Raw genomic sequence first — 144,179 nt, forward strand, 5'->3', positions numbered from 1 at the left:
AAGGAAGCATAACTGAGCCTTAAGGGTGTGAGGGATGGTGGGAGAGGGGAGAGAGGAGGTGGTGCCTGAAACCATTCCATCAGGCGTGACAACATCCGCCACCCGCTCTGCTTTGCTCCATTCTGTTTACTACCACGTAAAAGGCAAATATTAATCAAACGGATGCACACGCACAGGGGATGGTTCCTTTTAGAATCCGGATGCGCTTATTTATAAGGGCTAGCAGTTTAGTTGTTTATTGTTGCTGTTTATTGTTGACATGAACATGGATATGCTATATGTGTATACAAAAGCACAAAAGTCCTTAATAGATGATTTATTACCTCAACGCTCGCAGTATAATAAAGTAATCTCAGGGGCTGTGGTCTGTTCCTGAAATACCCTTGTCTCAGGCGAGTTCAGCCTCAGTCCAAAGCTATCATCTAGATCAAAGAAACCAACGTATCTTCTTTGAATTAGCCAGCCAGCCACACACACACACACACACACACACACACACACACACACACACACACACACACACACACACACACACACACACAGGCTGTTCCGAGATTCAGTGTGCAATAAAAAGATCTACTTCTGGAAGAAGGTCACCTTTATTACCGCCTTGGCAACACAGTAATAACACAGTGCTAATTCAACACTTAAAGAGTCAATTTAACATCTTCTAGAGTGCATTGGGTCCCAGAGTACTCTCTTAGTGTTGAGTTAACGCTGCATTTTTACTATCTACCATCTCATCCCAAAAACAGAAGATTCTGGCATGTCATGCTCTTCCCAAAAAACACAAAGACACAAACGTAACCCAAGAGCCATGGATCACTACTGCTCTCCCGCAGGCAACATAGCCCACAGAACACTATCTGCCAATAGCAGATAACACAACACCAGCAGTCAGTGAGGCTAAATTCTCTGAATGCATACAGTAAACAAAAGCTTCATAATATCCAGAGAACATGATCCAAGAGGCTCAGAAGTGGCATCTATTCCTGTTCTACCACAGAGGCTTGAGCAATCAATAACCTTAATGCAGAGATCCTGTTTAGGGGAGGATTTAATCACAGGGCTGGGCTCCATTACCAAAGGCACAATGTTAGTTTAATTAAAACATCAAATGGACCACACCGCTGTGGTGGCATGAAACATGGCTGGGGTGCATTTCTCGAAAGCGCTAACTACGGTAGCTACTTTATTGGTTGCAATACAATTTCCCATTGGCAACTACCCAAGTTGCTAACTGCTAACAATTACATTTTCGCGAAATGCACCCCTGGACTGCTACCGAAAGTGAGAAAAAAACTTTGGTGATTTTCCTTTTCCTGCAGAATGTGCAAGTTGAGTCATTGAAGAAGCTACTCAATGTTTCTGAAAACAGTATTGGTTTATCTAAAAGCTAACATTTTAAACTTTAAATGGGCTAACTTCATGTCTTTTATGGGCAAGGAAAACCTTCAAAGCTGATTTCTCTGTTTCTACTTTAAGAAGTGAACACATTCAAAAGGCCATAGGCTACATTTATCAGATATCAAGTCAAGTCAAGTCAAGTCGCCTTTATTTCTCAGATATGACCAGATCCCCAGGTTATATGTAAATTATGGTCGTAAAGCATAGACTCTATCTGCACTATCAGCCTCTATGATTACCTCCATGTGCCCTCGGGCCTGCTTGCTGCCTTGTGGCTAGTCACATTTGTGGGCTCTAAATTGACTTTTTTCATCACCAGCCAAAATAGCCCTGTTAGTCACATTTGTGGGCCAGTCTCTAAGAAAATACACAATATGGCTACCCTACAGGATCGGCCCATCAGACCACCGGGAAATGCCCTGTAAGCCAGGTTATAACAAGCCAAGACCTGGTCTGAAATGATTGGATGATGAACATTCATTCATCTCACCACCAGCACTACATGTGCTGATGTTTTGGTGCAGCAGGGGGTGGCAACGCAGACTTCAGCACCATGGACAGTTACCCATCTATAATAGGAACTGACCAGCATCAAAGGAGCACAATATAAAAACAGAAACACAATGTAGAGCAAAACAAATGTAGCCTACTTTTGGACAAACTCAGGTTGACATTTCATTAGTTAGTCTGAATCTAAATACTTGGAAACGAGGAATAATAAAGGATGATACGTTTTGAATGGTTGCGGAGCCATCTGAACCCAACATCCATAGTAAAGTTAGGTAGCCTATAAGAAGTAGCCGTTCTCTCTAGGATAGTAACTGCATTCATCTGATTTAAAAGGTAAAATATTAATTCAAACTTTGTCCAACCAGATATTAAGATGTGTGTGTAATTAAATGAGTAGTGGTTGGTGTTGGTGTAGCCTATAAGAACGCTCATGAAAGCAGCAGGAACAAACATAGCATATATTTTTGTCAATGAAGCGGTCGAACAAGATCACAATAGTGGCAATATGCTATTATTCTTCTATGCGTCACAGGAACCCAAATAGATTTCGGGGTCTGGGAAAGCAGTGCGAGGCAGAAGAATACGTTGACAGCCATGTGTTTTATGACAAGCTATTACATAACACAAAAAAACGGGAAGCCCTCATTGGTATTCAAGACGTGTTTTGCTTGCTGTTAGAAAAATATGTCAGATTTTTTTCTCTCTTAACCAACAACTCCGTGTTTATTCCATCGTCAAATGGATTGTTTTGTTATTTCCTATGCAGAGACAGCGGATAGCAATCCAACAACCTTGCGCTTTCAATTATGTGAAAAGGGCAAGAAGCGGTTGGCGTAAACATCCCACAGCCTCGGGCTGAAAAAAGCAAGGATATGTAGAGAACCAGTTAATACTATTGAGAACCCGAGCACATAATCATCGACATCGTCACATCCACTTCTGAATGATTTAGCTTCGTTTCTGCAAATACTCACTGAGAACAATTCAACTGAAACTGGTGCGTAGTATTTCATCTAAATTATGCAATAGGTTGTAGGCACCGAGAGAATGACACTGGCCATTGAAAGTCTATACGCAATGACAGACATGTTAATGCAATCGTGAGTAGGCTATTTTTGCATCCATCATATGATGTGCAAAACAGGACAATCCAACAATCTATTTTCAAGCAGCGATCAGAGACCACACTGCCCTTGCCAAATGCCTAACATCACCAGAATGTAGAAAACAGCACTTGGCTATTTGCTTTTGGCGCACTGAATCAGACGCTGCCATGATATTCAAAAACAAATGCACAAGATGGGGTCGAAAACAAGCTACCCCTTTACAAGTTGTGGCATGTCCGTTGAACAACCGAGCCCGATGCCTATTCCACCCAGACTTGCAAATCATAAACCACCTACCAGGAATGTGATGTTTTTATCGCAGGTTTCGTATTTATAAGGATTCTCCTCTCTCCGACGCACGGACCGAAGGTGACCCTGCCGCTGCCAGTGAGTCTCTCAGCATCCACAGATCACGATGTATGCAGCAAGGGGGAGCTGCTATGCTTGCAGGCTAGAACTAGGCACTGGCAGGCAGGCGCGCTTCGTGGATGGGGGATGGTTCCGCTCAGCTCAGCGCATGGCTGTCGTTACTTGCTGCTGCAAATGATGACGAACTGGTGGGGGAACACCACGTTTTAAGGCCGTCTAGGAGGTAGCCATGAAAACGTGGGAATTCGGCCATGAATTTTAGTTTTTTTTTTCTCCAGCATTGCACGTGCAGAGAAGAACGGAACAAAGACAGGTTTGATATGACAAACACGATCCTGCCGTTGTAGTTTATGCCATGGATAATATCAAAATCATTTGCAAGCTATTAGCGATATAATATCAACCATAATAGCAGCAATAGCAGTAGCAATAGAGATAATAGTAGGAAGAACAAAAATGACATATAAATGTTGTATTTATTATACATACTACAGTATCATAGTTAAAAATGGAAAATCAAACACTCAAATCTAGACACCAGCCAAGTATCCTGAATTCATTGTGCAGGTCATAGGCCTACCAGGGCCTTGGGTCTAACAAGACAGCCCAAAAAAGTGTCCCATTTAAATCTTAACTCGGAGACAGATAAAAGACTCAACTTAAACCTGACCGTAAATCTGCAGAGATGTGTGCCCAATTCCCACCCAGAGTAAAATAAGAACACAGCAAAACAAAGAGAAATCAGCTATTTGTAATTCCCTTAGGCATACTCTTAGACAACCATTTTCACTGTTTGCGTTTCCCAGTCCTATGCTTGTGTGACGCAGGTGTTCCTGCACAGTTCACCCCCCTCGGGGCGCGAACTTACCACTTTGTCAACTACATTGGTTCGGCGATGGGAGGCACAGTACGAGCGTGCTGAGCTAAAGGGTTGGTCCGATAGCCCAACGCTACCACACTGTATTGAAGCTTCGGGAGGGAGGTTTACTGATGTTCCAAGCCACACTGCCAGTTGGCCTCTGTTACACTCTCTCCCCTAAACCTCACTCCCATCCCGGGTCAACGGCACCACTGTGACGGAGGTGTTCCTGCACAGTTCGTCCCCCTCGGGGCGCGAACCTGCCATCTCGTCAACTACATCGGTTCGGCAATACGAGCGCACTGAGCTAAAGGGCCGGTCAGATGTGAGTGAGCTGGTAAGACTTACCCATCCCTTATGGATTGTCATCTGTTTTGGTATACAGTGGCAAGGTCTTTGCAAATCACTAAATATGTTCTTCCTAGGTGTAGTGCAACCAAGGTCACTGCTATCCGGCTTACGGAACCAGTGTGATGGAGGTGTTCCTACACAGGCCGCCACTGGGGAATCGAACTACAACTCGCTGGGGAGCACAGGTGCAGAACCACGGAGCTAAAGGTCTAGCAGTCTGATAACGGTCTCTATCACATCTGTACGTGATTTCAGAAGGGATGTCTATTAACAACCCGCTGCCAATATCTGCTATGGCATCCATTACGTACACTAGCTATGGAGAGAGGAGGCAGGCCTCGTCTGGCAAGCCCAGGCCTCTGAGGCAAACGTACACTGACCACAACACAGGAGTCAAACTTGTTTTCATGCATGACGGTCAGAGTGGACCAACAACATTATAGTCACTCTATCACTCTAAGGATTCAACTCAACTTAGTACCTCCAGTCCTAGCGGTCACGTTCACATCTGTTTGAAGTTTCAGGTGGGAGGTGTACCAACATTCCACCACAAAAATCTGCTAGTTGGCATCCGTTAAACTAGCGCTGGGCGACATGGAATTATTTATCACGAACAATTATCACGTTATCGATTATTACTTTATATCACGGTAACGATATGACGATATACCATAAGTATGCATGTTTCCAGTTATTCTCTTTATTTTCTCTTTATTGTGTCATGTCGTTAAAGGTACACTGTGCAGGAAATGGTCAAAAAAGGTACAGCAACTATGCAGCTCATTGAAACGGGGTTGTCTATTGCCAAATTTGATCTTTTCATGAAAGTTTACTTAGTAATAAACTAATATTTTCTAATATGGCCCAAGTATAGTCATTTTTGCAGCTAAAAATGGCTATTTGTGGAAATGGCGGACCATGGAGAAGATCCCCCTTTTCATGTATGAAAAGTGCAATTTTTCGAGTCATAATGAATACCTAGAATTTGACGGTGGTGGTAAGTATTCATGAAAAAGGTAACATTAGTGAATGGGTAGAATGAATCCTGGAAATAAGCAACTAAAAATCTCACACAGTGTACCTTTAAAAAAAGAATTGATATGAACTTAGAGCGTGCATAATAACAACACAAAATTCGATTAAAAGGTATATTAGCTGTAATAATAGGTAAAATACGTTAATCACGATAGAAACGATAGAGCAGAAAGGCCACGATAGACACTTTTCTATCACAAAAAGGATATATAGGCCCATTGAAAACAATAGAATAAGCCCTACCGTTACAAACTTTCAACTTCAACTTTTCAACTTTATTGTCCCCAGAAGGGGCGATTAGGTGTGCAGCAAGTCATAAGCACATAAAGACAGCAACAACATATACCACAGGACAGATATAAAGTGCAGTGGTCAATAAAAGGTTAAAATAACCATAAATATGGTTATAAAAAAGATAAAAAACACATGAATAAATAAAATAAATTACAATAGCAATGGGGAGGAGACCCGCCTCGTTTGGCTATAGGCCTACAAACCCAGGCCTCTGAGGTGCCAAACTCACACTGACCATGACACGAAATCAGACATGTTGGCATGAGAGTCAGAATGGACCAACAACATTATATTAGTCATAATCACTCTATCACACTAAGGGTTCAACTCAAAACTAGTACCTTGGACCTAAGGCCCGAATCCAAATCCGGCCCGGGCATCGCAAACATTTGGCCCACCACAAGGTCAGAACAAATGAAAACATAAATGCGTGTGGTTTTTGATCACTAAACCGTCAGTGGGTCATATCTCTCGAAAGCATTAACAGAGAGTTAGATCTTATGCTAACAGTCACATTACAGACATTGACAAGAAGGGAAAATGGAAAAGCGAAAATCTGTTCTCTCCAGACATCTAACATGTTTCTCATTGGTTGGGGCATTGGTTTGGCCCACAGCGTCATTTGCTCTACAATTTGGCTCTTGGAGAAAAATAATCGGAGACCACTGATCTAGTACCTCTCGGCCTCTCCTTTTGCTTCTGGCCTCGTGATGCTGGGCAAGACGTCAATGACAATCAAAGTTTTATTTAAAAGCACAATTCAAAGGTCATCTGATTTCTCATTTGCAATCGGGATGTTGAACGGGGAAAAGCCCACCAAAAGGTTGCTCTACCTTGGCTGACATGCGGGGACACTATTGTTTTCTGCACGGAGGCAGGGCGTCAGGGAAGCACAATATCACAAGCAAATGGAGAGGACGGGAAGTCTCAAATGGACCCTGGTGATGGACTCCGTCCTCAGCCTGTACTTGTAGCCTCGCATTTTGCTGACGCCCCGCCTACGTGGAGAAAGCAATCAAGTTTCCCAGCTGTTAGCCTAGCCACAACATTTTTTGGGGGACTATTCTTCATTCAACATCCCATTTGCAAATGAGGAAATGACATTAGAATTGAGCTTTTGCGAGATATTGAAGTGCAATGCTGTTGTCGGTGACGTCATCACGAGGCCACGAGGAGGCAAGTGAGCAAGGGAGGAAGGGAGTCCGCGTATTGGAATCCACCCTGGGTGTCAACATCCCTGGCCTGGCAAATCAGACTGAACAGTATGGCATCACGCCATTGATGAAGCTACTGTTGTAGTGAACCAATGGTTCTTAATTGGAATAGTCTTGGGACCGACAAATAGGCCTACACCACAGGTCCATGCCCCACCCGGTGCACGTAGTTGCAGCGGCTCCTTACTCTCCCGAACTTGCAGTGTTCATTTGTTGTTAATTATGTGCTTTTCGGAATGTCTATCGACGGAAACTACGTTGGAACACGTACAGTCGGCAGCAGCTGTTGCAGTTGCTCATGTCGAAAACTACAGACCTGTCTCACTGCTTCCCTTCCTATCCAAGACGCTAGAAAGGGCAGTTGCAAAGCAGGTCACCAACTTCCTAAACCAGAACGGATTACTGGACCCAAAACAATCTGGTTTCAGAAGTGGACATTCAACTGAAACTGCATTACTCTCAGTGACTGAAGCTCTAAGGACTGCAAGAACGGAAGGAATATCCTCGGTCCTCATCCTACTAGACCTGTCTGCAGCCTTTGACACAGTCAACCACAAGATCCTCCTGAGGATACTCACAGCCATGGGAATCACAGGCGTTGTCCACTCATGGTTCAACTCCTACCTCTCTGGACGCACCTTCAGTGTGTCATGGCAAGGGAAACTGTCTATGACTCACACCCTCTCCACAGGCTTACCCCAAGGATCAGTGCTGGGACCCCTTCTGTTTGCAATATACACCTCCTCCCTGGGAAGTGTCATTCAAACACATGGGTTCTCCTACTACTGCTATGCTGATGACACCCCGATGTACCTGTCGTTCCGTCCAGGGGACACCACGGTTTCGGAACGCATCTCTGCCTGCCTCACCGATTTGTCAACATGGATGAAGGACCACCACCTACAGCTGAACCTGGCCAAGACAGAGCTCCTGGTGATCCCAGCTAAAGAGTCGCTCAGTCACAACATCAACCTCAAGATAGGCTCCACCATCGTGACCCCAAACAAAGTCGCCAAAAACCTTGGCGTCATGATTGATGATGAGCTGTCATGCTCCAACTACATCAACTCAGTCACCCGGACCTGTCGATTCCAGATGTCCAACGTAGGGAATATCAGACCTGTGCTGACACAATATTCTACACAACGACTGGTGCAGGCCACGGTCCTGTCCCGCGTTGACTACTGCAACTCACTCATGACAGTTCTACCTGCTTGTGCGCTAAAACCTCAGCAGATGATCCAGAATGCGGCGGCACGGTTGATATTCAATCAACCCAAAAGGACCCATGTTACTCCTCTATTTATTGAGTTGCACTGGTTACTGATCGCCGCCCGGATCAAGCACAAGGCATTGACCCTTGCCTACAAAACCATCACAGGGACGGCCCCAGCTTATCTGAAGGACCTACTAACGCCTTATGTTACTGGAAGAGAACTGCGCTCATCCAGCACAAGCCGTCTGGCTCTGCCATCCAGTCACTCTAGGTACTCCCAGTCAAGATTGTTCTCCGTTGTGGTACCCAAGTGGTGGAACGGTCCCCCAAAGGCAGCAAGACTAAGCACATCTCTTGCAGCCTTCAAGAAACAACTAAAGACCTTCCTCTTTCGAGAGTATCTACTAGACTAATGCTTGAGCTGGCCTTGCCCCAGGGCTGACTCCTGACATGATGTTTAGTTTAGTTTAGTTTAGTTTGTGTGTGTGTGTTTGTGTGTGTGTGTACTCGTTATTTACTCTATTAAAAAAAAAAAAACTAACCCCTCTTTGCAACTGCACTTGTTGTTCTGTATATCTCCTGTGCACTTTGTATTTGCTTGTGATGTTGGCTTGATTATGTCCTCTTTTGAAAGTCGCTTTGGTTATAAAGCATCTGCCAAATGCAATGTAATGTAATGTAATACGTAATGTGTGTCCTCTACATGTCTTCTGTTGTCCAGTCTGGCAACTTTAAATGTCTGTATGTGTACTGTCTATGTCTATACTGTCTATGTCCATACCTAAAGTATGTCTATGTCTGCATGGGAAAGTAAGGAATTTCAAATTGTTTGTATGACCAGTGCAGTGCATGTAAAAAAAATTGACAAAAAAAACGACTTGACTTGATTTGACTTGAGGACCCCTCCCCGACCCACCAGCTAAACACTGTTGTAGTGAACCAATGGTCAGCAGCGCTCAAACGGCTTTACTGCTTTCCTGAATGTAATTGTGCAGCACAGCCACGTCTTCACCGTGATCCCCAAATCCTCCACAAATGACTCACACACACACACACACACACACACACACACACACACACACACACACACACACACACACACACACACACACACACACACACACATTCCCACATTCTCACATTAGCTCTGGAGGCTCTGATGGATACGTATTTCCACACTTGGAGAATATAATGCAAAGCAATACGTGGTATACTATAGCATTTGTCCTGTAGGCCAAACAGGTATGAGTCATTATACTAGGTCAACTGAAACAACAACAACAACAACAACAATATTTCATTGATCATACATCTTCCAGACATCTATGTGCCATTAAGGAAATGGTAATCTCTCTAACCACCACTATCACCTGGGTGAGGCACAGTATATGTAGTGTCTAATAGTTTGAGGTTGAGAGATTAATTAATCCAGATTAAATTGATCAGATTGGGACTTGCAATACATTATCTTTGCTAAGGTGAAGCACGAGTCTGACCCTAACTGCCTTCCAAATCATTTATCATAACCCCCCCCACCCCCACATTTCAAAACCTGATGATTTAACTTTTATTAGTTGTGTTGTGTAAATCCAAATGACTTTAATGTACTTAATTTGCCACGACGAACAGTTATACACAGTTTGCAGAAGCCTAATACTGTATCATCTTGTGTGTATCTATTTGGTCAGAGCAAATTACTTGACCTTTAGAAAATTCTATCAAAAGTGTTCTCAGTGGGTGCAGTAGTATCATTAGCACTTATATACACACTAAAAGCCAAGTTCTCCCTATAGGTCTGGCAAAGGTAAAGGCTGTTTGTTCATTGTTAATATTATATTATATTATCATGCACTGACGTCTTGTAAATAATATTATACACAATGATAGTTGATGAGCCTCTCGGAGGCTGATGAGGTCCTGACACTCTGGTTGGAACTATAATGAAACTCTTTGTGAAGCATAAGTACCCTGCAACCTGAACTACACTGAAATATTGATGACAAAGACACGCTGAGGAGGACAGAGGTCAATTGATGAATTGAGTGTTGTTACGTGGGGCAGCAGCAATATGATATGTTGCATATGACATATGGAAAACAACTTTATAGGAATAGGATACAAAAGTGAAGATTTGAACAGAGAGAGAGAGAGAGAGAGAGAGAGAGAGAGAGAGAGAGAGAGAGAGAGAGAGAGAGTAAGGTTAGGGGAAAAAAGACTGAGGTTAAATAGTTAGGCCTATGCCTTATTGCACCCACAGCACCCCTTGGAAAACATTTTAGTAATTCTTTTAGTATTTCTTTTAATTCTTGACTCAAGAACAGTTTCAAAACAGTATGTGTGAGTCATAGTTTTATCCATAGCAGGACAATCATGAGACAGTGAGTAGCACAGGACACTTTGTGGCCAGGGTCATAAGTTTGAAACCCTACACACTCATATAGGTTGGGGAAGTGATCAATGAGTGTACTCAATATTTCACTATGAGTTACCCTGAGCATGATGGCACCATCCCCATACACGGCTCCCAGTCGCTTTTGGTTAGATTGAAAAACCTGGGATCTAAATATTACTAAAACAGGAGCGTACCTATATTCCCCGGGTCCTATGTTCCCTGGTCTTTGTATGAGACCGGGAACTTCGAGGCCATTTTTCTAAAAAAGGGTTCTATGTTCCCCACATTGTATCTAACCCTTCCCAAAACCATCCCTAAACCTAACCTGTCAGTAATGCAATGTTTCTGAGTTGTAAATTTGTGCCCTGACCAAAACTATCCCTAAACCTAACCTCTCACAGGTGCAACAACAACCTGTGCTTTGCCATGCGGCAGCAGTCTACTTGGAAACAGCGGGGAACATTGAACCCCAGTTCCCCGATTGCAGGGAACATAAGACACAGGGAACATAGGACCCGGGGAACATAGGAATGCCCCCACAAAAACAGTGACTGTCACAGTAACTGAGACTGAGATGGAGAGGCCATCACAAGCGCAGGGTTTCCCACAGCACTTTTAGTGAAAGTGAAAGCCCACCTGAGAAACTCCTTAGTCATTGTGACACAGGACTCCACAGCACACAGAGCACAACAAAATTCTGTTTTATGCCTCACCAGTGCAAGGGGACAGCAGCCCCAAACAGCACTCATAAGTTTACCAACCGCCCTCCACTTCAACAGAAGCATACTTTCTGCTATTATTGATTATTCTGTATGATTATTATAAAGCTTATGGTGTGAGTGCCTCTATTCACTTTGAATGGGCCTTCCCAATATAGGCCTACTGTTAATGGGTCACCTTGACAACCAACAACCCCCACTTTGGTCCCCTGAAAAGATTTTGTAGCCTATTTCAATGTATTTTTCGATTTTTAAAGCTGCTATACAAAAATTGTGCAACCTAATCATTACTTGTGATTCACAATATTGAGGATAGACTTTTATTTGATCATAGTTTTATACAGGCCCAGGCATTGAATAGTTTGACAAAGCAGAGACTTTTCATTTGGCCGACTCAGGAGAACATTACCTAGGCCTATGTTTGTTTTAGACAGAGCATTCTGACTGGAGAGGCATTGGTGCATGGTTTGGAAGCTGCAAACAAAAGAAAAGCACAACAGACAGAGTACCTACAGCACAGGGAATTTGTTGGCGAGACACTTATACGCTATGAAGACGATGCTAGAGAGGCCTGAGAATAGAACAACCTAGAGCCCAGGCCTGACCTATGTTTGTGAATCTGAGAGGCCTCGCCCACCCCACTCCCCAACACACACACACACACACACACACACACACACACACACACACACACACACACACACACATTGTGCAATAAAGTGTCTCCAACAAGTATAATGAGATAGGCTATACATTTTCTTCAATCTTCAACATGCAGTAGGCTATAGGGCGCAAGCTTTCAGGCCACTAGCAAAAATGGCAACTTAAGCCTACAAATGTGAGATTAGATTAGTTCGATGTTTAATCTTTCATATTTGATCTATATTATTCTTTATTCTCCCCATTAAAACAAATCTAGTTTGTTCTTGTAAAAACATTATCATTGAAAGAATATCTGTCAGGCGTGGGCCTAATGGCACCGCTAGGGCACCATTTCCACTTCCATAAATGCTGTCCTCCGCGCATGCGCAACCCCTTTTCTGCTCCGGTGTCACAACAGAGCGACAAGGTAAGAGAATTTCTGCGAGGAGAATCTTCAAAAATCTCGAACATCTCTTATTTCTGAGCGTTTTCGCAGTAGTATGACTTTACACTGTTATACATGGATAACGCCCAATAAGTTATTTTATCGGTGATGTTGTCAGAATAAGTAATTATTAAATCCCCACTGGCCCGACATGATGGCTAATGCAAGATGGCAGAATGGTCCCTGTTTGAGGCTTCTGATGTGGTTTCTCTTATTCATACAGCACGATGTACTCGACAATGTACATGGTTCATTAATGTTTTATCTTCTGAGGAGAGTAATATCTCGGTTAGTTGGCATTGTTGCATTGGAGAGTTGGTCGGTAAACTACTAGGCTAATGGTAGCTAGTCGCTAGCGAAGCCGGGATGTTGGAGGAATACTTGGCACTGGCAGTGTAGTTTTGTTTTCCTGTCATTTTTCAATAAGGGATGTTTGTCGGTTTGTACAATACCAATATACCGGTCTGTCCCTCTCTGTTAGTTGTGCGCATTTCCATCGAAACAAATTTCTAGCATCACGAAAAGCCCACTAGTTAGAACTTCCGGGTCATTGGCAGGCTACATAGCGGGAGCATGGAAGCATTTTCTCAGGTCTGTAAAATGCTGAAAAGCCCTCGGCTACATTAACTGCATGTCTTTCTTCATAGATGTTGATGCCCAAGAAGAACCGCATCGCCATTTACGAGCTCCTGTTCAAGGAGGGAGTCATGGTGGCCAAGAAGGATGTCCATCTGGCCAAGCACCCTGAGCTGGCCGACAAAAATGTCCCCAACCTGCACGTCATGAAGGCTATGCAGGTTTGTGAAGCACTATATTCAATGCTTGTATGTGTAAGAGGTTGTATGCTTAACAAACGGTGTATGTGTATGTAGCTGTGAAGAACATGTACTTCTGGAGCAGTGGTGAAAATCATTGTTGTAACAAATACTCTGTGGCTGTGTGAGCATGAACACGAGTGAGTGTGCATGTATTTGGAATGTAAAAGGCATTTCGCACCAGATTTTTTTTTTAACATGGGTGGAACTGCTGTCAATGTGAGATGCCTTGAGTGTCTAACACTTGAGCTTACTGTTTTTGACCTTCTGTTTCATCCCCTTAGTCTCTGAAGTCGTGCGGGTATGTGAAGGAGCAGTTTGCCTGGAGGCACTTCTACTGGTACCTGACTAATGAGGGCATCCAGTACCTGAGGGACTTCCTTCACCTGCCCCCAGAGATTGTGCCCGCCACCCTCCGCAGGCAGACTCGCCCCGAGACCGCCAGGCCAAGGCCCAAGGGTAAGGCAGATCTTTCAATTATGGCTTTAGCATTTGCAAGCCCTAAAAGTCAACCAAAGTTCTTCGTAGCCTTCTAATGTACACGGCTATTGACCGATGACCCATTCTCTTGTCAAACCAAATGTTGAAACGAAAACGGGGCCTCACGATTGTGGAATATAAACTGAAGTAATTGAAAAGGGGAAAGTTACACCCCAGGCATGATACAATATCTGACTAGTGCAGTGATGGAGAGCTTGTTTGTCTCATGAGTCAGACCATTTGGAGCTGTTTGAACTAGGTGTTTTTTTTAATCCTCAGAATTCGTTCAGGGTATTGCTATGATCAGTCTTCGGTGCTTTGTTAAAAGGCTGGTTTAGATGGAGCCTTGTCCAGGCATCCTGCAAGTGCCTCGTTTGTTTGTTGGCAGCTTGCCTTGGTTATTGTGTAATTCAATATTGGAAATGCCCAGTTGCAACAAGTTCTGATGAGATGTCTTAGTAAAGCTATGCATCCTTTGGTGGTGCTTGGGTCAAAATGTGTGCTTTTTGTGAACTCATTGAGCTAGTAGGATGCTTGTTATGTTAACGTACTTGTAGACACTGAATTGGTGGATTTCAATGGATGGATTTAAATGGAATGTTTGGATGGATTTGCTGTTTCGATTAGCTGTTTCAGCTAGTTTGTAGGCAACTCTTGAAAAACAACTAAGACTTTCCAAAGTGAAGTTGGTAAAGGCATAATTGTTTGACAAGTTTTTTTTTTGAAAGAGTTTATAGAATATTAGTGATAATTATATCTGGGGTTTCTTTTACACTATGCTAAATTGCTTGCTAAATGCATATGTACAGAAATTGGGGCATGGAACTTAAAGAAGAAAAGTAAATATGACAAGGTGCACACACCACATGGTTAGTACTCAACCACCGGGGGATGTAGTATATTGGTACAACCAAAATGCAGTGTGCTCTGTGGTGTATGCTGACGTGATGGGGAAGGGGCCAAAACCTGGTAGTTGCAAGTTGTATTTTCAGTTTCAAACATCAAGTGTGGAATCTACTGGCACTTAATGGCATCATGGATGTGAACCGGAAGACTAAAACGATTGAATTTTTTCCCCTTTTCCCCCCTCAGGTCTGGAAGGCGAGAGGCCCGCTCGTCTGGCACGCGGCGAAGCAGACAGAGACGCTTACAGACGTTCTGGAGCACCTCGTGAGTACCGCTGACCTGCGCTGTGCATGACGATGAACACAAGATACCTCAGAGTTCAAATGCCGTTAGTCAGATTGCCACCAATTTGACCATGCGATGTACATTATTGTCCTGTAGGTGGTGGTAACATGCAGGGTGCGATTTGTAGAGGGGGGTGGGGAGGTTTGTCCCCCCCTTCTGGTTTTGATATCGCCACTTTTTCTACATGATTTTAATCCCAGTTCAATGTAATTCCACTGATATTACTTAAAATCTGAAACAAATTCCCCCTTCTGGTTTTCCGACAAATCACACCCTGGTAACATGTAGGCTATGTAAAATATCAACTCCGCCAAGGTGATGTCGCTCAGGGTTTGGCCATCCCAAAGGGCTGAACACAGCACCTAGTGTTCATATCGGTGTGCCATGCACTGACGAACACAACTACAGTTATAACTTCCAGTATGTTGTCTGCAAGAATTCTTTGGCATAGAAGCAAGCTGTGGTGCTGAACTTACAAATTCAAAGTAGTCCTTTAATGTAGCCCAAATACATTTTAAGAAGGTAGAGAATGCGCACACATTAGTGGTACAGGTGCTCGACAAAATAAAGTAACTGGGCTGAATGATAGGAGTCCGCAACACTGTGAATGCTCCCAGTGATTTATTTGCTCCACGTTTCGGACCTAAGTCCTTTTTCAAGTGCAACCAAGTGTTGCGGACTTCTATCATTTAGCCCAAATACATTTGACAGAAAATAAACATGTTTATGTAGCACATGGTATTAACTAACCTAATATTTATTATGCCAGGAAAATGATACAGGAGGTCATTCAAAATGTAAATTTGCTAAATGCAAAGGCTTTTTCTTATTGCACATGTTTTTTTTTTGGGGGGGGGGCGGCATGTGTATTAAATTGTTACACACCACAATAACATTGTTGCAAGCTTTTTGATGTCCTGTTAAATTGTGGTGTGTATGTAACAAGGTTGTTATCCTGTGATATCGAGGTATGTATGTAACAAGGTTGTTGTCTTGTGTGATATCGAGGTATGTATGTAACAAGGTTGTTGTCTTGTGTTTACAGCTGGTGCTGACAAGAAGGCTGAGGCCGGAGCTGGTTCAGCTACAGAATTCCAGTTTGTAAGTCATTTCCCCATTTCATTTTACATTGGGAGTCCTTTATCGCTACAAAATTGTAGTATTTTGGATTGGTTTAACTGTATAGGACCTGAAGCAACCAACAGGTCACCCTAATCTTGTTGAAGCTTGCCTTGATCGTAACCAACTTAATCTATACACAAAATGTAATCTGTTATAGTTTTGTAGGACATCTGTAAACCTTTGCCTGCAGGTACCTGAAAAGGCTTCATTTCAGATAGGTTTGGGATTGGTTTCACTAAAGGAAACGCCCTATAGGATATCCTCTATTAAGGCCAATCAATCTAATAGCAATAACCCATTGCATATAGGCAATAATACAAAGGGCATTACTGTAAATTGTTAGTGTTGTGAAAGGTCTCTTCAAAGGCATCTGTTAAAGCTGCCTACAGAGTGTTTTTCCTTTTGCTTGAGGTGACGTGTGTGGGAGTAGAAGTGAGTAGTGGTGTAATGATTCCTCTTTCTGTTTTACAGAGAGGCGGATTTGGCCGTGGAAGAGGACAGCAACCTCAGTAAAGCAGCAGTGGATTTATGTAAAATAAAAACTTCGAAACAAAAAAGGAAAGTGTTTCAGCGTGTTGGTTTCGAGTGAATACATTGCCACAACAGGAATAAGGACTCAAAGGTCATGGTGTGCAAACCATAATGAACTAATACTGCCATCTGCTGCGTGGGATGATGGTTGCTTGTTATTCAAAGCTGGAAAGTGTACGATGCACAGCTATTTGTCAAATAACGTTTGCTCAAATTTGAGGCGAAACCAGTGCCAGAAATGTTTGAAATCAGAACACATTTAACACTGACTTAAGAGCGGTGTCATTTGCCCTGTCGAAGGTAATGTTTTGCAAATCGAAGTGAATGCTAAAGAAGGCACAAAGCTTTAAGACTGGAAGCATTTTGTAGAAAACGACTCAAATGGACAAGGTGTTTGACCTGGCTGTCTCACCTAACTTAAGTATGTGGAGAATGAGGTTGGTCTTGCAAAGATTGAATTGATTTCCCAGAACGGTGGACAAAAAAAATCATGTTCAGGTCAAGATTTATTGATCAGTTATCCATTAATCTCTATCAATGAAATTCATCTATCCATACATTTATCCGTGACTGTAGCTGCACAATAGTTACGCAAGACTTGAGGTGCTTCTCTATGGTGCTCAAATCTGTGTACACTAAAACAAACCACGTTTTATCAGCATTTGGGGCTTGTCTTGGGCACAGGCAAGGGGGGCTTTAACAAAAAACAAAAACCCCATTAAGAACCTCTGCTTCAGACAATAGGGACCCTCCGAAGGTAAAGAGAAATTGTGACCCCTTCAGTAATGTACATTTGATGCCAATAGCACTGCAGTTGACAGGTGTATTTGCTCTTTGACGAAAACACAACTACACAACATTGCTATGATGGCAGAGTCTGAAGTAACCAATTGAGACTTGATCATAATCATTTTGGTGACTTTAATGTTGTAACGGAGACTCTGTGGTTAACACAACAAAGGGAAATCAAACCCTTATAGAAAAAAAGGTTGATTATACAGAAATGTGCAGGCATGAGGCACAAGCATACACAGTGATGGTGTATAGCCACTTAATAGAAACCCAATGGCATTTAAATAATCATTTTGCTGGTAAGGAATGGCTCTATTCAGTGCCTAGTTAGGTGAACCCGTGTTTTCTCCTGCCCAGAGTAATAAAACCAGGAGAGGAGGCAACACTATAGATCACATCAGAGCCATTGAGGAAAGAGTTCAGCTGATCCTATTGACCTTAAAGGTGCATTGTGCAATAATTTTAGTACTTTGTTTTCAGAAGTCACACTAAATTCACAAATGTTACTTTTTTAAACAATACCATCAAATTCTAATTCTTCATTATGTCTGATTTTGCTAAACATGCATTTTATAAGTCACTTATGCAGACAGCTAGGCATGCATTAGTGACTAATATGAAAACCTAAAAAAATAAAATGTTACCAGAACCTTTATAGATAGCTGACATTATGCCAGGTGGCTGGACTTTAAAAGCCCATTTGAAAGGATGGAATTATAGTTTAATTTGTTATTAAATCCATACCTTGGGTAGACTAGCAAATAAGGCTGTCTGCCAGTTTCTTAAAGGCAAGAATTTTGTGAAAAGTAAATGAAACTGACGAGAGGTCAAATGCAATATTGAAATGACATTGTTACCCAGTGGTCAACTTTGGTTCTGTGGTTGCCTCTTGCGAATAGAAGGCCACTAACTAGAACTATTTCAATCTACGTGAATCACGTCACCAAACAACTTCCTGTACCCAGGGCCGGATTAAGATGGAAGGGGCCCCCTAGACTACAGGTTACTGTAGGGCCCCGCAAAGGGCAAATTTCACGACAAATTTACATAGTCATAATATGAGTGATTTTTTCAATATTACATCTTGTCAAAATTCCAACATTTTTCACTTTTGGCCGTTGAGGGGCCCCCTGGCAGGTGGGGGCCCCTAGGCTGCAGCCATATCTAGCCTGTGCATTAATCCGGCACTGGCTATACCCCGGTTGCCACAACTCTGAATTCCATGGCTTTGGATGACAGAGCATGCAAAAATACAAACGACCTGTTTAAGGCGAGTGAAAAAAAAAAGACAGAAGACATGTGAAATACTGGTTCTTTTATTTGTTGGCACAACTATTTTACAATCTTTAGTCTTTTCATAACAGTTTGATCTGTATTCTACAATAGTAATAAAAAGGGAGTATGGATTTTTTTTCTTCATGTTTTTCATTACATGTTCCAGCTTTTGACAGATTGCTCAAAGGGGACGTGAACTCATTCGGTGAAGCAAGTCCATGGATATGTAAAAACATGTCCTTCCAAAATGCCACATTCCTGGCAGTAAAAGGGCACCATCAACCAAACAAAAAAATATTTATAAATGAAATTAACCTCGGGGTGAAGAAAGAAAGCATTCTCAGTCTCAAACAGAGGGGGGCAAGGTAACCCACTGTATAGGAATCGGGAGACCCCAAAGCTCCCACACCTTGCCTCATTCCAAATGAGTTGTTGCTTTTACAGCGGTGCACATCACTGATGGCTTTCCCCGCCAAGGCTCCACAGCACAGCAAAGCTCCTATTGTCCAAATTCAGGTGACGGTGACATGACGTTTTGTCATGCGTGATTTCCAACATGGGCGGTTGCTAGGTCATAGGATCAAGAGATGGGGAAGAACTCGGTTGTGTGTGTTAGAGAGAAACAGACTCTGACTGAAGCTGTGTTGACTTTCAACATGGTGTAGGGCACCAATATAACACTGTCTGTCTGTGTTTAGTTACCCTGACAGCCTAACAGGCAGTTGAATTGAAATTAAGTTTTGTGAATTAGGTCAGGGGGGGTATTCCAAGAACATACTTAACCGATAAACTGGGCTACCCTGGGTTAACCTACAAGGAAGTGGTAAACTGCTAATAGATAGCCCACATGTGCCATTCAATTAAAACCATGAGGACTACAGGCTCTTCTATTGAATCATTTACCTTTACCTCAAGATGAACTTAGTTTAACCTGGTTTACCACGTAGCCAGGTTCTTGGAATACCCTTCTGATGCAAGGGGAAGAGATGATGGATTACAACTGCTATCATTTTATTCATGGGCAATTAAGAAAGTTAATTTAGGACATGCTGACAAACTGAACATATCAGTATTCACATTTTGTAGATTTTACATGAAACTGGATACTTGTGAACTGATTTCAATAACACCACTGTACACACTGTACAATTGGTCAGTCTATTGGTTAAGATGAGAAACAAAGATTTGAAGTAACCTTACTTACACAGCATGCCATCATCATGGGCTTCTCCTAAAACATTAGGCTTATGATGGATGGGTACGGTAACTTGTTTGTTTTGCCTTTTAAATTCCAATATCAGCTGTTGCACAGACAAGAACGGTCTTGTGACAAACCAGTACAAACACTATTTCCAGAAAGGTTTCATGAGGATTTTTCAGAGTGACAAGTTGACCTGACAGAGCAGAGCAGAAATGTACAAAGCAAAATGAATCTGAACTACAACATTAAATATGACACAGAGCTTTGGTAACTCCTGAGTCCCAGTAGTCAATGATCCAATTGGCACGTGTGAAGGTTGTGCATGTTTGCTGGGTTCCTGCTTTTGGGGTGTTAGTGGCATGTATCCTCTAACAGGCATTATGCAGTTCATATTTGTGTCCTCTAGGTGTCAGTATTTCATGCTCTATGTGTATAAGGAACAGTAGGTGGCCGAGTTCAATACCCGTGCATTGAATTTCACAATATAGATAGAACACTTAATTACATTACAAGTGCCTATATATGGGACCATTCAATTACATGTAATATCCGTGGCTTGTATTTTACGTTGAAGTAAGACGACAAAAGGTGTATTGGGCCCAAATGACACACAGACAAGCGGGCAATGCTTGGACTGATGACATGACAATATCAAGATATAACCCCAATTTGTACGTTTCGTTTCATTTTAGAAATGCATTGGTGCTCCTGTGAATTATTTGAAGGATGTCCATACTTCTTACACATGCATGAGCTGAACAGCAGGGAGTAATAATATAACAGTCAGCACAATTCTCCATGTTTTAAAACAATAGACTGTCCAATCATAGAGTCAATGTCAATCTCAATGTCTTTCTCAAAAAGAAAGAAACTAATTAAAGATGAATACGTCATATTTCTCAATGTGCATGTGAGTGTTTTTTCCAAATAAGGAACTGATAGAGAGAGATAAGAGCGCCCTGTGTGAGCGAACTTGAGTGTGGCGGTTGGCTTTACATATTGCCTTTTATACCTACATCTTCACAGCACTAGTAATGGAACCTTTTTTGCGCCTGGATATCAAGTGTGCTTGAAACCAATGGTACACAAGTTTTAATTCACCGTCTTAAAAACCTTTTCCAGCTCTGTATTCAAAATTCAATGGAGGAAACGCACAATGAGGGAAAAAAACACGATTTGAGTCTTCACATTTGTGCTGTCTGGTTTTAAATTGTAAATATCAACCAGGAGTACATTACTTTGTCTTTTACATTTTTAGCTCTTTTATACAAAAGTCTTGGATACAATATCATGAAATCGGCCAGCTATTCTTGATCACCTTTTAAGATACATCAACAAGTATAGTAATTGTTACACAGCTTGTTTTTTGCAAGTGTTTTCAGAGGCGCAATCCTATCAAATTGTACACGGAATTTCCACACTCATATAATTTTTCCTTTGCTTTCCACAGGTGTGATTATTATTAGTACACGGAATTAGAATAAACTGTATATTGGGAATTCCCTATAATTATTTGACAAATCTGACTCCTGCACATATTTTTAACTAGAGATGGTACTGTAGGTAAAGCTGTGACACAGCATATGGACCAGAATTGTATGAAGTAGAAGTAGTTACGGATGTAATTACAACACTAGTAGTATATTGCATGGTTAAAACCACATATCATACCATTAGTGTAATTACATCCATTAAAGTACTTCTACCTGCACTTCGTTCATACAACTCTAATATGGACTGCAATACGGGCTTTTTCCTCAGATATGCAAGGGTCGTATTGAAGGTTTTAAATTAGCAGGGGCAGAGCAAAACCTAGCAGGCAGAACTCTCCCATCACAACATCTGATAATATGTGGGATTATAGTGGTCGAGTATGCAGCAAAGTTTCCTATCTGTTGGACTATACAGAGCAGTTACAACTGCACAAGCTGGGACCCAAAAACTTTTTTTTTGTCAGGCTATATCGTTAATTTTTTTTTTTTTTGTACAAAGTTCACGTTTACGCTTTTGGACTTTCAAACACAGGCAGGGTGAAATTAAATTGGGAATTTAAAAGCATGGAATATATGTATGATGACAGGAACGTGGCGTGGGGGACATCAAGTGTCATCAGTTATGTGTTATGAGGGGGGTAGGGGCATTCAATGAAGCATTTTTGATCCATCAATAATAGTAAAATTATAAAACAAAATATCTAGAAATGTTTTTTTAAGACAAAAAAGAAAAAAAGTGCCTTCCAAGAGAGATCAAATTTTATCTAGTCAAAAATAACCAGAGATATCCAGTGTTAGATGGGAGACTACTACAATCACAGTGTAAACATTTGATTTTGAATATCAAAATGGCTGAAACCACGTAAAAAGCAAAACTGTGTCTTATCCCCATCAAGTGCCACGCGGGAGTCGACTAAAACACAGCAAAGTGCTTTAACCCGGCGGCTTCTCCACTGTCCTCACACTCGTTTCCCTGGCATGAGCACACACACACACTCACCCGCACCCACACACACACAAACGACCAACACACACCTCTTCAAGCAACACACACCTCGCTGACTTAAACCAACCATCAAACCCATGAATTACAATCAGCCGCACACACACACACACACACACGTGCACACACACATATACACACACAAGTGGTCACGTAATAGTAGACAAGTAAAATCATCATCATAATCTGCCATGATCATTGTAATACTAATAAAATAAATAAATAATTATGCAACAGAGAGAGAAGTACATGAGTAAAACAGGATGAAAGAGTAAGGGGTGGGTAAGGGGAGGGTGGTGGTGGTGGTGGTGAGGGGAGGAGACCTGGTGGACATGGGCTGGCTGACGTGTGAGGACCAAGATAATGGAGGTCTGTGCAGAGGCTTCACGTGTGCCAGTGCAGTTCAAACACACACACACACACACACACACACACACAATTTCCCAATGTCAAGTGTATGAGCCTTGGAAGTGTGTCAGCCTAATTAGTCACGTCCAGTGATTGGATACTCCGAGTTCACCAAAGAGTATCCAATCACTGGACATGGTTCGGAAGGCTGATGCACTTCGAAGGACGCAAATTACACTTTGGGAAATGCCCACACACACACACTCATACACATGCACACAGAGGTCATGTTGACACCAGGTTCAAAGAGTAAAATCCCTTCCACAAATTTGATCCAACCAGCTTTGAATCGGCTGATTGATGAGCACTCAAGAGCGGTAGATCAGCTGTGAGGTCACCTGTTTTGGAAGAAAACTGTGGCAGGGTTTTGGACTTTCTAAACTGGGCGTTGACACCTGTGCACGCGTCACGCTCACACACAGACAGCCGCACGTTCTATGCCCAGCTCACACAGGGAACAGAAAAAAAGGGGAACCTAGCCAATCAATGGGTCTGATACATAAGGCTCGTTTGCTATTGAGGTACATTTTTTGTTGTTGTTGTTTTTTCCTTTTGTTTTTGTTTTTTGCTGTCCCCAAAGCGATTCAGCATCTAGAAATAGGCTTCAATGGGCGTTAGTGGGTGTGAAATGATGGTTCAACTCTTAAATTCTTCAGTCAAAATGACAGATTCTATAAAGAAAAACAGAGACAATGGAAACCATTGTGTACATTTTTTTTCTTCTGGGGATTAGGAACTTAAGTTGTGATAGGCCACCGCTCATCTGTTTAGAAGGTGCAGGATTCAGTAGAAATTTCAGTATAAGAAGAAGACAATCCGCACACTTCAGGTCTATTTTTGTGCAAAGAAGCTTTACTTGACTTGCAAGCTTTCGGTCCTTAGACCTTCATCAGGCAGAGTGCATACAAACAGTGCTTGTGGTTAATATACATCATTATTGGCACCTGTGGTGCAGCACTCTGAGTCAGTGAAGCATTCTGGGAAATGTAGTGAAAGACAAACATGAAACATAAACAGAGAAAACAAGAACAAGTCCATGCTTTGCAGACATCAGGCATTAACCATCATAAAGCAGAGCACAAACAGTTCAAAATTAAATCCATATTTCTTAATTATATAAACACACTCATGTCAAAATCCTCGTTTAAACCTGATGGTTGCAATGCATTTAAAGTATATATCCAAAAAAGTTCTCTTTGGCATAATTTCCTGTCGATGTCACCTCCTCTGTGTAGAGTTACTTGCTCTATATACCTTGAAATCTAAGGGAAGAAAGAGGGTGTGACAAATCATTGAAATGACAAGCTACAGGATAGTTTTCATCTTTTCTCCTGATGGAGCTCTTATGTTCACTTATTCTTTGTTTCAGAGGACGGGTGGTTTTACCAATGTAAATTTTGTCACATGGGCATGTTAACATGTAAACAACATTTTTAGTGTTGCATGTGATTATTCCCTAATTCCAAACCTTTTACCTGTTCTAGGATGCTTAAAAGTGTTTGTTTTCACTGAACTATGACATTGAGCACAATTTCCACAGGGATAATTCCCGTCCTTGATTGGAGTCAACAGTGTTTGTTTTGGAGGGGGCAAGATGTTAGCTCTGATCAATTTATTGCGAAGGTTTGGTCCTCTTTTGTGAACAAAGAGAGGAGGGTCCTGGAAAAGTTCAGACAGGGCCGGATCTGTGGTTAGAATATGCCAGTGTTTCTCAACAGTTTTTTTGATAATGTGGGCCTGGGGAGTGAAGGTGGTAATACAGGAAACTGAAAAATGTTTATCTTTTTTTACACTTTTTTTCAGAAGGTCAACTCTGGACTTGGAAAGAGCATTCTGATATGCAGTATCCACACATTGAGCTGTATAGCCCCGTTTTAGGAACCGCTGCTTCATTTCTACTGCCTTCTCAATGAAGTCATTGTCAGAGTGGCAGAGTCTTCTTAACCTAAAAAATTGGCTTTTAGGTAGTCCATTTTTTAAAGCTCTTGGGTGTGCGCTGGTGGCCAAGAGAAAAGTGTTGCGATCAGTTTCTTTCTTATATAAGGTAGTAGTTAGACTCCCCTTATCTAGTATAATCCACATATCTAAGAAAGATACACGTGATTGGTCATATTCTAGAGTAAATTTTAAGTCAGAGTTACAACCATTTAGATATGTCCAAATGCTAACAGTTCTTCACTTGGTTCCTTGAAACAAACAGAAAACATCATCCAGGAAACGATACCATTTAAGGATTTTTTGACTAAAAGGGTTCATATCTGGGTTAAAGACAAACTTATGTTCAAAATACCCCACATATAAGTTAGCGTAATCAGGAGCAAAAGTGGAGCCCATAGAGGTTCCTTTCAGCTGTAAGAAGAATTCCCCTATAAATGAGAAGTAGTTTAGCTTCAGAACCATGGAGGCCAACTCAATAATAAAGTGACTAGGTGGGACATCTGTACGATCCTGGAGATAGAAGCCTAAGGTATCTAGTCCCCGGTCATGTGATATATTTGTATAGAGGCTCTCCACATCTAAGGTAACCAACAGTATGTCAGCAGGTAAATCTGTGATCTCTGAGATCTTATTAATAACATCAGTAGAATCCTTGACATATGATGGAAGTTGACAGACATAAGGCTTGATGAAGTGATCCACAAAATTAGATAATGGCTCTAAAAGTGAGTCACTTTTAGAGCCATTATCTAATTTTGTGGATCACTTCATCAAGCCTTATGTCTGTCAACTTCCATCATATGTCAAGGATTCTACTGATGTTATTAATAAGATCTCAGAGATCACAGATTTACCTGCTGACATAACTGTTGGTTACCTTAGATGTGGAGAGCCTCTATACAAATATATCACATGACCGGGGACTAGATACCTTAGGCTTCTATCTCCAGGATCGTACAGATGTCCCACCTAGTCACTTTATTATTGAGTTGGCCTCCATGGTTCTGAAGCTAAACTACTTCTCATTTATAGGGGAATTCTTCTTACAGCTGAAAGGAACCTCTATGGGCTCCACTTTTGCTCCTGATTACGCTAACTTATATGTGGGGTATTTTGAACATAAGTTTGTCTTTAACCCAGATATGAACCCTTTTAGTCAAAAAATCCTTAAATGGTATAGTTTAGCTTCCTGGATGATGTTTTCTGTTTGTTTCAAGGAACAAGTGAAGAACTGTTAGCATTTGGTACATATCTAAATGGTTGTAACTCTGACTTAAAATTTACTCTAGAATATGACCAATCACGTGTATCTTTCTTAGATATGTGGATTATACTAGATAAGGGGAGTCTAACTACTACCCTTATATAAGAAAGAAACTGATCGCAACACTTTTCTCTTGGCCACCAGCGCACACCCAAGAGCTTTAAAAAATGGACTACCTAAAAGCCAATTTTTTAGGTTAAGAAGACTCTGCCACTCTGACAATGACTTCATTGAGAAGGCAGTAGAAATGAAGCAGCGGTTCCTNAAACGGGGGGCTATACAGCTCAATGTGTGGATACTGCATATCAGAATGCTCTTTCCAAGTCCCAGAGTTGACCTTCTGAAAAAAAGTGTAAAAAAAGATAAACATTTTTCAGTTTCCTGTATTACCACCTTCACTCCCCAGGCCCACATTATCAAAAAAACTGTTGAGAAACACTGGCATATTCTAACCACAGATCCGGCCCTGTCTGAACTTTTCCAGGACCCTCCTCTCTTTGTTCACAAAAGAGGACCAAACCTTCGCAATAAATTGATCAGAGCTAACATCTTGCCCCCTCCAAAACAAACACTGTTGACTCCAATCAAGGACGGGAATTATCCCTGTGGAAATTGTGCTCAATGTCATAGTTCAGTGAAAACAAACACTTTTAAGCATCCTAGAACAGGTAAAAGGTTGGAATTAGGGGAATAATCACATGCAACACTAAAAATGTTGTTTACATGTTAACATGCCCATGTGACAAAATTTACATTGGTAAAACCACCCGTCCTCTGAAACAAAGAATAAGTGAACATAAGAGCTCCATCAGGAGAAAAGATGAAAACTATCCTGTAGCTTGTCATTTCAATGATTTGTCACACCCTCTTTCTTCCCTTAGATTTCAAGGTATAGAGCAAGTAACTCTACACAGAGGAGGTGACATCGACAGGAAATTATGCCAAAGAGAACTTTTTTGGATATATACTTTAAATGCATTGCAACCATCAGGTTTAAACGAGGATTTTGACATGAGTGTGTTTATATAATTAAGAAATATGGATTCATTTTTGAACTGTTTGTGCGCTTTATGATGGTTAATGCCTGATGTCTGCAAAGCATGGACTTGTTCTTGTTTTCTCTGTTTATGTTTCATGTTTGTCTTTCACTACATTTCCCAGAATGCTTCACTGACTCAGAGTGCTGCACCACAGGTGCCAATAATGATGTATATTAACCACAAGCACTGTTTGTATGCACTCTGCCTGATGAAGGTCTAAGGACCGAAAGCTTGCAAGTCAAGTAAAGCTTCTTTGCACAAAAATAGACCTGAAGTGTGCGGATTGTCTTCTTCTTCTGGGGATTAGGAACTTAAAAGCATCTACTAAAGAACTCAGGAATGAAAACTGGACATCAATTAATCAGATGGACTAAAGAGCTGAATTATCCACATGGAATTAAGTGCTGACAACATGGATGGTCAGGATACAAAATGTTTCAGCCATACTAAATTAAAATTATTCCCACTTGGGGAGGTTCACATCTCAATGAATCCAAATGCAATCACATATGCAAGACTCAAAAAAGCTGGAGACTTCAAGCTCAACATCGCCGCTCCAGCCCAAACCACAATCATAAATTTAGTTGTGTGGGATTCTAAAAACAGTCTTCACAGCGAAACAAATATTGGCTCAAAATTTCTTCCCACCCTTCTGCAACACAAAAGCGTACACTGTGATTGATTCATTGATAATAATACTGTACGAAGGACACCTTACATAAAAATTGACTGATGTTGAATCGACCAGCCCAGGCAAATAGATCAGATGATTGTGACTTAAGATTATGGTCACCAATAAATTTACAGAGGGTTTTTATGACAATCAAAAAATGACCCTCTATAACATCCAATTCAACTATATAAATGTCCAATGAGCTTCAGATCAGTTAACTTACTCATGGTATGTTAATCTTATCTTATATCCTCTCCAATTCCCAAACGGTGAATATAAGACTTTGCTTTTATATGGTAAGACAATTCAATACCCGTGCTCATGCAATAACAACAACAACAAAAAAAGAAAAAAGACAGACAGACTGAAAAAAGGACTTCCCCAGAACCCCATTCATTCATTTGGACACATGAAGAGCAGTATCTACAGGAGATGACACTGGACAAAACATAAACAAACAAAGGTAGAAAAACAACATAAAATGCTTTTAAAAAAGACTCCATGAAAAGTCTTCATCACGCATCAGGCTCATACCACTACTTTTAGTTTATAACACGACAGTAACACAGAAGTTGCATTTTAACAAACCTTGCGTTTGAAGGGATGGGGGGTGGGGGAGGCGGGAGTGAAGGGAGGAGGAGAAGGGGGGAATTCAAGAGGTCAGCTTTGGGAAGGGGTGAGGGGGTGGGTGGTTTGGGGTATGGAACATTTCATGCAATTACTTGTAAGAAGAAAAAAAGGGCAAGAAAAAAATTCTGAACATTCCATTTACAAAGTATAACATGGTCTTCGTCCTGCACGAAGTCAGTACGTTTTCACTGTGGCACCCGACGGCTGGCAAGGCAAACTTCTTTTGCTGTTGGTGTTTTTACTCAGTATGTTTTCTGTTTCTCTTTTTTCAATCTTTTTTTTTTGTTTGTTTGTTTTTTAAAGAAAACAGAATAGGAAGTAGAACTATAGTTGTATGAAGAACAGGAGCAGGTGGAGGAAGAAAGAAATAAGGAAAGAAAGAAAGAAGAATACGAGGAAGAGCAGGGGAAGGAAGAAGAGAAAGGAACTGGACTGAAAGTCAGAAAATAAAAGTAGAGTAGAGAAAATGTTGGAGGCTTCTCCATTTTTCTTGTTGGTTGTTTGTTGTGGTTTGTGTGTTTGCTATTGTGCTTGTTGTTGTTGTTGTTTTGTTGCTGTTGTTGTTGTAGTAGTTATCTGATACCCGAGAGGGAGCTCTGGCTGATGTTGTAGGTGGTGACGAGCGTCGTCCCGTTGCTGGTCAGGCAGTCCTGTGTCAGCGCCTCGAAGTAGGAGGCCTGAACTGGCTTGTGGCACTGCAGCAGACGCCGGGCATCCTCAATCTTAAACCATTCCCTTTTTCTCCCTGGAGATACACATACAGATAAGTCTTAAACCACAATTCAGCCTAGTCTTAAACCACAACACAGCCTATTCTATTTACAGTCTTAAGCCTCGTTCACACACACGTCGCTGCTAGCTACTCGCTACTCGCTCATTCGCCTACTAACTAATATTTTAGTCTAATGATTTCTGCATGGTGTGGAGTTTTACCAGAACAGTCATTTCACTACAAGCTGTAACCTTGGTTATGGATTTGTATGTGACAAATAAACTACTCTCTCTCTCCAGCCACTTGGTCATGGAACGTTCGCTAAACGTTCCTGCGGCTTTAAATGCCAATGCAGAAGCGAGAAATATCGAACTCTGCATTCCAATTGGTTACTCACTCACTCGCCTCACTCAAAGTTAAAATCTTTTCAACTCGGGATCCGCCCACAGCGCGTCGCTTGTACTCTCCTCGTTGGAACACATAAACATTCTGTTGACTTCACTCGCTGAGAGAGCAACTAGCAGCGACGTGTGTGAACGAGGCTTTAAACCACAATACAGCCTATTCTATATATAATCTTAAACCATAATAAATCCTACGCTATAATCTTAAACTGTTCCATTTGGCTCCCTGGAGAACACATACAGGAAAGTCTTAAACCATAATACAGCCTTTTCTATATACAGTCTTAAACCATAATGCATCCTATTCTATTTACAATCTTAAACCATGATGCATCATATTCTATATATAATCTTAAACCATAATTAATCCCATGCTATAATCTTAATCCATTCCCCTTTTCTCCCTGGAGATACACATAGAGTACAGCAATCTTAAACCATAATACAGCCTATTCTATATACAATCTTAAACAACACTAATGTGTATTTAGCTCTTTGTGTATGTTCTATATTTGCATGTTTATGCAAGATGACAGACACCTTAATTTCCATCTGGATCAATGAAAGTATTCTACTCTTCTACTCTACTAAACCCTTTCCTTTTTCCTCCTGGAGATATACACAACATAGAGCAATCTTATACAGCCTATTCTATGAACCATCTTAAACCATAATACAGCCTAGTGTATAAACTATCATAAACCATAATGCATCCTATACTATAAACCATCTTAAACCATAACACAGCCTGTTCTATATAATCCTAAACCATTCCCTTTTTCTCCCTACGGATGCACATGCACTACAGTCTTAACCCTTATGTTGTGTTAAAAAGCTGCATACACCTGTGGTCGTCATGTGTCAATTTTGACCAGTCATATAAACTCAGACATAAAATACCTAAAAAAAGCTAGTTCTAATCAAATATTAGAAGTTCATCTCATAGCGAACTTAGTATGTAATCATATCCATGGAAATACTGTTTTATTTATTCATCTTTTTGGCTTCACAGGCCTTTTATCTTCCACTAAGCAACTAGTTTTTGACCACCAAACCTATCCAAACCTGTATAAATTCACCCTTTATACTTCCTAAAGTGATGGAATTAGTAGTTATGTTATCCACGTCTTACAGGGACAACAAAAACCCAAAAAAATCCTTAATGATTTTTTTCCCCTAAAATTAAAAACTATTCATTAATAGTTACAATAGTGGTGTTCGGGTCCAAATCAACCCAAAGAGATTCATAGCAAGATAAAGACAAAATGTCAACTTAATTAGCTTTTCAATGCATAAGATGAATATTTAAAAATGTTGACTTGGTGTTTTTCAATATTTCTATGATTTTAGTGTGGTAAATACCGGGAGTAGTAACGATTCTGTCAGAGTCACAGTCATCCTGCCAATCTAATGAAAGGAAATGGGAAATGAACATGATGAAATCATACAATTCATTTGAATGCACCAAGATATGAACCTGGATCATTAGCCCAATGGTACACCGATGGAAAGTGCAGGACCAGTTCTACATGTTTGAATGCCAACATTGGTAGCCATTATGGAGTTTTGATACGTTTGCGGACAAAACACCCAATACAAAAAAAAATAAGTACAAAATCCGTGTAATATAATGCAGAAATGGATTCCCTGAAAACATATGAATAGACACCAAAAATACAGCTTTACTCCTTTCACAACAGGAGATTAAAAAAAAGCGGGCCAATGAATTGTAAGGCAAAAAATGCATTTTTTTTCACTATGAATTAACACACTGAGGCCAAAGGGCAACAAACAGCTTTTCAGAAATGCATAAGTTACAACAGCCAAAAGTCTCTGCCGGGTCAATTTTGACCCAGAACACCAAAGATGTAACTTTTTTTAGACCTTAGAAATGTCCTAAAATACATATTTTTGAGTTGAAATGGTTGTGACTGAGGATTAGGTGAAGCCTCATTCCAGGACAAAAAAATAAAGAGTACTTTTTACTCATTTAAATTTGAAAATGCGTCAATTTTCACCCAAACACAACAGAAGGGTTAAGGCATAATACAGCTGATTCTCTGTACAATATCTATACAGTTTAAAGGTGCACTGATGTGATTAAGATGGTGGCCAGATTAGGTATTGCAACTATGCTGCTCATTGAAATTGTGCCGTCTACTGCCAAATTGAATCTGACTGGCGGACCATGGAGAAGATCCCCCATTTCATGTATGAAAAATGCCATTTTCCCAGTCTTAATGAATACTTAGAATTTTATGGTGGTGGTAATTACTCATGAAAAAGGTAACATTAGTGAATAGGCAACATGGATTCTGGAAATAAACTACAGGAAAAAAAACACAGTGCACCTTTAACCCATTTTGTCCGAAGCCCTTTTTGGGAAAAGGTGCCCTCTCCCTATTAAAACTTAAACATCTCAGCCTCCGAAGCACATAAAAACATGAAATAAGTTGCATTTAAAAGCTAAAACCTTAATTTTGTACTGGAATGTGTTCATTCAGCTCTGGCACACCCTCAGTTTTTATAAAACAGCTAAAATCTCAAAAACCTTAATGCAGCGTATATGTCGCTCCAGGACACAATGGGTTAATATGCTCTGACTATTCTGTCTTAAAATTCCTCATTTCTACCCTGGAGATGCAAAGCACACACCAATCTTAAACCATTCTCTTTTCTCCCTGTTGAATGCCCAGGTGACACTCTCACTATACTGTTTTACACCCTTCCCTGTTTCTCTGTGTGCAATACAAACACACACATGCGTACGGTGAGGTCTTAAACCTTTCCACTTTTTCTCACCATTACGAACAGCATAGATTATTCACTATACCATCTTCAACCATAATTCTCCTGTTCTCTCTGTTTGCACATCATAAACAAAACACAGCTCATTCACTATTCTGTCTTTAACGCCACACACACACACACACACACACACACACACACACACACACACACACACACACACACACACACACACACACACACACACACACACACACACACACACACACACACACACACACACACACACACACACACACACACACACACACGCACGCACGCACGCACACACACACACACACACACACACACACACACACTATACCATGTTCAAGATAACATTGTTAATGGCATTCTACACCTACTGGTATATTAATACAGCATATTATTTTAAATTACTCTCCTTTTCTTACTGTAGACACACAAACACACAGCACTGGAGTGATGTTAATAGAATAGAATAGAATAGAATAGAATAGATTTCCTGTCCACTTTGTATCTGCTAGTGCTGTTGACTGTGATTATGTCTTCGATTGTAAGTCGCTTTGGTTTTTAAAAAAAGCGTCCGCCAAATGCAATGTCATGTAACGTAACGTCTACCACATGAGTGCTGAGTCACTGGGTACCAGCTGCCTTTCATAAGCAGGGAGAGGGCCAGGGGCAGGGCAGGGGGAGGAGCCATAGATTGTATATAACTATGGGAGGAGCGCTTCCATTCTATTCTCATGGTGGTTAATCTGGTTCTAATCTAGCGTGCTGCATCATTACTATAGGTACTGGAGCAGGGTAAGCTCAGGTCAGTATGGCTGTGCGGCGGGGGTGAGGAGGAGGGCTATGGCTCAATTTAAACTCCACACTCCTTGTCATGAGAGTTGACAACTGTCTGTGAAACAAAATACGGGACATGTCATTGTTTGCGGGGGCTCTGCCCCATAACATTTTTGATTTCTTGCATTTTAACCAAATTGTGTCCCCTTTCAGCTCAATACCTAACCGTACTTCTGTTTCTAAATGTACGGGACGATTACGAATTTCAGGGGACTGTTGGCAACCCTACTCCTCATCCTCACACCAGCTCATACCAGGTACTGGAGCAGGATAAGTTCAGCTCAGGTCAGTATGGCTGGCTGTACCGCTGAGGTGAGGAGGAGGGCAGTGGCTCGATTTAAACTCCACACTCCTCCTCGTCCTCACCAGCCCATACCAGTCTAAGGACCTCATCATGCACAAGGCTTGCTAACGCACAAAAAAAGCTACGTATGCAAATCCTCATGCAAAAGCTTGGATGTACCAAGATTGACTTGACTGCATGCACAGACTTCAGATGTACCGTGAGGATGTTTGTGAAAACCTGTGTATGCATTTATTGACACATGATTTTTTGGGGGGTGTACTATATGAATCTTTGGAGATTTTTTCATGTACACAAAGATTCACTCTGAACTCCAAACAAGTCTTAATACATGAGCCCCAGGACGTAATTGCGCTTATTGTTATGGTGTTTGGCAGACGCTTTTCTCCGAAGTGGCCTACAATTCACAACTTTTAAGGAATATTACTGACTGTAGAAGGCTTCCTTTAAAATGATCAGGAACCATAAGGAGAAGCATCTGTATCATACTTCCCACTGCAGTTCCTAGTCACAATACTGACAAACAAACATTCCAGACACACTATTTATACAAGTATGTGGTACCCAGCAGGGCTAGACATTAGCACCGGCCAAATGCTGGTAAAACTTGGCTGTGGCTAGTTATAGTTACATATAGTATAGGTATAGTAAATTTTACAGGCAATTTATTCTTTGGTAAAACAAAGATGACGGTAAAAATGACAGTAGTTGCATCAATTTAAAAAGTTCATCCATTTAAAAAGTTGACAACAAAAAACTCTGGCAAGCAAAAAGGGTTGATCGCTAGTGACTCGGGGAAAACCACTAGCCCCAGTGGCCGGTGAGCAAAAAAAAGTTAACGTCAAGCCCTGGTACCCAGAGTGCAGTGTGTCGTTATGTCATGTGAGCCATCAATACCATCATCAATATATCTTAGTAACTTATAGTTACATTTAAATAGGCACACATGCCACAAACTGAAAACCTTAATTAATAAACCTCATAGTATATCAATATTCAGCGGGTGACTTAATAGCTCACAGCTTATGGTGGGTGGGCACGTACCAATATTTACAGAGTCCTCCCAGTCTTCCAGAACCTCCGTGACGATGAGAACGTAGACGTAGGTTCTGTGCTTCCTGTCTCGATTCTGGGGGAGCAAAACAGGAAATGTGTCATCGTCAGTGGACGTTACTTATCAAAGCACTAAATCAAAGGACTAAATGCTGGGAAAACGTAGCAAGGGAGCACAGACATGAGTTATGATTTTAATCACATTTGAGATGTCTGGAACCTTACCTCAAATATTCCTACTAATCGTCCTAACGTCCCCTTCACTCCAGCCTGCCAGAGAACACACAAAAGGAAAGATTGGGACAGAACATTGGCACATTGGCATATAGAACATTGGCACAGAACCAAAGAACGTCTCTGAGAGAACGTTGGCAACAAACAAGAACAAATTCTACTGCAAACAATGCCCAATTAATTGCGGATTGCCGACGATGTTGGTTTAAGATATTATGAACATTTTCAACAAGTACCTCCTGCACAGCATGTAACCTTCTGCTTCTGCCTGTCTGTCTGTCTGTGTGTGTGTGTGTGTGTGTGTGTGTGTGTCTTACCATACCAATTAAAACGTGTAAATAAACATGCCGCTGCAACTTCTTGTATTTATTCTTAAACAAACTAAGTCCGCTGATCAGTACCAAGAAGGGGCAGGAGAGGGCTACAGTAGCTGTACCAATCATGGCTATAAATGCCGTGTGATGTTTGAATCTGACACATGACCGTCTGTCCGCCCACCCCATCCTGGTCAGAAATGCAACGGGTATGGAGGGCTCGGGTTGGCTTTCAGTGCCCCCCACTCCTGGGGTGGTTAGCTTTTTACATTAGCCTATTTATACAGCTACTCACATCCACAACTGCCTTCACATGCTTCCGTCACTTTCTTTCCAGAAAGAAAAAAAAACACATTCAATTCAATGCGGTCGGTCCCAGCTGTCCTTACAGCACCTTAAGCCCCAAGCACGTAGCTGAAGGCAGAGCGTCCAACATGTGGTCACACCTCATCCTGTAGTAGATAAATACTACTCATAACCGTACAGTTACCATTCATATGCATGTTTTTTTTTCTCTTAACCTCCTTGTACCTTAGGCAATTCAAATGATGACTGAAATGCATCCTGTGTAACGATAAAATGAGAAATGAAATACATCTGTAGGCTACTTTATCCCCTAAAAATAGTTGGATTCTGTGCATCAGGCCAGAGGGCAGGAGCAAGGTCAGACTCTGTATCAGAGTTCTGGGAAACCCTGATGGGGCAGAAAGGTGTTCCTGTGCATACTGAAGTAAGATTATTGTGACTCTGGATCCCCCGGCCGGTTGGGCACATGAGGGATCATTATTCCAGGGAAGGCAATTCTCAGCTCCTACTTCCATGAACTTCTTAAGTGAACAATTCTGAAGGCCATTGGAATGAAATTACACCCAACACAACCCCCCCCCCCACACACACACACACACACACACACAGCCAAGCGCGCACACACACACACACCACCGTGCCCATGGGGCATGTGACTGGGGGGAAGCATTTAGCCGATTCACAGCTCCCAACACAACACACATCAACGGCTAATGATGTTTCACACAAGATAACTTTTGTCAAGCACCACAGTAAGCCCAGTATATTTAACAGGCATGTGCCTTGTTTCTTTTGTGTGGAAGTGAAGAGTCTTTCACGGAAACCACTAAATAGGGTTGTGTGTGTGTGTGCGCGTGTGCGTGCGTGAGGCTGTGTGTGTAAATAGGGTTGGGGGGGGTTAATATCACAAGGCAGTAAAAGACGGCCAACACTAAACCGAATTAAGATGGGTCATTTCTCACTGAAACAGACAGACAGGAGAAGAAGGGGGGAATGGAGGGGGGGATGGTGGTCATGATAAACATCTCACTCATTTGGCAATTACACGCCTCATGTCTGGGGTGGGGGTGGGGGGGGTCTCATGAGGACGACGAGAAAGCAAAGTTCTGTTTGGCTCTCCTTGGGCACTCTCATACCGACTGATTACTGAGAAATGTTCCAAATTAGTTCAGTGTGGTGGTGGTGGTGATGAAAAGACTCACTGTAGTCCACACTTGCACTTGCTATTTTACGCTGCTTGCATGCATGCCTTCTAGATAACATCAAAACATGATTTATCTTCTGTACCATACAACAGGTAATGTAAGGCAAAGGCTTAAAAGAGAGACAAACACACACAGGCACAGGTGCTCACACACACGCACGCACGCACACGCACGCACACGCACGCACGTGCGCCTGCTGTAACCCAGGACTGAGGTAGGCCTATCTCACCGCACTGCTTGGGTCCAGCTGGGATGCCTCCGTGAACTGTGTGGTGCGGAGTGCTGCGTCATGATGAAGATTTTCGAGTTTCTTAGAGGATCTTTTTTGCAAATGCCAAATGGCACATCTCATGATGTGTTGTTTTGATTAACAAAACCAGAATAAGTTCAGCTTGCTTTGTGGAATTACAAAGTCACATTACTCCTATCGGAAACGCAATAGAAAGACCGAAACGTCTGATGGGCAATAAAATACACAACGTGGAGTGCTGTCCTGTTCTCTTTTATTACTTTTATCTGCCAAAATAGCATTTTAATTTAAGGCACCAAGGTTTTGGCAACCCATCTGAGGATTAAGAAATCACTGGCGCTCAGTTGGCAAAGCTACAGAACACTCAAAATGACTTATGATGACAACACTCACATACCATTCAGCTAAGATCCCAAAGTAGTCTAAAAAATCCAGACAGCCTCTATGGGTATAGACAAGCTCAACGGTTGTGTATTTATTTGAAGTTTTGTGTATAATCAACTGCCTACAAAGTGTTGGGCCAGGTACTGCAATGACCCTTTTTGCCATGCAGTTCCGGAAAAAACAAGCCTGTCATGTCGTACACAGTGTGAGCACTCTGCTTGCATCCGATCCTCTGCTCATACAGTGTGAGGACGCAAGTCGTGAGATGTGAATTCATAAATTCATTAATAATTAGTAATTAATGTACACACAATGAATATGCTTCTTAAATAATCAAGTAAAATTAAAAAATAAATAATTTAATCCATACAAAAGTGGTATTAGATGTGGTTGCACTACCCTGTCTGCTGCTAAAAAAACAAACAAAACAAAAAATCAATGACCCATATACGTCCATGCTGTCACGCACACGTTGACAGGAGACTCGTGAGGCTGCTTTGTCAAGTGAGGATGTGAGGTGTGGTCTACAGATCTACCTCCAGTGATCCGGAGATGTAGGCCACGTTCCTGATTGTCTAACACCATTCCCAAATCCAATCAATGCAGTGCACATGCTTCAGTAGTACAATGTGCTTCGACATAATCTCATGGACATATATTCTACAGATCACTGAGGTGATCAGTGATCTCTAGATAAGAATACCCGTCTACTCTGTGATCTCTAGAACACTTGCCACGTTATCACCAGAAGTAATCACAGGTGAGATAAGATTCTGGAGACCTGCCTACTGTAAATCCTGCACGGGGTGTGTAGCTTACGATCGACGACAGCTGTTTATTGGGCGTTACAAAGTGTATATTCTAACAAACTGCAATCATAGCCTTTCCACGCCTCCCTGCTCACTGATTGGAGAGAGACACAGGGACCATGATCTGCTGAGGGTAGACTCCATTTCTGTCTTTCAGAACGATTTTGCAAAGCAGCATGGGATTTCCCAGTCTACTAACAATACCAGTCCTGGATTTGCAGTCACTTAACACTTTACAGTCACACTTCAAAGCCGCCTTCAGAACAAACACCTACCACCTTGACTAGCCCCCGTGAAACTTTTATTTTGGGTTGTGAATGTAATCTCTGAAGATTGTGTACAAAAAAAACATATACGTCATTCATTTTTAGTGGTTTTCAGATCACATTTCATATGAAGCTGCAAAACATTAGCCAGGCCGTACCCTCCTAGTGACACAACACCTTCAGCGTTGCTTCTAGTCAGGCCAGGAGCAATACAAATATAATTTCTTAACCCCCGAAAAATCGGGAACCCCTCCCACTTTGTCAGGAAGCAAACAACCAGTAGCAAACCAAGGGAGGCAGGTCTACCATAGCCTGGGCGAATAGCCGACTGTTGACTCCGTCAATCAGTCTGGCAAAAGCCATGAGGAATCCGTCTCTGTGGACGATGGGAGATGGTCTGATCTTACTCTATCATTTAAATTAATTGAAGTTCCAAACTCAAATTAAAACCCATATTGTGCTTTATTAGCATGCCTGTTACGTTATAGCGTCGCAAAAGCATACAAATAACAAAACGAAAGTGTGAATATAGTTACCTTAACCAATCAGTAACAGAGCTCGCAGGTGAGTTCAACGTCAACACTCTCAACTGTTTGCTGATTGGCGAAACACTGAGAGAATCGAGCTCGAGGCTTTTGCCAGACGATGTGCGGAGCCAAAATCTTTGGGTGGAGTACAGAGGATGGCGTCGCGAGGCTAGGTCTACCATGCCCCTTGAGAAATGTTAATTGTTATACTGTGAAATGTTATGTACCAATGGTGCCTTCACCAGCTCGGGACCTATCGAGACAGCTGACGACACTGCTCACATGACAATCGAGTTCTGGAGTTTGGCACATGAACGCCACTGATCACGGAACAATCGGGATTCATGCGTGTTTTGTTTTGGTTCTCTTTTCTTTTTTTCACCTCACCTTGAGCCTTCACACCCACGACATATCATTTTAGCTTAAGTAGACTAAATCAAACAGTCAGATACCAGCAGTACTGACATATGTACCCAGGTGAAAAAGTGGTGACTAAAAGCATGACTGAAGTGTACTTAGCATGTTAAAAGTGCACAATGTGCTTATTTAAAGTGTACTTAAAATTAGATGTAATCAGGTTGCTCTCAAAGAAAGTACACTTAGCGAACCATACTTCAAGTGGACTTCGAAGATGTTTGGCTAAAGTGTATTTAGAGGAATATACTAATAGTGTTCTAATAGTGAACTTACTTAAAGTGTATTTTTTAATAACATATTGCAATTGTACTTTTTTAAAGTGCAATATGATTACACTTCACCCAAATGTCTTCGAAGTGTGATTTTCTATAGTGCGCTTTAAAGTAAATCGCTTTAACATATTGCAAGTACACTTTTTCTAAGTGCACCATGATTGTACTTCACCCAAATATCTTCAAAGTGTGCTTACACAAAGTGCATTTACCCATCATGCACCATCATGCATGTCCCATCATGCAATGCATTTCTTGGTGCTAAATTTCTCAAACAGAAAGCCATTTATCTTGAAGGAATATTTTTGGTTTGCATGAAAATATTACTCATTGTTATATTCTGTGTTTATTGTCGGAGTTTTTAAAATTTAAAGTGGTACACAAAAAATGACCATGTTCCCACCGTCATTATGATGGTCACGTATATGTTCTGGTATATATAGGCTCACACTTCCCATGACACCATGGTGGGAGGTAAGTTGGAACTAGTTGTTCAAACAAAGAACTGAGTGCCACCATTAATGATCAATTCAAGTGATCAACTGCAGGAAGGTGGAGCAAGATTGAAATAAAGTGATATGTGTATCTGAAATATCTGTAACAATATAATGATGTAATGTCAGTCGTGCTAGGCAAGTATACTGTAACACTACTGTGACATGTGGCTGTGTGTAATGTACAAGCTCTGAGGACCAGAATGGATTGTAGTATTACATTTATATCATGTCATGTACTCTGGAGTGTACTGTAAATATACTTCAAGCATACCTTTATATATTTACAATACTTAATATGATATACTTTTTACAGACTTAAAATGTTCCAATGTAGTCCAAAGAAGCATGAAGTTAATATACTTTTATTGAACTTCTAGTGACAATACAATGTTATAGAAGTGTACTCAAGCACACTCTTAATGCCATACGAATGCATGAAAAGCGTGTTTGGAGCATACTTTCAAAAGTATGCTTGTAGTGCACTTAAAGTTGTCCAAAAGCGGTGCCAATTTAGCATCCTCAGTGTGCTACAAGTGTGCTGAAGTGCTGCTTTAGTAGTGCTTCAGCGCACTAATAGTGCAATGAAGCGCACTTTAAATCGCCGAAAATAGTACACTTTGTACTAAGTACGGTCAAAAAAAGTACACTTTTAGTATATGGGTTTTTCACCTGGGTACATCTGCAATTGAATGACATCAACTGGTGTTGTTGATAGTGATTACAAGATGATATTTTAGCATTTCTGATACTGTTCACATGCTAGTTCCATGCATGGGCGCCATGTTGATGATGCGTGTGTCGTCATACAAAACATAAAGTCGGGAACTCGTTGTTCTATGCTTCCGCCTGAGATCAGCCTCGATAATTATCGATCTGACATTGCGTCACCAAATCTTCAAGCCCACTTTCCCGAGGTTTTAGGTCGGCTTTCTTAGGATTCTCGACTTTTTGAACGAGGTATATGTCTAGAAGAGATTTGAAAGTAAATGATGATCAGGCTAGCAAAACATAGCCTTTCCAGCGATGATGCTCATGTCTCTGATACTAGTTAACCCCACACCCGCCACCTTGACTAACCAATGTGCAGGAAACACTGCCTGTCAGGGTGATAATACATTTAGGAGTGCATCATTTAAAGGAGATTATTGCCGCTGCAGATGTGCTCCATCATGAAGACGGCTATAGGCCCTCAAGTTCCCCCATGGTTCCCTCATTACCACGTCACAACTGAAGAAGCTCGCTCTGGCAAACGCCCCAAACGATATCAAGTTCTCAGAGGTACGATCAACAGGCATCCATAAAACGTCTCTGTTTACTACCAGACAGAGCTGTAACCAGTCAGACCACTGCCTCTGACTATATCTTCAAACTGTTTGCCTTTCATTGATGCTGGATTCTTCCAGACAAAGAAGAACTGAGAACAGCCAGGTTGGCCAATGGTCACACAGTAACACCACAAAGTGCCAGACAGTCTCTTACAACAGTATTTCCCAATCTTTTGGTCTTGCCTTTTAATCATACCATGAGTAGTACCCCCTCATCCATGCTCTATATCAGGGATGGGCAACTGGAGGCCCGGGGGCCCCAATGCGGCCCCGCCTTCTCACTCAATGCGGCCCATAGATAAAACAGTAGGCCAAATAAAAAAATAATGACAATTTTTTTTAAACGGCTGCTGAATGAATGTTGTGATTATACTGCTGGGCCAAAAGAGTACTACACTTGTATTCCTTCCAAACAATATGGGCAGTCAGTGAGCAACCAGCTGCACCAAACTCTGCGAATTGCAGTCAGATCCGTGGTCATGTGGCCCTTCGATGTTGGCAATGAAAAACTTGGCCCTCCTCATCATGAAAGTTGCCCATCCCTGCTCTATATCTTTTCCTCTATCCAAATGTAGCCATCTCCATACATTCGTTATTTCGTTGTGTGGTGTTCACTTGTGTGCTACGGAGTGCTGTGTCACAATGACAATGGGAGTTGGAGTTTCCCAATTGGGCTTTCTTCTTCTTTCTTCTTAGTACCCATCCCCACCAAAGCCTCATACAGATGGTGTTGAGCTACTGGCCGAGAGACCTTACCAGAGGAGTGCAAGGATGACGTCGCAAGTTCTCGAGGCCAGTGGTGGACTGCGCAGCATAACCTCGGTTACACAAGAGCCTGGCATCTATAGGCATGAACGGCCATTCGGGTACTTTGCTCGTAAATGTGCGTTACGCCCCTTTGTGGGTGAAAACAAACCAAACGTCTCATCAACTTACATGCTACATCGGCTTGTCTAAATGAACACAGTCCATGCATCAGCCACGGCTGCTTAGCTCTATTATTTGAACAGCCGGCAACACAACACATTTTCGGCATGTTGCGCTTGAACAACGCTAGTCTACACAGGGTTTCCCCCAGGATTTTCTTGAAGGCGCGGTGGCAGGACCCCGCCAACCAAGGAGGCCCGGCCCCCAGGTTGGGAACCAATGATGTATCACATCAATGTGTTATAATAGTCTTACAGTTGATCTGGCTGCTACCTAGGACCCAAACTCTCTTCTTAATAATGTAACCAGAGATACAAAGACTGTGCCTTCTGTAAAACCATTTTTCCCCAGGAGTGTAACCGTATCACAGTTTCCTGTAAATAACTGCATTCACACCTACAAAAACAAACTAATAGCCTACTGCAGTAGGCCTAATAATAATGCAGGCATATGCTACTGCACTGAAACGGCAGGTTCCTTTATATTGCAGTAGGCCTACAACAGTTTTAAGGAGGCCTACAAATGATGTTTAATGAAACAAAAAGGCACAAAATAAGATGAATGAAAAATATGAATGGATAGGCTATTTGGATATTTAACATAGGCTAGCCTAATCAAAAGCACACCATAGGCCTACATTTCCTACATAGGCCTACATAGGCCTACATTTCTCAGGCCTACAGTTTAACCCCTTAACATTCCTGGCGATTTGCCTGAAAAACGCCTGAAAAGGCATACCCAAATTGAAATTGTAACTGTACCTCAGCCCTTTGTGCTATGGACAAAATAAGACCACTTTTGTAAAGCAGACATTCTCTAGTTTCTTTACATATAGTCAGATCCACTGTAAATTCTTCTGGTGAAATCTGTAGATTAAGTAATTATTGTAACTTTTGATAATTTTTGACCCTCGCCTAGAATAAATAAAATGTACATCTATGAAACATACCCTTTACTGTGAGGTAAGGGGTTACAGACAGAATGAAACAAAGGCAACAAGTCCTAAGAACTTACATTTCAAATTTCATAACAAAATCTCAAAAGGTGGGCTCTCTACACCATTTTATATGTGGGTATGCCTAGGCGTTTTTGCAAGGTACCATTTGGAGTCTCCAAATGGACACTTTTTGGAGACGTTATAGGTATTTGATGGAAAATATGCCATTACTTGTAAATGCAACATCACAGATAAAAAAATTACATATCTTTGGAAAGGTTACACTTTAGAGAATTAGATTGTACTGTTAGAATACTCTCAAAACCCTGATTTTCTGAAAACCCTGACTAAAAAGGCAAAGGAGGGGGAAAATACATTCAATATCGATTTTTTGTACTCTAGATATCTACACATTTCTGTCAATATTGTAAGTGACTTTTTATATGCATATAGCCCATCACAGGCTGACAGAGGTGTGTGTGTGTGTGTGTGTGTGTGTGTGTGTGTGTGTGTGGGGGGTGATTGGGGGGTGTTGTGTGTTCGGGGCGCAGATCGGGGGGGTGGGGGTGGGTCGCAAATCTGTGTATTTACCCTGAACTCAGATTACGCACTGCCAAACACACACACTGCACACACACACACACACACACACACACACACACACACACACACACACACACACACACACACACACACATACCACTTCTCTATGCACCTTCCCACACATAGTTTTTCTTTCTGTTACTCACTATGGGATAGAAATCCTCCTCTCCTCCTCCTCCTCCTCCTCCTCCTCTCCTCTCCTCTCCTCTCCTCTCCTCTCCTCTCCTCTGAAGGAGCACAAAACAGTCACTAGAGGCACAGTCCCAAGTTTGAAAACAACAGTTATGAGTGACCTGGATGTATACCTTGGCAAAAAAAAGGGGGGAAATACATGCAATCTCGATGTTTGTACTTTAGATATACACATTTCTGTCTTTATTGTAAGTGACTTTTATATGCATACAGTCAATGACAGTCTGGCAGGTGTGTGTGTGTGTGTGTGTGTGTGTGTGTGTGTGTGTGTGTGTGTGTGTGTGTGTGTGTGTGTGTGTGTGTGTGTGGGTGTGTGTGTGTGTGTGTGTGTGTGTGTGTGTGTGTGTGTGGAGGGCGTAATCTGAATCGAGAGTAAATACAGATCTGCTCACACAAACACACACACACACACACACACACACACACACACACACACACACACACACACACACACACACACACACACACACACACACACACACACACACCTGCTCTATGCACCTTTCCACACATTGAAATTAGTCCTTGTTGCTCACTATGGAATAGAAATCCTCCTCTCATCCTCCTCCCCTCCTCTCCTCCCTCATCCTCTCATCTCAAGGAGCACAACACAGTCACAAAAGCCACAGTCTCAATGAAAATAGCAGTGTTATGAGTGACCTGAATTCATAACTTTTAGACAGTCACTCCTCTATTAGTTTTTCCCTGGGGCATACGTGCACAAATTAGTCACAGCAAGGCTTGTTTTCAGTATGCTCTCGACGCAACACTCCACAGACAGTCTCACTCCCTGTTATTTGTTACTTTCTCTTTTTCTCCCCACACCCTTGTTACGTTCATAACACTAAAGGCATAGTATACAAACACTCAAACCAGCGAACGTGTAGTGCATCGTGAAGGTTTATAGCATGGTGTTTTCATTCCCTAACATCCTAGTTTAGTGTAGCGCATATGCACGCACACACAGCTACAGAGGTGCAAGGGCTGTGTACAGTATGCTCTCGATGCAACACGCCTCCACAGACAGTTCTCTCACTCCCTATCTGTTCTTTTCTTTCACGGAGCTGGTCACCCTATCTCACCCCCTTCTCTTTCTTTCTCTCCCAATGCCCTCGTTACGTTCATAACACTAAGCGCATAGCCTAGTCAACTCTGCTAGTTAGCCTCCATTACATGTAGGCTACAAAACAAACAAACAACGAAATCTACCTTTTTATGTAAATACACTTATGAGGAACAATGTGCCACCTTCTATAACTGAGAACCGTGGGTTTTCAAATGTCTAAGAGCATCATGAACAGTTTACTGAAGACATAAAGATGGAAAACATACCCCTTGAAGAGTTTATGAAATGGTCGACATCCGTCTTAGTTTACAGGCAGCAGTCATATATCCATCTGAATTTCATCTGATTCATCACTGTCATGTCCAGTACATTTCTTCCATTACACCAGAAGGGTGAATCTTTATATCCCTTCGAGTTTAGATGCCGTTCTGCTCCAAACAACCAATACGGAACCAAGCGCTTACGCGCGTAGCATAGTAGCGAAAACAGCTGTGCGCAACAGCTGATGAGTTCAAAACTCGCGTCTCGGTTACGCCCTGGTTTTTTAGTGACATTTCCAGTCAAAACCCATACAATCTACATATCACTGAGTTCCTTAGATTCTTGACTACAACACTGATAGCTTAATTTCTGTGGTATGTCTTGCAAAATGTGAATATCAAGCTGCTAAGTGCAGGAAGTAAAGTTATGCATGGTCAGCACTGATTGGCTTTCAGGCTTGTCAGTCATCACATACTTCGCTCTCATTGGTCAAACGGCACTTGAATCTACAGCAGACAAGTATAGCTGCAGGAAGATATCAAGGTTGTGTGTGAACACAGATCCTTCCTGGTGGATTTTTGCTTCTCAACGACAAAAAAATGCGTCGTTTTTTTCCCTGTTGCAACATGCTGCTGCAAAATCAAGCCTTTGATGGACATAAAGTGAGGATATTTACCAAAACTTTTGCACTGGGTGTGTTCTATGAAGACTAAGGAAGGGGCTGGTGGTTTGTTTGATTGACGTGGTCGATCTGATAACGCTACGAGGTCTTCAGCGGTAAGCGATTACATAATTTTATTGAATATGACTTTTCATAATTTCTTCATAAAACAGTGAAATGAATGCAGGGTGTGTATTTGGGTCAAAAATGAGTCTTATGGCTGGAAAGACGAAAGGGAAAGCTTTAATTTGATATGAAGGGTGACTATATTTCGTGCAATACACAAAATATGAAATATGAAATATGAAATATGATCATAAACGGGGGCGAGGGCGCCCCCTGGAACGTTAAGGAGTTAAATGTTGCATGTTGACAGTGAAAATGTAGCTACTGAAGCCTACAGTCCCTGTTGCCGCGGCGCTTCAAGGGTTAATTTAAAACGCATGTGGATAACAGCGAGAGGGAAGACGAAAGTCAAAAAGTTTACTAGACCGCTGGAAGGACGTGCAAGGATTATGGATACTGTTATTTTATGTTAAATGAACAACAGATTTTGATAGATACAGCGATTTGCTTTGTGCACGGACACAAGGGGGAAAAATAGGATTTTTGGAAGACACATGTCTGCACTGCAGAAGCTATAACAGAATTAAGCAGGACAGTCGGAACGAGTGAACACATTTTACTGAACGGTTATTTTCAAAGATGATGAAGCATATGGACATCATTTTGTCATATCAAGACCCACATATGTAGCCTATTATCATTTAATAAAACTTATCATTTTATCACTAAAAGCTGTGGCAGCACGCTGATTTTTTCTTTCTTTAAACTTTGAACGCAATGTGTCGTTTGTTGTGGTTCTCCCCTTTTAATAACTCAAGACTATCACTGCTTAGCCACGCAGAGAGCTTAGGCTTATAACAACTTCGACATCTGGAACAATCCGAAGTGGGCACGCATGGTTAACAGTTCTCTCGGTCAGAATCGGATGATGTTTCTTAGCGCACGTAACATGATGGCAGATCAAGGAACTTTATGCAGTAGCTCAATGGCTAAAAAGCGGCATATTTCCTGTCTTTGGCAGAAAATTCCTCCTGCTTTACATCAGGTCTTAAGTAAATGGAGAAAGTCAAATACTTATTTGCTTTTAATTGTGAAGTAGTTTTACAGTGATGGCTTTTAGCAAACACAAATTATAGGCTACTTTTGGACATAACTCATGCCGTCGCGTGCCACCCAAGGTGCCATTTCCGACCCTTAAACTTTGAACGCGTTTGTTGCGGTTCTCCCTTTTTATTTTATAATAAATCACGAGTATCACTGCTTAGCCACGCAGAGAGCTTAGGCTTATAACAACTTCGACATTTGGAACTACCCGAAGTGGGCACGCATGGTTAACAGTTCTCTCGGTCAGATTTGGATGATGTTTCTTAGCGCACGTAACATGATGGCAGATCAAGGAACTTTGCGCAGTAGGCCTAGCTCAATAAAAAGCGGCATATTTCATTTCTATTTGCTTTTAATTGTGAACTAGTTTTACAGTGATGGCTTTTAGCAAACACAAATTATAGGCTACTTTTGGACATAACTCATGCCGTCGCGTGCCACCCAAGGTGCCATTTCCAACCCTGTATAGCGCTGAGAGATATTTCTGAAATCTAACGCAGAGCTCACATAGATGACTAGAAACCGTGAAAAATCCACGGAAAGTGTCAAGTTTGGCAGAAGGGCGATAGCCCACTGACATTGATCTGTCTTTATTGTAGGCCTACAAATAAATACATACAGGACGCCGTTACTCTGTAAGCGGTCCAAAATCATAGCGTAACGGGCCGTAGCCCAACGCAAGTTTGCGCTTGCTAGAACCCTGACAGGACTGCAAATTTTTCCGAGGGGTGGCGGGGCTTAGCGAAGGCGTGGCGGCCCGCCACGGTGAAATGAATGTGGCGGAAACCCTGCTACAGGTCCGTATCTTTCGTTTATTAAACCCCAACATTACCAATTGACTTGCATGGGTTGTTTTCCCCCACAAATGGGCGTAACGCACATGGAAAACGTCATGCCGTTCATGAGTATACAGCCTTCTACCCGCCTCTCTTCATTTACATGAATCCATAAAATAACAATGTGCCCACTGTTGGACTGACAGTGTGGCTGTACTTTATGTTTACGTTCAATACAGTCCATACGCTCTTGTGCTTGATCAATCAAGCAAGCCGCGTGTTGCTGTGGCATGGTGTCTCTGGCTTAAGACTTAACACAATAATGCTGACTGGGAAAAGCATATAAAATGTCAAACAAACAAAATGTAAAATTCTTATCTGGCTTTGAATGATGCTTGAATAATGTGCTAATTCCGGCGGCGGCGCACGTAGGTTGCAGCAGCCCCTTGCTTTCCCAACTTTCAGTGTTTATTTGTGTTAAAATGTGTCTTTCGAAATGTCTATCGTCGGAAACTATGTCGGAACGCACGTACAGTCGGCAACAGCTGTTGCAGATAAGAATGGACAACTTAAGCAATGTATTGGATGTACCAACTAAGACTACCTCTTAATGTATGTCCTCTACAAGTCTTCTGTTGTCCAGTCTTGCACTTTAAATGTCTGTATGAGCACTGTCTATGTCCATACTGTCTTAAGTCCATGTATAAGTACTGTCTATGTCTATACTGTCTATGTCCTTACCCAGATTTAGTCTATGTCTGTATGGGAAAGCAAGAAATGTAATTTCAAATTCTTTGTATGACCAGTGCATGTAAAGAAATTGACAATAAAACCTACTTGACTTGACTTGACTAAACCTTGACAGACAAGTTCAGCATAGCTCTTTGTCTTCTGTCACTTTGTTTCAGCTGTTTCCAGGGGCAATGTGTCTGGATATGTTTGTGTGCTGATGTGGTGGTTGAGTTGAAAAACAAACAAACGAGACAGAGAAAAGAAACCCTTGGAACAGACCTCCTCGCAGACTTCGCGGGCTGCGGCCACACTGGGTTCCTCCTCTGGCTCCATTCCTCCGCCAGGGACGATCCACTTGTCCGGATGCCGACTGCTACTCACCAATAACACCTGCAAAAGCGCGGAACAATCAATTGCGAGACAAAGACATCGATCACACACAGAGAGGCACGCACAGCACAGACGACCTGGGAGTGCCACTGTGGGTGTGATCCATCCAGCACGTAGATTTTTTTTATTATTATTATTGTTATTGCTTTCGGGCCTGAATCGGAGGATAATAAAGGGCTTTGAGCGATACTTCTTATTTCATCATCGCTAAATCACATCGTTATAACCACCGCCAAAAACTCAGATTTTGGTCCTACGTATCATTCCATGTATACGACAACCATATAGTTGCTATCCCCCGCTGCAGCACTCAATAAACGACTTTGTCAGTTGGATGTCTGCCACTATCATGCACATTCGCCGGCTAGCGGCGGTTAGCCCACTGGATCATAGACGATCTACAAAGCAAACAACAAGCCAGAAACCATTCGTGTACAACACCTAATGCATGCATTGGCCAACTGTACACACGGTTTTGCCCCTCGTGCGTCTGAAACGCATTCAACCAAAACCGTGTTCATGATGCCGGTTCAAACGCAGACAACCAACTGTGAATACGGAACATCAGCTTGCATACCCAGCGAGTTAGCTTAGCTACCGCGCCTGGTTAGCTACAACTGGACGTTCACCCGTTTAGAAGCAACGAAAAAGCCATGGAACAAAACAAAGCCAACGACATTTAACAAAGACTCATTTTGAAAGTGCCTGGATATAACCGTAGTTTAGGTCATTGTGGTCATGTTTCCGCCAGTGTCAAATCCATAACTCAACCAGGGACCCCATAAGACTGTAACCATAAACTGCGGCCCAGACCCACCCCACAACCTCGGCCTTACCTCCTCCTCACTCTCACTTCTGAAGCACAGACAGGCGGCTCGTTTCTTGAAACCATCTCCGTCGTAGGTGCGAGTCTGGTTTGACTTCAGCTTCATCATTTCGTTGAATGAAAATAAAATTCGAGTGTCTTGAGAAGGCCGATGCTACTGTTATGTAGCCTGCTCAGGAAAACCTCGTGAAAGGCTTGAATTTGCTATAAAGAACACCTCCTTCGCTTCATGTTGATAAACTACTGAGCTTCTCTAGCACAGTCGCCATTACTGTGAGCAGTGCGATCGAGCTGCGTAAAATTCGTAGGTATGGTGCGTAGAGCATTCTTAAAATTTCTGTGGATTTGGAGCTTACGTTGCATTCTGTGAATAGGCAACATGGGCTGAAGACGAGTTGTGAAGCGAAATCCCACAAGTTTAGAGAGAAAAACTTGACAATAAACGTTACGTCATGCGATAATATTGTTTCTTATCATTTTTATGACGTTTTCATGTGTAGTGTCTTCGCTGTTTATTATTATTATTATTATTATTATTATTATTATTATTATTATTATTATTATTGACGATGTGCGCTCATTTAGCCTACGTTGTGTTTTGTGTAGCCTAGGAATCCAAAAAAGTTGGGACACTTGAAAAGAATAGACCCTACTGCCATTTTCAAAACATTCAATCCATGCACAAGATGGACAATAGTACAAGGTTTACATATCAACTGTCCAAGAAAGACAAAAATATTGTTTTGGGGAAAATATGTTGATTTAAATTTGGCCCATGCAACACATTTCAAGTTGGAACATGGCCGAAATATGTTGAAGCTTAGCCTATCAGTTGGATGAGACCTAGAACATGGAAGAACCTTTTAAAATGAAATAGGCCTAGGCCTGTTGCTACGCCTATTGACTGCCAACATGAATGCACAAATAAAAGACCATCACAGAGAGGCTGTCACAGAAATGATGATGAATTGATGGACTATAGGCCTAACTGATCTATTAGGCCTACACAGAAAGATTGAATTATCAAAACAGACATAAGGCCTAATAATTTCCGTAATATAGGCCCAGGCCTAGTTCTCAGAAATCATTTTACAAGTTACCAATAAGCAAAGTTTAAACTGAGTTTAAACCAGGGGCGTCAGCTGAGCTAATAGAGGGGCACTGTAGGGCCCCAAAAGGTAAAGCGAGCGCGTGAACCAGAAGCAAAAAAAGCAAAAAAAAACAAAAAAAAACAATACTGTACAAAAAAAACATAACAAATAGCGAAATAAAAAGCTTACAAAGCACAATAGGGATGCACCGATACCACTTTTTTGAAAACCGATACAAGTACGAGTACATGAATATGTGTACTTGCCGATACCGAGTACTGATACCGATACCTTTTTACCACCAAAATACAATAAAAATAAATGCATGGCCTTGTTTTTTTCCACCTGTGATATTTTTATTGTCCATTTCCATGTAGATTTAAATAATAGTAAATTTATGAGGTGGCACTTTTTTCCATGCTGCTTTCAAGTCCACAGAACGTGACAAGATGTTGCATTGTTTTGTGTAACAGCAGTATCGTTCCTGGTAGGCCTATAATGAGCAGTATCGGGTGCCAATACCGATACCGGTGCATCCCTAAAGCAGAATGATAATACCTAAACCCGATTTTCTGGATCTTTAAATAACCATGTGAACTAGACATTTTATTTCAGTAGGATATAGAGCAACCATTCATTCAAATCAGCCATTTCTTTAAGGTGAAATTGCAGTGAAGGTTATAAGCAATATATATTTACTAGCTTGCCTCAATAAGTAGACTAATTCTTTCATACTTAATTACTTTCATTGTCTCTTTGCGCAGATGTAGCCTGGTGCTGACCTGAGGGCAACCGCCATCTCGACATATTCTGACACACCTCCACACTTAATCATATCGCCATTCCGACACCACGCTGTCTCTTGTGGCGAGCATACACCTAAACGGTGTGCCCGGAGCTGTCCACGTGTGTGGTGCTGAAATATGTGTTTGCTCCGAGTGACGTGAGCTTACACCTTCAACGGTGTGTCCGAAGCTGTCCACGTGCGTGGTGCCGAAATCTGCGTTTGCTCCGAGTGACACACGGAGATGGAAAAATCGATACCGCCATTCAGACAATTGAACGTCAATGTCGGAATGGCGGTATGTCTGAATGGCGGTATGGTAACCGGTCCTGATAATACTACCATTACATTTCGTATTCATGGTCTGGAGGTTGTTTGATCTGACTCGATTGCAGGAAATGGGAAGGACATTTTCGGAAAAATCAGAATAAGTTGTTGAATGAACATGCCTGACGTCTATCTTTGGCGATTTAGGACCGTTTAACAGACATGTCTGTCAGAACATCCTACCGTAGGATAAAATTACAATGTAGGGCCGTTTGTCAGAACACCGGTCAAATCCTACCGCTCAACATCACTCCACAGAAAACAGTTACCTGACGTAGTGGGGAGCCAAGTCTCTTGGCGGAAGTAAGTAGGATTGAGCACGAGGCTAGCACAGATGGGCCCGCCAGCTCATTCACTCTGCTGAAATTAGTTAACCTACCTCATAATATCATTACGTAGCCATGTGCATTATGGACTGAATAGGCAAATTAATTACAGTGTTATTGCAAGTAGTGCATGTGTGCTCTTTTGTGAGCATTCTGTAGATTACTCCGTATGCTAAACTTGAGCTAAATTCCAAGGTAGCAAGGTTGTTGTTGGGTTTTTTTTGGTGAAACTCATACCGGGGCACAGCAGATCAATACCCAGACACGTGCCCCTGTAAAATACACGTAGGCGACGCCCCTGGTTTGAGTAAACAGATGATAAAATGGTCAGCTTGCAGTCAGGATCCCACATACTAAGCATAACAAAAACAAAAAACATGATAAAGGACACTCCTAACAGTTGAGAAATCATGTCTCACACAGAAAAATCATGCATTGCAAAATCATGGCAGAAGTCGCACAGTGTAAGCCTGGCATAAGAGTTCAGAGTGTAGGAAGCTTTTTCGATCATATAATGTCAACACTTTCACCTAGAAACTTGGTTGAACTTGGTTGTCTGGAATGTGACTCCAACCAGTGAAAAGGCCATGTCCCAACTCCTATTACTTTTGAAATGATAACGATGTAAAAAATCCAATGGCAGTTTACTATTCATTTTCAAGTTTCTGTATTTTGAGGTCGGCGCATCTGCCTCAAGAGGTCAATTTTTTGACTGAACCGTTTAACCTATAAACTTGGTTCAACCTTTGTTAGAGAGATATGACTCCAACCGGTGAAAAGGCCATGTGCCAATTCTTTTTACTTTTTTAACAACAGCGAGTTAAAAAATATAAACTGGACTGATTCAGCAGTCTGCTTTAGCACCACAATAGTAAGTGTCAACAGAATCAGAACAGGTGTTCAATTCTTAACTGTCAATTTTTGAAGCGGATTCCATTCCTAACGACCACCTGCGTAACATTCTAGAACCCTGCTGTAAAGCACTTCTAGGCAATCTCAGCGCTTCCGCACACCGGTGTTCTGTCGAAATGGGCTGCTTCGTCGAGACGAGCTACCAGTATCTTAATTCGACAGTGGCGTCTATCGATTTACGCTGCCTCGTCGAGATGACATACCTTGATTTTCCGTGGACGTTTCAAATAGGGTTCGTACGTGCAGTTTTTTATTTATTTATTTTAGCTAGCCAGGGGTGAGCGGGGTGTGTAACCTAATTTCCTTAGTGCCTTTTGATGTTTTGTGCCATTTGCCATTGGGACGTTATATAACAACGTTTAATAACGACAATTCATAACTTGACTGAGTTGAGGCCGCAAGGACTCGGACAAAACCTAAAAAAAACAGACGGCTTAAATAACAGATAGGGTACCTTTTCGTGGTTTCCCCCCGTCATGGAGGCATTTTAATCAGAAGTGCTATGTAGCCTAATGCGTTCCTGTTGGTTTGAGAGCGACGTGGGCCTGTATCGCTGAAGTTGTTTGCTTGATTATAAGGGGTCGGTTTGAAACACAAAGCGCACACCACCATTGCTCTATTCAGCTCGGCCACCCCCTTGTGGCAGGCCGCGCACCTGGCACCACTTGGGAAAACCTGTTTTGATGTTCTGATATTGCCAATAGCCTACTAGTTACCGTCACTGTAACTTTAATAGTAATCTAAATCTTCCAATATCTGGGCTACTTGGCTTGCAATGGCCATGCTACTAATAAAACTAGAGATAGGAGCAGTAGCCTAAGATACGGTGAATAACCCTCTTACTTGACCATGTCTATGCAATGTCCTTGATGAATTAAGCCATACCAATGCATAACAGGAAGACACAAACTCAGCAAAAGTTTATATTTATTCTGAATGAATTAATGAATGGGTGAATGAATAGGCATAAATAAATAAATAAATAAATAAATAAATAAACAAACAAACAAATAAATAAATACATAAATAAATACATAAATAAATACTACTATAACACCCCACCTACAACGTCTCACACAACAAAAGACTCACTCAAAAAAATAAAAGTGAACGATGAACGATAAAACAAATGAAAACACTTAACCAACAAAACAACAATTAAAAGGGCCGCCAAAGGGTGGTTGAACAGCGGGGGTTCTTCAAGAGGGCAAAAACAATGAGTCCTCTTCTGTCACGGCATTCTTGGAGGAAAGACTCCATGTCCTCTTGCTTGTCAAAGCCAAATGACAAAAGGTCCCTTGCCTCTTGGTCCTCTTCCTCTTCTTCCAGGCCATTCAGAACTTCTTGTTGTTGTTCTGCGTCCAGCGTTGGAAATGCAGGTTCGGTCACCTTCGACTTAAAAATTGTGGGGTTGCTGCGGACCCACTTAACAGCCTGGCGAAGGTCTGCTACAATTGGAGGCTCCTCCTACAACAAGAATTTACCACTAGTTACCACTTAAGTAGGGGTCTGCAATTGAGTTTGGAACCATGTAGCAAGCACAGATTTGGGCTGAATGTCGGCACTGTCGGCTGAGTGTCAGCTCGGCTGGACCACTGGTTACCGTGACTCAGCCAACACTTCATAGAACACTGAAAATAACTGTCATTTCATGCATAGCTATGCTTTTCTACTGGGGAAAAGTTATTTAACTCTTTTAATGTATTTAACAACGTCAGACAGACTTTCTTTATGTCAGAAAGCCGACGACAGCACAGAGTGCATCTGAAAATATAGTCTTTCAAATAATAAACAACATCACTTTGAGGGCCAGATATAATTCATGGTGGGTCAGTTTCAGCCCCCAGGCCACTAACTGTCTACCACTGAGTGCAATACCATATTAAAGGTGCACTGTGTTATACTTTTGGAAATGTCTTCCCTTTATGTGAGTGGGAGCCTCCACTGGGAGGAAAAGTGTCTTTATGGCGGATGCTACATTAACACACCTGTGTAGGCGCTCCCTCACACTCTGCTGAAGTATTCTGCAGCACACAGTCAGCGCAGCTTGGGGAATCACCACTAGAGGGAAAGACAAAATAACAGTAGAGTACAGAGGTAGAGTAGTTAGAGTCCTACGTTTAATCACTAAACCATACAAAAACAAAATGCCAAAGAAAATGTTACAGCCACTGGTAATGGTTCTTACAGTTTTTGTCGCTTGCTGTTGTTGTGTATATCTGCTGGCAGGCTCCTTTTGTAGGGCTTAATGTGGTCCACACTTTGTTTAGTTTTCAGAGTCACACCGGCCTGGTTTGTCAGGGTAACCTGTTTCCCAATGATTTCTTTGATCATGTAAGGCCCTGAGAAATTGGGCTCCATGGCCCCTCCTTTGCGCCCCTTCTTCCTCATGTTAAAGAGGAGAACCTCCTGCCCAGCTGAGTATACCACATTGCGATGTTTTTTAAGCACCCGTTTGCTGTAAGCCTTGCGCTGTTTTTCCTGTGCCTTCTCCATGTTCTCGTCTGCTGTTTTTTTTTTTCCCTGCATGGTGTCCTGCTGCTTTTCTACATTGGAGCGATATTCATCTTGGTTGGGGAACAGGATTGTTGTAAGCTGGAAAAGTAAATAAAAATACCAAAAAACAAACCTGTATTACCAACCGAACCTTACGACAGATAAACACACCAGTAGATGACAACAGTACAAACATATACTCACTGGCAAATCAACTGGCAGTTCAGAGGGGAAAACTGCCTCCCTCCCATACATTAACATGAATGGGGAGTGCTTGGTGGAGGTGTGCACTTTGGAGCGCAGTGAAAACAGCGCTGCATCCAGATAAATATTCCAATTATCTTGTTTTTCATTTACCAATTTTGTAAGAGCCCTAAGAAGTGAAAATACATCCAGAAATTAGGTAGACATTATGTACTAGAATACCACTCGCATGTAAACTGTGATTAGTACCGACAAATAAGTCCTAGGTCAGGGTCAAGGATGTAAATACAGTAAACAACTTGCCGTTTAATATTGTCGTTGGTCTTCTCGTCCAACCCATTTGTCTGTGGGTGGTAGGCAGCTGTAACACTACGTTCGATTCCCAAAATAGCACATAGTTTGTGATTGAGCTGAAACACAAATTTCAAACTAATCAAAACACGTAAGACTAAAACATGAGGACAAATTCTGAATACTATTTCAAATATCAAATAGTTCACGTGTTCACTTGCCTCATTCACAAACTCCCTTCCCTGGTCGGAGAGAATTCGTCTTGGGCAGCCGTGTCTGTATATGATAGCGCATATATGCTCAGCCACTTCTGCTGCTGTTTTACTCTTCAGAGCATAGGCCTCCACCCACTTCGAATAGTAGTCAGTGGCGGTAAGTATGTACAGAAACCCTTCGCTTGTTCTTGGGAGTGGACCAGTCAGGTCTATTCCCACCAACTCCCACACTGCAGACACCTACAAAAGCCAAACAACTATGTCTCAGAAACCTGACAACCAGTCATTGTACTGTTGGCCACCACAGTAACAGTACAATAGTACTTCTGGCAACATCACAGTCCTATTTACCTTTATGCTCTGCATGGGTTGCACGACTGCCAGAGATGGCCCACTTGTCTGACACTTGTGACATTCAGAGACCTGCAAGAAAACAACTGTTATTTGTCATATCAAACAACTTAAGTACAAGAAGGCATGCAGGCTACACAAATAAAAAGTGAATGAATGAATCTTGTGACATTCAGAGACCTGCAAGAAAACAACTGTTATTTGTCATATCAAACAATTTAAGTACAAGAAGGCATGCAGGCTACACAAATAAAAACGAATGGCTCTGGTAAATGCAAACAGGGCTCTAAATTGAAACCTGCAAACCCGCCAAATGCAGCGAATTTTCAGGGAGGGTTGTGTGGGGATATGAAGGTTTGTGGTGTTGGGTGTATGCATTTGGTTAGTACCAGGGCTCTAAATTAACAAAAGCCAATTAGCCAAATGCTGTTGAACTTACAGTTTGGCCACTTTGATCCATCTCTGTGCAGTTGACTAGTGAGATTAACATCTACTAGCCATTTTGACTGGTGGTGGAAAAACTTAATGTATTGTTCTGACTGCATGACACAGGAGAAATAAATATAACACATACCCATCTGTCTATGTCAACAGACATTCCAACCCAGTAAAACCGGGCACAAATGGCCTTCCTTGTTTTTATTATACCCGAGTGTCCACCGAGTGGCGACGAGTGGAACTCTGTAAAGAGGGCCTTAGCATTTTCCCATGAATTCACAGCTCTCCTGTTGTCACGATACATGAGATGTCCATCTGCAGGGAGCAATCACAGTGATAAATCACAGTTCAGCACTTCTGAGGCATTGTTTTGTGTGTCACCAGTTTAGTTCTAACTCACCAGAAACAAAAGCCCATTCTTTTTTAATTGGGTTTCATTTCTGGTGAGTTGAAATGTCCATACCACCAAAGCACCAAAATGTGGCATGGATATCGTGGGGCATATTGAAGAGTAAAGTGTGGGTCACCAGATCAAACAAACAAAAACACCTGACAGCAATGCCTCTGTCGAATTTCTTTCTTTTTTTCAGAGGAAAATTGTGATTTTTATTACAATATTCTAACAATAGTTCAAAATGTGGTTAATGCATCTATACAATCCATGAAAGTTAAACATTATTGATGGAATTATGGACATAACTTAAATAAACTTTTTCACGATATTCTAAATATGGCCAGGATCTGTATAAGTTACCAACTTACCCTTCACTGAGAATTTCGTTGAATATCGCTTCAAAGTCAATTTCTCGCTCTTTGTGAAGCCTGCTGGGTAGTCGCCGGTCGTGAGGAACTGCAATACCTCCGTCAGTCTCTCCGCTTTTGCCTTCAAATACACGCACGCACACACACACGCACGCACACACACGCGCACACACACACAATAAGCCCACGTCCAGGAATGATACAGTCGTTTCCAGTGTTGGGCAAGTTACTCAAAAACTGTAATGCATTAGGCTACTGATTACATGTTCCAGTCTTTTGAAAATAATCCCTTACACACTACAATATTACTATATTTACAAAGTTAGACATTACACTACTTTGGCATTACTTTAGTTACTTTCGCCAAAAGAGGTAGGCCTACATATGGATCTGACATTTTATTACAGTGTAATCAAGCCCATGAGTGATGACTTTTTCCACCTCCCATCCATTAGGTGTTTTTGGCAGCATACAGACTAAAAACTACCAGGTTCAGGTAGTTCTGACCCACCACAGTGAATACCATTAAAATCCTGGGTCATTGTAATGTACCTTAAGTTATTTGGCATTGTAATTTGTAACTAAGTAAATATTAGACTGTTGCCCTTGTAATGCCTGTGTAGTGGACATTCATTCATTCAAGTGTGCAACACCTGTCATTACTGCATTACAGCAAAAAGTAATGCATTACAATAATTAATTAGGCCTACATTTGTACTGCATTGACTGCCCAACACTGGTCGTTTCAAATTTGGTATGTGAAAAGGGGTCGAGGGCGCATTTTTACAGCTCAGTTTGCGATTTTGATGCACTTTCTATTTTGCAAATTGCAAGCAAGGGGAATCCCCCTATCCAGGCTACGCCCTCCTAGTGACGCGACACCTTCTCGGTACCTACGACATTTGAAAGGCAAGGATCCCCTTGCCCTGTAGAGACACAGTGTAACGAGACACAAACACATTGTATCTATTAAATCGATCATTGCTGCTTTCTGGAGTTGCTGGTAGTCTTTTGAAAATGTGTACTGAAATTTGGGATTATGCCAAGCCTAAAGGTGTAAGTTGTTACAGTTTGATTTGTGAGGAAAACGAACTATCAAGTCAAGGAAATGTCAATGCAAAAGCGGGTATCATGCTAACGTTGTTGGCAAAATCCCTAACGTATTGCTTGACACGATAAATTATGGTTTTATAGTTACTAACACTCAGTCAGGCATCATGGCTGATATTAGCTGAACATGAAACGACAATATACAATTATTAATACGGACGCAGTGTATTCAAATTGAGCCGAATCCGCTATCTTTGCTATATAATGTTTAGCAAAATTGTGTTGTTGTCATAGAGACCTCTTGGTAACTCGCCGTAATGACACCGTAAAACATTGTTTTAGAGTTCAAAATCGAACCTTGTTGTTAATAACTATTATAGACAACACACTACCAAAAATTGATGATACCCTCATTTTCAAGCTCAAAACAAAAGGATTGTGCTTTGAAATACAATGACTGCACTTGATGCTGGTTAACAACGTTTGGCACCTAGCAACCCATTACGTTGGCGGATCTTTAACTGACAGTCTCTGGCATAGCCTATTATAGCAAACGTTATGGTCTGAGTCACTAGACAGGGATATAATCATAATCATATAATATAACATCACAAGTAACAGTGTTAACTTACTTGAAATTGCGCTGATTGCTCCTGCTCATCCATCTCCAAACTTTGTATGAAACTGCGGTAGCTCAAATCGATGGTCAATCCCCCGGGAAATGCGATTCGTGGTGATGCGCATGCGCAGTATTGAAAAGGAGCTCATCTCGACTGGGAGCTCGTATCGACAGAACACCGGCTCCAACAAAGTTCTGAGCACTGCTCAGCTAAAATTCGATTCCATTGTTTTCAATAGAACCACGCACACTGGCGGCGATGTCCGTGGACATTCGCCGATGTCGGATAGCAATTAGAACTAGAGACAAGTTCTATTTTGTCGGCGCCGCCCGTTGACTGTCAATGCAATGTTCGGGTGAAATTGGGTTTGGAGGTCCAAATTATGTCGGACTCGGAATCAAAAGTGCGCCGCAGTGCTGTCGGAGCCTATGTGCGGCCGGCCTCATATTGTCTTGCTGAGAAACTCATTAGAGCCAGCTGCTTGGCTTAGTGGCTAAGGAATAGGTTGGAAGATTAGGAGGAGGATGCAAGTTCCGAATCCCACTCTGACCCAAGATGATATTCAGATTTTATCACTCTGTCAAAAAACATGAAAAACATAGACCTAAAATAGACATACGTAGTAAAACCGAACACAAAAAAGTGGCATTCCAATGTAAAAGGAAAACAAATAAAAAAGTAAAATAGATAAAGTTCACAAGATCACAAATTTACTAATATTAACCCATGAAGGGTCTAATGCCCTCGTGGTTTTGCCCACAAGAGCATATCAATATGTGACATTGGTGATGGAGCACGAGATAACATCTTTGATGGTGTATTTTTGCCAGTATGTGGGTAGCTGAATGTGTTAGTTTCATATGTGAAATGGCATTGCTGGCATCTTCCACATTAGTCCAGGACCAGCCCTGTAGACCCGTTCGCAATTTTGAGTTGAGGGCGTTTCTCACTGGATTTGAGTTAGTGGGTTCCTAGACATTAAAAATCACGGAGGTGCTCGTCCACCATAGTGCCAGATTTTTCACAATATGGCCGCCAAATATGGCCGCCATCGCCTATGACAAAAACCTGTGTTTTTTACTTTTAAACTGTTTATACACATGCCATACATCAATTCAATTTTTGGAGAGGAAACCATTTCTGACAATTACATGAGGGGAATGTGACCTTGAAAGGTCATTGCCAAGGTCAAATTTGCTATTCTGTAGAATGTCAATAGACTTTCATTGTAAAAATGAGAAACAAATTCTCAATTATGGTATGAGCAGTTATTTGCTGATATTGCTATGATTATTTTGTGTCAGTATAGTGTCAGTATAGTCCTTAAAAGGTCAAGGTCAAGGTTAAGGTCAAGGTCATGTTCCAGGCCTTTTCCCTATTCTGAACAACTCGGCCATCTAACACTTCCACACAGTCAGAGGTCAGGACAGCACATGCACTGCAACAGTCAACACAGATAGGATCCCCCACTAGAAGAGAAGTGTGTCAGACATCACAAGAGTACACAACTTCACTGCCTCTTTCAAATGCTTGTGCATAACAATCAAAGCGGAATAAGGCGAACACCATTGCATATGATGCTTCCCACAGCAAAAGCCTTCATATCAAGAACCTTCTCGCAACTTTTCACAGGATTGGTTCATGTTCAAGCTACCAGACAATCAGATCTGACCAGTCTTCTTGCTAGCTATGTTGTGGAATGCTCGAAAAACCGACAGAAAACCATACTAAGCACTTTTACAAGGGAGGATTATACATTGGAAGGTATCCAACTCTGATTATGCTGACAAATCATCACTGTCTAGTACCAAGGGTTCACACTATGCAGCCTTATTACTGTTTCAAGATGCTTCAGTGAACAGACACCTTCAAAAGTCTCCAGTGTCGGGCACAGAATTAAGCCAAGCTGATGATATACTGCAGAGGAATTTACCATGCCAAGAGGTAGATGATCATGCAAAGCCAGTGGTTCAACCGGCCCTACCACCAGACATGCTGCTGCATCCTGAAAATAAGCAAGCAACATTACTGCATGTTGCAACTGCAAAAGGTTTATCAGGAAAGCATGAATTCTTGATCAGCCTGATTCGCTCTGGTGTGTCAGGAGGAGACCTTTTGATGCGGGCTGCTGTACACACACTTGTCTCATCTGCTGTGGTGCCAATGATGCGTGCTGGCTTCCTTCCTATAATACCAAGACCCATTACTGAGTGTGCCACTGTCAGACACTGCCTATCCAACTTCCGGTGTTCGCAGACAGATGAACCAGGCATCAATGGCAATTTGGTGTGATGAAACCTGCATGAGACAGAGCACTTCAAGGATCTCTTCCACTGTATTGGCCCTTTCCATTGGACGCGTGTTATTCTCAGATATCAGGGAAAATTGCCTCGAGGTTCTGGTCTGGATGATGCATTGATGCATACAGGCATTGCACACTTCACTGGCTTCAGTTTAGGGGTGGGCGATATGACGATATTAAATCGTGAATCGCGATATTGAGGAAAAGATCGTCTCGAATCTGCCAAAGTGGAGAAATCGTATAGATCGTCTTGCAGTGAGGATGTTTATTATCAGTATCAGAGTGACGTTTTCTCACTTGTGTTGTTGTCTTCACTTTATTCTTTACATTATTGTATTCCAATTGTACACTTTATGAGAGTATCATCAGTGTGTTAACATTTTATTGACTGCAAATTACAAATTGCAAGTATATGAAAGTTGTTTTTTGTTGTTTTTATTTTTTGGATGGAAGATCGTGATAAAAAATCGATATCGAGATTTCATGTTAAAAAATCGTGATACAACATTTTTGCCATATCGCCCACCCCTACTTCAGCTGCCCAAAATTTGAGTTTGAGGCCTTGATTGAGCAAGTGGAGAGCTTGAATCAAGACAAGTCAGAGCTCTGCCAATTCTTTAAGGTTTGGCTGGATTTGGCGGCCATCATTAAAAATGCTGTTGTCTCTGAAAGAGAAGGAAAATGAATCAATATGTGTGGCTACCATAACGTCCTATGCCAATCTTTGCAGTACGTAACTGCATTAATTACCTATGTTATAGATCATGGTATCTTGAACAAATCAAGATTCTAGTGTTAACACATTCTGAGCTGTACCATTGCTTTTCTGTAGGTCAGTGGGTTGTGCAGGATCGCCATTGCTAGTTCTGTGCTGTGGGAGGTGACATAAAGGTTGAGCAGCATTCAGAGAGTATTTAAGGGTCATGGAGGACACTTTGTAGTAGGAGCCACACTCAATGTTAATGTTGCAGCAAAGTTTGAGCTCTTTCCATCAGATTACAATGATCACTGATGTCCTCAACTTTCTCACTAACAACACCACTTTGAAGCGGACAGAATGCCACCTCCAACATGCACTGAGCACCACTCCATGCCTTACTTTCAACTGAAATGTGTCATTGTTGCTAAACGTTGTGGTTGATCCGCAGAATCCATACTCAGTGACCGTTAATGCACCCGATCCACTGCACAATCTGCTCAGCAACCAGGTTGTCACACCTCGCCTGCGCAACCGTCTCCAAAGCTTGCTTGCAAGCTTGTCTTCAGCTTATACAGGCAGGATAGGTTGGTTCTCATGAACATTAGATAAGTGGAATGTTTCAAAAAGGAATCTTCTGCAGTACAAAGATCAACCATAGAAGACACCAGCAATCATCGTAAAGGAGCAGAAGTTGGTCTCATCTAAAGACATAGCTGAGGCACATAGGAGGATGGACATTGCTGATGAACGGGGCATGAGTATTCAGCAGATCTCATTATGTCCTTTCAGCATCACCCCTGTTAGATGGTGACCTTCCGTTGGTTGTTAACAAGTCAAAGCTTGTCAGTGAAATTGAGCCTCACCTTAATCTCACCCAATGAAGCTCTGAGTCTACCTATTACCCTCATGTTCGGGTAGACTTCATGTCAAAGATCCGTCAGATGCCTCTGGCAGAATTTAGGCGCTGTCATCAATGCCATCATCAACTCAGCAATATCCCTCTGGTGACATCCAGAGCTCATCCATCTTGTGACTCCTACATTGAGATGTCATTGAAGAAAGGTGAGCGCATGGGGCGTACCAACTCAACAACAGCCGTTGACATCATTGGCATGAACGGACAAACACCCATTCCTCACCAACTTGATAAGTTCTGGGCCTCTTTGGAGAACAAGTGAAATCTCCAATTGTTAGTTCCAGACATTATTTTTTATCAAACCAGAGGCAATACTACTGTCATTGTCAGCCCTGTTGTTGTTGATGAGCAAAGTCAGCTGATGGTGAAGAGATTCCAGAGCTCTTGAACTGCGTTGATGAGGCTTGGGCCAGGTTGCTGGTGCATGTTGAGTGGGCTGTTCGTGTGAAGCAGAAAAGACACATTTGCATAGCTTCTCCACTACAGCCCATATTTCCAAGAACTTGGTATGCAGGAGATTTACCAGCAGTATGGCACTGGTTAGATGAGGAGAATCTAACCCCTCAATCAATTAGTCTCTCATCTTGGAGCGTCACTGACAAAAACTGTGATCAAAGAACATATCCTGTAAGGAGATGATTGCATGAGTAGGGGGGTTGCATGAGGTTGGGACTACATGCAGCCATGGTTTCTGATCCAGTCCAGTACTTGGTTAACTTTGGAGAGGCCAAAATATTGACTGAGTAAGATGCAATATTGGCTGAGAAGTACTTGGTGCGTGTCTGGGCTGGGGCCAGATCAACCACAACAGCTGTAATATTTGATGATCACAGAGAAGAAATGTACAGCAATGGTGCTGGAATCAATGCTCTTCCTCCCATCAGTAGTGCTATAAGAGGGCACATTTAGTGAGGGGCATTTCTAGTTCATAGAGTCTGCAACATACTTGCAAGAACCAAGGACCCCAAAATAAGGCATGAGCCTAAGCAACATGGGTGGCAGGAGCACACACCTGGCATACTCCTGCCATTAAAATGCCTGAAACCATTATCATAAGATATGATATCATAATGATAACATGATTTTTTGAGTTAAAATAAATAAATCACTTCAATGTTACAATGTTCCACCTTAGTAAATGTATTGTGTTTTTGGCTTAATTTAAGCCTAGGTCTTTATCATCACATTTATTCATTAATTATTTATGCTATGATGGTCCATCAAGAGACATTAATAACAATGTAAAATAATACTTTTTTCACAAAAATAACACCACACAGGCATTAATAAGCATGTAATGGGTCAGATTATGTAAAAAACTCAATTTTACCAAAAATGGAGATAGAACCTTATAATTCTCAGCTCACGACTTGTCGCCAAGTATAGCATAGTACTGTAGGTGGCTGTTCGTGCAGCTCATTCTTGATCTTTTGATGGAGCGTCTTGGCCGCCTCGAGTAGCTCATCTTGAATGTGGTGGCTCATGAAGGTCGCATTCCTTGGCAGTTCTTGGAGTGAGTCATTCTTTTATGTAGGAAGCATATATGGCCGTGTGTTTGAAAAGCCAGAAATTCCCTCTGTTTGTTACATCCTCTGTCTCCCGGTGCCCTCTTAGCGAGACTTCCATCTTGGCACACAGTAAGACGACATCCAACACAACTTTGACATGTTGACGATTACGCTCGATCTGTGACACCAAATCACTATGAAGTCTGTTCAGCACAGTACTACTGCCTTGCGGTGCAGGACTGGGAATGTTTTAATGAATGTCCATTTTAATCACAGAAGATGCGTGTTGCTTGCTAGATTGATGTTTTTCACATGCCCAATTCATTTCCAGTTTCAGTATCCATCTCTGACAAAGGTTTTTTTCGATGTGTGAATCTGGGAAATGCCTGCAGGGCTTACAAAAAAGTCCACTGATGGGCTGTATTCTAGCCATTTGCACTTTCCGTACCAGTTGCTGTTGAAGCTGCGCAGTTTTCCGTCTATTGTGGAGCCTGGATACGTCATGTATTTTAGTTGACGTGGTTCTTCCTCCAATGCAGACAGGTCTGCAGGTGCACAGAGCTCCGAGGAGGGCGAATGCAGGCTAACCAGGCTAGCCAGCTTAGCATGAGCAGTAGCCGTCTCCTCAACGCTAGCCGTCTCCTCTCGGGGTGGACCTTCCATTGGCACCTTTGTAGGCCTATATGGACCATTTCCCTATCCGACTTCACTACTCCTCTTTTTTTTTAAACGACTAATGAGATTTGTGTAACCATAGCAGTACAATGAAATTTCACAACTCGCTAAAATTCATACGCAATACAAAGCCGCCATCATGTTTACCAACGTTCGCAACAACGTATTGACGTAAAACGCAACAAGGTAACGGATTTTCCGGAAATGTAACATTATCTTAAACTGTTGTGAAATTGAACAAATGTTTAAATAAATACATAAAATCCATTACAGTTTATTCCTATTAATTTTCACAAACAAATAACCATATAGTACACGATAATAGTCAACATTTTAGTTTAATGATGCATAGTGAACACTGTATTCTTAGCTTGTGATCCGCCCCAGGTGGATTTGCCCATTTTTTTTTTTTTTTAGCTTTGTTAGTTGTTTGGTTTTAAGCCTAAGCACGGAACTGATCTATAGATATTAGATATATTTTTCTTTTCTATTTTGTATTGAATATCCAAGTTTATAAATAGGTGGATGGGAGTGGTAAGAATGATGGGGGACTGAAAGCATCACGTTTTGGGCATATAGCCTACCTTTAGCAGTCGGACACAACTGCATAGGCCTTGTTTTACTAGAACTGCTCAGCTCTGGCCCAAAAGGCAAGCCCACTTTCAGCGAGAATGTAAGGCGAGGATTGGCAAAGGACCCGGGCCGGAATCGAACCCAGGTTGCCAGCGTAGCAGCCCTGTGCCCTACCGTTAGAGCCACGGTAGGGCCAAGAATACTTCTACTTCTACTTCGACGGTATCCAAGGTAATGTCTGCATACAACCAAGTAGGATGAACCACATCCAACAGGATTAACTGTGGACGCAAGAGGACGCTCGCTGAAAGGGATGTTTGGGTCACTGGCCTTGTGTATTGACCCTGTGGAGCTCTCAATGGACCATTCTGGTGGAAACAGGAGAGTTGAGGTGCACATTTATTTCTACCGTGATTTGGACAACTGTGGTTTTATGGGTTTTTTTATACATTCCGGGTTAGCACCCAAACATCCCATTCAGAGTATTCAGACAGGTTCCTCTTGCATCCACAGTTAATCCTGTTGGATGTGGTTCATCCTTCTTGGTGGTATGCGGACATTACTTTGGATACAGTGTCTCTTGATAAATGACAAAGACTTGCTGTCTCGGTCAAAGACGCAACAGTTACACACGCACCAAGAATTTCTCATTTTTGAGCTCTGATATGTCACCCATAATGTTGTGTACATTGCAACATTTTGAGCAAAACTGTGCTCTTACCCTGCTAATTGAACCTTCACACTTCACTTTACTGGTGCAATGTGCAATTAATGAAGATTTGCCAACAGGCTGGTCCACTTGAGCCATGAAACTTCCCACACTAATGACAGGTGTCAGATATTTTGTCCAACCCCTGTATGTCTCAAGGGCCCCCGATATAATTTTAATGTTATGCAGCTTCACATGAAATATGACATATTTTGTAAAGGAATCTTAGAAATTACATTTGCAATATGATTAAGTTACATTCAGGTGTCCTAAAGAAGGTGGGGTCTGTTGTAAAGGTGGCTGCCTTCAATATATGCGTAAAGTGCAGGGGGAAATCCTGGTTTGTGTTCATAGTTTGGCCCTTGGACCTTAGAGGAATTTGAAGTGGCCCCTCGAATGAAAAAGGTTCCCCACCCATTGTCCAGAGGCTCCAAGAACACATCTTCCACAACCTTCAAGAAGCAAGTAAAGACTCTTCTCTTTTGTGCACTAATGCCTGAACTGGCCCAGTCGCAGGGCATGTTGTGGGCTGGCCCATTCTCTATACCTTTTTCTTCAGGGACCCATATTTTTACCATCGTAAGCTTTGGTGACCCAACCGCACGAGCGCCCTCACGAGAGGGAGTCACATCATACTCTGTTTCCTGCGAGAACTCATTTTAGTGATAGTTTTATTCCTCACTTCGTCTCAAGTAAAATAAAGAATAAATATATAATGTAGCATCTACATTTTGATGCTTCTTTGCGTATATTAGTTTAGATATTTTGTCATTCATTCAACATGGGCTATAAAAAATTAAACCCCTTGGGGGCGCTGTGGCGCATCGCGCTAAGCCCCCCACATTTGGGCTTGCATGCCCAAGGGTTGCACCCAGCGTCCGAATCCGGCCTGGGTCATTTGCCATCCCTAACCCGTCTCTCTCTCCACATTCGCTTCCTGTCGCTCTTCACTGTCCTGTCTAAAATAAAGGCGAAAAAGCCAATGAAAAAATACATTAAAAAAATTCAACCCCTTAAAATCAAGAGGGCTTCACAACCCTCTGTGCATCTTCCCATAGGTTGGGAACCACTGCTCCATAGCATGTAGAGTAGAGAGTAGAGTAGAGTATCGTTTATTGATCCCAGGGGGAAATTAAGGTGTCAAGTAGCATACACACATACATAAATAAAGACATTGCTCACGAGACATTACACACATACTTAGACATAAAATAACCATATATAGCTCACTGTTACACACATACTTACACATAAAATAACCATATATAGCTCACTGTTACATACATTTGCCCAGGCATATCTCTCACACTCTCTCTCTCACACACACAAACACACACACACATACACACACACCAAAAATAATAATAAAATAAAGTGTCCACAGTGTTGCATGTGCCTTAGCTGAGTGGCACATAGAAGCCAGGACAAGTGGCCAGTAAAAGTGTCCCTTAGTGTCCATAGTCTCTCTACCTAGTACAATGTCATTGTATTCCTTGGGGGCAAAGAAAGAAAAGAGAGATGGAGGGTAACACACGTCGCCAGCTGTGTCCAGGTAGAAGCATGGGAAGCATGCTGATGAAGTGTGTAGAAGTGGGGTTAGTTTATGCAGTTCAGTCCCCTATGACGATCTCTCTTTGTATGTCCTTCTGTGCCATGTTGAATAGCTGGATGGCCCTGGGTTGTTTGTGTACATGTGTGCACTCTACTTAACCCTGTGCAAATGTACTTTTTAAAAAAAACTCTAATTGGCAACAGCGCGTATTGTTCTGTATATTTCCTGTGCACTTTGTCTGTGTGCACTCTACTTCACCCTGTGATAATGTACTCTTAAATGTTATTTATCTCTTTATTTTACCTTTATTTAACCAGGGAACAAAATCACATTGAGATAGAAATCTCTTTTTCAAGTGAGCCCTGGCCAAGGCAGCAGCACACATTACATTATCACAGACAGGACATAGACAAAACAGGATTAAAATGGATTAAAATGAATGTAAAGATAAAATTACGCAATAAAATAATTAAATAATAAAACATAAACAAGATTAGAAATTAATAGCAAGTGCAGACAGATTTGAAGGTGTCGTTAAGATATGATTTAAACACAACTACAGACATGAAAACAGTAAGCTTGAGTGATTTCTGAATCTCATTCAATGCAGTTGAGGCACAATAAATAAAAGCAGTTTTACCTAATTCTGTTTTCATCATGGGCACATTTAAAACAATGTAGCTACTTGAGCTACATTGAGCTTGAGCTAATAAAAACTACTTGACATCTTCTGTAATACTACCTGTGCACTTTGAATCTGTAAGTGCTGTAGGCTATGATTATGTCCTTGATTGTAAGCCGCTTTGATTTTGCCTCCCAAATGCAATGTCATGTAATGTAACTTGGAAAAGACTAATAATCCCAGATCACATGAAAATCCTCCAATTTAATGGGCCTCAATTCGGGCAGAGATTTGAAATTCATGAGGTAGCCTGGCCTAATTGATTTGGTCGAGGAATTCCGTGCTGGGTATCAGTAAATATCGGCGGCGCCAGGCTAACTGGATAGCCCTCTGACCTCATCGACCCTTGACCTCAGTGTGACAGAGGTATTCCTGCACAGTTCGTCCCCATCGGGGGGCGAGCCTGCCACCTCGTCAACTACATCGGTTCGGCAATGGGAGTCACAGTACGAGCGTGTTGAGCTTAAGTGCTGGTTCGATAGCTCAACGCTACCGCACTGTATTGAGGCTTCAGGAGGAAGGTTTACTAATGTTCCACGCCTAACTGTGGTACTTGGCCTCTGTTACACTCTCCCCCTAAACCTCTCTCCCATCCCGGGTCAACTGCACCATTGTGGCGGAGGTGTTCCTGCACAGTTCATCCCCCTCGGGCCGCGAACCTGCCACCTCGTCAACTACATCGGTTTGGCAATGGGAGTCACAGTCCGAGCGCGCTGAGCTAAAGGGCCGATCCGATAACCCAACGCTACCGCACTGTATTGAGGCTTCGGGAGGGAGGTTCACTGATGTACCACGCCGAACTCTACTAGTTGGCTTCAGTTACATCAGCTCATCTCTAAGTTGCTGAATACCTTTCAAGATAACATGGACTCACTTCAACTTGGGCATTTCACTTCAACTTTAAAACTATTTCACATTTTAAAACTGATTTTGGATCCATCTATAGCTTCATAAACAATGTAGTGATTATTCACAATTGCCACTTGCCAGATAGATCCTTCTTTTTCGCACACCTTTATTATAATAGGAGAATGAAGATATGACTGAAAAGCAGCATGGAGAGAGATGGGTTGGGAAATGACCCAGGCAGGACTCAAACCTGGGCCGGACTCAAACCTGGGTCCAAATGTACTCAAGGTTCGGGTCTAAATCAACTTTTTTCATCACTAGCCAAAATGGGAAGTAGATGTTAATCTTACTAGCCCAACACATACTCACAAATGGGTCAAAATGGTTAATAAATTGGTCTTTCCTTCCAGCCAAATTGAAATTTTAATGATAATAACAACAATAATAGTAATAATAATAATAATAATAATTATTATTATTATTATTATTATTATTATTATTATTATTATTATTATTATTATTGATAATACTTATAATAATAACAATAATAATAATAAGAAGAAGAAGAAGAATAGTGTGTTTTTGAGTTATTCATACTCAAAAACACACTATTATTATTCTGGTTACAGTAATTAGATGAGTATTATTATTATCAGGTACTATATTATAAGATATATTACTATTAGGGCCTATATCAGATATGTAATAATCATCATCATCATCACAATCATAATGTAGGCCTATAATATCAACATGTAGCTTAGTTAATGCACCTTTGTTTTGCTATTGAAAAGCTTTCCCCTGTATACAGTTTATTGATATAGGCCTAGCTTATATGAAACAACTGAATGTAACAGCGATGGGAGGAGTGTAAGACTATGACACAGATGACTACGATTCACGATAATAACTGTCTTAAATATATTACGAAATAGCTCACGCAGGAGACCACTCGGGTGTAGTTTAACACCCTGCTGGCCGCCTTTACCAAATGTATTTGGTGACTTCATCGTTTAGAGACCGGATTGGTGGAGTTCAGCCAAATCAGATCTTGCTCACGTGACCAGTCTTTCTGCGAATGTTCCTGGAAAGTCTAGGGCAGCTCAGGCACACAGGAATACATTGTTGGCTGCCCCGATAGCGATAAAGTCGAGGTAACACGCCTCATATCTGCTAACAACTAGAATATAAATAATTTTCTCTTATATTAGTAGACTTTGGCTCGCTAGTTCCACGGTTCCGACGAAAAGAGATTTACAAATTCGTCTGTCAATCTGTATTAGTTGGGAGCTAAAGACTGGGCGATTGCGGTTAGACAGAACTCTAGCCTACTACACCTAGGCTACTTGCGATATTTGATATTAATGATAGACGGAGGCGGAGGCAGTAGCCTAATTCTTCTTACACTTTTACGCTCCATATATTTCTTCTCCAGTCAAAAAGATCGCAAATACTTCACTCCACCCTCACCCAGGATTTCTGTCTCGAGTGGATCAACGAGATTGCGAAAGCCAGGTGCAGTAATTGGTTTAACTATCTACGTTGTGAAATGTATGATGCCGTAGATTGAGAAAATATACTGCGTATTTACAGTACATGGTGTTCTGACGCGCACCCGTCCCCTTCCCCTGTATTATATATATTTTTTTAACTTTAGCTGGCAAGAAAGTGTCAAATCGGACGTGTGCGGAAAATCACCGTGGTTTCGAACTTCGAGGAAACTAGGAAAAGGTGAGTCTGAGTAGTAACCTAAAGTGGGCCTATTTATTTATTCATTTATTTATTTTGCATTTTTCTTGTTACAACAATAGCTTCCAGTGGGTAGTGACGCAAGGGATATTCCAACATGTAGTCTATGTTTTCTAGAAAATATTTCCAAAAGAAGTGGTAGTTTACATAATATCCGAAGCCTCCTTTTGTCATCATGGCGCGCCTACACATCTGTGTTTCCTGAAATTGCTAATGTTCATAGTTGTCGTGTAATATGACTTCATGGTAGAACTACTGGAAGGCTTTCCTTCTTATCACGCATGCAAGCCACCACAGGTTTGCGCATTTTAAGACTTGCGATGACCTACCTGAAAACAATAATGGGCTTGTCCCCATGTTAACTGAATGGTTCGATGTGTTTGCTTTTCAAGGTTTTGTATGGGGCACACACAATGCGTGAGTAAGTCGTCCACCGAGACCGCACCAGCGACGCATCGGAAGGACTGGCGAATAAAGTTCAGGTCTTTTTCCCGACCAGTATCTGAACGCAGCAGAAGTGTGCCATCACAAACGACGGCTCCTATGATTATTCCAAAACCTGCATCACATCAGTGCTTAACGGTCGTACGACCGAAAACACCACTGGAGCGTCACCAACTGGATCCAGACGTGGATGCGGACGGCTTTGAGAGAGCAATGGTGCACTTGAACGAGTCTGGTACGTGTTTTACGCACGGGTTTCCAGCTGCTTAAACATCGCTTTAAAATACACCGTATCATGGGTGTCATTTTAGGTGTGGGTGGGGACATGTCCATACCACTTTTTAGATTAACCTACACTATCCCCACCACTTTTCCCTCAAATGTAATAAAATAAAATAGCTGATCCGGACCATTTGCCATAATGTCCCCACCATTTTCAAAGCAAAACCTAGGCCTACACCTTTGCACCGTATGATAGATATGAGCCCTTCATATATGCCAAGCAGCACCACATTCTCTACTTGTGACTTGGCATAGTCTTTTAACAATGAGGAAGTGAAGAAGTAGACAAGACTGTCACTAACAGAAAATGTGATTACAGTGGCATAAATGCTTAATGCAATGCTTATTGCAGTGTTTATTACATTGTTACAGTGTCCTGAACTAAAAACTTATAAACTCCTGCTTTTGAACATTTTCTTACAGGCTGGTACTGGGGTCCTCTCACAGCAGCTGAGGCGAGGCAGGTCCTCGATAAGGCCCACGAGGGCACCTTTCTGCTGCGGAAGAGCTCGAACCCGGGCTACCTCCTCACACTCTCCCTGAGGACCAGCCTGGGGCCCACGCACCTGCGCATCGAGTACGCCAACGGGAAGTTCGGCTTCGACTCTGCGGCGCTGGCTCGGCCTCAGCTCAGGCAGTTCCGGGACGCTGTGGAGCTGGTGCAGCACTATGCACTGGCCTACCAGAGGGCAGCAGCCAAAGCTATCGCTGCCACTGAGGACGTGAACAACACGCAAACTGAAAGACACCCCACAGAGGTAGGGCAGGAAGAGAACCAAAGCCAGTCAGATTTGTCCCTGACAACTGACAGTCTGCAGCTGAGGCTGACCCGGCCTCTCCACAAACGGCCGTGCAGCCTTCAGCATCTGTGCCGCATGGCCATCAATCAATGCTCCAACGGCCCAGAGGACTTGCCCCTGCCTGACAGGTTGAAAGACTTCCTTTTGGAATACCCATTTCTTTTGTAGGACCCCGCCCCACTCAGTGACCAGTAGCCACTGACAGCCCTTAGAAAATTGTCTTTGATGCATGGTGCAAACAGATCAGGTTTGTGTTTTTCTACACTTACTCACTTTTGGTTCAGTCAAAAGTGTTTTTGTCAAAACTGTGGTTTGTTTTACACAATATCAGGTCTTAGTCAGTTGACCAGGTCCATATAGATCATTTAGTGCTTCTTACATTGCAGAATGATCATATGCACACTAGCCTTAATGATTAGCGCTAAAGCTTTGTTTTATCTTGTCACCAAAATGGTAATGACCAAGTCTTAATTGGATACTGAAGACTCTCTGCATTGTGATGTTGTTATGATGTGGTGTTTTCAGCACAGAGTGAATAGGCTCATTGACCGGGCCATCTGCAGTAAGAGGCTCCCAGCACAAGCGAGGTTACTACATTGCATTTTACTGTTTGGTCTTATGACACTTGAGACACCCAGACAGACAGACATTTAGTAGTGCTTTACATTTACAGAACATTTTGAGGGAAAGGAAACATAAAGACTGTGTTCAAAAAGACACATTTACTTTCACAGTAGCTCTGCAAATGGGAAACTTAACACATCAGCGATAGGTTAAACTTTAAATGACCAAATCAACTGGGCGCTGCCACAGCATAGACCAATTGGCTAGGGTATTCCGGGTAAGTGGTGCAATATTCCAAGAACACTTGTAAAGACACTAGTAGGTGTGTCCCGAGGATGTGGTTTAAAATGGGGATAGCAATAGACAAATCTCCCTCTGTACATAGTAAAATGAAGAGTTAATTCAACACTTAAAGAGTCAATTCAGCATGGTTGTATCCAGAGTACTCTTTAAGGGTTGGATTAGCACTGTATTTTTTTATTGTGCAAGAATGATGCCAAGGCAAAGTGACTGAACCTGCTGTCCAAACCAGCTTTCTGGAATAGCCTACCATAATACCATTAGAGGGGAAAGGGGAGGTGTCAACTCCCATGTTCTGAGTTGGTTGAGTGTTTAGTGTTGTTGGATGACATATATTATGGTCATCAACCATTGACAGTAGATATTCTATTTACTGTCAATGTGTCCAACTCAAACTAACACCTCCTGTACTTCTCTTTTGCCTTGGTGTCACCCCCATGGGGAAAACAATACACTTCACCTGCTGTCGGCAGGCAGGTAGCTTTTGGGGTACTTTTCCCCATTCAACATCCAGATTGCAAATGAAAAACTGACCTTTGAATTGTGCTTTTGTGAAATATTGAATAAAACTTTGATCATAAGCCTCGCCCAAAGGCAGAGGGCTTAGGTGGCTTTCATTCTGCGCCTTTAGACTTTTCTCAAACTCTGTAGGTAGAGAGATGCCTGTGAACAGAATTAAGATTATAAGTAAAACCCTCCTGAATTTAAGGTGAAGTTTGTACACCAATATACAGTATGTTTTATATAATTTATATATCCAACTGTACAATGTAATGAATGGAAATTAATTTTAAATGTACACTAGTCATTTTACTACTGTATGTACACATTAATATTAGAAAATGACCAAAAGCCAATGTGTCACTCACCCATGTGATACACATAGGCTACCATGTTTCCAGATCTTACCTCTGACTGTGTGCTCTGGTCTTAACGGTAGAGAAAGTCAGTTTTTAGTAGGGTGGAGTTTAACATGTATGCCGCTCATTCATAAATGTGATGTTTTCAGTGAATATTTTCCACCACCACCAATTTCTAAATATTCACTATGACTGGGAAAATTAAGCTTTTCATAAATAAAAAGGTGTATCTTCTCCTTGTTAGCAATTTTGAATCTATAGAAAGAGCATATTTGGCTGCTAAACTTAAAAAGTGCTCTCTTACTCTACTTTGATCAGACCAGTAAATATTAGTTTATTAACCATGAACAGATCAAATTTGGGAAATGGCAGCATTGTTGCAATGGGCAGCATAGTTGCAATGCCTACTCTGGACACATCCCTTAACTGTACATTTACGTTTTGCTGTAAAGCTAAAAAACGTAATTTTGATAGACCAGCTCGTAAATTGACAGTGTTTTAGGCAACATTATGCTGTTATAGGTTGGCCTTAAGGACTGAAGAACCATATGGAGTCAGACGAGTTTTTTAAAATGCATAGGACATACAGAGGGCTGGAAAATCTAAAGACATCTAAAGACATTGGGGGCTTTGTATTGTAATCACTTTTAATGGAGAAAGAAGAAACAGCCTGCATTCTACTTTGTATTTTGACATGTAAATACTCTTATACGTTTATGCTCTTGTGTTGGGCAATCCATGCCTTGGCATTGTATGCAGTCTATTGTGACGGGGCATTTGACTGGTTTCACAATCACATGATGTGAAATTACTTGCTGTAAAACTGACTAATTTCATGACCAGCAGGCTCCTGTCATGATCAACCAAGCAGTAAACAAAGCTCCCTTGAATTACCCTGATGTACATCGCTCAAATAAACCTGGCTGATTGTCAGATGGACTCTTTGCAGAATTATGCTCACTTTGTCTTCATTTTTCAAGAATTCTTGTTAACTAAAGTTGTGACTGACCACCACTCATCTGTTTAGAATGTGCAGGATTCATATGAAGTGTCTGTATAAAAACAAGAATTCTTGTTGAAAAATATCAGCACTACATTTCAAGTCATACAACAGACAGAAAAAATGACAACAATTACATAATAATGCAATAACAACTAGAATGGGCACTCGGTAGAGCGCAAACCTTCGCCTACGCCACTTATTTTTTTCTGGTCATCTTCAGAGTGTGGGGCATAACATTCTCCAAATTTTGGTGTTAGTTTCATTGAAATCGGACAGGAATATCATAATATTACATTTTTGGCCCAGTCTTGACCTCTTATTCATTTCAGCATGCACACGTTGTTCTGGCATATAGTTCTTGGCAAAGAAAAAAGTTTTTGACCTTTTCGTGACCTTGACCTTGACCTTTGACCCAATCACTCCCAAAAAGAAATAGATTGTTCCTTGGGTCATGACCAATCATCCCACTAAATGTCATAAAAATCGGCTCAATTTACGTTTTTGACCTTTTCGTGACCTTGACCTTGACCTTTGACACAATCACTGCCAAAAAGTAATCGATTGTTCCTTGGGTCATGACCAATCATCCCAGTAAATTTCATAAAAATCGCCTTAATTTACGTTTTTGACCTTTTCGTGACCGTGACCTTGACCTTTGACCCAATCACTCCCAAAAATTAATCGATTGTTCCTTGGGTCCTGACCAATCATCCCACCAAATTTCATAAAAATCGGCTCAGTTATGACTGAGTTATATGAAGTACAAACAAACAAACATATTCACAAATAAATAAATAAATAAATAAATACACAGCGGTCAAAACATAACCTTCTGGCGAAGGTAAATATAGCTGCAAGCAGCAATGCGGGGCCAAGCAGTAAACTTGTGTCACGGGGGTGACTTTTGGGGTAGGATTTTCAACATGTGTTTGGGGAAACTTAAGCATTGGCACCTGCGTAACCGGCGCCCTTAATTGACGCGCACTAATTTCATATTGGCTGCAGGTGGAAAGTGACAACGGGGACGGGTGATTGGTTGACATTGGGGTGGGTAAATGTTTTTAAAGACTTTGTGCACAGACAAACAGGAGAAGACGCTGGGGAGAGAACACGCATCCCGGAGGGAGCGGACGAGGAGATGACCATCGTCGGGGGGAGGGCAGCACCCAAAGAAGATGCCCAACCGGTCACCGGCGAAGAACCAGGAGAGATGAGCTGTGATGTGCGGTCCTATGGACGCTGAATATGAAGTGCAGTCTTGAAGACGCCGAACGGTAACCTGACGACTCAAGGTGGGAGCGTGATGGCATATTGCCCGTTGAGGTCCGCGTCCCGAGCCGCAGGAGGTGTGCCGTGATGAAAGACAGAAGTTGAAGAGAAGAAGTTAAACGCCGCTCCTGGTTGACCTGGCATTCGTTCTGCCCTCCCTCCCAAGAAGTTCCTAGCTGGTCTCTCTCTCCAAACCACCCTGGCTCTCTCTCTCTCTCTCTCTCTCTCTCTGTCTCTGTCTCTGTCTCTCTCTCTCTCTCAGCCCCGGCGACTTGCAACAGAGAAGAGTACGTCACCACTGCCGCGCTGTGAACACTCATCAAGATGGCTGGCCTACACTGTGTGCCGTGTGACTTTTCTGCACTTTTGAACATTGCTGTGTGGAGTGATTGCAGTGCCGTTTTACTTGCCTAACCAGCCGCCCTGTAGTGTGCCAACAATCTGCCGGTAACCTCTCCTTCTCTCTGTCCACTCAGCCGCACCGGGAGATGCTGACCACACCCCCGCATGGACTCTGACGCGGGAATGACTTTCTCCATCTAACCCCTTCCCTTTTATTAATAAATGTCAATGTTTAAATCTCAATCCTTTGTCTTGGCATGTTTGTGTGGTGCGTAGTCAACTCCTCAGGGTAATGGGTATTTAACGGGGGCGTCGCCAGCAAACGCGCGCCCCCACCTGCGACACTTGCTCAAGTCGCCTCTGCAACAGAAAGCCAAATCTCGTCAATGTTGGTGTGCATTCCTTAGAGGGGAAGGTGATCACGTAAACCAAGTTTAGTTTGAATCCGTTAAAGGGCTGCTAAGATATGAGCTCACTTCCTGTTATGCTTCTTTTCAGACGCATTTGATTGGCTGCCACGGCCAAACGGTACAAGATGTAATAAGTTCTTTTAAGGTGTCTTTGCAGGGTAGTCCAGAGATCATCTGTACCAAGTGTTGTGGAATTCTGACAAAATTTGTAGGAAAATAAGCATTTTTCTTGAATTTCACAAAATTCAAAATGGCGGATTTCTCTTCTGGTTGACATGACAGCATGTAGTGCGTTGAATTCGGCTTGGCCCAAAGATTCTAGTGATGGTAATGTTTTTAAAATCAGGCAAATGGTTAAAAAGTTAAAGGCAAATATGTAGCTAAAATTTTGACCTGTTGGTGGCGCTAAGGAGTTTGAGCTGGGGATCTGGATTTTTTTGGGGGGAAGTCATGGGATGGACTACTATGTGTGTAAAAAATATGATCAGAATCCGGCAAACGGTTGCTGAGATATGACCTCACTTTCTGTTTTGCCACTTTTACGATAATTTTGATTGACTGTCACGGCCAAACGATAAGAGGTATCAAAAATTATTTGAATAACCTCATGCCTATCAGTCTGGAGATTATATGTATCTTTTTACAGGTCATTCTGACAAAAATGTGGGACAAGTAGCATTTTATTGAATTTTACAAAATTCAAAATGGCGGAATTTCTCTTCCGCGTTGATATGACGTCATATAGTGCATTGGATTTGGCTTGGCCCAAGGATTCTAGTGATAGTAATATATTTTACATTGTGCATATGATTTAAAAGGCACAGGCAAAAATGTGGCTAAAATTTTGACCTGTTGGTGGGGCTACAGAGTTTGAGCTGGGTCATGGTCATGGGATGGACTACTATGTGTGTAAAAAATCCTAGCTGAATCTGTCAAACGGTTGCTGAGATATGACCTCACTTCCTGTTTCACCACTTTTACGACAATTTTGATTGGCTGTCACAGCTAAACGATAAAAGATATCCAATATTCCTTGAGACCCCATATGTAGTTCAGTCCAGAGATACTATATACCGAGGTTCGAGCAAATTGATCAAAAATTGTGGGAAGTAGCATTTTTATTGAATTTCACGAAATTCAAAATGGCGGGAAAGCTATCCTGGCGGAAAATGACGCGTTGGATTCGACTTGGCCCAAGGATTCCAGGGATACCAAGTTTTTGAAAATTGGGCCAGCGGTTCAAAAGTTACAGGCAGAAATATACCTGCAACTTTGACCTGCTGGTGGCGCTAGAGCGTTGGGGCTGGGGACCTATAAATTGCTGTGGGTAATGTTGACGCTGCCTCGAATATATGTGCCGATTTACAGCATTTTCCTACGTACGGTTCTATGGGCTGCCATAGACTTACAGTCGGAGAGGAATGGTGACTATATACAGTGAGTCCAATATGTATTTGATCCCTTGCTGATTTTGTTGGTTTGCCTACTAACAAAGACATAATCAGTCAATAAATGTTATGATAATATGTATTCTAATATGGAGAGATAGAATATCAAAAAGAAAATCCAGAAATTAACTTAAGAGAATATATATTAATTTATTTCCATTTCATCGAGCAAAATAAGTATTTGATCCCCTGCCAACTGATTACAGTTCTGGGTCCACAGACCAGATGGGCACTTCCGATCAACTTGTCATCTGAATGAAAGACACCTGTACATACTAACATGCATAAAATACACATTTAATCAGCAGAATCAGTCCATAGTATGAGTGAATCAGTCACACTCCAACATCACCATCATGGGAAAGACCAAAGAGCAGTCAAATGATATCAAGGACAAGATTTTAGACCTGAACAAAGATTAAATGGGCAGCAAAGTCACAAGAAAGAGACTGGGTATTAATGACCCAGCTGTTGATGCATTTCTTCCAAAATGTGAGGAATACAAAATGACTATCCATCAGCCTGTCTGGGGTTCTATACAAGATTTGACCTTTTGTAGGGATTTGATAACCATGAGAACAGAAAGAAAGCACCCTAGACCTGTACGGGATGAACTAGGCAATGATATCAAAGCTACTGAGACCAAAATCACAAATAAAACTACTGGTAGAACTTAATGCCACAGAGGTTTAAAATCCTGTAGTGCACACATGGTGCCTCTACTTCAGAAGGAACCTGTGCAGTCCCATCTGAGGTTTCCCAACGGACATCAGGCTGGTTTAGGATATGATAAGGAGGTGCTGTATTCAGATGAAACCAAAATCAAGCTGTTTGGCATTAACACAATTCAATGTGTTTTGAGAAAGAGCACTGCTGTCTATGATCCCAAGAACACCCTCCTCACCATCATGCATGAAAGTGGTATCATTATGGTTTGAGGGTGTTTGTATGGCCAAGGCACAGGACAACTTCACATCGTCAACAAATGGATGGAGGGAGACATGTAATGTGCAATCCTGAGAGCAAACGTCCTTCCCTCCACCACTACACTGAAGGGTGGGCCATTTTTGGATCTCCCAACATGACAATAATACACAACATACAGTCAAAGCAACGAAGGAGTGGCTCAATAAGAAGCATATTAAAGTTGTGAAGTGGCCTAGACAGTCTCCAAATATTAACCCTATAGTAATTCTATGGAGAGAACTGAACCTCCCATTTGCCAAGCTACAGCTACAAACTATTGATGTTTTGGAGATAATCTGCATAGAAAAATGGGCAAAAATATTTTCTACTATATGCACAAACATTGTCATCATCTAAAAGAAGCATCTGACCTCAGTGCTAGACAACTAGGGCTTTGCCACAAAGCACTTTATCTTCTTTAGCTAGAGGGGTCAAATACTTATTAGCCTAAATTAAATACAAATAAATTAAAATATATTATTTTAAGTTATTTTCTGGAATTTCTTTTTCATATTCTGTCTCTCCATGTTTGAATACATATTATCATAAATTTATAGACTGATCATGTCTTTATTAGTGGGCAAACGGGCAAAATCAGCAAGGGATCAAATACATATTGGACTCACTGTAATAATGAAGAAAACCTACTAACTCACTAGGAGCCTTCGCCAGCTTCGCTGCTTGGCCCCTAATAACACTGTTTTCAGTTGACATAACATGTAGCTCTTGTGTTGCACAATCAGAGCTAAAAAGTATTGCACTAATAGTGAAAGTACTGCACTGATGCTTGAGCTGGCCCAGTCCCGGGATGGACTCTATGGCAGGGGTGGGGAACCTTTTTCATTCGAAGGGCCACTCCGAATTCCTCCAAGGGCCGTAAAAGTTCTCAGAGGGCTGTACTATGAACACAAACCATGATTTTCCATACACTTTAGGCTAATATTGAAGGCAGCCACCTTTAAAACAATCCCCACCTTCTCTAGGTCCCCTGAATATAACCTCTATGTATTGCAAATGTAATTTCTCAGATTCCTTTACAAAATATGTCATATTTTATGTGAAGCTGCACAGCGTTAAAATTGCGTTGGAGGCCGGATAAAACAGCCTGAAGGGCCGTAAATGGCCCTTGAAACATAAGTTCCCCACCCCTGCTCTATGGCATGCTGTGTGTGTGTGTGTATGTGTGCACTCTACTTAACCCGGTGCTAATGTACTGTACCTATTAAAAAATGATTAACGTTAAACGTAATTGGCAGCTGCACTTATTTCCTGTACACTTTGTATTGGCAATGGTGGATTATGTCCTCGATTGTAAGTCGCTTTGGTTAGTGTCTGCCAAATGCAATGTATAATTTAATGTAACATGAAAAAGGCTAATCCCAGATTTTAGAAAAGTGTTTTTCCTGGAAATGGGTTATTAGCCTACAAGCCATATTACCTAATCCCAAGTAACAAACACCAGTCACCCACTGAATATTTGTTCACAATACTGTGCTGTGGCAAGAGAGATAGAGTTGAAAACAACTCCACATGAGATCTAGGTAGCCTATGGGGAAATCTTCCTGAGAAAGCTGAAGCTATAGGCTACCCTTTGTGCTGTTTGCTTTTTTTTCTTTGTGTATTTACTTGTACTGCAACCTACATATGTGAGCTGGAGATTTCGCTGATATTAGAAATGTAATTGATTCCTGGTCTATTACTTCAAGCAGCGTTTTGCTTTATTGAAATAGTAATTCTATTACATTTACTACTTGAATGTATCACTTCAAATACAGTATGAGGCAGCATTTTGCTGTATGCCTAACGGAATTGTTATTCTATAATAAATATGTCACAAGTTCTATAATATGATCAACAGACCAACATCAGAAGGGACTGCAAATGTAGCCTAGGCTAATTCTTCGCAAAAGCAGAAAGAAAATGAACAGGGGAACAAAAGCAAAAATGCTCTGCTGCTTAACATTCAAATGTGCTTTTATGGAAAAAAAAACTCAGGACGACTGCGTGGGCTTTTCCTTTCTTCTCTCTCTCTCTCTCTCTCTCTCTCTCTCTCTCTCTCTCTCTCTCTCTCTCTCTCTCTCTCTCTGCAGAGCCACCCACTCCCTGAAAGACAGCATTCTACCCAGACGCGCTACTCTTTCTAAGAAAACCCCGGCAAGGTTGTATTGGGTGGAGGGGGGAGGGGAGCCTGGCTGGCCTGCTGTGGGTCTGGATTATGTGTTCTCCAGGAAAAAATCAAAGAGGCTGTCTGTGCCTTTATGCTTCCAACCAGGTGGAAAAAAAACACACACACACACGCTCAGTCCAAACCGCAATGTGGACTAAGTACGGGGTCATGGTTTTATACGCTGATGTCTTTCTGGAAGCAGTGCTGTGCTGTGTGTGCTGCTTGTTTTTTCTTCCGTTCTTTCCTCCTAAAATTCTTGAAGTAATTACAACGCTGCAGTTTTCTGTTTGTGTTGCGATGTTTGCCAGAAAAAAAAACAATACTAGACTCCAGGCTTTTAACTGTGATACAAGTTTCTGGTACAATGAGACTAGACGCATGTCAAAGAGATGTCAACGTGGCAAGTGCTTCATCATAAGCAGGGCTGTGAACAGCTTTGGCCCAGAAAGTCATCTGAAAGGGCCCCTCCTGCCTAATACCATGCAATGGAGACCCAGCTTTCCTATTATGGGGCCAGGGGTTGAGGTGGCGAATTTCTTGGGAAAATCAAAATCAAACTCCTGGAAAAAATCTGATTAAACCAAGTAGATTACAGACAGATTATGGGTTATCCACCGAAATGTGATGTAATAAGCTGTTGGCCTCAGATCACAACAGAGTGTGTAGAATTTCAAATTTAAGCCATTTTAAATAATGCAAGATGAATGGTAGGCTAAAACATAAAACTGAACAAACAGACAAAGGAATGTGACATTTCGAAGCAGTATACAGCTCCAGGCCACTTTATTAGAACAGCATGAAAAAGTTTATTTATTTCCATAATTCCATTAATAATGTTAAACTGTCATGGATTATAGATTCATGGCCCAGAAATGAAGCCCCATTGAAAATGAATGGGGTTTTATTTCTGGTGAGTTAGAATTAAACTGGTGAGTTAACACCAAAACGTAGCATGGAAATCTACGGATATATTGAAGAGTGAAGTGTGGGACACCAGGTCAAGAAACAGCTGACAGCAAAGCATCAAGGATATCTGGGCTTCCATAACTGCTATGCACAGTTTCTGCCATTGACTTCAATGTTAAACGCATCATGGCATCGATTAAGACAGAGAGTGTCCTAACCAAGTATTGAACATTTCATGTTATGTAGAAAGTACCATATTTCAACTGATTTGATGTGAACCGAGTTTTGATGAAGAAAAATGTGATTTTATTACAATATTCTAATGATGTGAATTCCCCAATTCATTAGTTTTTTGAGCTGGAAGGCCAAAATATGTAAAAAGAAAAAAATTAATGATTGGAATAGTTAAACAACTGGGCCATGAATCTACAATCCATGACAGTTTAACATTATTGATGGAATTATGGAAATAAATCAACTTTTCAATGCTATTCTAATAAAGTGGCCTGGAGCTGTAAACCTACCAGTAGGTGAAGCACTAGGCCTATAGCTCCTTGTATAGCAGCAGTGACTCCCATAGATCAAGGCCTAGCATTTTGTGGTGCTATCGGCAAAAAACCATTGGGCCAATGCAAGTGTTATGCATGTACCCCCATTGACATGTAGATATGTGTGGCTATTCAATTTGTAGTGGTTACAGTTTTTTTATTTCACCAAAGGCTACACAGTAGACAAAAATAACGCTACTTGTTTGGAAGGTTGGAAATGCCAACTGGAGAAAATGTCACAGAGACCTTTAAAAAAAATTAAAAAAAAATTGTTGTCTCACCAATTGTAAAACATTCACCCATTACTCTAAGAACTAATGCAAATTGACAGTGTTAAAGATAGCCTACCATCCATACTGTACCATGCACATATGTTAAGAAGCTGAGTTTGCTCTCTAAGTATTAGTAATAGGATGAGGGTGCGTCAGGTAACAGGCTGTCACGCTAATTACCTAAAAGACACAAGGGTTTAGGGCAGTCATGGGTAAGCGGTTAGGGTCTCAGACTTGTAGCCCAAAGGTTGACGGTTTGACTCCCGACCCGTCAGGTTGATGGGGGGAGTAATTAACCAGTGCTCTCCCCCATCCTCCTTCATGACTGAAGTACCCTGAGCATAGTGACATCCCACTGCACCAGAGACGATCTAAATTAGAATAGAGAATCTTTGGCTGCACTGCTCCCTTTCGGGCGCCATTGGGGGCTGCCCCCTTGCACGGACGAGGCATAAATGCAATTTCGTTGTGTGCAGTGAACACTTGTGTGCTGTGGAGTGCTGTGTCACAATGACAATGGGAGTTGGAGTTTCCCAGTTGGGCTATGCTATGTATGTTTCAACCTGGGGGAAGGGTCTGCATGTTTTTCGTGACAATGTGTTACCCAGATGAACCTGCTGCGTCCACGTTGTTGTCAGGGTTTACAGAGAAAAACGGTGCTAAGGGTAGGGCACTCGTCTACTACGTGGCCGACCCGACCCTTTGCCGAGCCTTCCCCATCTCTCTCTCCCAACTCACTTCCCGTTTATCCTCCATTGTCCTAGCATGAAAAAACAAAAAACAATAAAAAGGGAAAAAAAAGCTTAAAAAAAAACCCATGTCCAAAGACACATTCACACATGTCAGTGTAGACAAAGACAGCAATTAGCCAGATGACGCCAGTAGAGTAGGACCGACTCTGAGTGGATGTCTCGCTGCCTGGCAGAAGGAAAAAAACCTGCTTTTATACAAAAAAAACACCTAATGGCTATAATGGCTGGCCAATTACGCTGTCCTTAAGTGCTGAGCGTGGGTGTCTGTTTGTGTCTATACGCCTGTGTGTGTGTGTGTGTGTGTGTGTGTGTGTGTGTGTGTGTGTGTGTGTGAGAGAGAGAGAGACAGAGAGAGAGAGAGAGAGAGAGAGAGAGAGAGAGAGAGAGAGAGAGAGAGAGAGAGAGAGAGAGTGCTTTATGCGGCTGTGCACTTTCCAGGAATAGGGATTCCTCGAGCTGACCTGATTGCCTCTGAAAGGTCTGTTGCAGCCAGCACTCACAGCCCAGGAAAACACAGCGGTCACACACACACGCACCCGCGCTCCGCGCACACACACACTCAGGCACACACACACACACACGCACAGCCCAGTAAAACACACACAGTGGTCACACACACACTCACACATACACACACACACGCACGCCGCGCACACGCATGCACGCATACGCATACACACACACACACACACACACACACACACACACACACACACACACACACACACACACACACACACACACACACACACACACACACACACACACACACAAACACACACACTGGCATGCACACACTCTCGTTCGAATTGTTGAATTGTCTTTCACACAATGCAGAGAGGGTAGAAGCCATGTCTTTGTGATACCTTTCTCAGGTTGCCCCCCCCCCCCCCCCCAACACACACACACACACACACGCACGCACGCACGCACGCACGCACGCACGCACGCACGCACGCACGCACGCACGCACGCACGCACGCACACACACACACACACACACACACACACACACACACACACACACACACACACACACACTGTATAGTGATCAGAGAGAGTTTGCATTTTAGTAGAATTGAATTGAAGAACCCCACCCTCGAATATGTCAGGAAACATCTGAAGAGCTGCCCTTTACTACCTCAGTTCATTCACTGTATGGGGGATTCGGCACCCAGTTAAAGACTGTGAAGAACAGATAGTGTGAACATGTCTTTTTGCAGTTCTCATTTTTGCAGGATTGTGCAGATGAATACTGACATTTACAAAATACATTTTTCTTTGGTATTTCCCTCATTGACCTCTCTGAGTTCAGGCTGTGTTACACCACTTGAAAAGAGTTGTGACCTTGCTTATCTGGGGGGCAACACGTTCAAGGACACGTTCAAAGTGTGTGTGTGTGTGTGTGTGTGTGTGTGTGTGTGTGTGTGTGTGTGTGTGTGTGTGTGTGTGTGTGTGTGTGTGTGTGTGTGTGTGTGTGTGTGTGTGTGTGTGCGTATTTGTGTAGTGTGAAACAGATTCAGTGTTTTGTGATTTGTGATCCATTGTCCTTCACACAAGTAGCGACGGAGGAAATTGGACATAATAATACACCCATCAGCTGTTTTAAGAGTTTCAGGTTTCCCCTATGTCTTCTGGTATTTTTAATGCTTTTTAATTTTACGATAATAATAATTGTACAATAATATGTTGTATTTATGTAGGCCTACAAACATCTGAAGCTGATCCATCCCCTCCTCTTCCATGTCTGTTGCTGTCTCAATTTACCTGTAGGCCAAAATCATTTAATGAATCATTATGTATTAAATGTTTACAAATTATACAGTTATATTAGTATGCATGTATTATCATATTTTGTCATTCAATAATTAGTATAATTACTATGTTCAATTTAAAAGAAAGGTTGTTACACATCTACGTATATTAAAGGAAAATGCCAGGGTTTTTTTGCCACTCACACATGTTACTTCCGTGTGATCGCACTCTGGGAGAAATTAGGTTGTGCGATATCCACAAAACGCCATACCGCAAGAGTCACCAGGGCATTGCTTTACAGGCGCTAAGTACTGTACCTGCAAATCAATACCCCGGCGACTCTCGTCATGCAAATCAATGCCCTGCTGAAGACTTTCGTCATGACGTCACTCGTGTGTCTCAGTTTTTACATTATATTTAGCTTGAACGCCCAGGTGTTTTAAATGTTGAAATGGGACTACAACGGAATTAGCACTACTGTGTCACAATGGACATATTCAAAAAAGAACTGATTTAGTGCCTGCAGAGCAGTGCCCTGGTGAGTCTCGTTGTATGGGGTTTTATGGGGATATCATGCAACTGGTATTGTAAAACGCAATACGTCTTCCTAGGGCTCTAAACTAACACCAGCCAACCGCCCCAATGCTGTTGAAATTTCAGTTTGGCTGGTAGAAAAGACCAACTTACTAGAGCACTTACTAACCTATTAGTGAGTGTGTGTTTGGCTAGTAATATTAACAACAACTAGCCATTTGGGCTGGTGATGAAAAAAATCTAATTTAGAGCCCTGCTCCTTCCCCATTATAATTGAATTGACAGTTCATCTCTGTTTTGCTTTATGTGTGCCTCCATGCCATTCTACTTTTACATTACATTACATTGCATTAGGCAGACGCTTTATAACCAAAGCGACTTGCAAACAAGGACATAATCATAGCCAACATCACTAGCAGATATAAATTGCACAGGAAATATACAGAACAACAAGTGCAGGTCCAAAGAATGGTTAGATATTTGTTTGTTTGTATAGTACACACACACATACATACACATCATGTCAAGAGTCTGGCCTGGGGCTAGGGCAGCTCAAACCTTAGTCCAGTAGATCTACTTGGGAAAGAAACCCCCACAAGAGCGGCCCACATTTTCTGGATAGCTATCTTTCCTAGAGGTGACATGCAGCTATGCATTCCAGAGAAACGGGACTCCTGGAAAACAAGACTTAGGGCCTGTCTATCTCACTTCCAGAGATATTTTTCATTCTCTGGCAAATAACTGCATTCTTATAGCTATCACACTAGTCTTACTTCGCTCACAGAAACAAAGCACTGTTTCAGTCAGTTGAGAAAATGAGAAAATTATGTTCTGGTCTGTGGCAGCCTTTTCAACCCCTGAAAAATATGCGTGGCAACTGGCAACCACCCACAAAGTCTTTTCTGGGAATGGCTTGCGGCTTCCTCTCTGAGCTATTTTGGGTAAATATGATCTCACAAGTAAGAACTTGTGAGATTTCGGCACCTCGGCAAAATCAAAAGCGTAGGCGGTAAATCCAAGGACCTTCGGAGAACTGCAGAGTGCAGCAGGGGGGCGCAGTAAGGCAGGGGTGAGGGACCTACGTGGAAGTTTCCACAACAACAACAAAATGTTAATGTTATGCAGTTTTGAAGCAGCAAAGAAGAACTCGCACACCACTGATGCCGATGCACAAAGAAATGTAATGCATAAGGAAATAAAGAAAGCGCTACCCAGTGAAGTGCAAAAACGTTTTCGGTCCTTCAGACCATCATCAGTGCCAAAACGTTATGCAATTTCACATGAAATATGACGTTTTGTCAAGAAATGTTAGAAATTACATTTGCAATACAAAGTCTGTTGTAAAGGTGGCCGCCTTCAATATAGGCCTGAAGTGCAGGGAGGAAGTCCTGCTTGTGTTCATAGTACAGCCCTTGGAGGACTTTATAAAATGTTAAAGTGGCCCCTTGAATGAATAAGGTTTCCCACCCCTGCAGTAAGGGGTGGTGGTGGTGGTGTTGCTGCTGTGTGGGTAAGGAACATGGCAGACATATAGTATGAAATGCAACTCCACTGTACTGAACTACAGTATATCTCGAAAGTGAATACACCCCTCACAGTTTTGCAGATTTACAAGATAAACAAATTTGCTTTAGATGGTGTCAAGCATGTGTGGTGGTAAACAAGTGAGTTTTACAAAAAAGGTGTATCCTCTCATAAGCCAAGCATGGTAGTGGGACTGACATGGTTTGGGGATGCATGAATGCTGTCAACATTGGCAATCTGAAATACACCTAAAAGAAACATACATGTCAACATGCACTGTGACTACTGAAGCAGATCATGATATTCTCCATAGGATTGCATTCAAATCTCACACCAATCTATTTAAGCCAGATGCAGACTCAAAATGTAAAAGTTCAATGCAAAGAAAGGTTGAAACGCACACTGATGACCTCCCTTGTTATCCCTTTTCATTTCGTTTCATTTCGAGACGATTCGAGCCAACATAGCCCCTTCTCTACCGGATTTTAATCTGGGGTGTACTCACTTTTGTGAGTACATGTTCAAACATTAATGGCTGTATTTCGTTTTTTTCTGAGTGAACAAGAAATTTAAGCGGTTAAATATGTTGTTAAAAGGTCACTAATCATTGTGTCAAAGTTACATTTCTGTAATGCTTTCCTATGAAAAGATATACTCAAAAATCTGCAAAACTGTGAGGGGTGTATTCACTTTCGTGATATACTGTATATAGCAAATGCTACCATTAACAAATAGCCTGCTTCCCAACAAGGCAGCCTAGGCCCAGTGGTTAAGGAGATGGGCTTTAGATCAGAGGATTGCAGGTTCGAATCCCACCCTTACCACTCCCCACCACACTCCATGGCTCAGGATCCCTTGAGCAAGGCACCTAACCCCACGCTGTTCCAGGGACTGTAACCAAAACCTTGTGCTTGAAATAAGTGTAGGCCGCTTTGGATAAAAAAGTGTCAGCTAAGTGTTATGTAATGTAATGAACTAGTCTTAACTTGCTGCTGCCTAATACAACGAACACAATATATAGGCAGTAAAACAAGCGCTAATTAACATTTAGAGATCGATTTAACATCTTTGCATTTGGTCAGACTTCCAGAGAGCTATACCAAGTGAGTTAACACTTACTTTTACCGTATACCAGTTTAAATTAAAAAGTACATAAAACAGAATGCCTGGCAAAACGAACCGCCCTCTTTTGCTCACAAGTGCCTGAAATGAGTTGATTGAAGGCAGATGTATCAGAGTGCCATCTGTTTACCCAACAAATAACCTGCTAGAATCTAGGAGCTAGATATTCCATGCATGCAGGGGCCATGTGATTGGGTGGGTAGGGTAGCCGACAGTGTGGGGGGGGCAAAGGGGTCAGTTGTCCTGGCGGGGGCGCGGGGGCGTAGGTCAAAATTGTGTGGGGGGGTTAGTGTCAGAATTGGGTTTCCATAACATCGTGGGTGGAGGGGGGGGGGGGGGTTCAGAGGACTTTGTCCAGGCCAAAGCTCAGCGGCCTTGTGGAGGGTGGGACAGATGGGGGGTCGGGTGGGTCGGGGGGGTGTGCAGGAGTTCGGGGGGTGAGGGTGACATTCTGGAGGGAGGAGGAGGCAAGAAGGGGAGGCTACCCTTTCTTCCGCGTAGTCAGTTTCTGGGAATTGGGGGAGCTCAGTGCTTCTGGGAGACATTATATTCAACCTTCTCTCTCCATGCTCCTCTCTCCGCCTGTGTGTTTGTGTGTGTGTGTGTGTGTGTGTGTGTGTGTGTGTGTGTGTGTGTGTGTGTGTGTGTGTGTGTGTGTGTGTGTGTGTGTGTGTGTGTGTGTGTGTGTGTGTGTGTGTGTGTGTGTGTGTGTGTGTGTGTGTGTAATGTAGTGAACCTCCCTGTAAACCCAATGACCTTCTCCAGCATCATGTGGCCATGCTGTTTTGCTTTGCTGTGTTGTGTTGTGTTGTGTTGTGCTGCGTTCTTAAGAGAGTGCCAGGAAACCAGAGAAAGGCTTCCTATCCGCCACCACAAGCAAGGGCAGTGTACTGTTTGTAGCCATCTGTGTGAATTGCCAGACCGTGCAAACACACACACACACACACACACACACACACACACACACACACACACACACACACACACACACACACACACACACACACACACACACACACACACACACACACACACACACACACACACACACACACACACACACACACACACACACACACACACACAAAAGCACTGATAGAACTGAGGCCATTATCGCTGCACTGCTATTCATGGCCTGGCCTTTGCACTGAAAATATACTTTATACAGCACCAAGGTTTTCAGGATGAACCAAAACAAAATCTACTAAAGACCACAAATACAGTATATATCTGATATTTTAATTTATATATAGTAATGTTCAGGGGGGAAACATTAAGTTGGTTATGTTTTGGAGTATTAATTATATTTATTATATTTATAGGCCTATAAAAACAAGACAATCTGTGCACCCACTCCCTTCTGTACACTATTTTATTTACAGAATGCAGTGTACTATTGTATTTAAGAAAGGGCCTACAGACAGAGTACACATAGAGCAGCCATAACATTGACTCTCTATGAAATGTGCTTTTCTGGTCCCACATACTACAGTACTGTATTTGACCATTTTCGAGGCCAACGTGGCCGAAAAGGGCATTTCCTGCCCCCACGCAAGTTGATTATGGACTGAAACCACTGTGACTGGTGATCTGTGAGAGGTGTAGTGCTCTTTAAGTAGTTTTCTAAGAAATGTTGCTATCTATCATCTCAATATAATCCCTCCCACTCTCAATTGCATATTCCATATTGTCTTTTTTAATGCTTTTTGCCTTTTTATCCCTTTATTTGAGAGGACAGTTTAGAGAGGGATTGGAAATGAGTGGGGAGAGTGAGATGGGGAAGGGTCGGCAAAGGACCCGGGCCGGAATCAAACCCGGGTTGCCGCCGTAGCAGCCCATCGTTAAAGCCACGATAGGGACAATTCCATATTGTCTTAAAGGGACACTGTGTGAGATTTTTAGTTGTTTATTTCCAGAATTCATGCTGCCCATTCACTAATGTTACCTTTTTCATGAATACTTACCACCAGCATCAAACTCTAAGTATTCATTATGACTGGAAAAATTGCACTTTTCATACATGAAAAGGGGGATCTTCTTCACGGTCCGCCATTTTGAATTTCCAAAAATAGCCATTTTTAGCTGCAAAAATGACTGTACTTGGACCATACTAGAAAATATTTGTTTATTACTTAGTAACCTTTCATGTAAAGATCAAATTTGGCAATAGGCAGCCCAGTTTCAATGAGCAGCATAGTTGCAGTACCTTTTTTGACCATTTCCTGCACAGTGTCCCTTTAAAGAAACTGTCTTGCCCAGTCGCTCACCCACACCTATGATACAAGCACTTGTGGTGGAGTTCAGGCACTGAGCCCGTTTATATGCACATTAATAAACCGTTTACAATCAGGTTTTTGAAGTAGTCTATAACCGGTTTATTTAAGTGCTCATATAAACAGAATAAGCAGTTTATAATAATCGGTTTATTGCAGTTATCGGTTTATGAGAAATCTGATTTGCACAGGTAGGCATAGGTTTTTGGCTAATAAATAGATTTTTTAAGACATGTAAACACCTTCAACAGGTTATTATCAGGTTATTAACATTCTCGAATAATAAGTAGCCAATCACAAGCCTTGAATTCCAGTCACGTTGCGCTTACACATGCGGTAGGATTCAGGTCGGTTAGCACTTTAGGGTTGAACCGAAACCGAACCCCATCAACAAGGCAGATATTTGGCCGAATCCGAAGTCTGATCTTGGACTCAGTACATCCCTATAATACTCAGGAAGTCTCAACTGGCCTGCTGAGCTAAAGTCAGTTGAAGGGGAAGATTGTGCACATCACAGGAAAAGGCGCAGGACAAAGGCTGACTGTAGTTTTCAGAGTGAGAAGTCTGCACACTTAAAAATAATCCTTTTTGCTGTCTTTTATTATTCCTGAGGAGAATCTGATGACGACTGTTGAAGCCTAAACATAATCCAGCCATGAAATAGGGCCTAATAAAAGACAACAAAACAGATTTTAATTTCTCTCTTCTCATTTGAAAACTGCTGAGCTAAAGGGCATTCAGATTTCACTGGTAGAGGTCTCATCAGCTGTTCTGCTATGCCACCACAACGGTTTCTTTCGAGTCTCAAATGTCATTAGCACAGCTGAAATTAATGCCCTCTGTGAACTAACAATGCATTGTCATATTTCCCTTATTTTTGTCTTTCAGTGATTATGTAACAACACACATGGGGATTGGTCATTTATATTGCGTGACACTTGGTTGGATTTTTCCCCTAGCAACTTGTGTTGTTCAAACCTGTGTTGTTCACAAATGTTTGCTGCATTTGAGACATACCTGTAAATGGAACACTGATATAGCAGCAAATGGACACACAAAAATGGGAGAAAGAGGGAGAGAGAGAGAGAGAGAGAGAGAGAGAGAGAGAGAGAGAGAGAGAGAGAGAGAGAGAGAGAGAGAGAGAGAGAGAGAGAGAGAGAGAGAGAGAGAGAGAGAGAGAGAGAGAGAGAGTTGTTTGTGCAGCTCTGTGCCTGGACAACTGTCACAGATGCAGAGTTATTTGAGTTTGTAGGTTAAGGTTCAGCAAACATGAACTTTGGTTGTCAATTTGTAAAGAATTTTCATTGAAGTTTTTATGGGCAGACTTAAAGGGTAACTTCTGCCAATTTCAACATGCAGTTGTAATGCTCACACTACCCTTGATTTGTCAGTACCCACCAGTGATGCTGCATTTTTCGAGATCTGAGCTATTCTAATGGGGGCACATTTTCAGCAAACATGGACTTTGGTTGTCAATTTTGTAAAAGAATTTTCATTGAAGTTTTTATGGGACTGTTGTGTTGATGTTGCATAATTTTTGGAATGATATTTGGAGTATGTCAGGGTGTTTCCAACAAAATGTAAACAAACCCATGCCCCCATTACATTAGCTGGAGGAGGTCATTGGGTCAAATGTCCCGGGCGCAAGGAGACAGGGGGCCCACAATTTCATTAAATTGTAGGCCTATGTATTGGATGGGGAGCCCTTTCAGATTACTTTGTCCTGGGCCCAGCAAAAGCTGTCAGCGGCCCTGATCATGATACACATTAATAATTCACTTTAACCCTTGTTAAATGGCCAGATGAGTGGACACAAAGGGCATCAAGAAACAGTGAAGTAGGAACCGTAGGTCCACAATATAGCCAGGTCTGGCCATAGCTCTCTACTATGTCTGCATAGGGAGGTCCCAGTCTGATCTCACACTCATCCAATTTCCTTTTGCCAGGTGCAGGGTCTAAATGTTAAGTTCATGTAAGGCAAGGAAAAGGATTAAAAGGGAGCTCATCGGTGTGTGGGTCTTCCTTGCGCTGCATAAGGAGGTCCATCTACAACAGGCATCACCAACGCTGTGCCCGCGGGCGCCAGGTAGCCCTCCAGGACCTTATGATGTGCCCACCAAGGATGTTACTAAACAGTGATGACTACAAAATGTTGGTCACAGTTAATGTTTTTTCTTAATTTAAATATGAGATTGTTTCTTTATAACCTATAGCAAATGATCTTTCAATCATAATGTGATTTGGGAATGAGGTCAAGACATCGGTAGAGGACTTTGAATAAACAAGTAGCTCTTGGGTAGCCCTCAGTAGCCCTCGGGTAGCCCTCAGACCCAGAAAGGTTGGGGACCCCTGATCTACAACATATTAAAAGAAAGGAGTTAATCAGTTTTGTTGATGTAAAATGCTCAATGTCACTGTGAGTGAATGATGTTCACTGGCTTCACGACAGCCATGTGGATGCGTCTATGTACAGCAAGAGCCCCTCGATTTAGCTTCAGACCTCTAGTGGCCATGAACAGGGCTGCTGTGCTCCACTTGCAGGAGCTCAGCAAAAACAGCAGAGGGAGACATTTGCTGCCACCGTGATACTACATTGTAGTCAGAGACAGTAGAATATGAGAACGCTCACTCTCATTGGCCCCTATTGTCACCTCAAAAATGTGCAGTTCCACCTGGCGACGCTGGGTAAGTGATGATGACTGGGAAACCTGAATGGTGTCAATTAGGCCAAGTGCTAAAATATATTCTACTCCAATTTCCAGTCATCATCCTCATAAATAAAATACACATTTTCCTGTTAAGAGCTATGGTTGTTATTATATAAGAGGGGGTACTGTCCATTTTGGGAGGGTGTTTTTCCACCAGAGCAGAACATTTCGTACTGGCTAACATTCTCATAAATACATAATAATCTGAGGAGCAAGAAAAAGAATAAAAAATGCTCCAATGAGTTATTATTAGGATTATAGGATTCGAATGTAATACTATTTCAGGGCGAAACATTATACAATGAGGAAGAAAACATTACTTTAGGCAGCTCCATTGAAACTTTCACTTGTCTGTGGTGGTACGGCAGCTAGTTGGCAATCACAAGAAACTTCCGTCTCTGAACCTTTTCATGTACAGGTCCTGGCAATATCATGAAAAAGTTGATTTATTTCCATAATTTCATCAATAATGTTTAACTTTCGTGGCTTGTAGATGCATTGGCCACATTTTGAACTATTCCAATCAATCATTTGTTTATTCTTTACATATTTTGGCCTTCCAGCTCCAAAAAAAACATGAATTGAGAAATTCACATCGTTAGAATATTGTAATAAAATCACAATTTTCTTCAGAAAAATCAATGTGTGGGCAATGCATCTACAAGCCATGAAAGTTAAACATTATTGATGGAATTATGGAAATAAATGAACTTTTTCCTGATTTCATTTTCCATGAATTATATGGCCAGGACCCGTAGCCTATTCCACTTTCTCAGGTAAGGTAACGTAACAAAATAGAGGGAGCCACTCATCTCTCTGCTATGTTACATGAGCAGGTGGGGGGGGGGGGGGGGGGGGGGGGAGGGGGGGGGGGGGCATTCTACACTTTCAAATTTGTTGACACGGTGGAGGAATAACCACCATTTTCCTCCTGGATATTTTTAGTATTCTGTGTAACACCACACACTACTGGGTCATAGCCACACTTGTTTGAATTAAAGGGATCACTTCCTCTCAATCCTTCACTGCGCTGTGACTAAGATATTGAGAGGAGGAGCCCCCCACATTTGGGCTTGCATGCCCACGGGGAGCCCGGTTCGAGACCAACCGGGGTCATTTCCGAATCCCATCCCGTCTCTCTGTCCCACTCACTTCCTGTCATCATCTCAGACTGTCCTATCAAACAAAAGCCCCTAAATATATATATATTAAAAAAAAAGATATTGAGAGGAGGATGTTGCCCCCTCCCAGACTTCCCAGTTTTTAAATATATATTTCTTGGTGCATTAACACCTTTATTAACCAGACTGGACAGTGAGAGAGACAGGAAATGAGTGGGAAGAGAGAGAGAGAGATGGAGAAGGAATGGGAAGAGACCTCTGGAACGACCTGGGATCGAACCCGGATCCCCAGTGCAATGCACACTAGCCCTCAAGGATTGGCCACTACACATACTGCAGACCTTAACCTCAGTGAGTCTTTGGGATGTGTTGGAGAAGGCTTTACAAAGTGTTCAGACTGCCATCATCAATACAAGACTTTGGTGAAAGCTTAATGCTCCACTGGAAGGAAATAAATCCAGACAGTGCAGAAATTTATTGAAACAATGCAATGAGGTGAAAAGTAAACACATAGTTTCAAAGGGATATCATGGGGGCTAAGATATAATATAAACAACTGTAACTACTTCAATTGGTAAAAATAAAATAAAATACATTTTTAAGGTCATCTTTATATACCCGTAACCAGGGTTGGACATCCCGGGTTCAGAAAGTAAAAGCCCTGCCTCAAATTTGATTCACCCAATTCAATGGATCAGCTGATCCTAATCACCACACCCTTTCAGCCAAGTTGATGCTCATTTGTGGAGTCTAGTTAAGAGACTATCTGGCAGAACTGTCCTTTTCTCAATCCAGTTTGTCCAGCCCTGCTTGTAAACGAATAGGCTACTATGGGCGAAATACATATGCCACAGTGTTGACCAATGGATGTCCATTGATCTGGACTGGACCCCGCTTCTTGAAAGCATCATTGCTGATCAGTTAGCAACTTGGTAGGTTGAAAGGGAAGGGAAGTTGCTAACTTAAGCCAGGCATACACTGTTTGATTTTTGGCCCGATTTTGCCATGATTTGTCAGTCACATGGACTTCGGACGACTTTTGGCTCAAGTGGTCAATCGTGAGTCTCGCATAGTGTAGTGCAGTGGTTTTCAAAGTGGGGGCCGCAAAGTGAGATGCTAGGGGGGCCGCAGCAGGTTGGCAGGGAAAATATTGGAAAATAAAGTCAATAATTTTGTAAATTAAATTATGCATTAGCCAAAAATAAGCTAAACAATTCCAGTGGAATCATTTTTCTCTTTACAGTGTTTATAAACTGTATGTATTATGCTTTCTGTAGTACTTGAATGGGTTTAGGAATGCACCAAAGTTCATCGAGTTGTGAAACCGGGTACACAAAAAAAATAGTGTGGCACGGCTCATATAAGGGGGTCCTTGGCTGGAATCCACCGGTATATGGGGGACCTCGTCATGGTAAAGTTTGGGAACCCCTGGTGTTCATAGGATAACGACAAGCAATTTCACCTCACGACCAGCCTGACATCAGCAATTGTAGAGTGGCAAGAACATCAAAACTGTTTGAAATCCTGGCCTCCCCTCGTGAGTTTATCGCACAGTTGAAGCAGTGCTATGACCTGATTTGACACTACATTTCACACGACCCATGCACAATGCGGCCAGGGCAGCGCGATTCACTCTTGAGCGTGTCCTCGTCTCGACCTCAGGTTTCCCTTCTGCGTTTTTGTCAACTCTAGTTCCGGAAAACAAGTCTGTTGTGTCGTACAGTTGTGAGCACTGTAGTCGCATCTAACCCCCAGGTCGTAGTGTGAGGACGTGAGGACTTTTAAACCGTGCGATTCACTCGTAAGGTGTGAACAGGAGCTGAATACCCGCAACTGAAAATATTGCACAGTGTTTGCCTGGCTTTATGTAGCAACATGATGCACACCACTGTTTGAGTGGCCTTGAAGAAAAGAAATCATAGTAGTAGTAATCAGGGTTCTAAATTAACAGCAGCCAACCAGCCAAATGCTGGTGAAATCTCAGTTTGGCTGGTAGAGCAGACAGACGTACTAGCCACTTTGACCCATTAGTGAGTGTGTGTTTGGCTAGCAACATTAATATCTACTAGCCATTTTGGATGGTAATGAAAAAAGTTAATTTAGAGCCCTGAGTATAATCATTTCAACTGTCCTACAGCACATATTAAAGAATAGAAGCAGTCATCAGCTTCCGAGGAAGCAGGCACATTAGTGCAAACATTCAGACAGCTCTACACGCTGCCTAAAATAAAACAAAAAGTGTAGGGGTGGGAAGAGAGTAGAAAAAAACCTTTGATGATGAAACGTAACTGCAATCAAATTTTCATTTTGTGCATTTTCAGTGTGTGCGCATGACGTGACAGTGGAATACTCGAGTTAGCTTGTCAATAGGTCCGTCTCACAGGTTCCAATGGGCTGTCAGTATTTATACATTCTGATCGGTTTTCACTAAACCACGTCAAGGTTCATTTATTACTTTGCTGTCTGTGAATGTCTCTACACAGGCAAATAGTGATTTCCAGGCTCCAATGTGGTCACTTTAGTAGTCATTTTTGATGTGTGCATACAATTAGAAGCCACATTATTTACCATCCTGTGACCCCTCAATCCTTTATAGCACTTCTAATTAGAAAAATATCCTTTACACCTACAACTATAGCAGAACACACAGACACACACATACAGTATAAAGAGTCTCCCTTTGTGGATGCTAGTGCTTGGGGCTTGTGTCAGTAGATGCAGTCCTGTTGACACTTGCATGCCCATCCAGTGTTCCCTTTGCAGGTGTTTGACCCTCTGCCTGTGGCCTCGGTCTCTCCTCAGGCTTGCCTTGGCTCTTGTCCAAGGGTTGGGCCTGAGCACCTGGGTCAGCTGGTGCTCCTGGTTGTGCCTCTGCTGGCTTGGGATCTGCCCCCTGCCCTTCAGTCTGTACAGGGTCAACAAGGCCCTGGCGCAGGGGCGGCCGGTAGCGATAGCTGTAGCCGTAGGGCCGCAGGTGGTAGGTGTAGTATTCCAGAGTGTGCATGAGGACATTGTCCACGTAGTGGAAGGAGACGGCCAGGTCAGAGCAACACTGGGGACCCTGCAGGGAACAAGAGACACACAAACACAAGAGTATCTCAGGGGTGTCATTTGTACTGTTTTCAGGCCAAACTGAACGGTGCCGGTGCCTTATGCCTAGAGCGACCAAGAGAGACCTACGCTAACTGAGTGACAGAATTATTTCTCTATGGAGGGTAATCAAACTGGGCGACCAGAGCAAATTCTCTGGGGGCGAAGCGAACTGAGCGACCAGAGCGAATATCAGCGATTAAGGTCAAGCTAATGCCGTATTATGGTAATGCGCTATGATGCGGTTTGGCGAAAACCAATTGGAATGTTCATGTCTCCGAATGTCCCAGGCTTTCAAACCAGAGCCATTAGATGATTAGCTAAATCCTAAAACTTGTCAATGTCACGTGCAGGGAGAATAAAGCGAATTCATGGCGAAACTTTTTCTGCTACTTCCGCTACTAGGCAGCGTAGGTCGCCCTTGGTCTGGACGCAGCATTAGAACGGCTGGAAGTACAGGAGAAAGGTAAAATGGGAAGGTGGGAAATGGCAATCAGAAAGTCAAAGAATGCGCGCACATCAGTGGCACAGGTGCTGGACCAAACGTAAGATCACTGAAAAGAAAATAAAGGTCCGCAACACTGTAAATGCTCCCAGTAGATTTATTGGCACGACGTTTCGGACTCAATGTCCTTCATCAAGGTGATGTCCTTGATGAAGGACATTGAGTCCGAAACGTCGTGCCAATAAATCTACTGGGAGCATTTACAGTGTTGCGGACCTTTATTTTCTTTTAAGGTGGAAAATGGCCCCATTTACAGAAACGATGTTGTATTGCTGGAATTATCTAATTAACCATGTTAACCAAGTCATAAGTGGGGTAACATCCTCCACGATTTGCGTTAGGCAGTTTTAACCCATTTTTGCTGGATGCTGCACAGTGCAACATTGACCCTCTGCATTGAGCTGAATGAACACCTTCTAATGCAAGATGAGGGTCCTAGCTTTTAAATGCAATTATTCAGAGGCTGACACGTTTAAGTTTTTATAGGCTAAAATATATTTTCCCAAAAATGTCTTGATTGTTAAACGGGCATTTTTGCAGGTATTTTAAAGTTTAAGTTTTAATAAAGTTAAGAGTAAAATCAACTCATCAGGCAAAAAGTTCTTTGGCTCCACATCATTGACTTAAAAGTGTATGATGCACGCCATATTGGATTGACTTGACTGGTTTTACCACTTGAGCAACACTCCATATCCACTTGATGTTCTGTATGATGTGGTATGGTGACATTCAAAATAAGCAATCATTTCAAGTCCAGAATGCATTACTGGTACTTTTAAAACAACCATGAGCTGGCAAAGCGTGTTCATACAAATCTTTTTTTCTAGCCTACAAAGATTATATAACTCTTAAGGATGCTTCATGCTCCATTGTATATGAATCAGTCTTTAACACATGCTGAGAGATTTCATGCAATTGTATCTTGCACAGACTACAATGGCATGAGGTAGCTTAGTTCAGGCAGAACAAGACGGCTTCACACAGATGTATAAATGTCAGCAACCTCCAAACCTGCTTGACAGCCATTCTAAACTGGCAGGACAGATTTTAGTTTTCATTATTTCCTTGAAGTGCTGACTGTAGGACACAAGCTCAATGTCTCAAGGCTTTTTTCAGTGCTGTTCTCACTCTACACGATTCACTCTCACTTCAACAAATTCACTTTTGGGGCAGCTGTGGCCTAATGTTTGGAGTTGGTTGTATGATTGAGGTGTGTCTAACTAACTTATTTATTTAATCATTAGTTGCTCTGGATAAACCGAGTAGATAAGCTGAGTAGAGGAGAGATACTATTATTTTTTTCTTTTAGGATCAATAAAGTAATAGGTGTCAATTTTGGGTTCTGAAAGTAAAAACGCCAATAGTCTTTTTTCCAGCTTAGGTGACTTCACAGAGCAGCGCTACCCTAACCTGACGTACATCCTCTAGTGGCGATTCACCAAACTACAAGCAATGGCGTTCCAGTTTCCCCACGCAATCTTCTGAGAACTGTGAAAGACAGAGTCGTTTCTGGACAAATGAAGGATTTTCCATAGATGACAGCATTATGGCTCTTCTTTCGTCTGTCACTCTCAGCTGCGTCACAGGTTGGGTTCAATGTGAGTGGATGAAGTGTCATATTGTTCACCCAATCACATGCAAGCATTTTTGATACAGAGCTTCATTTGAAAATGAGTCGGACATTTACTTTCAGCGATGGACATCTTTACAGCATAGCATCAGCATTCTGATTCTGATTGATCGCAATATCTTTTGAGCATGTAGTGTAATGTAATTTTATAGAAAATAGAAATGGAATTCATCACTTGCCTCCACAATAGGGTAGAAACAATAGCTCCAGTACCAGAAGCTCTTGTGGAATGTGCCCGTCAGATGATGCTCGGGGACGAAGGGGTGGAATGTCTCTCGGTGCAGTGTGTCCCTGGAGTCCCCTGCCACCACCCCCATCTTCTCCATACACTGGCCCAAAGCCAGGTCCTCCACGGACGAGGTGTGGGTGCACACCTTGGTGCGGAAGCCCTCCACAAAGCGCTTTAATGCTTCCTTGCTCAGGACATAGCCCGCGCCGCCACTCATGTACCCTTGCTTGGCGAAGGGCTTGAAGCGTTTGCCGAAGTAGATGGGCTCTTCTGCCGTGTGGTTGGACAGGATCCAGCGCAAGTTGTCCACCACCACAAAGGTGTCGTCGTCAGCCTTTAGGAACCAGTCGGCCTCATCACCGTGTTTCTCCAGGACGTAGTGGAAGGCGCGGATGGTCTTCCAGTAGAGCTGGTCTCTGCCCTCCCCAGTGCCCAGGCCTACGGCTGGCAGGTCTGGGTCATCTACGGAGCTCATGAAGACCACCACGTTGCAGTGGCGGCTCCACGTGGACTTCACATGACGAGCTTTGGTCTGCAGGTTGCTGGGTCCCGTCATCACCCAGCACAGAATACGCACTTTCTTGTACAGCTCGTCCGCGACATGGCTGTCTTCTCCTAAGATAGACAAAGGATAGGGGACAAAAAGGTCAAATTATTGCACAATCACTCACTGGCCTTAAATTCATTGTCTATTGTCTAGTCAGTGACATTAACCTGGCCAGGATTCAAGTCAACTTGGCAGGGTAACAACTTTTTAGGTACTATATAATGCACCAATATCATCTATAATGTAACTCACATTTACATTGTGATGGTTTGGGAATTTATGGCAAAAGATGGGATCAAAGGAGAGCTGATTCAATGCCTGGCAGCAGAAATAAGTGTGACAACTACACACGCAAGTCTCCCACTGTCTTCACCTGAGACTGACATAGGATACAAGATTATAAAACAAAGGAGATACGCACTCCGCGCTTCTAAATTAACAATCCGGTGCAACCAGAGCAGGACTAAAACATAAGCAAAAAGGGGGAAAAAATCTGGTGCCACACGGATGTCTATTTTCTGTAATTTATTTTTTAGTGCAGTGAGACGTTTCAACATGCGTCTTCAGGAGGACTCTGATGAAGACGCATGTCGAAACGTTAGTCTCACTGCACTAAAAAATAAATTACAGAAAATAGACATCCGTGTGGCACCAGATTTCTTTCCCTTTTTGCATAGGATACAAGCTGTTGCATAATCACTGGCACACTGGCGGTCACAAACCTGTTCCACCTACTGTAATAGTTACACTGAGAGGACTGTTCTGAACCGATGGTTAGAAGGTTGGTTGATTCAATGCCTTTCAGCAGACATAAATGTGACTCGTCACTACACGGTCTACATATACAGTACATTGGGCAGTCATGGGTAAGCAGTTAGACTTGTAGCCCAAAGGTTGCCAGTTCGACTCCCACCCCTCCAGGTTGGTGGGGGGAGTAATTAACCAATGCTCTCCCACATCCTCCTCCATGACTGAGGTACCCTGAGCATGGCACCGTTCCGCCACACTGCTCCCTTTCGGGCGCCCTTGGGGGCTGCCCCCTTGCATGGGTGAGGCATAAATGCAATTTTGTTTGTGCACTGTGCAGTGTGTCTGCTGTGTCACCATGACAATGGGAGTTGGAGTTTCTCAGTTGGGTTATCACTGCTTTCTTTCAGTCTTCACCCAAGATTGACAAAGGATATGGACATGAGCCAAATTGTAATCACCGTCATTCCTGATGGACACAAACCTGTCTCAGCTCACTCATGTTCTTGCACTGTGTGGCAGTTACCATTTCAGGGTTTAAGAGAAGCAGCATCAATTTCCTTACCAGCAGAAACAAATGTGACTGAAGAAATGCAGCTCTCATGGACCTCGTGAAAGGAAACCCTATTAACCAAATGTCTTGTGCAATCACTGCTGCTGACAGAATGTGGTTCTACAGCTTCCCAAAGTTCCCTCACGAAACCTAACGTTCATTGTCATACATTTCCTTAAAGCATTTTCAGACTCTCCTTAAGTCTCAAATACACTCACCCACTTCCTTCTCCTCATTACATTTTTGTCTTTAGAACGGTTTATGGTTCAATGCACAGTTTAACCCTAAGGCACCTGCAAACACGCCTGATAATGCCTAAGCCTTTTTTGGGAAAAGGTGCACTCAGCTCTTGCATTAGAATGTGTTAATTCAGCTCTGACAGAACCACATTTTAATTAAAAAACGAAAATCTCAAGAGCCTGAATGTAGTGTCTATGTCGCTCCAGGCGCCTAGGTCAATGCAGAGTATACGCAGCATCAGCCTTAAATGGGTTAACACACAGGCCTACATGTATATGGTTATCGCTATAATCAGTGAGATGGCGTCATCAAAAAAATACAAATATTAACTGTTGATGTGTGGCTGGGTGCACATCTGTCACTTGACAGGTGTTAAACATAGACCATGATGACCAATCCCAGTAATGCTGGGAACAATAGGTAGATAAGCCAGTCTTTTATAAGCTCTGTTTACTTAAAGGAACAGCCCATCTCATTGCAGGAAATTGCTCATATGTAGAAGGGGGGAAGGATCTGTACAGTGCTTGCAAAACACTTAATTTATTGTGAGCAACGTTTCGTTCATACATCTTCTTCAGGCAGATTCTCCCAATAAATTAAGTCTTTTGCAAGCAGTGTGCAGATCCTTCCCCTCCTACGTATACAATTTTTGATTTGGCACCTGCTGATGTTTTCCTGATGTACTGTGCGCACCGCCTTCCACTATGTAGTTAAGCCCTGGCAAAAATATGAGAACACATAGGATAAGCTCTGTTTATTTAAGGATGTCTCTGGGGATTCTGGAGTCGCGTACAACCACTACATACTGTACATGTCATGTCAGTTGCTTTGACAGAAAATGGTTTTCATTTTTTTTTTTCATTTTGCACGCAACGTTGAGTTTGTTTTCTGTTACTAAATCTACCGCTGCATTGACCTTATCTACAGCTGGTATGGTCTTTGTATACCAAGTAATCATTTCACTCCTGATACACTAAGCCTAGGTTTGGAGATCTACCTACCTTGCTGGAATTTATTTTACAGCTGTAGCACTGAATACAACTCAGTCTAAAACACAAATGAAAACTGCTGGAGGTCTGACAGACTACAATGTCACTTTAACATACAGTATAGGGACATAATCATAGTTTTCTATTCTTATTCTATTCTAATTGTTTCAGTGCTTCATCAACTCGTAACTGGGTGAAAACACTTTAGAGTTCATTCAACCACCCTTCTTAGCCCAGAACTAGGCTAGACATAGCAAATCTCTGTTAAGCTTACTGTACCTCGCTAGATGAATGGGTTCCGCCTTGTTCCACTCACACTCATGTTAAATTAAATACGTAATTAAATTAAATATGCGTAGTCTGCGAAGGCGTGTTTTTTTTAAAGATATTTCTGGGCTTTTTATGCTTTTTATTGTGATAGGACAGTTACAGAGGGGCAGGAAATGAGCGGGGAGAGAGACGGGGAAGGTTCTGCCAATGACCCGGGCTGGAATCCAACCCGGGTCACTGGCGTAGTAACCCAATGCCCTACCGTTAGGCCACTGCAGGGCAGAGAAGGCATGGTTTTATCAAAAAAATCTTTGCATGTGATTGGGGAAACCACGTGTCTGAAATCTTTAAGGAGGTGCTACTTTAAATATTCAAGATATTTGAAAATACAGTTGAAACTGCAGAATCAATGTCAATGACTGAGTCCATGTGAGCGGCCATTGTTGACTGAATCATCAGTCACGTTTCACTTATTTTCCCGTTTCTCCACCACGTTTAAATTTTGACTGCGTTACACCTCTGAAAATCCCTCGATCCTGATTGGTTCGGCTGCATGGCGGTTCAGGAGCAGGGAAAATCTGATGAATACACTCCCTCGTGTAAGCTCACAAAGCAGTAAGCTGGAGTCCAGTCTAAGAAATCTTGGGTGGATTATTAACATGTGGCAGTTTTGGTACTTAATGTTACCACGTTTTTTTGTGCACAAATCATTTTACTCAACTTTATATTTTGATGTACATGCATAGGCACAGCACAGCTGACAGCTTTGGCTGGGCCCGGGACAAAGCCCTCAAAAAGGGTCCCCCACTCAATACATTCAATGTAATGAAGACTTAATTCTGGGCCCCCTATCTTCCTAGGCCCAAGACAATGGTTATCTATGACAGGTATCTATTGGTATGATGTCTCCATCCACCTGTCCATCAACCTGTATCCAAGCTAGCTTGAACTACCTGTCTTCCGTGAACGTGGCCTTTACTCTATATAAGGGTGTGTCTTTATTTTCAATGGTTGCACTGATGGTCTGACTATGACCGAAACGTTTGCACTACGCTTGGGTAGCACCTTTTTTATTTTTCTAATGCAATAAAAAGTTCAACATTGCATTCGGCAGAACGGTGTGCGAGTTCCCCTTCATTGCTTCACGCCTGAAATTACGCCCATGCAGACGAGTGCAGTCACCCATCATTTGGCGCCGTGTGGCAGTCTCCAGAGCTGGTGTGTGAATATGGGAAAGTGTATATGTGTGTGTGTGTGTCTATTTTGAAAGTGCTTTGAGACAACTTTAGTTGTGATATTGCGCTATATAAATACAAATTGTATTGTATCATGTACTGTACCTTCTTCATGCGGGTGTCTGAGGTTGACCAGTGCTGCTCCCTCCACCCTCCAGTCTTTACTCTGCTCTGTGACTCCTGCTGCCGCGTCGAGGCCATGATGAGGCCCCTTGCGACGGGTGAAGAGGAAGCCTTGCTCAAACCACACCTGCCGCAGGAAGAAGTAGAGGGTGCAGGAGCCCACGATGAAGCCCAGGAAGAAGGAACACCGCGAGCCATGGCTCTTCATCACCCCCATCTCACTCACCTCCAGTCTCGTCTTTCTGCCAAGGGGGTTGTTGCACTGGGTGCAGTTGGTCACAGCAGCAACATGCCTTCAGAGAACCAGCACACAGAAAGCCAGTGAGGTGCAATACGAAGTGGTTGGTGATATTGTTTAATCAGTGGGTGGGAACCATGTGCTGACACCATCATTTAGTGATAAACTTGTGTGTAACTAACAACTGCAGTTCCGTTTCATTGTGCGTCTTTTCGTTTTCACTAGAAACTGGAGCCAAGAAGTGTCTTTAGCAAAGAAAAATATTTACATTGTATTGCCTTTGTAAGCTCAGTGAAGGGTGCAATGTCTGGCACAATCTGGCATCAGCACCGAACCGTCAATCATTAGCTAGGCCGACCACCGAATGTGGGTGAAGGTGAACTTTGAGCTGGACCCTTACAACAACAAAAGTATGGTAACACTGCTAAGCACTTTTAAGAGTGTTATCCGGGCAACTCAGGGCGCTAAATAGGCTCATCTACTAATTAGGCTGAAACTACAGGTTCACCAAAGGCACGGGATGTTATTCTCTCCCCTATCCATGAATGAAATAGGCCTGACATAGAACAAGCTCTAGGCTATTAGCTAGAACTACTAAAGCCTTGGGGTCTGTTGCTGCTGCCAGAAAGCAAACTAAAGCTGACGCGTTGACATCGTCTGTCACGTTAACAAAAGCCCACACAACCAGGAACCAGCATCACTGAAACATGCACGAGATGTTTTTAGCTTTCTCGTAGTTCCAGATTCTAGTACAGTTCTACAGGCAGCTATTGGATAGTTGGTTTGCTTCAACATTTGATACAGTATCAAGCACGTGACGCCAAACCTTTATTGTTACACAGTTGCAATCAAGTAGCTCTAGTTCTAGCTACAAAGTTACTGTGTTAGGTCGAGATGCGCCACATTGTTGTTGGGCTACGTTGCCTAGGGGGGTGATTGTTCAATGTTTTGTAGCATTTGGTCCGAATAGGCTATCGCTTGAATTGACACAAGTTCTTCATTCACCTTACCTTAAATGTAGTCAACGAACCATCAGTCAAACTCAAAGATTGTGGCACCGAGACAGAACCGATAGAACAGAAACGCGCCACTTGAAGTTCCCCATAGAACTCTACATGCAATATGCAGTGCTATGGCAATATGATATTGGGGAGATATGCCAGGTGACCTACCCGATTGTGGGGCTTCAAAGACTGCTATCGGGTGTCCAGGCTCTTTGCAGATCGCCAAGAGTCCGTTTCAATGTCTCTGATTCCGTTCTTCCTGGTAGGCATTGTTATAGACGGTTCCGTTTTCTTGCAGATTGCGGACAACACGTTGAGACACGTTAAGCACTGAGCTTGACAGGCATTGTGCTAGTAGAAAAGCAACATCCTTCTCCTTTTCAAAGTCACCTCGTCGCGACTGCACTCGCCCACTAATTTAAACACCAAAGCCAACAAATGTTGTTGTATATAGCCAGGACACGTGAGAAAACGGGCAAAATCCTCTACTCGGCGTTGTCCTTTCCTCGCTCTCTTGCCCTAGAGGGCTAGAGGCTCGTCGATTGGAGGAATTGATGTTCACTCTTATTTAAGTCCCGCCTTCAGGATGCCTGCAACATCCTCGCTGAAGTCTGGCCATAAACTGGCCTGTCTTACCTGTGGGTTAGCATTCCACTTAACATGACCCCAAATGCTTCTCAACCAGTTGCACATGAGCACCCACTTTGTTTTGTACAAGCCTATAGGTTAAACACTTGGACACGATAGATATCCTTAATCTTCAATAGGCATATGTGTAATTTAGTCAGTCGAGATTCGGAGAGAGAAACACAGCCAGATAGTGTGGGATGGTGGAGTCATGGGCAGTAATTTCCAATATGCCCATATCTGTTTGAAACACAATACAATAGCCTATAGGCTTAGGCCTGTAATTTGTACTTTACTGAAGTGAACAAAACCATATTTGTCCTATTTCCTGTCAAACCATAGGCCTTTTCCTGCGGTAGGCAGGGAGTGTACCTATGTTCCCTGGGTCCTATGTTCCGCTGTCTTTGTATGGGACCGGGGAACTTAGGACCCTTTTTATTAAAAAGGGTCCAATGTTCCCCGCATTCGTATCTGACAAGGGGATGAGACCCAGGGTGCTTGCTAATGCATATTTCTTTCACCAACGGTTGCCATGCGTTTTTTCATGTCAAGTTTGCGCACAGTGGCAGCCTAACCCTAACCCTAACTCTAATCCTAATAACAACCCGCGCTCACCATGCAGTCTACTTGGAAGCAGAGGGGAACATAGAACCCAGAAAAAAAGAGTTCTAAGTTCCACGGTAGCGGGGAACATAGGACCCTGGGATAGGACCCCGGAGAACATAGGGATGACACCGGTAGGCCTAATCCTGCTAGTCCTGCAAGATATCCCTTGCCTGTGCTATTTAGCTCATCAACCTCAATGAAGTGTGGTTACCAAATTAGGAACAGCTGGTTCATTGAACTGGCTGGGTCAAATATGTGTCATTTGTTGTCCATGTTATGTCCATATGTGTCATTTGTTGTTCATGTTATGTTTTGTTTGGCATCGGCTCGAGAAGGGGATAGCAATTGGATGCGCCATCTCTCCCATCCTCTTCACTGTGGCTTTTGAGATCCTCCTGATAGGCGGACAGATGGCCCGAGGGGTCAGAGCAGAGACAGGCCAAAGACTTCCAGCCATGAGGTGCTATATGGATGACGTCACCACCCTCCTCCAAACAGCAGCCTGCACAGCCAGACTCCTCAGACGGCTAGAAGAACTATTGGCCTGGGCTCGCATGAAAGTCAAGCCACCAAAACCTCGCAGCCTGTCGATCAGAAAAGGGAGCAGGAATGACAACATCATCTTCACTGTGGCTGGTGAAAGAATCCCCTTACTGGCAGAAGCACCTGTGAGAAGCCTTGGCAGAATGTACACCGCAGACCTCTCTGACAAGAACATGACCTCAGCTATTACAGCCCAACTTCAGGAGGGCCTCCACAAGATCGACCAGTGCCCCCTACCAGGGAAGTTCAAGGTGTGGTGCTACCAATTTACTCTGTACCACCGCCTAATGTGGCCCCTCAAATTGAGTGACATCACAATGACCACAGTCCTGAAGCTAGAGGCAAAGGCCAACAACTTCATCCGGAAGTGGCTCGGCCTTCCACGCTCTCTCTCCACCACGGCACTGTTTGGGAGAAACACCTTGCAGCTCCCACTGCAGTCCATCAGTCTAGGGTACAAAAAGGAGAAGGTGAGACTCCACTTCGAACTGAGAGACTCAACGGACCCGGCAATTCGAGCTGCCAACCCTCAGATACGCACTGGACGGAAGTGGAATGCATCCCAAGCAGTTGCCCAGGCAGTGGAACGGCTGAAGCACCAGGAGATTGTTGGGGTCACACAATCAGGCAGGGCTGGCCTAGGATGGGCAGCAGCACCAAAGAACTGGTCCAAAGCTACCAGGAAGGAGAGGAAGGATCTTGTGATCTCTGAAGTTGCCAAAATGGAGGAGGAAACATACAAGATCACAGCGGTGAGCCAGCAACAGCAAGGCAGATGGACTACATGGGAGGCTGTGCTAAATAGAACCATCACTTGGGCAGATTTGTGGAGAACTCCCCAGGCAAGACTGAGTTTCCGGATTAGGGCCACGTACGACACCTTACCGAGCCCGCGAAACCTCCTTACCTGGTTTGGCACAGAAGAACTCTGCCATCTCTGTAGTTCCCCAAGTCCAACCCTGAAGCATATCCTCTCCGGATGCAAGACAGCGCTGTCACAGGGAAGATACCGGTGGCGGCATGACAAGGTCCTACGCAAGCTCGCAGAGATCCTGGAGGCCCGCAGACAGCAGGTGAACCGGACAGCAAACCTACCCACATCCCCAAGGTGGATCCAGTTTACCAGGCCGGGGTCAACAGCACAGCGCACCAAGGGGACAGAGCGGTCGCTCCTGTCACTGGGAGGTGAGTGGCAAATGGCAGCTGACCTCAGCCGCCAACTGAAATTCCCCTCAGAAATAACCATAACATCCTTGCGCCCAGACATCGTGCTCTGGTCAGCACCTGCCAAAGCCGTCATCATGGTAGAGCTGACAGTCCCATGGGAGGAGCACATGGAGTCCGCGTACGAACGGAAGAAGGACAAGGACGCGGAGCTGGCAGCAACATGCGCACAAGCTGGGTGGAAACCATTCACCTTCCCAGTGGAGGTTGGATGCAGGGGTTTTACCGGGACATCCACACAGAGGCTACTAAGAACTCTGGGTGTCACAGGCACTAACAGGAAGCGAGCTCTTCGTGACCTTGCAGAGGAGGCAGAGGAAGGGAGCTTCTGGCTATGGCTCAGAAGGAAGGATGGCACATGGGGGAAAGAAGGCTCTTGAGGGAGATGTTGGTATGCGGTCAGGCCTGTGCCTGACTCAGGGAGATGGACGTCCCTGCCATGCACAGTCCCCTGCGACTTGTTTCACACACAACGACAATAACACTGGGGTCAGAGAGTGGGGCGAACACAGATCCTTCAGCAGGCTGCAGGGGGCGGCAGGGAGACGTCCCTGTCGTTGCTCCACCTCCCTATGATGTTCTGGGGGATAATGGAGCGAAACATCAGATGATGGGTGGCCCCCCAGCTGACGACCCTGCAGCCTGCGCAGTGGCACCGTCGGAGGTGCGTCAGGCAGAAATGCCAAGCAGGTGCGACCACCTGTGCTTACATCTTGTTACTGTTTTATGTCATTAGTATTGTGTTGTTTGTGCAAGCTTTTGCTTCATCCACATCAGTATTGTGTGGTATGTGTAAGCTTTTAATACTTTTACCTGCAGCCAAATCTCTCTTCGGATATAAATATCACCTTACCTTACCATTCCATTCCTTACGACTTGGAACACTATAGAAGTTCGCCGTTTAATTTCATTCCAATAAGCAGATTTAGAATAAACCTAAGCCTATGTGTCACTATTGTTTGTTTTTTGTTATAGAGGACTTTTGAAATACACAATTTTACATAATTTTCCATACATCTACGTACATTCAATGACACCTTTGACAACAAAGCTTGTAGCCCATAGAAAAATGATAAATGGACAGAAAGTCTGAAACTCATCCATCTGGTTTTGCAAAGTCACAATTACAACATTTACAACGTTTACAATGACAACTTACAATTTACAATGTACAACATTTTTTTGAAAAAACACAGACTATTTCTAATACAGCGTCGTCATAATGTGTGCCCTTCCCTGATATGTTGATTTTTGGCTAACCTTAGTCAGACTGTGACGTTGGTTTATCCTTGATGACTCAATACTGATTACTTTATGAAAGCTTGCATGTCAAACAATCACACACACACACACACACACACACACACACACACACACACACACACACACACACACACACACACACACACACACACACACACACACACACACACACACACACACACAGCCCCGTTCTTCCTGCACAAACACTGTCCCAGTTTTCACATAATGCTTTGGGTCTGCCCAAGTGTTCCCGCCTAGTGTATTGCATAATGGCACCAAAGTCCTTTTGTATCTTTCCTGGAATTCCAATTTAGTTTGATAGAGGGATGTCACAGTGGCTGAGGTGCGGGCGGAAGGTGTGAATTTGATCAGATACTGGAGATGGTTGTTCAGGAGAGGCATAGACCTCAATGGGGCTTCATCCTGGGCTTTGCTGTGGGCTTTTACGTCCTGTCCATTTTTCATTGGCAGGTGGGGTTTTATCGAAGCTTCACCCATCACACGGCACCCCAGGGCCACGAGGAGGCAGCTGTAGTAGTGACAGAGGGCAGCGGAGACTGGAGAGAGGAGGGAGCGGCACGTATTAAACTGAGAGAGCTTTATGGACAAGGTACAGAACTACATGGCACGTTACTAACTCTACACAGAAAAAAAAAATGTATGTATGTGCAGTGTTAAATCAAAACTTCGAGAGTGGATTTAACATATTCTAAGGTTTATTTGGTCCCACAGTGTTGAATACTAGTGTGTAATATTTTGAGTGGGACCAAATGTTATCTAAAACAAGAGTTCATTCCAACTCTTCAAGCGTTATATTCACATTGCCATTTTTGCCCATTACAATTTTGAGGAAGGAATGGGAAATACAAACGGATTCCAAAAATGTGACAGCTTGATGAGTCACATGACAACTGTATTGTAGACACTATCACCTATTGATTATTTAAAATATGAACAGAGAACGGTTTTTAAAAAATGATTAGAATAAATATTGTGTGATTTAGCTGCCTTGTTCAAGTGTATCCTGGCCAATTATGGGGGCACACAGGAGTCACTTTGGTTACACATTGTTGGTCACTCTTGTTTCTGCTGTAAAGACATTGATGCTGCTTTCGTTGGACACCCCAAAACCAACTTTACATGTATAACCAACAGCTTATGTAAAAAAGTAAATCAGGGCCCTATGGCCTAATTGTAGGGCACTCGTCTACTATGCGGCCGACCCGGGTTCAATTCCCGGTCTGGGTCGTTTGCCGGCCCTACTCTATCTCTCTCTCCCCACTCACTTCCTGTCGCCATCTTCACTGTACTATCATAAATAAAATAAAAAAGGCAAAAAATATATCTTTTAAAAAAAGTGAGTCAGGTGAAACAGGCTGCCAGTGTGGCAGTGACAGTGACTAAAATGTGGCTAATGTTTCTGTCCTTTCTCAATATTAGGAAACGCACCTAGATTTGCATTGGTTAGTCACTTTTATTTTTACATTGAATCAGTGTCCCTTTGATCTCAAAGCTAACTTTTTAACCATGGGTTGAAAATGGTCAGCCACACAGTGTGAACATGAGTAAAGTGCAACAGGTTGACGTCCTTCGACGTGCCAGTAATTGCGCACCTATTTGGCCTAATGTGTCTCTGCTCTTTGTCTGTCTGAGGAAAAGACAGCCATGTTGGCATTGAATCCAGATTCAATTATCAAGATTCCATTTATTGTTATTGGTCCCGAAGAAAATTTGTCTTGGACATACATAGCAGCCGCATAAGACACCACTCTGATACACATGAGGGCAAAATTAGGGCTGGGACTCGATTAAAATGTTTAATCGAATGAATCTATAGGCTTTGAAATTAATTAATGGAATTAATCGCATTTTAATCGCATTTAAATATCTGACTTGTAAACAGTGAAAAGTATTTTTTTTCACATGGATTTTGAATAATGACAATAAATAAGCTTAATCTAAAAATATTGTTCATTTTTAAAAGAAGAGAGCCACCATGAGGAGAAATGCTGCCCTCCACACTGGTCTAATCCAGAACTATGTAGCTATATTATAGTGCGATTAAAATGAGTTATTTTTTTTAATCGCGTTAATTGTTGTGTGATTAATTAATTGAAATGAATGCATTAATGTCCCAGCCTTAGGCAAAATAAATAAATAAATAAATAAACACATACAGACACCAGCCATCATAGAGATCTAGTACAGCCTCCTACATCAGCTTTCTTTTGACCCCAGCTTTTACTGTAAGATCCCACGTATGGCCAGATTAATGCCGCTAGACAATGAAGAATGAATTTAAGGTCAGTGAGTGATTGTGCAATAATTTGGCCTTGTGTGTCCCCTATCCTTTGTCCATCTCAGGAGAAGACAGCCATGTTGCAGACGAGCTGTACAAGAAAGTGCGTATTCTGTGCTGGGTGATGACGAGACCCAGCAACCTGCAGACCAAAGCTCGCCATGTGAAGTCCACGTGGAGCCGCTACTGCAACGTGGTGGTCTTCATGAGCTCCGTAGATGACCCAGACCTGCCAGCCGTAGGCCTGGGCACCGGGGAGGGCCGAGACCAGCTCTACTGGAAGACCATCCGCGCCTTCCACTACGTCCTGGAGAAACACGGTGACGAGGCCGACTGGTTCCTCAAGGCTGACGACGACACCTTTGTGGTGGTGGACAACCTGCGCTGGATCCTGTCCAACCACATGGCAGAAGAGCCCATCTACTTCGGCAAACGCTTCAAGCCCTTCGTCAAGCAAGGGTACATGAGTGGCGGCGCGGGCTATGTCCTGAGCAAGGAAGCATTAAAGCGCTTTGTGGAGGGCTTCCGCACCAAGGTGTGCACCCATACCTCGTCCGTGGAGGACCTGGCTTTGGGCCAGTGTATGGAGAAGATGGGGGTGGTGGCAGGGGACTCTAGGGACACACTGCACCGAGAGACATTCCACCCCTTCGTCCCAGAGCAGCACATGACTGGGACCGTCCACAGAAGCGATGCATACATAAGCTACTGTTACTACCCTGTTATAGAGGTCAGTGGTAATTCTCATACAACTTACAAAGGTTCCCTCTTGTGATAAATCAGGGGTGGGGAACCTATGTCTATCGCCCCCTGATGTAATTTTAATGTTATGCAGCTTCACATGAAATATGACATGTTTTGTAAAGGGTCGTTTCACATGAAATCAGACACTTTGGGACCCGACTGACACAGATTTCAATCATACTTGCTGTGCTTGTTTAGTAGCACCCCAGAAATGCATTTGTGTGAATCTGACACCAATATTAAGGGATAAAGAGACTAGCAAAGATTTACATATGAGGGTAGGACACTATGCATTCAGCCTTGATTATATCAGTCAGTATAGGTCACAAAAAAGATGTCTGCAGTGTTGTTTGAAAGCTCTTTTCTGGCTCTACAAATTACCCACACAGCATGGAATACAACAACCTTCAGAATATGAATTATGATACATTGAAAAATTAAAAATAAACAGGCACAGCAAGTATGATTGAAATCTGAATATGAAATGACCCTAAAGGAATCTTAGAAATTCCATTTGCAATACAATTATGTTATGTTCAGGGGACCTAGGGAAGGTGGGGTCTGTTTTAATGGTAACTGCCTTCAAAATTTTTACGGCCCTCAGATGAATTTGAAGTGGCCCCTCGAATGAAAAAGGTTCCCCACCCCTGTGCGAAATAAATGGACAATAATGTATAGATATTAGATGACAATTTTGACAATGACAGACAGCATTATATGCGATGCATGTGTATATGTCATGGATTCCCTCTGCCTGCCTGGTAACTACACTCAATTGGTTCCAATCATCTGTCACCTTGCTCTCCACTCTCTCTGATTACCTCCACCTGTCCCTACTCTGCTCCACTCTGCTCACTGCTCTGCCTAATCACCCTCACCTGTCTCCACTCTGCTCTCTCTCAATCAGCCTCGTTAACTCTCCAGCTGCACTGCATTTGCCAGTAACCATGCTCTGTATATAAAGCCCTGTGTTTCAGTCATTCCTTGTCAGATCGTCTGCAAGTTCACACGTTACCAGTCTGCTCCTGCTACCTCTGACTCCTGTACCCGGACCCGCCTGAACTCTGCTCTGTTCTCCCACCCTGGAAACCCGACCCGCCTTCGCCTTCGACACCGATCTCTCTTCTGCCCCGGTAATTTTGACCTGCCTTCTGCTTTACTCTTTCAACTTGGATTTGCCCTGAACTGTGCCGCTGCCTTGTTTTCACCTGCTGTTGTGTGTGTGTTTTCCCCAGGACTCCCGGACTCTCCAGCTCCCGTGTTCGCTACTCCGTTTCCTGGGTAAGCACACACACACGGCACTTGGAACCCCGAAACCCCTGGAACCCTGGATCCCTGGTGACCCCTGTAACCCCGGTGACCCCTCCAACCCTGGTACCCCTCAGAAACCCAGAACTAGAAACACTTCTCCTTTCCCACTCCCCTTTCCCTAATTCAATAAATACCCTTCTGGGTTTGAACGCACTTGGTTCCTCCGTCTCGTACCTGACAGTACGATCTGACCACCATGGAACCAGCGAACAAACCATCAGCCCTGGACCGCCTGGAACGTGCAGAGGGGGAGATGTCCCGGATTACTGGCGATGTTGCATCTTTGATTCAACTGGGCCATCAGCATCAACAACAACTCCAGCAACAACAACAGCAGCTGGCCCAGGTGATCGAAGCCCTCACAAACTTGAGAACTCCTTCTACTGCATCACTCCAACCAGCCCCAGCGCTCCAGCCCCTAGTGCTCCAGCCCCCAACGCTGCAGTCCAGGTGTCAGCTCCCGGACCATTGAACCCGGAACCGAAGATTGGAAATCTGGAGCGCTTCAATGGCGACCCAGACCAGGTCCGGCCCTTCTTGACCAACTGCAAACTCCTGTTCTCGCTGCAACCCAGAACCTTTGCCTTGGAGGAAGCCAAAGTTGGATTCGCCATCACCCATCTGACAGGTCGGGCTCGTCTCTGGGGAGCAGCAGAGTTTGAGCAGCAAACCCCAGCCTGTGCCACCTTCGAGGCCTTCGAGACGGAAATGAAGAAGGTGTTCGATCTGGGCTCAACAACGGCGGATGCATCCCAAGAGATCCTGACAATCCGGCAGGGTAATCGCACGGTCGCTGACTACTCCATTGAATTCCGGACCCTGGCCAGACGCAGCACGTGGAACATGGTAGCCGTGGTGAACGCCTTCCTTCACAGTTTGGCAGAGTACATCAAGGACGAGCTAGTCTCTCACGACTTACCCACGACCCTCGACGAGGCCATTGCTCTGGTGGTTCGTATCGACCGCCGGATACAGACCCGTCGACGAGAGAGGGGGCGCCAAATCCCACGCCCCGTCCGCAATCGGAATGACTCTTCGGCTGCCCTGTCCTATCCTGTAGCCCCGCCTGCCCAGTTGACACATACCAGCCAGCCCGAACCCATGGAGATTGGCCGATCTACCCTCACTCCAGAGGAGCGCCGGCGCCGCTTCACCTCCAATCTTTGCCTGTACTGCGGGGGTGAGAACCATCGAGTGATCAACTGTCCAGCAAAAGCCAAAGCTCATCAGGCGTAGGGGGAGTCCTGGTGAGCTCAGCACGTTTTCAGTCCCCCGTAACCCGAAAACCCCTGCTCCAGGTTCGTCTTCTGCTTCCCAATTCTCAACACACGCTTTCCGCGCTGGCCGACTCTGGAGCAGAGGCCAACATCATGGACTCCGAACTGGCTCATCAATTAGGCATAGGGCGCCATCGTCTGTCCACACCTGTTCCTGCACGAGCCCTGAATGGGCATCCGCTTGGCATTGTTAATCACATCTCAGCCCCAGTAACCATGCACTTGTCGGGAAACCACCAGGAGGCTATCCAGTTTCATCTCCTGCGCTCACCAGGGCAACCACTCATCCTAGGATATCCATGGCTCCGTCAACATAACCCCCACTTCGACTGGGAAACCGGAGTAATACGGGAGTGGGGAAGAGAATGCCACCGAACCTGCTTGAGAGGAGCCGTCATACCCACCAGTCCTGAATCCCCTGACTCCGTCCCAGACCTCTCAAATGTACCTGCCAGTTACCATGGATTACGTGAGGTCTTTAACAAGTCCAAGGCCACTTCTCTGCCCCCTCACCGGCCATACGACTGTGCCATTGACCTCCTGCCGGGCACCGCGCCTCCTAAGGGCCGCCTGTATTCCTTGTCGGCCCCTGAAAGAAGATCCATGGAGACATACATCAACGATTCCTTGGCCGCTGGAATCATCCGTCCATCATCTTCCCCTGCCGGTGCTGGATTCTTTTTTGTCGGAAAAAAGGATGGATCTCTCCGTCCATGCATCGACTACCGTGGGTTGAACGACATAACCATCAAGAATCGGTACCCTCTGCCACTCCTGTCATCCGGCTTTGAACTCCTCCAGGGGGCAACCGTCTTCACCAAACTCGACCTCAGGAATGCTTATCATCTGGTACGGATGCGAGAGGGCGATGAGTGGAAGACAGCGTTTAATACCCCAACCGGACATTATGAATACTTGGTCATGCCCTTTGGTCTTACCAATGCCCCAGCAGTGTTCCAAGCCCTTGTGAACGACATCCTCAGGGACATGCTCAACATCTTTGTATTTGTTTACCTTGATGACATTTTAATATTCTCAAAAGACATGTCTGAACACGTCCGCCATGTCCAGTTGGTTCTGCATCGCCTCCTGGAGAACTCTCTCTTCATCAAAGCAGATAAATGTGAGTTCCACGCCAAGTCTGTATCCTTTCTGGGGTATATAGTAGCAGAGGGAAGCGTTCGGATGGACCCTGCCAAGGTCTCAGCCGTTACCTCTTGGCCAGTGCCAGAGAGTCGCAAGAAACTGCAGCAATTCCTGGGCTTCGCCAACTTCTATAGAAGATTTATCCGGAATTACAGTAAAGTTGCTTCCCCGTTGACTGCCCTCACCAGCACCAAGGTCCACTACCGATGGACACCAGAGGCCGACCAGGCGTTCAGAACTTTGAAAGCTCACTTCACTTCTGCCCCCATCCTCCAAATGCCTGACCCCGATCGGCAGTTCGTAGTGGAGGTAGATGCATCAGACATTGGGGTCGGGGCGGTTCTCTCCCAACGTGCCGCAGTGGATGGCAAGTTGCACCCTTGCGCGTTCTTCTCACGCAGACTGACCCCAGCTGAGCAGAACTATGACATTGGCAACCGGGAATTACTAGCCGTGAAACTTGCATTGGAGGAGTGGCGGCAGTGGCTAGAGGGTACCAATACTCCGTTCCTGGTATGGACTGACCACAAAAACCTGGAGTACATCCGAACGGCCAAGAGGTTGAATCCACGTCTGTCCCGCTGGTCTCTATTCTTCACCCGGTTCAACTTCACCCTCTCATATCGTCCAGGATCCCGCAACGCTAAACCTGATGCTCTCTCCCGGGTTTTTCAGAAGGACGAAGGTCCAATGAAGGAACCAGCTCCTGTCCTCCCAAGCTCCTGCATCATTGCAACTCTGACATGGGACATAGAGAGACGTGTCAGGGAGGCGATCCGAGACCAGCCCGGCCCCAGTGCTTGCCCCGATGAGTGCCTCTTTGTCCCAGGTCAACTCAGATCACAGGTGATCCAGTGGGGTCATGACACTCACCTAACCTGCCATCCTGGAATGGAGCGAACGTTCCGCCAACTCTCCCAACGGTTCTGGTGGCCCACGATGAGGACCGACATCCAGGACTATGTAAGGGCTTGCCACACCTGCAGCCAAAACAAAACCTCCAGTCGCCCCCCTGCAGGACTACTCCAACCTCTGCCTGTGCCCAAACGCCCCTGGTCCCACCTGTCGTTAGACTTTGTCACTGGTCTGCCCCCGTCCAATGGAAACACTTATCCTCACCATTGTTGACAGATTCAGCAAGATGGCCCATTTTGTTCCACTTCCAAAACTACCCTCTGCAAAGGAGACAGCGCAATTAGTCCTGGAACAAGTCTTCAAGATACACGGCCTGCCCACCGACATCGTTTCTGACCGGGGACCCCAGTTTGCGTCCGTTTTCTGGAAGGAGTTCTGTCTACTCATCGGGGCCACAGCCAGTCTTACCTCCGGCTTCCACCCTCAGTCCAACGGACAGTCAGAGAGATTTAACCAGGAGCTGGAGAAGTCCCTCCGTTGCATGACTTCACGCAATCCCCGATCCTGGTCCCAGCAGCTCCTGTGGGTGGAATATGCCCATAACTCCCTCCCGAGCTCCGCAACTGGCTTGTCCCCCTTCCATTGTGTGTACGGCTACCCGCCGCCACTGTTCGCCAGTCAGGAGCCCAAGGTATCCTGCCCGTCTGCCCTGGCCCTTGTACGACGTTGCCGCAGAACCTGGTCCCAAGCCCGGACCACCCTCCTCCGGTCAGTGGCCAGTTATGCAACGGGAGCCAATCGTCGGAGGATTCCAGCCCCTACATACCGGGTGGGGCAAAAGGTATGGCTCTCCACCAAGGATCTTCCGCTCCGAGTGGAGTCCCGCAAGTTGGCACCCCGGTACGTTGGCCCGTTTCCTGTGGAGAGGGTGATCAATAGGTCGGCTGTCCGCCTCAAGCTCCCCGGCTCCATGAAGGTCCACCCAACCTTCCATGTGTCCAAGCTAAAACCGGTGCACGAGAGTGATCTACTCCCTGATGCTCAGCCACCACCTCCTCCTCGCGTGATCGAGGGGGGACTGGTCTACACTGTTGAACGCCTCCTCCAATCACGTCGACGGGGAAGAGGTCTCCAGTACCTGGTGGACTGGGAGGGCTACGGCCCGGAAGAAAGGATGTGGGTGCCCGCCAGCAGAATAGTAGATCCGGCTGTGATCACTGAGTTTCATCGCCTCCATCCTGGCCAGCCCTCCCTTCGGAGGGGTCGCCCCGGGAGGGTCCGACGTGTTCCTGCCCTGCCAGCCGTTCCGCTGGTGATGCCCGCTCCTGACCCTGCATCTGTGCCTGCTCTTGCACCGTGCCCCAACTCTGTGCCTGCACCTGCCCCTGGCTCTGACCCCGACCCCGACCTGGCCTTGTCTGATGGTGCCTCTTCCGCTGGGGACACTGAGATGGAGGAGTTATCCGCAGAAGAGGTGACGATGGACTCCGACCGGTCAGAGGAATACTAGCCCTCCTCCGGTTCCCCCCTCCGCCCACCCCGCCTCGGTGGTTCTGTTTGGGACTTCTGGGGCCGTCCCTTGGGGGGGGGTTCTGTCATGGATTCCCTCTGCCTGCCTGGTAACTACACTCAATTGGTTCCAATCATCTGTCACCTTGCTCTCCACTCTCTCTGATTACCTCCACCTGTCCCTACTCTGCTCCACTCTGCTCACTGCTCTGCCTAATCACCCTCACCTGTCTCCACTCTGCTCTCTCTCACTCAGCCTCGTTAACTCTCCAGCTGCACTGCATTTGCCAGTAACCATGCTCTGTATATAAAGCCCTGTGTTTCAGTCATTCCTTGTCAGATCGTCTGCAAGTTCACACGTTACCAGTCTGCTCCTGCTACCTCTGACTCCTGTACCCGGACCCGCCTGAACTCTGCTCTGTTCTCCCACCCTGGAAACCCGACCCGCCTTTGCCTTCGACTCCGATCTCTCTTCTGCCCCGGTAATTTTGACCTGCCTTCTGCTTTACTCTTTCAACTTGGATTTGCCCTGAACTGTGCCGCTGCCTTGTTTTCACCTGCTGTTGTGTGTGTGTTTTCCCCAGGACTCCCGGACTCTCCAGCTCCCGTGTTCGCTACTCCATTTCCTGGGGAAGCACACACACACGGCACTTGGAACCCCGAAACCCCTGGAACCCTGGATCCCTGGTGACCCCTGTAACCCCGGTGACCCCTCCAACCCTGGTACCCCTCAGAAACCCAGAACTAGAGACACTTCTCCTTTCCCACTCCCCTTTCCCTAATTCAATAAATACCCTTCTGGGGTTGAACGCACTTGGTTCCTCCGTCTCGTACCTGACAGTATAATGTGCATTATGAATAGGGTGCTTGACATCTTAATTTCCCTTGAGATCAATAAGGTAACCCTACTTTTGTGTCTTTTATTTCCCTCCCAAATGTTTGTCTTAATCGTCATCAAAGACCGACAAGTACAGTAGGACTGAAAAAGTCTTGCAATGTATTCCTTCTACAGTACCTGTGTACTGAATACACAGGGCATTTTGCCACGCAGAGGGCATTTTGTTACTGGCAGTGGCATTGTGTGGCAGTGGCAGTGGCAGTGTACAGTACCATGGGATCAGCTGGTTCAAAGAACTGACTATACAAAACAAACGTGTACTTTGCATTTCTAAATCCGGGATGTTAGCTACTTTAGCTGATCATTGTCAATAATGATGAAGTATAAACCAGCTGAGTGTGCAGCTGTTCAGAGGTCAGGTCAGGCTCTGGAGGCGGTGTACTTTACTGTCAGCATTTGAAGAGCTCTTGTCCAAAATACTATATATACATTATCAGGGCTGTAACGAGTCATTTTCAAATACCGAGGTCAAATACTGTGCGCTGTAATGCATACTGTACATTTAGAATGCTACAAACTCCTCAGTCAAACTCTTCAGTTCATTTTCATTCATCACTGCCTTGAGGATGTACTCCGGAATGTTTGACGAGAACACCTGCCTTGCAATGTGTGTCCATGACTCACACACTGACTGTAGGCTAATGTTCTACTAATAGTCTATAGTCGGGATATTTCAACTCATGATTGAAAAATGATGGGCTGTGTTTGAGGCAAATAAAAAATTCAGGCGACATGACCTCTGTGTCCTCAATGGTTGTTACGGCCATGTCCATTATGTTACATTACACTTAGCTGACACTTCATACAAAGCAACTTCCAGTTATCACAGGGGAGTGGTTCCAGTTCCTGGAGCTATGTGGGCTTAGGTGCCTTGCTCAAGGGCACTGCAGCCTACTCCCATCTCATCAGGCCACTGCTATCAATTTTCAAAAATATTCAACGATGAGAGGATTTTATTGTTTTTTTTGTGTCTTTTTCTCAGTTAATATTATTACTAAGATACCACTGTTTTGTTGCTTGAATTTCATAAAGAAAAAATCTAGTGACATTAACCCAGTTTGAATGGCCCTGATCATACCTTAAAATCAAATAATAATAATAATAATAATAATAATAATAATAATAATAAACAGTGAAAACATTTATCAAAATTGCATTTCGACTGCTTCTACGTGGCTTTGGAAAAGAGCTGCTCATTTGTCAATGACTGCCTTTGCTGCCCCCTTACAACATGCGGTGGCTCAGCATTTTGATATCTTGCTGACTGACATCAGCGTAAATCTTGCTGTGTCTGATTGCATTGAATCGAGTCTTTGTGGAAGGCTCAAGGACATCAAGCTGATAGTATCTATCACACAACTTCATGCTGAATGAAGTGCCTTTGCTTGTGATTTGTGTTCATCATGAAAAAAGACAATCATGTCTGAGTTCTGCCATTTGCAAAACACTGGAAGGTTTTATTAATTAACTTAAGCAAAAAGTACCTGGAATAAAATCAGCACACCACAGTACACACCACGTGCTAAACACCATAACTATCTACCTACTGTATATCTGACTGGCTGTTTACATGCGCAAATGTTGTTGAAGGGCCCCAAAGAAATGGCAATATTGAGCAGCATGTCAAACTGTGATTATTGTGTGAGGGGAGTGTTACTGTAAGACAGGGGTGGGGAACCTTTTTCATTCGAGGGGCCACTTCAAGTTCCTCCAAGGGCCGCCAAAGTTCTCTGAGGGCCGCACTATGAACACAAACCAGGATTTCCTCCAACAGTTTAGGCCTATATTGAAGGCAGCCAGCTTTAAAAGAGATCCCACCTTCTCTTGGTCCCCTAAATATAACGCATTTGTATTGCAAATGTAATTTCTAAGATTCCTTTACAAAATATGTTATATTTCATGTGAAGCTGCATAACATTGAAATATGTCAGGGGCGGATAAACGGTCCTCGAGAGACATAGGTTCCCACCCCTGCTGTAAGAAGACAAAACATGAACACATCTTTAAAGCCACAAAACATCCATCTGCTTTACATCTGGACTCTTTTGACATTGCCTATGCTTGTAAGGTCTTATACATGAGGAATCTTAACTGGGGAAGTGAGGTTAGACATGTAAACCAAAGCCTACATGCTCTGTTTTATTACTGTTTAAGTCTGTTTTATTACTGCTATATTACTGCAGTATCCAGCAGCACAGTGATTGAGCCCAGATTTTTCCCTTTCCTTTCCTTTCCTTTCCTTTCCTTTCCTTTCCTTTCATTTTCTTATAGATTCCTTAATTAATTGACTGATTAATTGATTCTTTCTTTCTTTCTTTCTTTCTTTCTTTCTTTCTTTCTTTCTTTCTTTCTTTCTTTCTTTCTTTCTTTCTTTCTTTCTTTCTTTCTGTCTGTCTGTCTGTCTGTCTGTCTGTCTGTCTGTCTGTCTGTCTGTCTGTCTGTCTGTCTGTCTGTCTGTCTGTCTGTCTGTCTGTCTTCTTTCCACCATTTGTGATACTCTTGTGTTTGTGTGTCTCTTGTTCCCTGCAGGGTCCCCAGTGTTGCTCTGACCTGGCCGTATCCTTCCACTACGTGGACAACGTCCTCATGCACACTCTGGAATACTACACCTACCACCTGCGGCCCTACGGTTACAGCTATCGCTACCGGCCGCCCCTGCGCCAGGGCCTTGTTGACCCTGTACAAACTGAAGGGCAGGGGGCAGATCCCAAGCCAGCAGAGGCACAACCAGGAGCACCAGCTGACCCGGGTGCTCAGGCCCAACCCATGGACAAGAGCCAAGGCAAGCCTGAGGAGAGACCGAGGCCACAGGCAGAGGGTCAAACACCTGCAAAGGGAACACTGGATGGGCCTGCAAGTGGCAACAGGACTGCATCTACTGACACAAGCCCCAAGCACTAGCATCCACAAAGGGAGACTCTTTTGCTGTATGTGTGTGACTGTGTGTTCAGCAGTAGTTATAGGTATAAAGGGTATTTTTCTAATTAGAAGTGCTATCAATGATTTTTCAGCTGAGGGGTCACAGGTTGGTAAATAATGTGGCTTCTAACTGTACGCACACATCAGGGGGCACTACCCAAGCCAGCAGAGACAGAGGCAGGGACACAACCAGGGCGGAAATGGGACCAAAGGCAGCGTCAGTGGCATCGGAACGGGCATCAAGTGCCAACCCCTGGCACCAACATGGGCACCAAAAGCAAAACCAAGGGCATCAGGCACAGCAGCAGGAGCAGTAGCTAACCTTGGCATCCAGGTTCAGCCCATGAACTAGACCCAAGGTACAGGCAGGGGCAAAGAGCAACACAGGGAACACTGGATGGGGGTTGAAATGGATGATATCTACTGGTACACGCCTCAAGCTCTGTCCATGAGGGGGAAATATCTCTCTCTCTCTCTCTCTCTCTCTCTCTCTCTCTCTCTCTCTCTCTCTCTCTCTCTCTCTCTCTCTCTCTCTCTCTCTCTCGCTCTCTCTCGCTCTCTCTCTCTCTCATTGTATGTATTGTATGTGTAGGTGTACTGTAAATGTATGTTGTGGGACACCTGTTGCCTTATGGATCAGGAGCTAAGCTTTAGATCAGAGGGTTGTAGGTTCGAATCCCACCCTTTCACTCTGTACTTCACTCCAAGGCTGAGGTGCCACCTAACCCCACACTGCTCCACAGAATGTAACCAACGGTAAATAAATATACTGTAAGTTGATTTGGAGAAAAGCGTTAGCAAAATGTTAAGTAATTTGTGTGTGTGTGTGTGTGTGTGTGTGTGTGTGTGTGTGTGTGTGTGTGTGTGTGTGTGTGTGTGTGTGTGTGTGTGTGTGTGTGTGTGTGTGTGTGTGTGTGTGTGTGTGTGTGTGTGTGTGTGTGTTACAATATGTATAAGTTATTTAACTTATTGAACATGAATGTACTGCTCTGGCTTATGTAATGATATTAAAGGAGAAAGAAAAATGAACACATACAGTTTCCTTTCCTTCTTTGGGTGAGAGGGTACTTCACATGAATGACACAAGTAGGTATTGTCAGACTTCAACCAAGAGCCGCCTGAATACACACTGAAAGTTTCGGGCCGGTGTTTAACATCAGTCCCATCATCCTTCTATTGACTGGTTGGTTGCAAAATATTTAGAAAAGGACTCTGGAGTCTATGGAGCTTTCTGGATAGCCAGATTAACCGCAACTAAACCACAATTTTGCTGCAGGATATATTCTAATTGGAATATTTTGGGGCATTTTGGACCTTGATTTTGATTGGACAGTATGAGTTGAGACAGGAAGTGAATGGAAGAGAGAGAGATGGGGAGGATCAGGACATTACCTCAATTGAACCCGGCTCCCCTTAAATAGCAGTTCAGCGCCTCAGCCGTTTGAGTCACAGCCAAGATCTCATTCTAATTTGAGTTCTGGAACTCCCATCCATTCAAAATTTAGAAAATCAAAATCATTCAATAGCCCCATTTATACTACTAGTATTAATGACAGACTGCATCTAAGAGGTATTTTTTTTCCAAAATGTCCTTGCGTGTCTTATGGTGACATTGCACCTGTTGTGCTGTAACGCCTGCACCTCTTTAATGTGGCCACCAGATGGCTCTCCTCTACACGTGTTAACTAAGAGCAATCACAGATGGCAACCTGGCGCGGCCCCTGGCCAACGGCAGGTGCACATAATGTTATCTTTTGAACGTTTGGCGCTCCCTGTAGGCAGCCTGAAGCACTGCGGATGGACAAACACAGACAGACAGGGCCATTGCATTACAGGTGAATAGTGTCATTATTCACATTTATAATACTTGGACACACACCTGCACATCCTGCGTTGGGGTTCTGATTGGTTGGCAGGGGAAAAGGTTGGATATGCCAAATTGATCAAAAAATGGTGCGATGGCAGGCAAAAGGGAAGGCAGAGCAGAGGAACAGCATATTGTCAGCATAACCAGGGAAGCCAACAGGGGGGACAAAGGGGTCAGTTGTCCCGGGCTCAGGGAGACAGGGGGCCCAAAATTGGGTGTTCATTACATTGTATGTATTGGATGAGGGGGGCCTATCAGATTACTTTGCCCTACGCCCATGGCCGGATTATCCATAAGGGCCAGTGGCACAGTGGCCAGGGGCACCAAACATTTTTGACAAATGAGGGGGCACCACAAGACACAAACTTTACAAATATTGTTTATCAAGGGGGCACCGGTGAGGTATAGTGCCCAGGGGCACCACATTGGCTCAATATGGGCCTGGGCCCAGCAAAAGCTGTCAGCGGCCCTGAGCATACGTACTGTACAGGCTTGTGGCATTGGTGGCATGCTTGTGCTGGTGTCAACATATCATTTACATAGTGTTTACATTCGGCCTGTTGTCTTCCTCAGTGCCACATACTGTATATGCATCTACAGTATACCTGAGGCAATCTTCAGATCTTTGCCCCTTTTTATGTTCATGTCTGGATTTGTGACAATGAAGTGAGAGAGAGAGAGAGAGAGAGAGAGAGAGAGAGAGAGAGAGAGAGAGAGAGAGAGAGAGAGAGAGAGAGAGAGAGAGAGAGAGAGAGAGAGAGAGAGAGAGAGAGAGAGAGAGAGAGAGAGAGAGAGAGAGAGAGAGCAGAGTGGATATAGTCTGCTGAACAAGTGTGCAGAATTGTTTTCATAGTGAAAACAAACTGTAGCGATTCCAGTGTAACAGGTGAGGTTGCAGCTTAATTCCAACTGACACCAATGTGTTGCTATGTTTAGGCCTGATATTTCTTCTTTTTTGTGCCGATACCTAAAAGTAAATAGCATCATCCATCATTACAATAACCTAGTCATGTTTGAATGATTGCCAAAACGGTAGTTTGTATCCTAAGTAGATGCATATTAACAGCTGATAAATGATAAATGATACTCTCTACTCTATTAGCCTACTGTGTCCAACAGGCCTATCATTTCTTTTCATTTTAAAGGCATTCGGACATTATGTTTTATGATGCCCCTTAATTGGACTAACTGTATTATGTTATTGCATTATGTGTGTGTGTGTGTGTGTGGGGGGGGGCCAATAAACAGCCAATAAAACAATCAAAAACAGTTGTCATTCAATTTCCCCCTCAACACAACGAATGATGTGTGAGCGAGAGGGAGCTCCAGATTGAAACCGTTAGCTGTAGTTCACGCATGAGCCCACTTGGGGCGTAACTGGCCACATATGGAACCAGGCAGATTCCAACGTCAAAAAAAGAGGGGGTAGTGAAAGCAAGGCAGGGCGGCTTTCCAGCCAGTGTCATTCTACAATTACCTGCGGCCGGATTTCTCTACCTTGCTTGAAAGCATATGTTTGCCAATGCACAGGAAAAAACCCGAAAATGATATAGCTCGCTCTGCAAAGGTAAGCTGCGCTCATGATTCAGGCTTATTATTATGCGACAGCTGCCTTTGCAAGGCAAGCGAGGTGATTTTATTCAGTGCAATTTGGGTTTGGCTGACCCTATGGTGCAATGTGAAAATGCATGCTGCTCTGAAATAGAGGGATGAAAGGCAAGTGATGTGTTTCTATACCAGCTTTGGTTGGCATCCTCGGATAGCGCAGGTCTCGTTGTGGTCACTGTGTTGAAAAATTAATTATCGGCATATTCTCCCAGTAATGATAGCATCTTTCGCCAAATATGGCCTTCCTCACTCAGCATCCCAGCTCATCGTGGCAAAGGCTTCTGTGGACGCTTTGACATTAAGTAGCATATTTAAGCTATGTGAGTCTATTGCGTCGTTTACATCATATGGTTTCAAAAAGCAAAGGTACCCAAACCAGCTGATGTGGATATAATCGTGAAGGAGATAGCCTAATGACGTCCGGTGCGCCTTGCAATATTTATGCTCACAGTTATTTATACTAAAACCGATACCGGCACATATGTCCGCTATAGCTGTGTTCAGGGTTACTTGAAATATACCGGCCGAAGTCATGACTATTGAATGATACAGAGTATCCCACTCGGTGTGGTATTCCTTTGCGATATTTCTCGCTTCACGTTGTGTTTTGTTGCCAAAGACATGGACCACGTTTGGCTACAGCCTGCTATTGCCATGATGCTTCAATTAACATTCTTGCACATCATCCCGGAATGAAACTGTAAATGTGAGAGCATTCCTGTGGCGCATCACATTATCACATTAGCTTGATAGAAGCAAGACACAGAGTTAGAGTCTGTAGCAGCTTAATGGATAGATACGATCATTCGCATTTTGTTGCCTCATGTCGTGCGCCTTGATGATGAGTCCAAGTCCTCCTAGTCTGCTCTGACTTTGTAAACAGAATGCTACCTGAGTTTCTTTTTCTCTTGAAATACCCATCTGTATCCACAGACTATAGTCGAATTCCTTTTATTGAGCCATAGATTGTTACACTATTTCCATTATAGAGGTTCTTTTCTTGTTAAATGGAGCTTTGTTTATGGTCAAGTAGGGGATATTATTTGATGGTGTGATATAGGCCTGTGTGCTGTGTGTGTGTGTGTGTGTGTGTGTGTGAACGGGTGCGTGTGTGAGTGCATGCTTGCGTGTGTGTGAGCGAGAGAGAGAAATATATATAGATCAATCTATCTGTCTATACAATAGTCTATGTCCTGTGTCTCCGTTAGGCTCAGCAGATTGAGGGAATGATTGGGTCCAACATGTGGCTGCCACTGGCTGGGCATATACTCTCTGGGTGTAAGTCAAAGTACTGTCTCCCATCCTTTTCTGGTCCTGCTGTCCTCTTGCCTCAGTGCTGCCTCTCTTCCATGGAGAAAACAATAACGTCTCCACGCTGTCAAACAGTGCAGAGGGACTTTTGGGGGTCTTTCCCCCATTCACCATGTCATTATGCAAATGAGACAATGACCTTTGAATTTTGATCTTGCAATCTTTTGAATCAAAATGGGCAGTCATGGGTAAGCGGTTAGGGTGTCAGTCTTGTAGCCCAAAGGATGCCGGTTCGACTCCCGACCTGCCAGGATGCTGGGGGGAGTAATTAACCAGTGCTCTCCCCCATCCTTCTCCATGACTGAGGTATCCTGAGCATGGTACAGTCCCGTCGCACTGCTCCCTTGGGGCGCCATTTGGGGCAGCCCCCTTGCACGGGTGAGGCGTAAAATGCAATTTCGTTGTGTGCAGTAAACACTTGTGTGCTTTTGAGTGCTGTGTCACAATGACAATGGGAGTTCGAGTCTCCCAGGTGGGCTTCCACTTCACTTTCAAAAACTTTGATCATTCATGCCAGTGAAGCTCGCCTCACAAGGCAGGAGGACACAGGAAGGAATGCAAGGAAGTAGTTTGACTTGGACTTGGAAACTGCAATTGGCACCTGAGGATTATCAGTCGATCCCAGGGGTGGGGGCAATTGTTTTGGCCCGAGGGCCACATTGGGTGTAGCATATGTATATGTATATACACTGTTTGTATATATTAGGCCTATATATATATATTGTATATATATTGTATATATACACTGATTTACAGAAAGATCAGACCATGTTTTATGACCACTTTTGACAGGAATTTCTAAGGGTATGCAAACATTTTCCTCCGACCACATCTTTGGGTGTGGGTGTGTGAAGGAATATCATGTATACATGTATCGTAGGGCCAGATGTCGCAGGCAACATGCATGTAGCAATAATGAGAAATACTGTAATGTACAGTACACTGACTTAACTTGTTGGCTATTTCACTCCTGCACATTGGAATATTTAGATGTGACCTTGATTAATCTCACACCTGCAACACCCTTTGCTTTTTTAAGAACTTTAGGTGTGAGTATGGTACTTTGGATGTAGCCCCTTAATGCACGCTGTACCTCCTGTGGCATGGTGTTATAGACATTGAAAGTTAACTACTATAGTACTACAATACTATGACAGTGCACGGGGCCTTTAGTAATAGGCCTACATAACGACTTGGTCATTGCCATTCTGGTAACAGCTAATTTATAAAGCCGTGTCTTAAGGGCTTAAAGGGCTCCGTGGGCCAGATGAAATGGCTTACTGGGCCGCATGTGCCCCCCCAGACCTGAGTTTGCCCACCTCTGGACTATCCTGCAGCCCAGTGTTCTCAACCTTTTTTGAACAAACGTCCCCTTGTCCTCATCACAAGCCTCCCAACGCCCCCTTGACCTCATCATAAACCTGCCAACACCTTCTTAGTATTTAAAAAATGACAGGCTAATGCACCCCAATGGCAACTAAGCCCAGCCCCCTCTCTGCTGTAGCCTTCTCAACACCGCCCTAGAGCTCCCCATCGCCCCCTGGGGGGCTGTACTGCCACCGTTGAGAAACACTGCTGTAGCCCATCAACAGTTATGCCTGACTGTATGCTTGAATGAAGTGCCCATTTGATCAGCTAAAACAGCCTGTGCTGTTCAATTATACTTTAGGGTATTGGTTACAGTTCTTGGAGCAATGTTAGTCCATGGGCCGGAGCAGAAGTTGGTATCACCTGGGGTGGCAAAGTCTATCAATGTTTTTTGTAATCCTCCATGCCTGAGGGACATTATTTGCCTGAGGGACATTATTATACATGCCTATATATGGATGTAGGCGTATGCAAGTGTCTGTGATGATGGGATATATTTTCATTGATGTTACATCACATGTAAACACCTTGGGAATTTTGAAAATATACAGTTTTGATGGATAATGTGCTTTCCTATGAATTATATAGGTCAAAATATATCCGTCATACACTTTTTCAGCAATATAATGCAAGGTTAGATTGATGCAGAAGCCTGTAGGAGGGTGGGTCAAATCCTAATACTTGCTATATCATATCTGTAGAGTGTGGGCTTTCAGAAAATATATGGGTTTGCTAGTTTAATATAAATTATACACCTATTTAGGCCAAAAACCCATAACTGTCTAATGGATTTCAATGGAAATCAATGCATTTCAATGTAATCCCAAACACATTACATAACTATGGTATAGAGGAATGTAGGGAGTTGGGAGATGTCACAATGCACATTATATCACATCTGGAGTGTGTAGACCTTGGAAAATAAATGGATTGGATAGCTTAATAGAAATTACACAGTTATTTTATACCCACACCTCATGGCCGTCCATTAAAAATCAATGCATTTCAAAGTACAAAGTACTTTACAGAACTTAAGTACGGATAGAGGAAGTTGGGAGACCCCAGGGGGATAGGTTGGATTGCAACTTTTGCTATATCATATCTGGAGAGTGTGTGCTTTCAGAAAAAACATGGGTTTGATCGCCTAATATAAGGTATGCTGCTATTTTAGGCCTAGAACTCATAATTGTCCAATGGATTTGAATGAAAACCCATGCGTTGCAATGTAATGCAAAGTATATTACAGAAATGTGTTGTAGATTAATGTAGGAAATTGTGAGTTGTCCCAATGCATATTATAGGCCTATCACATCTAGACCTTTAGAAAGTATATGGACTAGATCAATGATTCTCGAACTTTAGGCCTGGGCCCACTGGTTGGCCCTTACTGTATTCCAAGTGAAACTTGAAATCATTTTCTAAAAATCAAAGTCATATTTGTGTGTAGTGTATGTTTTGTTTTATTTATTCAGTCAGTGATGAGCCCTGAAGAAGTATGAACATTTCAAGGGGACCCCGAGTCGGAATAGGTTGGGTACCCCTGGATTAGACAGTTTGATACACATTACAGAGTTATTTAGACCCAAACCTCATAGCCGTCCATTGAAAATCAAAGCACTTCCAGGTAATGCAAAGTGCATTACAGAACTAAGGTATAGCTCAATGTAAGTTGACAGATCTCTCAATGTACATTATATAGCTATGTAGACCTTGGGAAAACAAATGGACTTAATATGCAGTACAGTTATTTTAGACTCAAAACTCATCTAGCCATTGAAAATCAAATCAAACTAGGCTTTATCACAGAATGAAGGTAGGTCTAAAGTGTAACGGAGAAAACTGGAAGATGCGATTGCAATTGCACACACATCAGTTTCAAGCACAGTACATGGAGATCCTGCATAACAGTATTTTCATTTTGTCTGGAACTAAACTAGATCATTACTTTGGTAACACTTCCTATGAAGCCCATATCTATAGCGCATTATGAGCACATTCATAACAAATTATAATGCACATCATAATTATAATGCATTATGACTACACTTTTAACGCTTCATGATAGAGTATATCAACAGTCATGAATAACTATAAATCTAGTTTATAATGCATTATAAATCTTAGGATGTTTTGAGTGCTCGTGAATGGTTATAAACTACAGGCAGTGAAGGGGCTTATAATGCATTATAACGGTCATGATGCACTATGACTTATTATGATGTGCATTATAATTTGTTATAAATGCACTCGTAATGCGCTATAGATATGGGCTTCATAGAAAGTGTTACCATTACTTTTTCTAAAAATGTGTCTTTTTTTAAACATACCGTACAATCTGACTTGCTGGGTATGTTGGGTGTGTTGACTGCTGTAGTGTCAAAGACAGATAAGACTAGGTACATCATGATACAGACAGAAATGGCATCAGGTGAGTCCTGTTTAATTTCATACGTGTTGTGACTGAGATGTTTGAGAATGAGTAAGTACATGATGAACAATAACTATACTACAGACTTGTGAGAACACCAACCAGCGGGAATATAACTCCACAAACATGCTGGAGGGAAGAAGGAATCTCACAGGGATTTGATAGAAAAGATATTCAAGGGAAACTAGTATATGTGCCTTGCATTGATTGTTGCCTCCGAGTCTAATAGTAGAGTGAAGCACACAAAGTGAATTGAAATCATTGACTGCATGTGTAGAGCTGGTGGGGTCCTGATCTCTATCTTGGAAAGTAATCTCCTTTTCAGTGTTATTTCACAAAGGATGGGCAATCATGCACATTGATACTGTTCAAAGGGTGGCATGTCTGGGTAACACACAGCATGACCTGACATTAAATCCAAACAACTAAGCTGGAAAAAAGAACCTCCATGTCATCTTCATGGTCTTTGGCGCCATACCCCATGAGCTTCTCCGAGTGATGTGCCTCCCCATTTAAAAAAGTGCCCATTTGAACAGCAACTGGAAAGAGGACTTTCAGCTTACATCAAGATGTGGCTTGAAGTTTCAAGATGTCCATTACCAATCTCACAACTTGCAGTGCACCAAGGCATGGCTACAGATGACACTGAATTCAGACATACTGTACTGTGAGATCAGTGGTGAGGGAAAAGGCATCACTTGTGGTTACTTAGTGCAATTGGAGACTTGCGATGGGAATGAGGCAGCATCAGCTCCCAAGAAGGCTGGAGATATTGGTGTATCCTTCAGTTTCCTATTCATACAGCCATTTCCTTTGGAGATTGCCCCCACATGCCCTCAGAAAACCAGCTCATTATTTAATACATTGTACCATGGAAAGGTACATCGCAGCCAACAAGGGTCTCACAGCCACCAAAAGCACAGGTATGATCACCCTGTCACTTCCCAGTAAGGGTTTACAGTATGAAGTTCAAAGACACCCTCAAAAGCCAGAGGAACTGAGCCAGAGGTCGTTAGTGTCATGTGTTCTAAAACCAGCTCATTACTCAGAAATTGAAACTGTTCATGAAACTTACCCCTATCATTCTCCAATTTGTTGCGCCAGCAACCAGTAATCACCAATGATGCTGATTGGATGGGGGAAAAGCCACAGGACCCAACAAATGGCAAACAGCTCCTAAATTCAACTTCATCATTTATCATTCACCACGTTTTCTATACAGCTATAACGCAAACACTGAATCTCTTCATGACTGAGTTTTTGGAAGACTAGATATAATAGCCCAACCTGGCTGATTATGATAATAGTAATGGAGATTTTGAAAATTATAATTCACACACATTATAATTTGTTAAAACAACATACCATAGGTGCAATTGCCATGTTATGTGTGAAGGATTCTGAATGCACGATTTGTTTTCTTTTCATTGAACAGTTAGTGTCATTAAATTCTCATTTCTTCTTTTGCAAATGCCATTCTGAGAGTTACGTATCCTCTTGACCTCTTGCCTTGTCCTAATTAATCTTGTTTTCAAACACTTGAGTGTCCACCTCCTGTAGACTCAAGTTGAGCCATTTTTGCAACCAAGACACTATGGTCTCTATCAAGATCTAATATGCCTGGTCAGCCATTGAATAGCACTTTCTGAAAATAACATCCACATGCCCATCAACTCATCCACAGGGTGTCAGAAACTTTTTCCATAACTGCAAGTAGGCTATATGATAAAAGGAGACCGGGCAACATTTTTTCACTTCATGGGTGACCCAATACTACCAGTGCGTATGGGTTTGAGGTTCAACAAAACAAAATTGTCAAAAGAAAATCTCATTTCATGTAAAGAAGTAAGCGTTATCAAGTTTGTATTGATAGCACTCTGGCCCATTTTAGGACATCTTAGCATGCATCTCCAGCACATGCCTACCATCACTTTAATTTATTAGAAATATAGGCTAAATGTGTCCAGGCCCACTGACTGAAAAAAAGATTATTTAACATAATGTATGTAGGCTTTCTAAAGATCCACTGGATGTGACATTTGTGTTGTGATATCTCCCAATTTCCTACACTCCTCTACCTTAGTTCTACAATGTAATTGCAGAACTTGTATGTGCAATGCATTTCAATGGTCAGCATCTAAAGTACCTAAATTATGTGCATTTAGCAATCTAATCCATATATTTTTCCAAAGGTTCATAATGTGCATTTAAACATCTCCTAACTTCCTCTATTCCTACATAAGCTCTGCAAAGTCCTAAAGATTTCATACTTTTAAATGCATTGACCATGAGTTGTGGGTCTAAAATAAGTGGGTTATTCTTAGTAAGCTATCCAATCCATATATTGTCTTAGGTCTATACACTGTAGATGTGATATAATGTGCATTGAGGCATCTCACAACTTCCTACATTCCACTATACCTTAGTTATGTAATGTGCTTTGCAGTACATTGAAATGCATTGATTTACATTGAAATCCATTTGAACAGTTATAGGTTTTGGGCCTAAATATGTGTATAATTTATATTAAACTAGCAAACCCATATATTTTCTGAATACCCACACCCTACAGATATGATATAGCAATCATTGGGATTTGACCCACCCTCCTACAGGCTTCTGCATCAAACTAACCTTGCATTATATTGCTGAAAAAGTGTACGACGGATACATTTTGACTTATGTAATTCATAGGAAAGTACATTATCCATCAAACCTGTATATTTTTAAAATCCCTAAGGTGTCTACATGTGATGTAACATCAATAAAAACATATACCATCATCACAGACACTTGCATACGCCTACATTCATATACAGGCATGTATTGCGAAATGCACTGGGTGTCATTATAAAAGTGAGTAAAAATATAAGAAAGCTACCACTTCCAGAGGGCTATCATACCAAATAATGTCCCTCAGGCATGGAGGATTACAAAAAACATTGATAGACTTTGCCACCCCAGGTGATACCAATATGTGAAAATTTGGCCTCTGGCTCATGCCCTATGTGGGGTTAGGTGCCTTGCACCTGAAACATACATGAAGGTGTAGGGAGAGTCAAGTCAAGTGAAGTTGGCTTAATTGTCAATTTCTTTATGCGCTGGCCATGCAAAGAATTGAAATTACATTTCTTACTTTTCCTTGCAGACATAGACATACAGTAGACTTTAGGTGTGGACATAGACAATTAGACATAGACAATACACATACATTACACCTAGAGTACCTATACAATATACAGATGGTGGTGAGCCTGCAGTCTTCTTACTTAATGACCGAATCACTAACATTAGGTCACAGTTGCCGTTAGTTGGGTGGACGTTATGAATACATTGTACTGTAACTATTGCATTTACATTGCAGCGTAAAACACTTGGAGTGCTTGGGGGTAATGGAAAAGTGGCATACATGCACCATCTACCATTTACCATCTCAGATTGTGATCAACACATTTTGGGCAGTCATGGGTAAGCCGTTAGGGCGTCAGACTTGTAGTCCAAAGGTTGCCAGTTCGATACCTGACCCACCAGGTTGATGGGGGAGTAATTAACCAGTGCTCTCCCCCATCCTCCTCCATGACTGAGGTACCCTTACCATGATACCGTCCCGCCTCATCCATTCAGTAAGCATCACCCACTGTTTCCACTATACTCATTTTGTACTTCTAAAAAACAAACAAACCAATAAACAAACAAACAAACCAACAAACAAAACACAAGTGATGCCGGGTACAATGCCCAGATTGTTCTATTTGCACTTGATAGGATTATCAAAAAAACAGATTCCAGAAAAGTTGGGGCACTCAGTATTTGTGAATAAAAACAAAATGCTGTCATTTTCAAAACATTTAATGAGATTTAATGAGAGTAAGATGGAGAGTTGTGCAAAAACAACATATCAGTCATTATTGTTCAATTATTGTACAATTACAATTATTGGTTTGTCAACAGTCATTTAAAAAGTATACTTCTCAAAAACAATCTCAAAATAGGCCAAAGGGGCCAGTAAAATGCTGTTAAAGACACAAGTAAGGACAAGACAAAGGGGAACACTTCACAGTTAATTGCATTTTGGACAGAACCATTTTAGTCAAGAAATACAATAAACACATCTCAATGAAATGTCTTATTGAAAGCTATGAATTACATTTGGAGGTATGACTGCTCTGATGAATACCCTGATTTTCCTGAGCACCATGAAAAAAAGAAAGTCAGGGGGCATCAGCAGGGCTTGGAAATTCTTGTTTGAGTACGACAGGGAGAGATAACTATTTCCACAGAGCAAGCAACATGACAAGAGAACATGCCATGTTATGAAAGCCAAACGCCCAACTGGGAAACTCCAACTCCCATTGTCATTGTGACACAGTACTCCACACTGCACACATCGATATTTCATTTATGCCTCACCCTTGCAAGGAAGCAGTGCTGTGGGAAGATACCATGCTCAGGGTACCTCAATCATGGAGGGGGATGAAGGAGAGCACTGGTTAATTACTGCCCCCACCAACCTGCCGGGTCAGGAGTTGAACAGGCAATCTTTCGGCTACAAGTCAGTCTGATGCCCTAACCGCATACCCATGACTGCCCTTATATATGACCCTGGAGCAGGGTAGGAAGTGTGTATTAAAGGAGCAAGCAGCATGCATAGGTTTTTTTGTTTATAAACACAGTGTTGTGAGGAGGGGCAAGACACTGGTAGCCAACCATGTGAGCAATTTTTTTCCCAACAATCAGAGGTTGAATTGTGCGCAGCCAGGGTTGAGCAGCCAGGGGAAATCAAAAAATGAGAACCCATGTATACAGTTGAGGGGTCAGGGCCGATTTTAAAAGGTGTGTTTGTATGTGGCCAATCAGAAGCAAAGGAAGAGGATCGGCTTATGGGATGCACCTGGACCAGTCAATTAATCCAATTGAGAGGTGAGGGAAAGCGGCAAGCTCTTGCCATCTGGCAAGGGAGGTATTTGTGACCAAGGTTTTCCTGTAACCAAGGTTGTTTGTAACGAAGGTTTTCCTGTGCTGTCCATTATTGCATTGCATTTGACAGACACTTTTTTAACCCTTTAAGCCACGGTTTTAGACATTTGCTGTTACCAGAATGGCAATGACCAAGTTGTAGTGCATTACTAAAGGCCCTGTGTTATATCAAGTATTATAGTACGATGGTTGTTAACTTTTCAATGTCTTTTACAGCGTGCCACTGGAGGTACGGCGTGCATTAAGGGGCTATACCAAAGCGACTTACAATGGAGGACATAATCATAGCTGACATCACTAGTACAAAGAAAGTGCTAGTTAGTAGTGTTATTTTTTTTCCATTTTTTTAGATACACCACTCTGAGCTCAAGCTTGAGGCCTCACACCAAACTTTGGGCATTGGTTGGGTAGCACTTCTGTACGAGGCTACAGTAGGGAGGTTTACCCACAGTCTACTACCGAACTCTGCTAGTTGACATCAATTACACAATAACTTGTTTAAGTGACAAACATGGGTTAGTTAAAACACACACAGCGGTAAACCTCCTCATAGATAGCATGTGAGTGATTCTACGATTCCCCTACGCTTTTAAGTCCGTGGATTTTATTTGCCAATTCCACTAACTATTAACTGCATCCAATGATGTTTTGGACATTAGAAAACATTTATCTTTCATATAATACAGAAAGTGTAGACATGGCATTATTTCCCTCAGCAAGAATGAATATTTAATACTGGTTTTGGGCGTTTTCATGCCGTCCTGTTTTCCAAATGTCAGATTCAGTCTTCATATTAGCATGTAAAGAAACTTGTTTTGCCCAAGACGATTGCAAATGTTGATTCACAGTAATCATCACAATATGACAAAACTGTCAGAAAGACCACTGTCCTTTCCATTATGCATGAAATTTGCCATTTTGTGTGTGTCCACGAAAACTGTGTTAACGGTGTCATGGTCTGAAACCCCCTCCATAAATCAGTAATGGTTTGGCCTTAGGCCATACGAATAACATCACGTGATGTCATAACCTCTTTGGCAAGATATGGGAAGACTTTTTGGTAAGTTTTGAGCTCCATCCTTCCATAATTTAATCCATTCTTTTTCATGTTCTCATAGCGGGAAAATTGCCTGTCAACTGTGTTATCAACATATTCATAAGAATCTGAATTACAAATCACATGTAGAAAAACACAGATAAAGCATACAGATACATGAATTGATTAAGGTGTTGTGGTGGAACTTCTGAGGTCCTCAGTTAGCACAACACCATAAAAATGACTGAAATGTCAACGGTGTTACCGTCAATGGTGTTACAATTAGCCAATTATGACAGTCAGGGTTGCCAGATGAGGGTGATGATTTCCAGCCCAAAACATTTTCAAAACCCGCCTTGAAGCACAAAATCCCGCCCAATTCTATTGATTTCTATGGCAAAAAGTGGGCGGGTTTTTCTGAAGAATGCCATTTTTACCCGCACACGGCCATCCTAAGCAGCCCAATTGGACGGGAACCAGCCCAATCTGGCAACACTGGAGGAGGAGTATGTTTTTGCCAATTTATCTCCATATTGACAGACAAACAAACAAAATAATTTGTTTTCTAGGGAGATGGGTTCGTCTGCTCTGTTTTTTTTTCCTAAAAAAGTGCCGACTTATTCCCCTGCACTGTTGACCGTAACACAGTTGAGTAACACGGTTGACTGTTTTGAAAGTGTTTTTCAGCTATTGATCCCTTATGTGTTGGAAAAATTCTATGAACAGACACTATGGATTATCTCTGGAGAAGGAAGTCTTGTGTAAGGAGGGTGACTAAATTCAAATCAGATGTTACAGGGATTTATAATGAAAAATGTGTCAGTCTGTATCACAGTGAATCATAAAATCCTACTCATGAAGCTCAACAATCACATTTTCTATATCAGTTGCACAGATTAATGACAACATTATTGCTAAGGGACATAAGCACTTTCAAACGTATGTTGTTTCAACTCTGTAGTACTTTTATGTATGTTTGAAATGACATAGTATTTGTCCATAACACTGTTGACAAAATAATCAAGCAAATGTTCGCTTTCATTAGAGTATTTATCAAATGATTTAAGATTAAGCTTGGCAATTTGCTTGTTTGGAAACTTAAATATATACACTATTTAAACATCTAGGTCATTTAGTTGAAAAAAAATACTGATAATTGACATTTTGCTTTTGCCAAAAGCGTAGGGGAATCGTAGAATCACTCATAGCTAGAAGTATAAATAGAAGTTCTTTTGCCTTCTTACTTCTGCTTTCTTATATTACTTTAGGTCCGTGATGATGAATTCATAGCACATGCTACCTCTCGTTTGACTCTAGGTTAAAGGTTTGCATGGGTTAAGGTTTGGCCTATGGTATTCTTGAACAGGAAGTTCATTTTTTCCACTGCTGGTTGAGCAGCACTCTGTTACGGTAAGGGGTAACATCCTTCTGTGGTCAGAGTCCGATGCTCGCAATAGCATGTTTCTGATCACCATTAGAAGTGCTGAAGGCTCCCACAAACTGCAAGCCATTCCGTGCATAAAACGTCTGCGGTCCCATTTGATTTCACAAACACATTTGTGTTCAGTCACTGGTTGTGTTTTATTTCATTGTATTCGTGGTATTTGTTTTTGTTGGTTTGTTAGTTATTCTGCATTCTTGTGTGTGCGTGTGTGTGTGCGTGAGCTTGCATGTGTGTGCTTGTGTGTGTGTGTGTGTGTGTGTGTGCATGTGCGTTCGTGTGTGTGACCTACAGATAGAGTTAGAGAAGATAAAGTGTATGCATCAAAGAGCATGAGGATCGACAGATAAATATATTTCAGCGGTTTCATTCATTTCTGTCTTAATTTATGGTACACAACCATAGACAGTGTTTACACTTTAGCTCACTTGCACAGAGGCGGCTGAGTTTGAAGGAGGCAGTGCAAGTTGGGGGAGGGTATCATTTTTTAATTTTGCATATCATTTTTTCTCAACTTTAGCTGTTCTAATAATTCATGTTAAACCTCCAAAACCTCCAAAACCTGGTACCATGCACTGATGAAGGCTTGATAGCCGAAACGCGTTTGCTTTTTGGACATGGTGGTAATATAAATAAATAATGAGACGCAGTTTGTGAGTGTGGATTTTTCTTCCTTAAGCCCATACATCTTAATGTCTTTGTCTTTGGCCTTGGCCTTGGCTGAAATGGCTAAGGCTTAGCAAAGTTAACGGGCAGTCATGGGTAAGCGGTTAGGGCGTCAGGCTTTTAGCCCAAAGGTTGCCGGTTCGACTCCCGAACCGCTAGGTTGGTGGGTTCTCCTTCATGACTGAGGTACCCTGAGCATGGTAGCGTCCCGCCAAACTGCTCCCTTTCGGGCGCCATTGGGGGCTGCCTCCTTGCACGGGTGAGACATAAATGCAATTTTGTTGTGATCACTTCTCTACTTCGAGTCGAGACGTTCTACCGAGGTCATTTCCTGATCCTTCCCCCCTCTCACTCCTACTTGTCTCCTGTTACACTCTCTGACTGTCCTGTCCAAATAAAGACAAAAAAGCCCCCATAAAAATATGTTTTAAAAATATATTTTTTTCTTGCTCCCATCCAGGTGTGCAGCAGGTCACAGCAGCCCTGGTCCTCCGCGTCGAGCACCACCTCTTTCACCCTCTTCCCCTCTCGTCAACCGCCCGCCTCCCATTCCCAACCCCCCCAACCTTGCCCCCCCTTTGCCCCCCTACCCCAGCCCCCCAACCCTGACCGCAACCAAAACCAAACCCACACCCAAACCCACACTTGACCCACAAGTCCCTTGCCCCTCGCCCCTCGCCCCTCGCCCCTCACCTCTCACATCTCCAGGCCTCTAGAGCCCCACCAGCCCCCCAACCCTGACCGCAACCGAAACCCACACCCACACCTACACCTACACCTGAGCCACAAGTCCCCCGCCCCCCGCCCCTCGCCCCCCACCTCTCACATCTCCAGGCCTCTAGAGCCCCCCAGCCCACCCAGCCGCTCCAGCGCCCCCAGCGCCCCCAGCCCCCATGTTGTCCCACAAGAAGAAGGTACTGATGGCCATGGCCACGGTGGGGCTGGTGGCGGCTCTGATCCGCTCGTGGACGCCGCGGCCCTACGGCGCGGTGGACGTGCGGCCGAAGCAGGAGGCGCGGAGGGTGGAGAGGCTGCTGGAGGAGCGTCTTCTGGTCTCACAGAACAAGTACGGAGACGTGCCCTACCGCGTCAAGGACAGCGTGCTGAGGTGAGTAGGGCCTTGGTTCTTTATCTATGTCTGTCTCTAACTAACTGAAGATGCCCTACTGGGCAGTCAAGTATGGAGACGTGCGCTACCGCGTCAAGGACAGCGTGCTGGGCTGGGGTGAGTGGGTTATTTTTCTTTATCTATAGCAGTGGTTCTCAACCTTTTTTGAACAAATGCCTCCTTCACCTCATAAACCTGCCAACACCCCACTAAGTATTGAAAAATAAAATAGACTAATGCCCCCCAATGGGAACTAAACCCCACCCCCACTCAGCCGTATCCTTCTCAACGCCCCCCCTAGGGCTCCCCAATGCCCCCTGGGGGGCTGTAGCGCCCCCGTTGAGAAAGACTGATCTATAGGCTCTTTTCCACTGCCGGTTTTCTGGTAGGCCTACAGCTCGACACACCTATGGCTGCCACTCTTTGCTTTATGATTGAGCTATGTCGTGCGTGCCCGATCGAAAAGCAAAAAGTGGCCGGCCAGGTCGCGCTGTGTCGAGCCTAACAGAAAAACTGCAGTGGAAAAGAGCCTAATGTCTGTCTCTAACCTATTGGACAGTTCAAAGATCCATGTGCAGCTTCTAGGTGCTGGTAAACGCAGGAGTGTTTAATACTTCAAAAGAAAGAAGTGTACCGCACACTTTCATACCTAAGTGAACCTTATTACTAGGAGGCGAAACACGTTGTTCGCTCTGATTAAACAAGTATAAAGTCAAGAAAGTGTGCAGTGAACTTCTTTCTTTTGAAGCGATGCCCTATTGGGCAGTGAAGTATGGAGACGTGCCCTTCTGTGACAAGGACAGCGTGCTGGGGTGAGTGGGGCCATGGTTCTTTATCGATGTCCGTCTCTATCTAACCAAAGATGCCCTACTGGGCAGTCAAGTACGGAGACGTGCGCTACTACTGTGCCAAGGACAGCGTCCTTTGGTGAGTGGGTGGAGTTATCTCCATCTATCGGTCTCTATCTCTGTCTTATCTGAGTGTGTCTATACGAGTTTACTCAATATTTTAGTTAAACACGTTGAAGATGTCCTATTCAACAGTCAAGTATGTTGACGTGCCTTACTGCATCAGGTAGACTAGACTAGAGGGTGCTGGTGGGAGAGGGCCATGGCTCTATCTAGAGAGAGAGAGAGAGAAAGAGAGAGAGAGACAGAGAGAGAGAGAGAGAGAGAGAGAGAGAGAAGAAAGAGAGAGAGAGAGAGATTATTGTCAATGTCTTATTGTCTTCTTGTCAATATGTTTGGTTTCAATGCACATTGGAGTCTAGCCAAGCGCAACTTCAATCTTCTGTGCTAACACCTGTTACATAGATTTTTTTTACACTAAAGCACACCATGCTTTTTTAACTTTGACTCTATCTGTCTTTATCCCTAGCTCTGACTATCTTAGTGTTTCTCAAGGGGGGCTCTACAGCCACTCAGGGCATGCTTATTTGAGATTGGG

General features: G+C 43.1%; 6 protein-coding genes across 8 annotated transcripts in view; 4 read left to right on the top strand and 2 right to left on the bottom strand.

Annotated features, from left to right (window-relative positions):
• Nucleotides 1-12,423: 12,423 nt before the first annotated feature.
• Nucleotides 12,424-16,729, top strand: rps10 (ribosomal protein S10). Its single transcript, XM_063208622.1, has 6 exons — nt 12,424-12,541; nt 13,207-13,356; nt 13,659-13,833; nt 14,947-15,024; nt 16,091-16,146; nt 16,639-16,729. The coding sequence occupies exons 1-6, from the start codon at nt 12,446-12,448 to the stop codon at nt 16,678-16,680; spliced, it is 597 nt and encodes a 198-aa protein (XP_063064692.1). The 5' UTR covers nt 12,424-12,445; the 3' UTR covers nt 16,681-16,729.
• A 10,818-nt stretch (nt 16,730-27,547) lies between these two features.
• On the bottom strand, nt 27,548-50,183 carry nudt3b (nudix (nucleoside diphosphate linked moiety X)-type motif 3b). Of its 2 annotated transcripts, XM_063208623.1 has the most exons (6): nt 49,861-50,183; nt 48,914-49,024; nt 34,729-34,773; nt 34,495-34,579; nt 30,894-30,938; nt 27,548-29,160 (listed from the first exon to the last, which is right to left on the bottom strand). In XM_063208623.1, the coding sequence occupies exons 1-6, from the start codon at nt 49,957-49,959 to the stop codon at nt 28,988-28,990; spliced, it is 558 nt and encodes a 185-aa protein (XP_063064693.1). In that variant the 5' UTR covers nt 49,960-50,183; the 3' UTR covers nt 27,548-28,987. The 2 variants fall into 2 exon arrangements, with proteins under 2 accessions (XP_063064693.1, XP_063064694.1); XM_063208624.1 differs by lacking the exon at nt 30,894-30,938 and having other exon boundaries at nt 49,861-50,171.
• Nucleotides 50,184-71,222: 21,039 nt separating this feature from the next.
• On the top strand, nt 71,223-76,328 carry LOC134456951 (suppressor of cytokine signaling 2-like). 2 transcript variants are annotated; one of them, XM_063208625.1, is made up of 4 exons: nt 71,223-71,698; nt 71,841-71,914; nt 72,325-72,611; nt 73,082-76,328. In XM_063208625.1, exons 3-4 carry the CDS (start codon nt 72,332-72,334, stop codon nt 73,624-73,626), a joined length of 825 nt encoding a protein of 274 aa, XP_063064695.1. In that variant the 5' UTR covers nt 71,223-71,698; nt 71,841-71,914; nt 72,325-72,331; the 3' UTR covers nt 73,627-76,328. The 2 variants fall into 2 exon arrangements, with proteins under 2 accessions (XP_063064695.1, XP_063064696.1); XM_063208626.1 differs by lacking the exon at nt 71,841-71,914.
• A 22,259-nt stretch (nt 76,329-98,587) lies between these two features.
• Nucleotides 98,588-108,224, bottom strand: LOC134456952 (glycoprotein-N-acetylgalactosamine 3-beta-galactosyltransferase 1-B-like). The gene is made up of 4 exons (XM_063208627.1): nt 107,871-108,224; nt 106,443-106,753; nt 101,707-102,371; nt 98,588-99,363 (listed from the first exon to the last, which is right to left on the bottom strand). Exons 2-4 carry the CDS (start codon nt 106,675-106,677, stop codon nt 98,992-98,994), a joined length of 1,272 nt encoding a protein of 423 aa, XP_063064697.1. The 5' UTR covers nt 106,678-106,753; nt 107,871-108,224; the 3' UTR covers nt 98,588-98,991.
• Nucleotides 108,225-112,305: 4,081 nt separating this feature from the next.
• LOC134456953 (glycoprotein-N-acetylgalactosamine 3-beta-galactosyltransferase 1-B-like) lies at nt 112,306-124,950 on the top strand. The gene is made up of 3 exons (XM_063208629.1): nt 112,306-112,575; nt 114,330-114,994; nt 124,534-124,950. Exons 1-3 carry the CDS (start codon nt 112,347-112,349, stop codon nt 124,903-124,905), a joined length of 1,266 nt encoding a protein of 421 aa, XP_063064699.1. The 5' UTR covers nt 112,306-112,346; the 3' UTR covers nt 124,906-124,950.
• Nucleotides 124,951-142,518: 17,568 nt separating this feature from the next.
• The window catches only part of b4galnt1a (beta-1,4-N-acetyl-galactosaminyl transferase 1a), a 30,752-nt gene continuing 29,091 nt past the window's right edge, over nt 142,519-144,179 (top strand). The window contains exon 1 of the mRNA XM_063208650.1: nt 142,519-142,733. Within this exon, the coding sequence (XP_063064720.1) occupies nt 142,519-142,733 (215 nt within the window). The remainder of the gene's footprint in view (nt 142,734-144,179) is intronic.

The sequence above is a fragment of the Engraulis encrasicolus genome, chromosome 10 (assembly GCF_034702125.1).
Source record: "Engraulis encrasicolus isolate BLACKSEA-1 chromosome 10, IST_EnEncr_1.0, whole genome shotgun sequence".
NCBI lineage: Eukaryota > Metazoa > Chordata > Actinopteri > Clupeiformes > Engraulidae > Engraulis > Engraulis encrasicolus.

What these genes read in the sequence shown, in the direction of transcription:
- rps10 (XM_063208622.1), top strand. Translation starts at nt 12,446, where the DNA reads ATGGCACCGCTAGGGCACCATTTCCACTTCCATAAATGCTGTCCTCCG. An exon ending in ACGTCATGAAGGCTATGCAG is followed by an intron (nt 13,357 to 13,658) that starts GTTTGTGAAGCA and finishes TCATCCCCTTAG; the next exon opens with TCTCTGAAGTCGTGCGGGTA. An exon ending in CGCCAGGCCAAGGCCCAAGG is followed by an intron (nt 13,834 to 14,946) that starts GTAAGGCAGATC and finishes TTCCCCCCTCAG; the next exon opens with GTCTGGAAGGCGAGAGGCCC.
- nudt3b (XM_063208623.1), bottom strand. Translation starts at nt 49,959, where the DNA reads ATGATGAAGCTGAAGTCAAACCAGACTCGCACCTACGACGGAGATGGT. An exon ending in GATTAGTAGGAATATTTGAG is followed by an intron (nt 34,580 to 34,728) that starts GTAAGGTTCCAG and finishes TTGCTCCCCCAG; the next exon opens with AATCGAGACAGGAAGCACAG. An exon ending in GGAGGACTCTGTAAATATTG is followed by an intron (nt 30,939 to 34,494) that starts GTACGTGCCCAC and finishes TCCTTTCATTAG; the next exon opens with ATTGGCAGGATGACTGTGAC.
- LOC134456951 (XM_063208625.1), top strand. Translation starts at nt 72,332, where the DNA reads ATGGGGCACACACAATGCGTGAGTAAGTCGTCCACCGAGACCGCACCA. An exon ending in GGTGCACTTGAACGAGTCTG is followed by an intron (nt 72,612 to 73,081) that starts GTACGTGTTTTA and finishes ATTTTCTTACAG; the next exon opens with GCTGGTACTGGGGTCCTCTC.
- LOC134456953 (XM_063208629.1), top strand. Translation starts at nt 112,347, where the DNA reads ATGGTTGTTCAGGAGAGGCATAGACCTCAATGGGGCTTCATCCTGGGC. An exon ending in GAGAGAGCTTTATGGACAAG is followed by an intron (nt 112,576 to 114,329) that starts GTACAGAACTAC and finishes TGTCCATCTCAG; the next exon opens with GAGAAGACAGCCATGTTGCA. An exon ending in GTTACTACCCTGTTATAGAG is followed by an intron (nt 114,995 to 124,533) that starts GTCAGTGGTAAT and finishes TGTTCCCTGCAG; the next exon opens with GGTCCCCAGTGTTGCTCTGA.
- LOC134456952 (XM_063208627.1), bottom strand. Translation starts at nt 106,677, where the DNA reads ATGGGGGTGATGAAGAGCCATGGCTCGCGGTGTTCCTTCTTCCTGGGC. An exon ending in CAGACACCCGCATGAAGAAG is followed by an intron (nt 102,372 to 106,442) that starts GTACAGTACATG and finishes TGTCTATCTTAG; the next exon opens with GAGAAGACAGCCATGTCGCG. An exon ending in GTTTCTACCCTATTGTGGAG is followed by an intron (nt 99,364 to 101,706) that starts GCAAGTGATGAA and finishes TGTTCCCTGCAG; the next exon opens with GGTCCCCAGTGTTGCTCTGA.